Source organism: Lonchura striata, chromosome 4 (assembly GCF_046129695.1).
Source record: "Lonchura striata isolate bLonStr1 chromosome 4, bLonStr1.mat, whole genome shotgun sequence".
NCBI classification, from domain to species: Eukaryota; Metazoa; Chordata; class Aves; order Passeriformes; family Estrildidae; genus Lonchura; species Lonchura striata.
The window spans coordinates 2,614,490-2,755,692 of NC_134606.1; the positions used below are offsets into that span (position 1 = coordinate 2,614,490).

Sequence of the window (141,203 nt, forward strand, 5' to 3'; positions counted from 1 at the left end):
GGGGAGGGTTGAAAGCTCTCTCTCTCTCTTTTTTTTTTTTTTTAATTATTTATTTATTTTCGGCGGGGGAAAATAAATAAAGAACTCTGCCCCCCCAGCCCGGTCGGCGGCGGGCGCGGGGAGGCGAAGGCGCGGCGATGGTGCGGACGGGATGAGCGGCGCGGCCATGGCAGCCCGGCGGCTCTTCCACCTCCAGCCCTGCGGTGAGGGACGAGGGCTCGGGGGGTTCAGGGGCACCGGGGTGTCCCCGTGTCCCCCACTTTGCCACCCCGCCTTTTGCCTGCGGGCAGCAGCGCAGGGGTCGCGGCGGGATGCGGTGGGCTCGGAGGGGGATGTTGTCCTGGTTTTCCCTCTTGGGATCGGGGGAGGGAAATCTCACCTTTGCATCGCTTCTTGAAGCTTTTGTTAGGTTTCTTTTTGTTTTGTTTTGTTTTGTTATTTGCTTTTTTTTTTTTTCTCTCTGTTGGTGACACCCCTAAAGTTGAGCTGCTTGGGCAGAGCGGGATGATGTTCCAGCCCCGGGAATGCGGTGGGAGAAGAGGACCGAGGGGAAAAAGCAATGATGGAAATTTGGGGTCTCGGCTGTTTTGGGGGTGTTTCATGCCCCATTTTTACTTCTGCTTGTTTGCACCAGCGTGGGGCGGAGGGCACGGTGTGGTGCTCAGCTCTGCTGAGCGGATGAGGTTGCCTGACTTGGTGTTGGTGTAAAAACCGCAATAAAAAAGGACGGGGTAGGGAGGAGGGGGGGAAAGAAGTAGAAAAAGCGAAACTTTAATGTGAAGAGTTGGGGCAGCTCTGCGTGCGGAGAAATACCCCCTGCACCGAGTTTATTTGAAACGCGGGGAGGGGTTTCAGTGCACTTGGGAATTCGCTTTCTGCTTTCGGGCGAACTTGGGGAGTTATTTTGTGCCCGCTGCCTTGCAGAGGAAGCGCTTCCTTCACCGGCATGGCCGCGGCAGCGCTGGGCGACCCTGGCTGAAGGGACAGGGACAGCCACTTCTGTGCCGGACCAGAAGTGACTGTAGGTGGCACAGCAGCTTTGTCACCCGTGCTGTGCCCGGACCTCTCCCGTGGATCGGTGCTCCGGTGCCTCCGGAGCTTTTCCCGCTCGGGTTTGATGGGAAAGTTTTCATCTGGGAGCTGATGTTCTGCCTTAGAGCTCGGCTCTGCCGCTTTTTCACGTCCGGGTTGTCATCCTTGAGACCTGGCGGTGCCGCGGGCTGTCCTGCAGGAATAGAAAATCATGGAAAAGTTTGGGTTGGAAAGACCTTAAAGTCCATCTCATCCCACCCCTGCCATGAGCAGGAACACCTTCCACTATCCCAGGTTGCTCCAAGCCCTGTCCAACGTGGCCTTGGGCACTTCCAGGGATCCAGGGGCAGCCACAGGCTTCTCTGTGCAGATTTGCACGTGGAGAATCCAAGGGAATTTTCCCCTTTCCCCCGAGTTGTTTCAGTGTTTGCAGGATTTCTCCTGGATTGTCTCTAGGTGTGAGCACAGCCTTGTCCACCTCTGCCAAATTCCTGCCCCTCAAGTGAAACCGCTTAACCCAGGATGGAGTAAATCCAGCTGTGCCTCACCTGGGTTACTCTTGTTGGGTTTGTGGCTGCTTTTTTGGGTTTTTTTTTGGGAGGCTGGAACAGCGAGGCAATGCTTTGAGTCCTGTCTGCAGAGCAACCTCAGTCGTTGGTACCCCCCTGCGAGCCGCGCGTCGCCGCTTCCCGGCTGTAATCGGGATTTGTTGGCTAATCCATCTCAGCCACAGCCCACCAGTTTTGAAATATCTGTGGCTTTTGTACAGTTGGTGCTCTGTAAGAATGATGGACCGCAGAGGAAGTTCCCCTCCGGCTCTCCTGTTGTTCCTTGGCAATTTGAATGCTTCAGCTTGTTTAAATAAATGCAGATAAAAAGAAGGGTTGGGGTTTTAACTGGAGCCCTCGCTTGACCCACCCGGTGGCATAAGATATCTGTGCGTAAGCTCAGAGTGGCTTGACTTCTAGTAAGGCTGTAGTAAATCATTTGAGGCTGTAAACATTTATTAAAACAAGCTTTATTTTTGTGTTGAGTCAGTGTGAAAACAAAGTTGTCTTGGGTTTCAAAGGGAAAGGCTCCGCAAGGGAAGCTTTCTGCGCTGGCCTAAAGGAAAGTGTCAGTGAGAAGTTGGATATTTCATCAGAAGGGAGCTGAGGTAAGAGTTAAGGTCAGATTTTAGCTTCAGAGTTGGAGTTTAATCCAGAATTATCAGACTTAGCCTGGTGCTGTTCAATTTGTTTGGTTTGATCTTTCTTGCAGGAGGCAGCTGAGGTAAGAGTTAGGCTTAAGGTTGAGCTTTAGTTGCAAAGTTGGATTCTAGTCTGGAGTTACCCAGCTTAGCCTGGTGCTGGTTTATTTGCCTGTGTAAGACTAAAACCTCCAATTCTGTCCTGGCAGAACTGCACTGATGCTCTGCATGCGTACTTATGCTTAAGGACAGGTGTTAAATCACATTAACTGGGGAAAACTGCTTTTTGTTTTTGGTTTTTTTTTTTTTTTAGTAATTCTAATCCTGTGCTGTGATTCAGGTGTCTCTGGGAAGCCACAGGGCTCCAGAACCTTTCTGTTGCAGTAGGCTGGGTGGCACTTGAGTTACCTCCTCCTAACATGAACCCACTGCTGGAGAAGTCCTGGTTCCTTGTGTAGGATTGCCCTGCGAGTAAACAAAGCTCGGGACACTTTAACAACTCCATCATCATTATCATCATCATCATTGCAGAGCTGTTATCTACCCTCTAAATATACAAATCCTCGTCAGGACATCCAGCACAGGTTAAATCCCAGCTACTTTTGCTGTTGCCATCCAAGCTGGGTGAGGAGTCTTCTGGGAAGGATGCAGTGTGGTTAAAAACTGGGAATGCTGAGGCAATTCCTCAAAGTTCATCCTTCCTCGAGTCTGAGCAGTGTTGTGTGATTGTGCAGTTTGCAGAGCAGCTCCTTCAGCAGTTTGTGCTGCGACCTGGCGATGCTGAAAATCTCGTTTGAATTTTTTTTTTTTTCTTCTTTTTTACTGGAAATACAACTTCTTAACTCTGCTCTGGGCTGAGCTCTCCACAAAGGCTCTCTGCAGAGCACGGTGACACGCTGGCCCGGAGCACAGAGCTGTGGGCTCCTGCATCTGTCAGTGCTGGCTGTGCCATCAAAGGGCTTTGCTGTCACTCAGAGCTCCACGGTTTCTCCTACTCCCTCTTTCTAAATTCATCCCTGGCTCTGACTCCCAATTAAAGTCAGCAGGACTGATCTGCACTCTGCTGCTGAAGGAAGTTCTGTGAGCTCTGATGAGCTTGGGTAGGGAATCTGATGAGATTTGGGTAGGGAACAGAGCAGGAGTAGTGTCAATCCTCGGAGATTTGCTGAGAAAGTGCGAGAACATGGGGAGAAAAACATAAAAACCAAGGAATTGGAGTGGGTTACACTTTATGCCGGTGTTGGGTGAGGACTTTTCTTCCCCACGTGTCCTTTGGGGTTCCCCAGGTTTGAAGGAGCTGATGGAAGTGGCAGGAGAAAGGCTGGTGGGGCTGTGGCAGCTGTGCCATGGTGGGATGGATGCCAGCAGTGCTGAATGGGGGCTGTGGTGGGGAAAACCAAGATTTGAAGCTGGTGGAGAGAAGATCTCAGCTGGTCAGTGCTGAGAACTGGGCAACCTTTGCCTCAAGGTGTTCAGCTGGGAGAACAGTGGAGGTGGAGTTGTTGCTGGGTGTTACCTGCTGAGAGGGGCTCAGGAGTGGAAATTAGGAAGACAGGGCAACTTGGGAGGAGGGTGAGGTGACCTTCCTCCCCTCCTGGTGCTGGGGCAGGTGCTGGCACCCTGCAGTGCCCTCCTGAGACAAGCCACCCCACAGGACACGGTGTGAGGCACCAGGTTTATTCTCCTTTTCCTCTTGCCTGCTGCCATCTCCTTTTCCAGGAGTTAAACGCCTCTTCCCCCTGCTCCGAGCCTAATTGCGTCCCCAGGGTTTAACACGCGTGTGTTTGTTTTATTCAACGTGTTGGCTGTTCCCACCGGAACAGGCTGATTTTTCTATTTTTTTTTTTTTTTTTTTTTTTTAGGGATTGGGCTTTTTTTTTTTTTTTTTTTTTGCTTATTGTGCACAACAAGCTCCTGCACAAGATATTCGTTGTGGGAGGAGGTGGGGAAGGGGGGGAGGAACTGTAGTAATGCCAATACTTCTTGAATATTATAAACCTGGCTTATCAGCCCGACGCAGAGCTGGAATTTGTCTCTTCCTGTGCTGCATCTCTGCTTTCTGAGAGGGGCGTTTAAATACAGGCTGGAGACGCTGCCTTGCCAGTGTGCTCTGCTGGGCTCTGACAGCAGCAGCGGGGCTGCTCCGGCGCCTTTGGGGTTTCTTTTATTACTCTTTATTTTTCTTTTTTTTTTTTTTTTTTTTGCTGCACTAAATCCTTTGGGGGGAAAAAGGAACTTCTCTGGGAGAAGGCTGTGAGACTGCATGTCCCAACAGTACGCGCTGCAGGAGGCGAAGGGAGACGCGGTTTGCTTCGTACCTGGCTCTCCTCTCTTCTCTGTCCTGATGGAGCCGGCGTCCTTCTGCTACCCCCGGCTCACCTTCCTGCGCTCGCCCTACGGCCAGTTCGGGGCCAGCGCCGGCTCTTCCCAGGATTTGGCCCCGTGGCCGCAGCGTTTGGTGTCCCAGAGGTGGAGCAGGCCGGTGGACGGTGCGTGAGCAGGGCTTGGAAGGGTTGGGACAGGGCGGCAGAGCGGCCCGGTGGGGTTTGAGGAGGTTTCGGAGGTGGCAACAGCGCAGGTGGGACTTGGAGGATGGGTTGGTGTGGTTGGTGGTGATGCTCTCCTGGTTCCACAGCTTGGCGTCTCCACCAAGGGGCAGCTGTGGTCCCTGCTACACCCGGGGAGAGCTGATAAACAACCTCAGCGTGGAAAAAATTAAAAATAGAAACTGATCTGAGCCAGTCTTTTGTTTCCTGAGCTTGTTCACTCGCTGAAATGGATCTGGCACCACATGAAACCTGAAATACCCGCTGGAGGCTCAGCGGGCTCGGTTCACCTTGAGGGCTGTGATGCTGTCAGGTATCCTCTAAACTGTTAGTGAAGGTATCAGGTGTGGGGATAGAGGAAGGTCTGAAGATTTTCTGTGCAGGTTTGTCTCACTATGTGGAATTGCCTTAAAAATTCCAGCTTGGTTCAAATCTTGATTTAATGTAATATGGGGAACTTGGTGAATCCTGCTGGTTTAGGAGCTGAGCCCTGTAAGTGCTGATCCTAAGGATGGGAGTCTCAGCTTCTTATAAAACTTTTGCTGGGGAAGATGTCTGGCTCACTGATTTATCTTTAAAGGTAGAGCAAGGAGAGGGACTGGAGACTTCCAGGGGTCTCTTCCACCCTCAAACACCTTCTGAACCACGCTCTACCTCCTTAGCATCTTATTGCCAGTCTGCGATGTGCTTTACCTGGAAAAGCTCGTCAGGTGGCATGGCAAGAAAAAAAAAAGAAATGGAGGAGACTGGCTGAGCAGTCTCGGCAGAGAAAACGCGTGGGAGGTGTTTAAAAACACGCTTTGCTTGTGGTTCTGTGCAGCAGAAACGAGCTGGTGGCAGGGCCTGGGGATGGGGGCTTGTGGATGCCCCTTCCCCAGCCAGGTGCTGCCTCCCCTTGCCCTGCTCTAGGAAGTGTTTTCTGCCTCCTGGTAAATATCATCACCGGGAATTATTTTTTTCCTGAAGTCACAGCAATTGTCAGAGTTACTGTAGTAGGGGAGTGACCCAGCCTTGCCAGCATTTGGATAATTTGCTGTTTATTTCTGTCTTATTCTTTTAGGGTTCTGCCTTTTCTAAGGCTGAGTTGATGTTGCTTTGGGGAGGTTTGTTGTTGTTGTTTTTAGTTGTTTGTTTGTTTGGCCAGCTTAGACCATTCCTCTGGGGTTTAAGTCTCCGGGGGGAGACTTGGCTTATTGTGCTGAAAATGTGGAATTGTAAGGAAAGTGAAGCAGTGTAGAATAGGTTGGAGCAGGAGGAGAGGATGTGGCATCCTCCTAAAAAGCTTTTTGGGCACCTCATGGTCCACCTGGGCACAGAGGCTGGGATTTAAGTCCCCTCGGATGAGGTGAGCTCTTTCAGCTCTAAATTCTGCAACTTGCTGCTGGAGCACAGACTTGCTGCCCTGTTTCTCATTCCACTGCATGCATGCATTAACCCTTGCACTGCTGCTGCCGTGCAGCTGAGCTGGATGAAACACCAGAGCTCGGCAGGCACGGCAGCTGTATCTTTAAGGAATTTGCTCTATCTCCCTCTCAGCAGCAGGTTTTTTTTTCCCCTCTCCTCCTTTTTTTTTTTTTTTTTTCATCCTCTGGCTTTCCCTGTACTTCTCTCTGTAAGGTACAGCATCTTTTCACTTCAGCTAAGCCTGGTTGGCACGGAGCTTTTTTTTTTTATTTTTAAGGAGGCACAGGAGCTTTTCTCCATCCTGCATCCAGCACAACTCTCCAGCTCCGGAGCGCTGGGTCGCTTTAACAACTCTATTTTTGCTCTTGGAGGCAAACAGCTCTGAGAAGTGGTGGGATCCGGGTGGCTGCAGGAGGAGACAGCCCAAATCCTTGGCTGGGGCAGTGGTGGCATGTGCAGAGGTGCTGCCCAGGTGTGGGGTTGGCAGAGCTGGGCTGGAGGTGTCCATCTGGGAGCTAATGGGTCGCGCTCTCACTCCACCCATCCGCCGCTCGCCAATTGGAAGTGAGGGACAAAGATGCTCTGGATGGATTCATATTGGAGCCACTGAAAAAGCAGGAGCCAGCTCTGCCTCGGCCACCTGAGCGAGTGGCCTTTGGGGACAAGTGCTGGTGGCTCAGGGGGAGCAGCCCTGAGGGGAGCAGAGGCATCTCTCTCTTGAAGAAGTAGTGCAGGTAAGTTGTGGTCTTAAAATCCCCCCCCACCCCAAACTGAAGTGCTGCTGTTGCTGGGTGATGCATTTGGTCAGGAAATCTGAAAAAGCAGCTCTGCCAGCTCTTGAATTATTTAATTCACTAAAGTAAGGCAGTGCTTGATGTATTTTCTATGGGCTTTGCTCTGCTTAGTGATGATATCTATTGCCTGTGCTGGGTGTCTCTGTGTTTAAGGATGGAGAATGCCTTTTGAATTCCATTTAAATTAACCAGAGCGCTGGCTGTCGGGGTTTGAATTTAGTTTCAAGGTATGCATGGGGAGATGAGTACTGAAGAGCTTCTCTATTCTGGTTTTTCTCTTAATTAATGGCAAAACATCCTCCCAACCTGTCAGTGAGCTTTACATAGAGCTGTTTCACTTGGGGGAAGTGCAGTGCTGAGTGGAGGCAAAATCATGTATGTAGTGTGTCTAAAATGCTCCCAAACATCATCCCTGGTGCTGTAGCCGTGGAAGCCTTGAAAATGAACCATAAACAACATCCTAATGAACAACATTATCTCACAGCTTGTCAGTCTGCAGTTATTTCATCACTGGACTGGGGCATTTTAATTTTGGATCGATGATGGACTGGAAAATGGGATCTGGTGCTGCTGCCTCTCCCCCCACCTGTGTTGTTGTTGTTGTCACTGATGTTGTTTTATGGCTCCTAAACATGGGCAACTGCATGGGGGGATTTGTGTTACCCTGCTGAAGCTGGTGGGAATTGCAGACCCTGTTTCTGGGGGATGGATGAGGCTGCAGAGTGCAGCTCTGTGGCCATTTGGGGGTCCATTGGGCTGTTCCTGCTTTTCGTGGCAGAGGGAGGGTTTTCTTTCTGAGTCTTGATGAGGAGCACAACTGAAAATGTGTTTGGTGATCAGGTGGCTGGGTTCAGTGCTCTGTTTCCAGTACAGACCTTGGGTTTGGCCTAACTTCTGGTTTTCTGTGGCTTAGATCTGTTCCAGCCAGTGCTTTTTTGGGGGTGGTGGTGGGAAAGGGAGCAGGAACAACTTTGCTGTAAAACCTTGGCTCAACCACTGCTGCCTTTCAGCAGCTGTTTTCATTTCTGGTGGCGATAAGATAGCAGAGGGGAAAAACTTTCTAGAAATTCACTTTGTTCCAAAACATGACCCTGGTACCCTGGAGGAGGGAGGGATGCTCCAGGGTGAGACTGGTGGTGCTGCAGCATCTCTTCCACTTAACCCCCAAGAAAGGCTCATGCCCACCAGTTTACTCCTCCCTGCTGCTTGATTTTTACAGTATTTACACATTTAAACCCCTACAGGGAGCAGCTCCCAGCCTCTGAATAGCCCCAAGTCAGTGAAATAATGTTAGGCTGTCTCTTAACAATTTCTGCATGGTTTACACATGGTTTACACAGTGCCACTGCAGATAAGTGGCAGGTGGTGGCCTCTGGAAGACCTGCCTGTAAAAAGAAGGCATTTCAACAGAGAAAAAATATCTTAGGCATCTTTTAAAATCCATTTTCAACCCTAACCAAGGTTTGGGGCTGTTGCAGTATCTCTTTTTCTTTTGGATTAAGAGTGATGAGGCTTCTGATAGGGCTCTGCAAGGGAAAGAGCTGCCTTAGAAGCTGTCAGTAAGAGTTAATGCTTTCTAAATTATTTAAATGTTTCAGGAAAAGTCTACTGAAGCGCCTCAGCTGGCCTGATCTTGGGCCTTTGCCAGCTTGTGGTGTCTCTGGAGGTGTTTGCTGTCTCTCCTCTCCATGTAGCGCTTAAGCAAGAAATCCTTGCAAGACTTACATCACTTTTAAGAGGATCCAACGAAACAAAACCTTCCCCAACGAAACCAAACCTCTCAAAACCCATTAAAAAAACCCAAAAAAAAAAAAACCAAAAAAAAAAACCCACACAACAAATTCAAAAAGGGAGAGAATAGCCAAAATAGTCCAACAGCCAAATCCCAACGTGTTGTTGGTGCCTTGCTGCTGCAATTGTCCTGCTCACCTGTGAAATGCTGGCCAAGAAATCCCAGTGGATGAGGAGTGGATGTCCTGCATGGCTCTGGATGTGCAGGGTGGCTTCCTCTTGCAGCTCACCTCTGGGAGGCAGCCTCGGATATTAATTGTTTGGGTGGGCTAAATTGTGATGAGTCAACCTGGAGAACGTGGTGCTCCTGCTAAATCCAAACAGCCTTTTTCTTTTTGATTTTTTAAAATTAATTTTATTTTTTTTTTTTTTTTGACTGAGGGGGGAGGTCTTTGGGAGCTGTCACTGCTGCACCCAGTGACTCTTTATTAGGTGGTTTTATTGCAGTGGGTGAACTGGAGGAAGCCGAGGAGGGGAATTGTTCAATGCAGTGAGGAAAGGCTTTGAAAACAGCCACGTCTGATCCCTGAGCCTGTGTGTGGGTGGGTGTTTGCCTGGCAGGGAGCAGGCAGGAGGATGCTTCCTGCTTTATCCCTTCAATATGATGTTTTATTTTCCCAGCCAGCCACTGTGAAAATTAGTTCTGGGGTTTCATTTACCACGATTGCCCTGTGGCATAACTTAAAACCTTCCCCACACCATTTCCATCCTTAGAAGAATATCCAGCTCCCTGCATATAATCTATGATTTGAGCCTTGAGTGCCTGCTGAGCCTCAAAGCCATGGAGTTGTGTTTTGTGCCTGGACCAGGACTGGGATGTCCTCACACTCTGATGGAGGACACTGTTTAGATAAATCCATGGAGCAGAACTTTATATCCAAGTGACTCAGGATAGCCCTGGAAATGGCAGAGGACTGGTTTGTGTTGTTGTGATGTCCAAAAATCACAGAAATGGGACATTTCCAAGGGGTGTGATGTTTAGTTTAGATAATCCAGACCTCTGAGTCCTAAAAACAGGGATCTGGGGGAATGAAACCCTTCTGGGAAGCAAAGAAATAGTGAAAATCCTTTGGGGATGCTTCTGGTAGGGGGGTAGGGGAATAAGCAACACATCAATGCAACCCTGTGGCAACAGGAGCACGTTAAACATAAAGGGAGTTCTAAAGAATTCTTTAACAGAACCATTCTCTCCTGTAAGGTTTTCTAGAGGATGTGTTTGTTCATCAGGAGGGCAAAGCCTGTGTCCCTGCAGGTCTGAGTCTCTGGGCTGGAGCAATAATTTGCCATCAAATTGGGTCTACTTAAAAACACCTTCCTCCTCAGTGTCTGCTCTGAGCAGTACTTCATCTTGGAAAAGTTTACTGGAGTGGAGAGCTTTGGAGTAGATTTAAATCTTTCTGGGGCATGGCTATCTCCTAAACTGTTTTCAGGGCCTCCTGAGTTGATTTCTTGTAGGTATTTGCATGCAGACGATGTTTTAGTCAAGCCATTTAGGTAAAAATCTGCAGTGAATATCCCTGTGTTGTCACCCAGTGATGCCAGGCGCCCTTCTGCTGCCTGTGTTAAATCTCCAGGTGTGCTGTGCTTGCTTTTTTTCCCTTCAGGGGCTGTGTTTTTCCTCCCACAGGAGGAGGATGAGCTGAGGAAGGTGAGGGGCAGCAGATGCAGGCAGAGGGAAGCTGCCCTCCCTGTGGGTACCAGCACTGTGGGGCATTGCCCACTCTTTGCTCTGCTCCTGGTGGTTTTGGGAGCTGTGTTGGGAAGATATTTGGACGCCGAAAAAACTCCCTGTGCAGATATTCCCCATTTAATGACTTACAAAAGGTCTTTTTGCCCCTCTTGGATTTTGTCTTTGTTGTTTTCCTTTGCCTTTATCCATGCTTTTTAGGGAATGGTCTGTGTTTTGGCATCGGGCACCATTTACCAGGCACTTTCCTTACCAAGCATCCCTTACTGATCTTACACTTCCTTGAATTACAGTGATTAGTTTGGAAGCCCTGACTCCTGTGATTATTTTTGTCTTTTATTTTTTTGGTCACACCTCTCTAGGCACAGAGAAAAGTCAAATCTCCAGCTCTTGTCCTGTCAGTCAGTTGTGACTGACCAGCAGCACAGGGGCATATTCCAATCTCTGTGCCAGCAGGAGCTTTGCTTTCACCACCCTTTTCCAGCTGAATTTGGTGGAGCTGTGGGAAGGAATCAGCTGCTGAAGGTGTAGATAGAAATGAGAAGTGGCAACTTGAGCCAGGATAGCTTTTTGCTTGCTGCTGTCCATGAATTCTTGCTGACTTGGGTGGTTTTAAATGATTTGCAGGGAATGTCTCCACCAAGAGCCTGTGCTGGTTGGTTCTTCTTGAGAACTTCCAGAATCTCTTTGTTTTAAGAGCACAAGAGAGGGTCTGTTGGAGAAAAACTGTATTATTGACATATTTGGAGCTGATCATCTTGTCTGTGATCAGATTTCTGCCTGTCAAGCTCCTGTCCTGTTCTACTGTGATGCAGTTTTGTTACCAAAGGAGTTGGAGGCTTCCTCTTCCTCCTTCAGTTGCTGCACATTGAGATTTTTTAAACTCCATTTCAGTTAATGCTCCACATAATTAAAAAATTGCTTCTCTCCTACAGGTTTTCCCTGAGGTATTATTTCCTCTGTGTGTGATTTTTCTCTTAAGTCTGGGTTTCTGCTGACTTTGGGTGGAGAAGGGGAGCAGCACCATTTGGTTACTGGGTATTTAAAGCACATAAATTGTGATTCTCCCCTTGCTCTCAATTGCAGGAACCTGAATGCAGCTTCCAGATCCCTTGTGCAGGAGTCCTTTGTCCTGGGATGTTAATTGATGTTGGGGTGGGGAAAGCAAAGAGTAAGAATTTATTAAGCATTTAATATTGAACACCAGAGCTTTGGATGGGGGAAGCTGCACCATCTTCCACCAGCTTGAAGCCTTGGATGAGACCATACATTTTTCCAAGCTGGAATTACCTCTGGATCAGTTTGAGGGGGTGCAGCTTATCTGTAACATTCCTCATTTTGAAATCAGTGAACTCCTGGAGTCAGCTGGAAGTGGCCAAAACCTTGCTGCAAAGCTGAAGTCCTGCATGTCTTCTGGGAATTGGTTTTCTTTCCAGTTACCCATCCCATTTCTGCCCAGTTATCTGACTGGGTAGTTCAGTATGATGCAATAATTGGTAATTCTTTGTGAGGAATGAGCAAAGTCTAAAGGCTTTTTCAGCACAAAGAAGGGATTTTTTTTGGTAACTTCTCACTCGCAGACTGACGTGTTTTGCTTTATCAGCTTTGAGGCAGGACATTGCGTGTGCAATGAATCTGAGAAATGTCCTCAGAGCTCCAGGAAATATGGTGGAAATTGAGGCTGTTGAAGAAGCTGTGGCTGTCCCATCCCTGGAAGTGTCCAAGGCCAGGCTGGATGGGGTTGGAAGAGCCAGGTCTGGTGGAAGGTTCTGGAATAAGGGGTTGAAACTGGATGGTCTTTAAGGACCCTTCTGACCCAAGGTACTGGAGCACGCCCTGAGTAAAGGATAATGAAGACACATGATGTTTTCTAATCAGAACTTCCGGGCTAACTAAATTTTACCAGATGGATGAGCTGCCCATGTTCAGAGGCAACCCAAGTGCTGCCAATATTAAAGGGCCTGTAAATAAAATAGTTCTTCCCCAGTACCTCTTTCAAACTGGTGTTGTCTCAAAATAAACTCCAATTACCTATCAAGGCACTAGAATTTTTAGAGATTTAAGCCAAAAAAAGCCATAAATGCCAAAGGCTGTGGCAGTACTTGTAGAAAGCTTTTGCAGAGCTGTGCTTCACTTCAATATAAGGCTTGTGCTGCAGAGGGATGTTTATTTGGAAGATGCCAGCACCAGAACATTGTAATTGAGTTACCCAAGTATCCCGAGAATGTGTTTTTATTCATAATCCTCCAGTATTGCAAGGCTCAAGGGAACTTATTGCTAACTTTAAAACAAGAGAGTCAAAATGGGTTATTAGTTGGAGATGCAGTGCACACAGGAATTTAATAATGGAGGACGGCATGGCAGGGGTTTGCTGTTAAATATAAAAATGATAAGAATGTAAGAAATCAGGAAATATACCTACTTCTTATCTGGTGCTTCCCATGGCAGATCAGTTGTTCCATCCGTGTCCTAAAGCCAAGCATCTTAAACAACAGCAACCCTGACTCTGCTACCAGTTAAAAAATAAATGTTATACCAGGTCTGGTGGAAGGTGTCCCTGCCCATGGCAGAGTTTTGGATGGTCTTTTAGCTCCCAGCTCCAACCATTCTGTGATTCTCGGATATTCCTCTGCCTTGGTGGCCTTTGGGGTCACTGCTGTTGTCTCAGCTCAAAGGGTAGTGGCTTAGCCATGAGATCTTCAGCTGTATCCTTGCCATCTAAAAAAAGCAGCTTTGTTTTCACTTTTGCAGTACTTCAGTTCATCACCTCTGAGTTCAGCACTCGGAAAGCTCAGAAATTTTCATTTTGAGAAAGGAAAGAAGTGGTAACACTGTGTGCCTCTCCAATTTACTCTCATGCAACGGGCGTCTCTGCAGGGAATAAGGTTGGGGTGGCAGTAGGAAGTTATTTTCTGGAGTAAATTAATGTTTGGAAAAGAAGAGCACAATTTAAATTTGAAAAGAGGAGCTGCACCACGTGCTTTTGGGCAGACAGTGGAAGGTGGCACCTTGTTCTGCCTTTGGATGGGGAGAGCAATTGGAGAGTCTTGTTGTCCTTGGAGGTGAAGGGTGAGAAGAGTCTGAAGAGGGGCAGGACCTCTCTGAGAGATGCCAGAGGCACAGGAATGAGTTGTTGTGCTGTGCATCTTTGCTCCTTGGGGTAGTGCTTTCCAGCTTTGTCCCTAGAAGCATTTGTCTTGCTGAAATGTCTTTGCTTGGAATTTTTTTTTTTTTCTTTAATTGTTGGAGCCTTTGAAAAAAAAAAAAAAAGCCTGAGTGAAAGAATTGGCAGCGTGGGATTGGTGGATCTGAGGGTGTGGAGAGGGGGAGCCCCTGCACTTTGCAGGCTGGAGGAAGATTTATCCTTCATGGAAACACTTCTGCAACTTCAGGCAGATGCTGGAGTATTCATGTTGAATTTGGAGACTTGTACTCCTGCCCAGGCTTCCCTAAGCCCAGCAGTTGCATCGATCACCGCCGTGTTTCATAACTGGCCCTTGGTTGAACTCTTTTTAATTTCAGGAGTGGAGGTGAGGCGGGGAGAGGAAATGCAAGGTTGGTGTGTGCATCAGGCTGCTGGAGCAGGGTGTGCTCAGCTTTGCTGTCAGCTCTGCACAACCCAAACCCAGCGCAGCAAAACCCGGCCAAGGAGCCGAAATCTTGGATGTGAAATCCTGTAAGTGCCAGGAGAGGGGAGCAGGTGGAGCTGCTGATGTGTTTGTCGTGCTGGCTGCTCCTGAGCCTGCACTTCAGCACCAGCCAGCCCTTAGGTAGCATCCCTCAGCATAAGGAATGTGTGAGGAATACAGGGAGAAAGAGATTGGGGTGTAAAAGGAAGGAAATTAATTGGGCACTCCTCAAGATCTGTCTGGTTTGTTCTGCTCGGTTCAAAACTTGGGGCTTTTCAACCTGGAGATGTCCTCTGTTAGGGGACACTTGGGTTTCAAGATGTTTCCTCCTAATTTATCCAAAGCTGGGACAGAAGGTTCTAGGGTGAACTTACTGTGGTATTTTAGTGCTTTAAGGGGGCCTTTAGAAAAGGTGGGGATAGACTTTTAGAAAAACTTCTCGGGATAAAACAAGAGGTGATTTTAAACAAAAATAGGTTTAGATTAGACATAAAGAATTATTTCTTTGCATTGATGGTGGTGAAATACTCTGGACCATGATGCCCAGAGATTTGGTGGAAATTTCCCATTCCAGGAAATGTTCAAGATCCAGCTGGATGGTGTGCTGAGCAGCCTGATCTAGTTACAGCTATCCCTTCCCATGGCAGGGAAGGTGGAATAGACCTTTAGAAATCCCTTCCAACCCAAATTTTTGTATGAAAAAGTCAGGTGAATGTTGCATTCTGTAGTGCATCAGAGGTGCAGATGCTGTAGCCCCCAGTTGACCCTTCCCACCTCCACTCGTGCTAATCCCTGACCTTTCGGCTGCTCCCATGGCTCCCTGCCTGTGTCTGGGCTTGTATAAACACCCATCACCTTTTACCTCCTGGGCACAACACGCACAGGTTCCTGATGTTAATGTGCCCCTTCCGTGGGGGATGTAACAGCTTTTCCAAAGGCGCCAACAAGGCTGTTTGGAAGTCTGCATTGGGTTGGTGCTGTGGGACAGCATTACGTTGGGAGAAGACAAATTATCAGGGCTGGGTTTTTGCCAGGACATAGTAGGGTGGTGAATGCCTGATTTTTTTTCTTTTTTTTTTTTTTTCCTCTCCCCCAAACGTGCCATTGCATCTTTAATTACAAGGTTAAGACCTCTGTTTTATGACTCATCTGAAAAAAACAGCACCTCCACCATAATTACCCGAGCATGTTGCCGGGGGGACTGTGGCTCATTAGTGACTCAGAGGAACCAGTGGCACCTAATGAAATGGCACTGCTTGCTGTAACACCCCAGCCTTACCCTTTTCATGCCTGGTCCAAGCAGGGACCAAACCAGTCTCCCGTAAAGGTGTGCTGCCAACCCGGACGATGCTGAAGCTGGAAGGAATTTTCTGAGGAAGAAACCAACTAATTCCTGATCATCAGACAGCATCAATCCACAGAAATAGCTGTGTTCAGTTGAAGGGAAAGCAGAGGGTCTTACTTTGCCCAGTGGAGGATGAACATGTTGCTTCAGGCTCCTTCAGAAGCCATAACAGGAGTGAGAAATGGATAAACCATCCTGCTGGGAATGTGGGTTCCTTGGGTAATCTGCCCACGGAGGCATATTTTGTTTGTTTCCCTGAAATACGTAAATGCAATCATTGCACAATAAGGACCTCTTTAAAAACTTTCCTTTGATCATTAACATGCTAATCAGTCTGGATGGATCTTCTCCTTCCCTTCCAGGTGGAGGGAAACAATTGACTCGTGTAATGGGTGCCCCTTGGCCACAGTTCGGTGCCGTTTGTTCCTCCAGCCCATTGTTCTGGGATGAACTTTGGAACATTGTGTTTCTCCCTTGGACCAGACACTGGAATTGCCCTCTGGTTTATGTGCTGGCTCTTTTTTTTGTTTGTTTTTTAACATAGCCATCATGGTATCCCTTCAGGAACCTGTTGGCACTGGAAGGTCTGGGTGGTGACAAGTGACAGGGCTGGGAGGTGCTGCCGTCAGTGGCAAGTGACTTTGCATCCCTCATGTGCACAGGGGCTCCCGGGGGACCAGCAGGAATTGTGAGGTCTGGAAATGTGGCACATTGCACGAGGGAATAACGAGCCTGCAACCCAGGAGCCAGAAGTTATGGGGCAGAGAAAGGGTCTTTGGGAAACAGTGTCATACCTCAAAGGAAAAGCAGGAAGCCTAATCTGTAGAACAATAAGGCAGGCGAAACCTCTTTCCTTGTTGGCCCAAATTCATCCCAGGCTTGCGTAGGTAATGTTTGATTAGCCTAATGAGGTGGGGAGAGACAGAGCAAACCTATTCCTCTTTCTAATTGCATTTTGGCTGGGAAGAAGTGTGTGAAGAAGCAGCATCAAGCCTCATTTTTCCAAGGGGCTGCTTGGGTGACTCTTGCTCAGGGCTTAAAATCAACAGCTCTGTTATTCACGTAAAATGGGCCATGCACCTGTCCAGGGGAGCTGCTGGCTGTGCCCACGCAGGCTGAGCTGTCACATCTTGTCAGCCTTCAGAACAGCCAGGCTGTGTTTGGACACCAGGCTTTGATCACACCTGAGAGCAGGTGCTCCTGTGCTCTGTTATTATGCCAAGAAATGTTCAGTAGCTGCTCTGCCAGCAGTGGATAGTGACTCAGTAGCAAAACCCCTGTTCCCTAATAAATGCTGGGGATGCATCCCTGCTGCTGCTGGGTTTGTAGATTTGTTCTTGCTCAGCATCATTTCCCATTTGTGGCTTCCTCACCAGACCCTGTGGGTGCAGATGGTGTTGGCTGCAGGACCCCAGCTCAGGAAGTGAGCCAAGGAAGGCTGGAGAGTTCTGGGGCTTATCTTCGAGTGCCAAGCCCTGTTTGGGGGATATCCCAATGATTAGGAGCAGCAGGATGGGAAGTGAATTCCCATTTTCATCGAAATGGAGTTGTTTTCTCTAAATTAAACTTGTTCTTTTTATCTGAGCACAAGGTACAACCTGGGCTTCATTATGGCTTGTATTTTTATAAAAACCTTTCAGATGTTTAGTGTGTATTTTTGCTGATATACTTGGTCAGGTTTGGTAAATCCCTGAAATGATCAGACTCGTCCTGATCTTTAGCCTTGCTCTTTTGTGGTCCCAGCCCAGGTTGTCTGAGACTTTTTTCCAAGTACTGCCTGTGGCTATAAAGGAAAGTTCTGGTAAATACTATACCATCAATAAGCAAAAAGTTACATTTACCACATTCAGAAAAATCTGATGCCTCCAGTATTTTGGGACTGGCTTTGTGCTGTAAAGTGAAGACATTCAGCATCTTGATGATTCTCATGTTTCATTTTTTTCTGTCTCCTCCAGAGTCTCCACCAGCAGCGATGTCAAGAAATGGATACTTCTTTGAAGAGAGTGGCAAGTATTATTTGACTTTTTTGCATGCACGCCTTATTGGAGGGAGAGCTGCACTGCAGGGGCTGCTGCAAACCTGACATGGGTGATACAGAATCCATTTAGCTGAAGTGTGAGGTGAAAACAGTCTGGTGTGGTGGTTGTGTAATCTTGTACTGGGAGCAGGCTCCGTGTTTTTAAATCCCGTAGATGTTTGAGATAGTCAGGCAGTAAATAATCAACTCCACATTGTCATCAGTGACTGTTCTGGGTGGCTCCTTGTTTTTCAAGTTCTTTCGTGATGTTTTCCTGTCACACAGCCTGGCAGGTGTATTTGCTTGTCTTTTTCTGGAGTGGGGATCATGTGTGGGTGTTGGATCCCTTTGGAGGCATCCTGTCAAAGAGCATCAAGCAAAAGTTGGATGGCTTTGGCAGACACATCTCTTACTGCAAAGATTTTTTTTCTTCTTTCTTTGAAGCAAGATTAAATGGTGGCATTTGAAAACTTGGATCATCTGCCTCAACTTGGATCATCTGCCTCAAAGATGACTGAGATCTTGGAGATACTGTACTGATAAAGAAACAGCTGAAGTGCAGTGAAATCCCATCTTTTCTGCTGATTTTGGAGAAATAGAATAATGGAATAATTTTGGTTGGAAAAGACCTTAAAGATAATCTTGTTCCAATCCCCTGCTCTGTCTTTTCCCCCAAAACAGCATGTATTTAATGTATAAGGGAGAGATCTTCTTGAGATCTTCAGGAATTAGTCCCTGAGGGCTTGGGGCTTCCTGCCCTTGGAAGTGCTGGAAATATTCAGGGTTTCCAAATGGTGAGAGGAAAAGACTAAAATTCTCTGGTTATTCAGGCTTTTAGATGCTTGTAGCTGTCACAAGGCTCATCTTTCTTGTTCCAGGGGGCCAAGCCTTATGTTGACATCTGGAAGGGGAAGCTGAATGTCTGCCAGATGTCAGCTGATGCAGCACCACTGGTGACAGCACTTCCTTTGGCACTGGCTCTCCCCTTCTCATGCAAAGAACAAATTTTGGGCAGTCAAAGGACAGAACTGGAAGCCAGTCCTCTCTGGAGAAGACAGAAAAAAATGAAACATGAGAACCATCTCTAGCCAGAGATGAGAGATTCTCTGGAGGCTGGGTTGAGTTGCAGGAGGGCAGAAAATAATGCCTGACCTCAGGGAGGTTTTCTGAGGGTGTGCAGGGCATGAGGCTGGGGTAACCCTGCTCAATCCCTCCTTCCCACCTTGCCTGCTGGCTCTTAGGATGTGGCTGGTGCTTTCCTGAGGACTGGGAATGTGAGACGGTGACCCATGTTGGGACCTGGGGAGGTGACTGAGCCCCCAGAATGTGTCTGAGAGCAGTGTAAGGGCTTGGGGAGAAACGCTGCAGGTTTTGGAGGCAGGACAGGCCCCTGGTTCTTCCCAAACTCTTCTGCCACAGGGAACACAAGCCCAGCTGTCTGTCCTGGCATCTTAGGTGGCTTTACATGTCACCTTCCAGAACTCAGTCTTGCCTTCCTGAAACTATCCCCACAAACAACAACAACAACAACAAAAATAACCCAAAAGCAGATCTCTGAATGTTTTTTTTTGTTGTTGTTGTGGCATCCTCTGTGTGAATCTCTGAGAGAGGCTTCTTCTTTTGTCGACCTGGTGCCATGGCAGTGGGCATTTCTGCTCTATATTTGTGTTATTACTCATCTTCCTCCTTTGTCTTAAGGAAGACAGCTCCTTGGAGCTGCCTCTGAGGGCTCCGAGCAGCTCTGTGGTGCTTTCCTGTTGTGCTTCTGTGGTTTGGGGAAGGAGGGGACGTTGCCGACGGGTTCCTCCTGGGCCCGCACGCAGCGCTGAGCGTTGCGATTGGAGGTACGGTGGATTTCTTGGTTGTTTCGCTCTCAGAGCTGCTGTCGCTCTTTACTCCTCATTGCAAACTGACCTTTTGGAGGAGCTCAGCTGCTGTGGAGGGATGAATCACCTTCTGCTGCTTGACTGCAGCGAGGCCTTGGCGCGTACGGACAGCGCATCCCGGAGGGTGCCGGCGCGGGCGCTGCCCACCCTGCTGCGCTGCTTCGGTGATCTCTCCGCGGGAGTTTTGTGCTCTCAGATTCTCCGAGCCTTCACCCCAAAACGTCATCGTGACTGGAGGAAACCGCAGAGGAAGATGTCACCTTTTCACAGGGTTTCAAAGCAGCTTGTTTTGAAACGGAGCTACGAAATCGCCGAAGCTGCTTCGTGGCGCCGCTTGTGGGGATGCTCTTGCCCCACCTATGAAACAATACAGATCCTCAGTCCCCCAATTCTGTGTTGGAAGAGGGCAAAGAAAAAAAGAAATCTCTTTAATTCTATTTTTTGGACGCTTTTCTCAGCAGGGCAACATCTTTTGATATTCTTTTTCTGTGTAGAGTGGAGCTTTTTTTTCCTTATCTCCTCCTGGGATCTTGCATATACATATGGTTTTCTGTATTCTCAGTAATTAGGATGTTTTTGTTTCTGAGCATATCTGAGGCTCTCTTTGGAGCCTGGGTCTGTCTTTTGCCAGCTAACTTTTCTTCACCCTTCTTGTGTTCTCAACAATGTTAAAATTTAAAAGTTGAAACCTTATTTTCACTTGAAGGGACTGTAGCAAGCGTGATTGTGGCTGCAGAGCTTTGTAAGAACCTCCTGGATGTTTACAGCCATAAAAACTTCAAGTGTTTAATAATTTGTAGCTCTGTTAATTACTGAGGAGCTGGGGAAAGCCCTGGAAGGATTTTCTAGTAAATTAATATGTGACTATTTGGGAAGTTCAGAGGTTGTTATGATCCCAATCATCTCCCAACCTAACTAGCTAAAAATCTGGAAAGTTCATCAAGGAGATCAGCTTTGAGTTCAAGTTCTTCCTTTTTTCTGGAAGAACTTGAAAGCCACTTTTGTGGCTTTTAGTGCCTTGCATGAGGTAAATACTTAAAATGTAGCTGGAAAAAAAAATCTGGTGAGGAGTTTGTTCTGTACAGGCAATATTAAGAGGGAAAAAAAAGGAAATAAATTCGTGCTTGCCCAGTTGGACATTTCTGATTGAGGGTGGTGACAGCAGATTTGATGGCATCTGATGGCCACAGTCTGGTTTTCAACCCATGTGTACTGTCAGTTTAAAGGTTATCCTTTTTACTCATTTTTTTGAGTCTCTGGAAGAAGCCTTTTGCACAAACAAACCTGGCAGGGCCTGGTGGTAATTGGTGTCCCCTCCTTGTATGTTCAAGTCACTTAAATCCTCTGTAAGGTTGTTTTGACAAATGAGTTTTCTTTCTGGCAAATGTGAGTAATGAGATGATTTTAGCCCCAGTCCAAACCTGGGGATAATTGGAGTCCTGATAAAATGCAGCTCAGCAATCAGGGCTCAAAATTAACTCATCAAGTCCCCCATTGTCTCTTTTGAGCATCCTGCACCCTCCTCATGGAGATGGATGAGCTCTAAAGGCACTGGAATTACCTGCAAGTCATTAAATTTTGTCTAAATTGTGATGAGGTTTTAAACTTTCCCTGATAAGACAAAAACCCAGAAGTTTTCTGGTTCCTCTTGCAAAATCCTAGGGAAGGAATCCCAGTGCAGTGATGGGGATATCTGAATTGTTGCATTGTTTTAAAGCTGGCTCAACAGATCCTGCAGCATAAATTTATTTTTTTTTCTGGTCTTCCAGAGCAAATCCCTCACTGCTCCGTCTCCTCTGACTTATTAATTGGTTTTGCTGGCACAATAAATCACAGTTGTGTTGAAGGGCCCCAAGGCCCCAGTCTGGCCTGGGATGTTTGGATATATTTTATCTGCTTGTTTTTGTTTTTCAGTTTGCAGTTCAGCTTGGTATGTGTTCTGGGGGAGCTTTCTTTCTTTTTTTCTTTTTTTTTATTTCTTTTACATATTTGACTTTATCTATCTTGGATTTGTTTGCTTAAGTAGGGGATTAATTTAAATGTTTTTGTGAAACGAGTCCTTTCACAATGGGTTTTCTCCCATGGGATGCCCAGTTTGCCAGCAGGAGATGAACTGCTGCTACCTGTGGGAGAGCACGAGGAGATGGCTCACATTTTTATTTCTAGAATTATCAGGAGGCCTGTAATAAAACAGTAACAGGAGCAGGAACACCCCTGATTTCTGAGGGTTCTGCTGCAAAACTGAAACTCCACATGCTCCCGTGTTCTGTAAAAACAAAACCAAAAAACCCAACAACACTCCACTGAATTACTTGGATTATTCACAACATTTCCTAGAAATCTGGCTGCAAAATACAATACTGGAATTAATTCAAAAGTGCCTGGGTGTTGTTTGTTTTGTTTTTATGTTTTGTTTTGGAGGGGTGTTCTTTTTGCAGCAGCAGCAGCAGCAGATCAGCTCTTGGAGTTCTGTTATGAATTATCACTGAAGTGACAGGGGAAGCTTGATGTTTTCATCTGGCTCTTCATGACAAAAGGCTGGAGTAGGGTTGGGAGGATGCAGCTGAGGTTATGGTCAGCCAGTGGTGCAGGGATCTGGGAGAGCTCTGCTCTTGGTGACTCACCTTTCTACCTCTGTTTTGGGTTTTTTTTGTGTTTTTTTTTTGCTTTTCCAAGAGGAGGTTGTGGTTTAATCTGTGCTCTTGAGCTTAAGTGATGGATTGACATCATCATAGGAGGTAGTCATTGCTCCAGAAAATCCATATTTTATAGGGAGTGCTGGAGAGCCAAGAATCATCACCCAACACTTCCCTGGCTCTTAAGGTACCTGTGACAGGTCTGGCATTGGGGAACACTTCTCTAAATCCCATTTACATGATCTGAAGATCTGCCTGTGCCAACCCAAATTATTTGGCTTAAACCTGGAGTGATTTATTTGAGTTGGGACCCTAAAGACCATCTTTTCCACTCTTGCCATGGGCAGGAAACCCTTCCACTTGACCAGGATGCTCCAAGCTCTGTCCAGCCCGGCCATGGACACTTCCAGGGATGAGGCAACCACAACTTCTCTGTGAATCTTAATAAAGGAGTTTTTCTAACCAGGGTATTCAAGATAAGCTCTGGGTCCTGCTGGCTGATTAATTTTCAGCAGCAAACCCTCAGCAGTCCAGCCATGAGATCTGGGGACACCCCCAGCCCCCCAGCTGCCTCCTGAGTGTCCCTGTGGCTGCCAGGGCTAAATCTCCTGTGAGCCTTGCCAGGGACTGTCTCAGCTGTGAACCAGAGAAAAAGCTTTAAATCCTAGCAAGCCTCCAGCTTTATTTCATCATTGTGGCTCACAGTTCTAGAAGGGTGGGAGACAACTTTGGGTGCTGCTGGCTGACTGCAGCCTTGCAGTTGTTCTTGTCTCTGAAATGCAATAATTTGTTAGGAAGGAAGATGTTTCTCATGACTTTTGTCATGCAAAACAAACCTCAGACTTTGCAGTTTAACCTCAGCAGGGATGTGTAAAATTTAGATGTGTATTTAACTAAAGTATGTGGTTACATCAATGCAATTGCTCTCATTTTATCTGAAAAAAAAAAAAAAAAGATAATTATTTTGATAAGTAGGTGATTATGCTAGAATCAGCCTGTAAGATGTGCCCACAAACTTGCTTTGGTTCATGTGGGAGTAGGGTGCTGTTTAAAACCCTTTTTATTCTGGAATGCTCTGGAGATTGGAGAACTTTAACACTTGCACAAAATTCTTCTAGGTCTCTCCTGAATCCTCCAGCTGCTCTCTCCCTGCCTGAGTTAACTGACTGGAAGGTTACCTAACCTATGGAGGCACCAGGAGTCTGTGTTTTCTGTGCAGAGTGTAAAGTTCACTTTGGAGGTGGATGCACCATTAATATTTGAGTTTCCTTTTGCACCCAAAGTTGGAGATTTGGGTGTTTTTTAAGTGCAGCAAATTGGAGCCTGCAGGGAGCAGAGCAAACCCTCTGAGAGCTGAGAGCTCAGGTTAATTAAAACTTAATCCTTTCTTGAAAATTAGTATCTGTTGTTGGCTAGAGCAAGTTAAAAATCCGCGAGAAGAAAAATTAGGTGACGATGTCTTTCTTTTTTTTAACCTAATGCCATTATGATCACCAGTTTTTAGGCTTAAATCTCTCTTGAGTTCCTTAATACTCTATTATAGCCAGGCACTGGGATGTTCAAAAGAGCCAGGCTGGATTTTAGGGTAATGCCCATGTCCCAGTTGATTCTCCTTTACCTTTAAAAGCTACTGAATATACATTATTATCATTGATTCCTTTGACCTTCTGTACTTGACCTGTAATTCCTTTGAGAAAATGAGAAAATGGATGCAAAAATGGTTCTTGGACTCTTCCAAAACAATTTGCTCCCTTCTGGGCCTAAAAACTCACTTGAGAAATCCGAAATGGCTTTTAACGTGACAAGCTGATAGCGTTGGATTGCCAATCATCTCTCAAAAAGCCTCTTTGAATGTAGTTTGAGGTTCCTGGCTTTTCTGAGGAGAGTTTTTGGAGGGGTGAAGAGGAGGAGAAGCAATTCCATGATTCTGGAAGCTTGGGCTTGGGTCTGACAGAGGGCATAGGCACTGCTGTAAATGAGAATAGTTTTCCAGGCTTGGAGAGGAGATTGCCTTGGAAATTGAGGGTAAAAATCAGTTGCTTCCAGAAAACTGCTCTGAGTTAGTGGCTTGTGCCTGCAGATGTTGGTTAAAGCTCTATAATTGGCTTTGTCACCTGAGACACCTCGGGAGGTTGTGGAGGGTTTGTGGCTGGGATAATTCCCATCACCTGCAGTGTGAGAGGATGTTTTTAATAATAAAGCTGCTTTTCTCCCAGGAAATTGAGCTTGATTAAGGTTTTTGGCTTTCCTGGAGAAGCCTGCAGCCTTTGGGCTGGGAGTGCTCTCCCAGTGCAGCTTTTCCAGGGAATCTAGCTGACGTGGCTGAGGCTGAGCTTCCTGCTCACTTCAACTCTGCTGATGTTATTGCCCCAGCTGCAGCTGCCAGGTGCCACCAAAGCAGCAGTGGGACACTCAATGCCACCTCTGATGGCAGCAGCTGCAGTCACTGCTGCTCTCTACAGAGCCCTGGGCACTAAAACCCAGCTCCAAAGGAAAATAGCTGCAGGGCAGGCACCTTGTCAGAGCTGTGAGAGGGCTGAGAGCAGCAGGAGCCGGGAGATGAAGTGGAGCTGAGAATGTGAGGAAAGAGAGAAGGCTGGGGATGGAATCATGGAATCCTGGAATGATTTGGGTTGGAAGGGACCTGAAAGATCATCCAGTTCCACCCTCTTGCCATGGGCAGGAACAGCTTCCATTAGAGCAGGCTGTTCCCGGCCCCATCCAGCCTGATCTTGGGTGGATATTGGGATATTACAGCATGACAAGTCTGGAATGAGCTACAGAGGAAGGGCTGATATTTTGGAAACGAATTGCCAGAGAAATCCTAATTATTCTTTTTTATTTCTTCCCAGCACCTTCATAAACTTGAGTTTATTTTCTAGTTTTTCTGGTTTATTTTCATGTTGCATAGTGGGCTGAGGGAAGCGCTTAAGGTAAATGAGGATTTAAGGTGAAAGCGTCTGCTGCTTCTGGCTGCAGAAGGTGAGGAGGAGGTTTTGTTCCTGCACCACTGAAGGATGCTGCTTGCTCTCCATTGTCTCATGCACTTCCCATATTTTTCCATTTCTTTGCCATGAGCTGAGTCCTGCAGGGTGGACTGAAGGGGATTATCCTGACCACAGTGTGTCCTTCATGGTGCAGGAGGGCTGCATTGATCTGAGCCAGCTTTAACTGTATTCCAGCTCATCCTCAGCCAAACCTCTCTTCTCCCTCTTCTCTTGTTCTTTTAGACCATATTTTGGGCTGGATTGGCACTTTCTGTGCTCAGAGCTCTGACTGGCCCTGTCACATAGCTTGTGGCACTTCAGCAAATGCTGCCTTCATTTGAAGGTGCCAACTTGCAGTGATAAAGATGGGGGGGACACCACTTTGGAGATCTTAAACTCTCCCCCAGGAGATCTGATGCTAATAAAAAGTGCCAAAACCTCTACCCTCTGTCTCTGAAACAACTGCTCCTGACAAAGCCTGTGACGTGTTCCTGGGACTTCCATATGGAAACTCGATTGGTATCTGCACTGCAATAGCCACATCAGATCCTGCTCTGAACTTCTGCAAAACACCATCAAACTTCCAGAGGAGCTGAACAGCTTCTGCTGTCGCTCGTGGCATCTGCTGCCCTTCAAGCAGCGGGGGTGGCACTCGCTGAGCATCAGGGAATGGGGAGGGAAGCAGCTGCCAGGGCTGGAGCTCAGAGGGAAGGTGCATCTGCCACCACAGAGCCTGTGTCACCTCGAGGTCACCCTGCATTTGACAGGCATGGATTGCTCATGGTTTCAAACTCCTGGCAGATGAAATAGGCTGAAGGATTCCAAACAGGAGTGGTCTGAAGCCTGGAGATGGTTCAGTGACAAAGCAGACACCTGTCTGGGAGTTCAGTTCCTGTCCAGCCCAGGTTGGGGATTATTTGCAAGCTGAGTGTTTTGTCCTTGCCTTGCCCAAGGGACACGAGGCTCGGCTGCCTTTTGTTCTGCTCTTTCCTCCCCTAAAGAGGGAGGAACAGAGGATGCTTCCCTTGCCAGAGTCCTCGCTGACCTCTGCCCAACCCTCTGATCCTACTCCACCCTTGCCCTTCTTCCAGCTCCTGGGCTGCTTCTCTCCTGTCTCCAGCCCTGTCTGTTTTCAGAGGCCACCACTGCCACCCTCTTATGAAACCAGTTTCAGTGGCTGGGGAGGGGAATAAATCGTTTTTCCTGCTTGGCTTTTCCCTATTTACCCATCTAATTTCATCAGGACGGGGAGGAAAAGCTCAGTCATATTCTCAGAGCTGGGTGCTCAGACCATCCTTATGTGTCTCCAGTCTGACCCAGTGAGTGGAAAGGTTGGAGATGAAGCTCAAAACTTCCCTGAGGCTGCAATTCTGGATGTGGTTGAGGAAGAAAAAGCCTTCCCCAGGGTGACTTTTTTTCCTTTGCAGGGCTGCCTAAAATCTCCTGGCACTGAGCGGAGTGTCTGCACTGTGGGTGCTCCCCTTTGAGGAGAGATTATGGTGTCCACAATGCATTTTGGAGGAACCAAATCCCAATTTTGGGACTTCATTTGGGATTGAGATACTTGTGAGGGACTTTGTAGTACTTCTCATGGCAGCAGGCACCTTGTCTGGCTGTTGTTGCCCATCCCTTCAGGACATCCCTGCCAGACCTGCAAGCAGAGATTCCACAGCTGGTGGTGTCCTCAGCATTCAGGTGTTTATGTACTTTCCTTACCTCTCTTTTTTCTGTCTGGACAAGTTTCCATCGTGCAGGGATGCAAACACCCTGAGCTCTGCCAGCAGCAGAGGGTGATACCCTTGGTGTGCTTTGCTGGATGGGGCCAGCAGCACCCTGGGTGCTTTTTGAAGCCTTCAGAGCACTTCTGGCAAGGCTTATTCCCATTTATTCCTGTCAAGCTGTAAGGTGAAGGAGGCAGAGATCCGGAGTGGGGTTAATCTGAGGGGCTTTATCAGATTTGCCACACCTTTGATGAGCAGTTTAGGAGTCAATCTGGAGGCTTGAAGCTTCTGCAGCCCCTTTGCACCCTCTGGACCCTCTGGGGGGATGCTGAGCTCCATCAGCTCGTGGCAGGAAATGCTGCAGCCCCTGTCCTGTGTCACCGAGTTCCTGTTTGTGGCCTCACTCCTCTGGGTTTGTGTTTTGTGGTGGCTCTATCCCTCAGAGGCAGCATGTGCTGCTTTCAACTGCTGCCTCCACATTTGCTTATACGAGGCTTTAAAAAAAGCCATCAATATTTTAGTTTCAATTCAAGCCTCTGCCTTGAAGCTCCCCCTTTTCATTTCACTGTAGTGCCTAGAGCCAGCTAATGAAATATCTCCCTCCTGCTTCAAATTAGGCATAAAAGACTTGTTAGAAGATGAGGAGAAGCTGCTGAATAATCCCGGTAATGTAAAAATCGACATTCTATAATGTCCCTAATTCTCCTAATTAAACATGATACATGAGTGTGCTACAAGAGTCCTCCAGCTGCTCCATAATGAGATGTTGCAGGGACCACTTTGCTGTTGGATGAGGCTGGTTTAAACTCTAATTAAAGCCTTGCAAAAGGCTAAGGAGTTGTCTGGTGTAATTAAGAAACTTGTCTCGCATTCTCAGTCCTGCCACCCCCAGTGACCTGCTCCTCTGCCCCGTGGGGGTCTCTGTCCATATCAAGTGTCTCCTTGGAAACTTCTTTTATTTTTTATTTATTTTTTTTCAGTTTTTCCACCTGTAGCTTCAAATTGCCGCGTCGCAGAGCAGCGGCCTCATGTCGGTGGAGGTGTTGGGCTCGGGGTGGGCTGGGGCACGACTCTTGCTTTTTTTTGGCGGTGTTTTTATGCCGCTTTTTCATCCTGTGGTGGCTTTTACCTGAAGGGGAGCAAGGTTTTGGGGCCGGGCCTTGCTGCTGTATTAATGGCATGAGGGAAGAGCGCTTGAGGCCACCCCAAAACATGCTGGGCGCCGTTCCCTGAACGCCCCGCGCCTCAGGGGCCTCAGAGCCGCCCCTCAGGAGGCGCCGGCGGCCGGACCCGGACTGGGCACCCACGGGCGCCGCCGCCATGGACGCTCGGAGTCCGTGGAGGGAGGCTCGAGAATCCACGGACACGGACTCGGAATCCACGGGCGCGGCCTCCCTGCCGGCGGCGCGCCGGGAGCGGCTGCCGGCCTCTCACGGCACCCCCATCTCCTTGTCAGGGTACCTCAAGTGCGACACGGACGATGCGAAGGAGGAAGGGGCGAGCGAGGAGCTCTTCGACGGCGTCAACTCCACCATCGTGTCCGGGGACAGCATCCGCTTCTTCGTCAACGTCAACCTCGAGGGCCCTCCCAGCGCCGCCGGTGAGTGTCCCCCAAAAAAAAATATATCAGGGTTGTTCCTGGTGGTGGGGTTTTGTGGGGTCGCGGTGGGTCGGGTTGGAAGGGACCTTAAATTTAATTTCTTTAAGGGTGGGGATGCCTTCTACTAGGCCAGGTTGCTCCAGGCCTTGTCCAACCCATCCTCAAACCTTTGCTTCAGACACAGTGTTTTGGTATCCTTATCCTTTATGCCTGTGATAAATGGTGAGGAAGAAAAATAGCCAAGCCCTTCACCAAGAACTTCTGTCATTTTGTTTCAGTTCATAGGTGATTTTTAACTTTTCTTCTTCTGCACAAAATCGTGCTAAATCCCCGTTTGCTTTATTTCCCATCAAAACCAGTGCTGATGCTTAATGAATCCTTTGAAAAGTAAAACTGGAAGAGGTAGGGAATACAGATCTAAACTGAGATCCTACATAGTGCCGAGCCAGCTCTGAGAAACAGAGGTTTTTAGGAGAAGACAGAAATCAAGTCATACAGCTAAACAGGTTTTTTTTTTTTTTTTGTGGTTGGTGGCTGTGACAGTCTTGCTTAGATGTAACAACCATTATATTTTTCTAGAAGATGTTTTCAGTTTTAGTAAGATAAGTAGTTCTGAAGTTAGACAAAACTTAACCTTCTTTATTCCCTGCAAGTGTCCAAGGCCAGGTTGGATGGGGCTTGGAGCAACCTGGTCTGTTGGAAGGTGTCCCTGCCCATGGAGGGGGGGTGGAACTGGATTATCTTTAAGGTCCTTTCCCACCCATTTTGTGAAAGTGGGATTTTGTGGGATGTGCCTGGGAAAATGCAGCTCTCGGACACAGAGCAGCTTGGATTTCTCCCAGCAGCTAGAGCTGGCCTATGTGGGCTATTTTTGAGGTTAAATGCACAGGCTCTGTTTTATTCTTGATGTCACTGTGTCAGAGAGTTCTTTAAGTTTGTTAAAAGTTATTTTTGGGTTACATGCAAATGCCAATTGATCTGCAGCGAGCAGTTCCTGGGAATGGTGATGCAGATTAGGCACGGCCTGGACCCCTGTTTGACTATCCTGGAGTCTGCTTTTTGACTCTTCAGCGATGACTTGAACTTAGGAATAATATCCAGCAATTTCCAAGCCTGCAATTTTACAAATGCCATCTTAATTGAAAGATTTAAGGGAGCTGTGCTCTGCTATGACAAGTCAGGACTTAATGCCATGGGGTGCATTGTTTGGGGATGAGGAATGCAAGTGCTGTGGATTCTTCTGCATCTGAAGAAGTTCACTTTCCTTGTGTGTCCTCCTGGGCTTTTTTTTGTTTTCTCTTCCATTCAAAACAGGACAGAAAAGGCTTCCATATTTCCCTGAAGCACTGCTGTTTCTGCTGGTACTATTAGTTGTAGCCTTTTTTTTTTTTTTTTTCAGCTGAGATTATTAGAATTTTTAAGGAAAAATGGATTTCTGGTGTGCTGGGGTCCTGTTTCAAGTGGAAGGCTGGAGATTTTTAAAATGAGCATCAGGCAGAACAAAAGCCCAAACTTTCAATAAGGGCATATGTGAAGAAAGAGATTTTTTTTTTCCCCCATTACAACGTCAAAGTGATCCAGGTAGACAAAATCCAACTTTTTCACTGTTAGGCAAAGAATTCATAAGAGTCCAGGTGCTGGAGTCATCTGGGCTATCAGTTCCTTTACAGAGATGGTTTTACTGGAGTTTCTTCCAGGCTGGATTTTATGCACATCAATTCAGTCTGTGGCTGCACAGGGCACAGCTGATTCTCCTGGAGGGGTGACTTTTTGGGGGGCTGAGATGAGCCTCTTAAAGCCTTTCCAAGAAAAATACCCTGAACTTGTGAAAAAAATACCCAATTCCCAAACTGAGATTTAATTATGCCAAGGTGTGTCTGAGAGTGAATTGTTCCCTGCACAGAAATTCCCTTCCATCGCTGCCGCTCTTTGGAAGCTTTGGGAGGTTTGTTTTTATACTCAGGTTTTGATTTCCTAGAACAAAGCTGGAGCTGAACCTTTGCATGGATTGCCCAGAGCGAGACAAGCTGGAAAGGAGGGGGAAATAAAAGTAGGGTTTCTTTAGGCAATACCAGACACCCCAAGACCTCATTTCCTACCTCTGGGGAGCTGGTGCACCAGGACCTTACAAATTCCTCTGCTGCTCTGAAAACAGAGGAAAACCAAGCATGGGAATGGAATCTTTGCATCCTCACTTAATTTTCTTGTGTTCTCCAAGTTGAAATGTTTGAGTCAAAATGTGGTCTCTTGGTGGAATGTGGTGCCCAAACTCTCTCCTGCTGGAGACTTTTTTGGGTCAGCTGCTGTGAGGTTGCTGCCCACCTTAATATAGGGCTAAAAGATCCAAAATTCCCATTTAGGGAGGGGATGAGTTGGAACCCTGGGATGCAGGTGCTGGCAGGCAGTGAAGGTGGAATTACAGATGCAGTGACAGCTCTGCATCATCCTGTTGAGCTGTTCCTCTCTGTGTGATGTGTGTGCAGCTCTCCATGAGCATAATTGGATGCTCTCCACTGTAATTCTGTTTTAAAAAGATCACTGTGTGAGATGAAGCTTCGAGCCAGCAAAACACAGCACGACCCACCAAACTCCACCGATTGACCACTGACATAAAATACTGGGCTTTGTGCACAGGTGTGTGTAAAACAGGAGGGCTTGAAGAAATCTGGGGTTCAAGGTACAGCCTGTCTTATTTTTAATTAATACTGGCTGCTTTTGCAGGGAATACTGAGCCCAAAGCAGTGCAGATGCCTGAGCACTAAAATGCTGCTCAGTGGTGACATTTGGGTCATTTCTCCTGGGTGTTTCAGTGCCTCCTTACGTTAACTGATGAAACGTTTTTTTAATTCTCTTCTGCTTTTCATCCTTGTAACTTGGATTTTGGTGGTAACATTTGTTTTCAGCAAATGTTTGTAGCTCTGACAGGAAGGTGGGTGTTTATCTGAAGCTGGAGGCTTTTGGACCTGGGATCTGCATTTTTGGGGGAAGATCAGGGTGGTTTTTAGGCTGAGGCCTTTTCTGAAGTCACAATAAATGTTTGCAAGTAAAATCACGGAATTGTTTGGGTGGGAAGTGACCTTTAAAGGTCATCTAGTCCAACCCCCCTGCAGTAAGCAGGAATGTTTTCCACTAGACCTGTTTGCTCCAAGCCCCATCCAGCCTGGCCTTGAACGCTTCCAGGGATCCAGGGGCAGCCACAGCTTTTTTGGGCAACTGGGCCTCTCCACCCTTATTGTAAAAATTTTTTTTTTTTTCCAAGTTTAATCTAAATGTCCTCTCTAGCAGTGGGAAGCCATTTCCCCATTGTCCTGGCACTCCAGGCTTTTGTGCAGGAAAGCTTTATCTGCAGCACACCTGGAATGCAATCCCTGCAAAAAAGGACAGCAATTTGGTTTAGGCTGGGTCTTAAATTTAATGGGCAGGTCATGCAAGTGAGTTTTGGGAATATGTGGAGACACATCTTTGCCATCAGTCACAGCGTTCTTATCTCCTTGGCAGCTCCCTTAAATCAGCCAGGCACATATTTTCATCATTTGGATCTTGGTTTTCTTTCAGTTTTATGTTTTAAACAATCGCTTGGATCTTGTTCTTGTAGTTTGGGGTTTTAAAACCAAACTACATCCAAAGTTATTTGGATGGTTTTTTTTGGGTTTTTTTTGGTTTTTTTTTTTTGGGTTTTTTTTTTTTTTTGTAGTTTGAGGTTCTGAATGTTGTTTTTGTAGTTTGAGGCTCTGAAAAAATTTCAACTTCTCCTTTACCCACGCTGCAAGAGGTTTTGCACAGCATTTCCTTAAATTTAGGCACAGTTTCTCCAGGATTTGTGGCGCTGCAGCTGCCTAACTTTTCCCACTTGCAGCTGATGCTCAGACTGGTGATTTTAGAGGCGCCTCCAACAATTTTGGGGAGAAGAAGGCAAACTGCTGCCGGCAGTGAGAAGCCAATTGGAAAGCAGGATATGGCTCTGCTGGGGTGTGGGGGGGGAAGCAGCGGAACACGAATTACGCTTCAGGAGAAATTAAAGGCCGTTCCACCCTGCTCACAATTGATCATTCCTAGATACAGAGAATCAACAGTTTCCTGTATCCCGCTCCAGAGGCACACACGTGCACGCCCGCCGCCACAAACCACGGCATCCAAGTCCTGGCCCAGCCCCTGCCCAGATGACTTTTTTTCTTCAAGGGGACGAGGAGAAAAGCTGGATGCTGGCGCCAAGGATATTCCAGGGAGAGTAGCGTCCAGAGACAAGTGGTCTGGGCTTGAATGGGTATCACTCTGCACACAATAGTCACATTTCCTCACATTAATACCAAGGTCCTTTTTATGTCTCGAGGCACAATGCTGACCCACGTGTTCCATCTGATAACTCCTGTTTTAGCAGTTTGATGTCAGAGTGGGATGTTGGGCTCCTGAGGCTTCCTACCCTCTAATGGAAAGTGGATATTCCGATTGTGTGCCGGGGAGGGGACGGCCTCCCTCCGAATTTCCTGACGAGGGTGTTTTCAAAGCGCTGCTTAGGAAGCCGAGGGAGGTGTGGGGGGAGCACGGGTGGTTCTGCACGGAGGCAGCGGCCTCCCTTCTCCGTGCTTCACCTTGGTGCTTGGGAGCAGCTAAATTCCCCCCGTGGGATTTAGAGCGCATGAAAAAAAATGCACATTTTCCCCCTGCCCCAAATTGATCGACAGAACCTACCACAGGTGGGTTTTTTCAGTAAATATTCAGCTTTTATAGCACATGGGTGTGACAAGTGACACCTTGCCCCTCATCAGTCTCTGTGCTGTCCCCTGTCTTCCCAGTTCTCCACCCAGGAGTGTGAGGGATGGTTGTTCACCTGTCCTGCTGTTTTTGCTGTTCCAGAACCTTTATTCCCACCTGCCTTTGGCCTGAGGATTTGTGAGATGAACCCAGCTGACTTCAGGCTCTTTGCCTCAGCTCAGCCCATCACCTGTTGTAGGAATGGAGGATAATGAAGGCACAGTTATTTATCTAACAATATTTAACCAAAATTACTCAAACCTGATGGTGATTAGTCCAGGCTGAGGACAGCAAAGCAAAGAATGCCTCTGAGATCCTGTTTGTGCAATCCCTCACTGCCACTGGTGTGTTAGAGGTGTCACCACTGCTCCTGACAAGCTCCTGTCATGCCATGTGGTGATGGGGTTTTATTTAAATATTTTTAAGGCAGATTTGAAAAGCAGAACAGTTTTTTTTTCTGCTCATGGTATGGTTTGACACAAGTGGCTGAGTCTCAGATTTGGGCAGACCCCTGATAAAAAAACAAAGATAAAATAGACTTCATTTTTTTTTAAGTAATAAACTCTCAAAACCTTAAATGCTTCTGCTCTCACCATGTCCTTGATATTTTTCAGGGAAAAACATGGAAGTGCTAATACAGTATTCTGCTCTGATTTATTTTACTGTGCTTATATGTATTTACTGTGAAGATGGACCAGGGAATGTTTGTAGATCTAAAGAAATGTGCACAGCCAAAAAGCTCTTTTTCTCTAATTTCCACTCCCTTTATCTCCAAATAAAACACTGTCTTAAGATGCTGCAGGCATCCAGTGGTGGCTTTGCTCCAAATGCTTTTGGATCTTCTCAGGTGTTAAGGGCAGCACTGGGGACCTGGATGAGGAAAGGGATCCTAGGTGAAAGGAGATCTCTTAAGGCAAAAGGTGAAAACTTTGGTATTTGACTTTCAGGGTTTTGTTTTCAGGCTTGCATGGCAGATGTTACCTAAGCAGGGGGTGGAGGGGATTTTGTTTCTCTGGGTTGCTCTCAGGGATATTATTAGGGCAGCTTGGATGAAACTGAGCAAATAAACTTCCAAGCATTCAATCTCCTCGTTTATGTTGAAGTTGGATGGAGCATGTTTGGAGAATGGTGGGAAAGAAAAAAAAAAGGAGAGACAGGGCCCTGAGAGTGCCACGAGCTCTGATGGTGACAATTCCTCGGCGTTGTCAGAGCTGAGCTCCCTGGGAGCCGCTCGTGGCGTTCCCAGTAACGCTCCGTGCCTGTGTGCATGCATCCCAGAAATTCGGGATGCGAGTGGCTCCTTGATGTGCCTGCCAGGGGATGTCGGGGATGCATTGCTGACTTTTTGGCTTTTCCCCTGGGCAGGACCTGGAGCAGAGCCCAACAGATAAGCTCAGCCACCCCTGGCAGCTCTCCCTCGGCTGTGTGTGAGGACACACAATAATGCCCCTTGCTCGCTCGCTTGCCTAAAATAGGCTTTTGCTGCCTGCTCTGTCCAGCAAGGAGGGCCACAAAAATAGACATGAAAATTTCACGTGGCCCCAACCTCCTCGTAGAATTTCATTGTGCTTAATTGTGATGTTCAGGTGTGAAATCTCAAATTACTGAGGTTTTCAAGTTGCTGCTCTTGGTAGCAAGATTTGGCTGAGGAGATTGATGGGGAGTTTATTGTAGGGTGAATCCAGGGTTTTCTGTATCCATGTCGGGTTCCTCTTTGGAGGTGCAAGGGCCAAGGGTGTTGACTCTTTTTACCCCCTCCTTGGCTGGAGGGAGGCAGGGATGGTGCTGTGCAGGAGGAAAAAATGAGTGGCAGGCTGGTGGTGGTTGGACTTGAGCTTGGGATGTGCCGTGGGCAACCTCCTGCAGGGTCTGATCCTGCACTGCCCAGCAGGAAATAAATGGATATTTAATGTGAGCAAGGCAGAAGAGTGCTTGAGCAGTGTCTGTGTATTTTTCCCTTCCCTTTGTCATGTTCCAGTGGATTTGCTGCTGTCCCTGAGTGATGTTGTAGCACTCCAGTGAACATTTAAGGTACCAGCCCAGAGCTGGGATGGCCATATCCATCCATCTCCCTGCCTGGATTAAATCCGGGCTGTGTGTTGTTGGGATGAATGATGAATGAGACTCTGGGCTTTCCAAAGCACCACTTTTGTACCCAGAACAGCTTTTTTTGAGAAGTTTGAAAGATCCTGCTCCAGCAGATGCAATGAGATGTTTTTGCTTGTGTTGATAAAGCAACACTTGGTGCTCCTCCAGCTGGGTACATGACAGAACTGTCAGCAAAGATTGACACACCTTGAAAATGATAAGAGGAACCAAGAGCTGCTGCCTGATAAAAGCACAAGGAGAATTTCTGTTCCATTTCCATGTATCCATGAGGACAGGCTGCAGCTCTCTCTTCAGCATGTGCCTGCTATTGTTCAGGATTGTGAGTGTTTTTTGTCTCTCCAGAACTATTTCTTGCAAAAGCAGATAAACCAAAACATGTTTCCTCCTCAATGAATATTTATGGACTTCCAAATCTCCCTGCATACTTCTGCATGTGTAATTAGGCTGGAAGTTGGGCAAGTGAGCATTGGAGAACTACAGATGTGAGAGCCTGGGGAAAACGCTTGATGTTTCTGGTTTATTTGGGTGCTTGCTTTTTAATAATAAATTGCACTTTTTAGATGAAACAGCTTGTGTTTTCCAAAAGACGCATCAAAAGCAGGAATAATTGGGGCTGTTGCAGACTTGCAGCAGACTTGTCTGCTTAAGTGATGCTTTTAATCACATGTGCAGCATCCAAGTGAAATCTGAGAGAAGTTGGGTGATGTAACCAAAGCCTCTGAACCACCTCATTTTGTTTAGGGGGATATGAAGTCAATCCTTTCCCTCTTTTCTACAGCTCTGCTCCCACCTTGAGTTGGGAGACTTTGAACCCCATTGAGGGCAAAACTCAAATTTCTGTTTGATCAGCAATGATTTTGTTTAAAGCAGCTTTCTGCATGCAAAAGATAATTGCTTTTTTTTGAGAGTTCTGGAGTTTTAAAATGAGTTGCACCCTGAGCTTACTGTTTTGAGAGTAGCAGGGCTTGGCTTGGAGGTGTGTGGCCAAGTCATGGGGTTGCAGCAGCTCTTACAGGTTAGGATTTGGAAGTAGAGATCTGGAAAGGAAGCAAAACCCTCATCTGAATAATTGTAACTCAGTGTTACGTCTCTGTAGTTTTCCACAGCTTGGCCTCTGGAAAAATTTTGGTCTTTTGGTTTTAGTGGGTTTTTTCCATGCTGCCGCTTTGCTCATTCGAAATAAAGCCGTTCATGTGTTTCATTTTGATAGCAGCTCAAGCTTTTGGGGGGGTTTTTGGAGAACTTAAGGAGAAGGATGCCAGGCTGGAAGTGTTCAAGGCCAGGTTGGATGGGGCTTGGAGCAGCCTGGTCAAGTGAAAGGTGACCTCAACGGTTTTAAAGGTCCCTTCCAACCCAAACCATTCTGTGATTCTCTGCACAAAAAGTACCTGTGGGACAAATCATGCCACAGAGAGGCTGCCTTGGCTGCAAGGAGTGGGCTGTAGGCAAATACAGCTTGGTTTGGTTTTGTTTTGTTTTGTAGCTGATACCCAAAAAATGCTTCATAGCTACTCTAAGAAAATGTTATTGTTGACGCTTGGAAGTTTGAAGTGGGAATTTCCCGGGTTCCCCCATCCTGTGTATTCAATGACATTTACTAGTCCCTAAACAGCAGTTTTCTTTCCCAAGAGCTGTGTTGCTTTCTCCTCAGATTTATGGAGGCAGTGTGGTGAGTTGACAGGACATTAATGTGCTCATCTTGGAATCACTGCCTGCAATCCCTTGGAAGTGCCTGGCTGTTATTGTTGACTCCTTAACGAGGACAAGGAGGGTTTCCAAACGAGGGTGACTCATGAAATCGTAGCCTCAATCTATCAAACAACGATGCACTGGATTAAATGATTACTTCAAGGATTAGGAGTTAGATTTTTGGGGAGGTGGAGAGGGAGGGAGAGAAGGGAAGAGTAAAAATACATCAGAGTTAGAAAAAACAGGCCAAAAAAAGCTGCAAGACACAGTCCCTTAGTGATCAGATAATGCCAATCCAAGCGTGCTTGGTTCACGCTTCCAAAATGGGAGATGTTGTAAAAACTGAATCTCTGCTTTTCTCTAGAGATCATCCCCTGCCAAGAGAGTGATGCTTCACCTCCTCCTGAGCCTCCTGCTCAGCTCCTGCTGCCTGTCAGGTACCTCTGATAGTAGCACTCTTCTGATGTGGGCTTTTTTTTCCTTCTTTCCAGCTGAAAGTGAAGGTGCTGGCTGCGTGTTACTGCACACATCAAGGAAGGTAAGTAGAGGTGCTGTGTGACCAATTTGGTTTTTTCATCATCCAGAAGTACAGAAGAGGATCTCAAAAGACACTGAGGGGCTGCTTGTCACTGGCCTGTCACAAGCAAAAGCATTTAAATGCTTCTTCTCTTGAATTCCTCTCCCTTTCTTTAAACCTAAAAAGCCACATGCTGCTCATTCTCAGAACAATTTCTCTGTAATTCTGATTGTTCCACTGCTTTTTGTCCCAGACAATTGCTTGACATGTTAATTCATTACTTTCTCTTCTGCAGCTGCCTCCACAGGGATCCAAGCATGTGCTGTAGAGGTCCTGGCTGCCGAGCTCCTCTGGAGCTGGAAGCAGAGACACCCAGCAGACATGGCTGGGATTTGGTTCCCTCTTTATTCCAGCAAATCAGTCATCCTTCACGAGGTTCAGCAGGAGTGAAATCCTTGGAAACAAGCAGGCTAGCAGGAGGATTAGAAGCCCACACTTAGTTTACACTTGCTCCTGAGACTGTAACTCACTAATGATTAGGTGAAAGTGCAAAAAAAAAAAACCAAAAAAACTCTATAGGCTTTGTTATTCCAAACCTTCAGCTATGGAAGGGCACAGAAAGTACTCGGGGAGGAATTGGGTGATATTTTAATGACTTCCCTGTGAGGTGGTGAGGCCCTGGCACAGGCTGCCCAGAGAAGCTGTGGCTGCCCCTGGATCCCTGGAAGTGTCCAAGGCCAGGCTGGACAGGGTTTGGAGCAATCTGGGATGGTGGAAGGTGTCCCTGCCCATGGCACGGGGTGGCACTGGGTGATCTTTGAGGTCCCTTCTAACCCAACCCATTCTTTGATTCTGTATTTAGTACTGAGTGAAGTTTTGTCTTTAGGGTTGTGAGGCTCATGGTGCATTAAGTTGTCTTAACTTCCCTGAGGGCTGGAAGGAGTGGCTGTTGTCATGGGAACTTGTAGCATCACTGATCCTGGTAAATCACAGAATCATTTAGGTTGGAAAAACCCTCCAAGGTCACCAAATCCAACCATTCCCCCAGCACTGCCAAGGCCACCACTGACCCATGTCCCCAAGTGCCACATCCACACGGTTTTTAAATCCCTCCAGGGATGGGGACTCCACCACAGCCCTGGGCAGCTGTGCCAGTGCTTGAGATCTTGGATTTCAGGCTTTGTTCCAGGTTGTAACTTGAGGTTTTAGTTTGTGTAGCCTTGTAAGCTTTGGGAGCTTTTTAGGGAATCCCAGAGAGCTCTTTAATTCTGCTTTGCTTTAGGACTCTAAGACAGCTCAAATCTTGAAAAGATATTTCAGAAGACTGAATTAGTGGGAGGAAATGTGTGTGATAGCTTTAGAAACCTTTTCCCCAAGTTAAAAAAACAAAAGCAAGTAAATACCAAAGAAAACACTACCCAAAACACAGCCACTACCAAAAAAAAAAAAAATGAAACGTTGATTGGTATAGAATCATGGAAAGTTAAAATAAGCAATTCCATACTCAGGAATGAAAATATCTTTATCCCTAATTTGTCTTGTCTAATCCCAGTGCCAGGGTTCTCAGTCATACACACTTGACTGAAAGTAACCTGAGAACTTAATCACTTAAAAGTGCAAATTCTAAACCCAAATGCAGGATCTGCCTTTGATAAGAAATAGTTGGAAACTGCTTACTCATAAGTGTCTCTTCTATTTTGTTTTTTTCTTTTCAGAGCTGTAGGATTCTTGCTTTTTCTGGCCCACAGTTCATGCTTGAGCATTTTAGTGTGCTGTGGAGCCACAAATTCCAGAGAGCTTTAGCAGGGCTCGAGAAAAAGACACTTTTGCCAGTTTTTTCCTCTGGGGAGGATGAGTGGAAATTTTGTGCTTCAAATGCAAAGGAAAGTGGGACCTGATTCATGGAGGAGATGGCTCCAAGTGTCTGGGAAGGGGGAATCACCAGCAGAGAAGTGAGGAGCTTTGTCTGGAGAGGTTTCCCTGTCTCTGGTGGAAGCCTGTGGTTCTGGAAGGGCAGTTTGTGTCTCAGGCAGTTTGCTATCTAGGAGGACACTTGGTGGGCAGGAATAAAGGTTCTTCACATGGATTGAGCATTTCATCACCATCACAGAGTGGTTCTGAGGGAATTGACCCAAAGGACCATGGCAGCAGCCCAGGCAGAGCTCTGCTCAGGAGGAAGGGATTTTTTGGACACCACAAAAAATTTGCTGGTGGCTCTAAGTGAAGGTGTCTCTGAGCAGCCAGCCAGGAGAGAGCTTGCATTTTGAGCCTTGTCAACAAGTTAGAATGTGTGATTTTGGCCTGCCTGAAGTCAGGAGAGACTGTTTCAGTGTTTTCCCCTTTTTTTTGGCACAACAGGCTCTGTTCCTGTCACGATGCAACGTGGAGCTTTGCAATCAAGGATGCCCAGAGCTGTTCAAATGGCTCTTGGGTAGCTGACTTGGGTTTCTTCCTAAGAAGTTTCCAGCATCGAGTTTCCAGCATCAAGTTTCCTGGTGTGACTTGACTATCTAGCTAAAAATATTAGTGAGGGAGCATTCATTAATCTCCCCTGAACCCAGCAGGGGTCCTGGCTGGAACAGTTGTGCCTGAGCTGTCGCTGAGGCTTTGCTGTGCCAGTGCTTCCAGTAATTTGATTTTGGTGTGTCTCAGGGAGTGATGGATTTCTCTCCTTTCATGGTGGCTGCTTGCCTTGTGATGTTTAATGTGCATAAAACCCCTTTAAGCTCAGAGAGTAGATTTAGATTGGATGTAAAGGATGCTCCCTTGTGAGGGTGGTGAGGCCCTGGCACAGGCTGCCCAGAGGAGTGGTGGCTGCCCCTGGCTCCCTGGAGTGCAAGGCCAGGCTGGATGGGCCTTGGAGCAACCTGGGTTAGTGGAAAGTGTCCTTGCCCATGGCAAGGGTTGCAACTGGATGAGTTTTGAGTTATCTTTGAGCCCAAACTATTCCATGACTCTATAATGCCTTCCCTAACCTTAGGGAGTGATAATAATGATAAATGGATGATAAATATGAGTCTTCCCCCTATTTCCTATAAAGGACCAACAGCAGGGAAATGAAACAGCTGTGGTGCATGGAAAGTTATTTTCCCAAGGTATTGCTTGAAGCCTGTGGCTCAACTGGAGCTTTATCCTCCTGCCTTGCAGTGAGCTGTCAAGCACAGCTCAGTGCAGGATCAATGTTGATTGCAGTGAACTGGGGCCTTCCAGCACCTGAAGGCAGCTACAAGAAAGATAGGAAGAGATAATTTAAAATAGTCTGGAGTGACAGGACAAGGGCAAATGGCTTCAGACTGAAAGAGAATAGGTTTAGACTGGATATTAGGAAAAAATTCTTTATCATGAAGATGGTGAGGCCCTGGTACAGCTTGCCCAGAGAAGCTGTGGCTGCCCCACCCTGGAAGTGTCCAAGGTCGGGCTGGATAGTGCTCTGAGCAACCTGTGCTAGTGAAAGGTGTCCCTGCCCATGGCAGGGCATTGGAACTGGATAATCTTTAAGGTCCCTTCAACCCAAACCATTCTGTGATTCTGTGATCTGGGCAGATAACCCACATGAATGCCTTTGATGAATTTTTTGCTGTTCCTCATCTTTTTCCTTCTGCTGTTCTGCTTCTCTCGTGTAGAAGTTGGTGACACAAAGCCACCTTTGCTATTTTGAGAACTCTTGTTACAGGTGTGTGTTAATCTGCTCTCAGTTTGAGACAGACTCACTGCTTGCACTTCTGAGGTGGAGTTGTAGCTGTGTCACTGTCTCCTCTCCTACGAGCAGATGGTTCCAAAGCCTTGGGGGTGGGAGCTGAAACGCTTCAGAGAATCCTCCCTCTCAAGGATGCTGTGGAAAGAGTGATTGATGCAAAGTAAAACAGTGCTAATTGCAATGGATGTGTACTGACAACTTGATAGTTGCTGTGATAATTACAGTAATTAGGGAGATGTTAGCATTTTTTTTTTTTTTTTTTTTTTGCCTGTGTCTATAAATGGAAAAGGTAAGAGGGAGTGTGCATGGAAGGAGAGGACCCATGAGTAAGGCTTTGGGATGGCCCTGTACCCGAGGGGGGAGTGTGGCATGGGGGATCAGATTTATAAAAGCAATTTAGAGCTTGGTTCTTCCTGAGCTTGAGGGGAACTGAGGGTTTCAATGTCTCTTGACAGTCTGGTTCTCAGCATCACAAATTGAACCTGGCAGCCTTCCCATGGGAAGGAAGATCCATAGAACAGCTCAGCTCCCATTTCCTCACTCAGGCTGTTGAAGGAGAGGGCCAGGACTGCCAGCCCTCCCTGTCCAGTGCTTGTGTGTGGATTTCTAAGGACTGTGCAATGGGAATGAGGCATTTGTAGTTTGATCACTCAATTAATCACCTTCCCAGCTGGCAGGTACAGAAAGGAGTTGAGGTTCTGGAGCACGTATCGCAGACAGGTAGAAAAATTATAAAAGAAAAACCTCATAAAATGAGGCCTGCTCTGCTAAATTAATAGCTGGCCTATCACTTCTTCTAAGTGCAGCTAGTACTTTGCAAGTAAAACATCCTGAAAATGAGAGTTTGTTAACACAACAATCAATTTCTAGAGTTAAAAACAAGTGCACCTATATAAACAATAGGACCACTCCCATAAGAATCCCTGAAGAAAATATGTAAACAATTCAAGAATAGAGAGATCTGACAGACAAGTAAAATACCTTTTACTAATCAATAGAGTAATTAGCAAGAAAGCTATTAACCAATTAAAGTTGCTCATGAGGGCTGTAAAAACGGTGTAAAATGAGCTGCATGAATAAAGAATGACTTTACCTGCATGAAGAAGCTGAGTCCCAACTGTTAAAACAAACACATTGGGGCTGTCTCTTCATCTCAAGGCCACTAAGTCTGGGACAGCAGAAGGAACCAGCAGAGAGCTGGGATAGTTTCAGCCTCTGCTGTTTTTTATTCATTACTGCTTTAAAGCTAAATCTACAAAGGAAGAAAACTTCCATGGAAGTGGAAAGAACAGAAAATGCCAGAAAAGTTGATGGGCTGGATGGCATTTTGCACCTCCCACTTCAGGCTCCCTAACTGGGAGCACTGGGGACAGATGGTCCCCAGTTTGAGAACAACTGGCTTGACTTGGCACTGAGGTTCATACTGGTAATTTTTCATGCTGCTGAGCTCAGCGTCCATTTCACCCAAATAACTTTCCCACATTTTTTCAAACTTCCTGAATTACTTGAACCTAAAGAAGATTTTAAATGCTACCTTAAGTATTTTTGCTTCTAGACCAATTTATCAGACTTTATTCTAGGCTAAAAAAACAAAAACAAAACAAAAAAAAAAAAAAAAACCAAAAAAAAAACCAAAAAAAAAAAACTGACCACAAAACAATATTTCTTTTTTTTAAATTCTGCTTTCTGTGTCAGGGTATAAGTGGTACCTGTGGGCACACTGTTAGGATAAGCCTTGAAAATGCAAACCTTCAATGCATTAATGCATAAAATGCCTTTTCTCCTGTGATCTGAACGGCCAGGAGAATCTTTGGTTGGGTGGTAACCTCAGCAAAGCTGCTCGTGAAGGACCCAGATTCTGCTGTCTCATGCTCTGACGTTTTCTCAACACAGTACCTGAAATTAAAGAATTTTGAGGAGGAGGTCAGAGCCCAGCGAGACCTGGATGGTTTCTTGGCCAGAGCCAGCATCATCCTGGATGAAACAGCCACGTCCTTGGACGATGTTCTCCGGGAGATGCTGAAACACTTTGCCGAGGATCCTGAGAACATGGAGCCCAGCTGCAACTTTGAAAAAATCATGAACACTTTATTCACAGATTCAGGGACCCCACGGGAAGGGAACGGTAATCAGCTCTTGGTTTGCTTTAGCTGGTGGGCTGCTGTTCATTTGCCATCCTTGCCGTGGTGGGGTGCTGGGCATTCACTGTATGGTCCCCAGGCTTGCATGTTGCATGTGATCCCATGGGTTGATTTTTTTTTTTTTCTGTGTCACTCAGACTGAAGGGCTTCATTTATCCAGGGTTTTTGTGTTTTGGTGGAGTTTTGCCCCATTTTATTAAGATCACCTGTTGTGGTGCTCTCTGGGGTGAGGAGTCAGCAGCATTGGGGTGTCTGGTCTGCGTGGACCCTTTTGGTTTGCTTGTCCTCGTCAGCAGTGGCTCCTTTGCCTTGTGATTCTCCACCTGAATTCACACAGGCTGGGGAATTTTGCCTGCTATGGATGAGTAATTGGGGAGGGTTGATTCTTTGTGTCACTCCCATCCCATTGGAGGAGATTGGACACACTTGATTTTCCTCCAGAAGCTCAACTGGGGCAACCCTAGCCGAGGTTGTTGCCTCTGGTGTCACCTTAAGCTATCAAGAAATGTTGTAGTTTAGTCTAAAAAAACGCTGCCTTTTAGCCCAAGATGTGAAGAAGCTTAACTGAGCATTGTTTCTCTGTAGGCACCCCTGATGTTTCAGAGTCAACAGGAATGAATGTACAATCATGTCCATCGCACCTCAAATGTAACTGTCACAGCCTGAGTGAATTTGTTTAACAGATATGTCAAGTCCTGAGCATGTAGTAAGCATGTTCATGCTTTGGTTACTTCTTGCTACCTGTCTTAGAGCTTCGCATTTGTAATCCTTTTAATTTAGGCTTTCTGCCAATAAAGAACAAAAAGTAAGTAGTGCCATAAAATAGTGTGAGAGCAGTAGCTGGGAAGAGGGGGAGAGAGGGCAGGGGACTGGGGAGGTGACACTCCTCCCAGTCCTGTCTGTGTGTGTGTGGTGGATAATGCTAATCTAATAACCCAGTATTGCAGTAGGATGATGTTGGGAGGAGAAAGCAGCTGCCTTTCTAAGCTGTGAATAGTTTAAGGACACAGTTCAAAAGCAGCAGGACAAATGTTTCCATCTCTTTCTGTCAGCCCCCACCCCTGCATCAGTCCACTGGGCAGATAGGAATGCTTGGGATTAGTAGTCAGCTTCCATTTAGAAATGTTATTTACAGCTGCAGAATAAACGAGGACAGCCTGTTGATATTTCCCTCTCTTCTCTTCCCAGTTCACCTCTTATCAGACACAATTCAAGGGGTCACAGCCACAGTCACGGGGGTGCAGTATCAGCAGTCCTGGCTCTGTATCATGTAAGTATCTGGGTTAGATGAGCAAAATCACTGACATCCAAACCTTTTTCTGCTGCTGGGAGGAGCAGAGGTTCAGAATGTGCCCTTCTGGGTTAAGATGGTGGTGCTTGTTCCATCCATCCTGTGGGATCTGTCTCTCTCTGGGCTGCTTCTCTTTGCAAACACATGCAGTAGGTGACCACAGCCCCTCCAGGGCATTCAGCTCTTGGATGTTATAGAAATCTGCTGTTAACAAGCTAAGAATGCTGAAAAAATGAGCCAGAAAATGCTAATTACTGAGAAATGCTAATAAAGGAACTTCTCAAAGGGACAGCAAACTACTTCATGGACTGCTTTGCCTGCCAAAGTCTGGGAGCCTGGACCAAAAGATTTCTTAGGTCCTTTGATGGAACCATCCAAACTTTGTAGCTGAAAATTGAAGTCAGACATTCCACGCTATTTAGACACTGATTACTTTGTCTGACAATTAATTTGGACGCTGATTAATTGTCAACACTGTTAAACACTGGAGGAGCAGGCCCTTAAGAACTCTGTCACCTGGGATTTATGAGATGTGGTGGCTTCACCCCAGCTTGCACTTGACCAGAACTGGGGTTTGAAGTTATTGTCTCCAAGTCAGGCCTGTGGGGTGAGCCAGGCTGTCCCTTCACAAGAGAAGGCCAGAACCTGAGTCCCTGAGCCAACCAAAGCAGTGCCTTTTTGACTCTGTTGCTTTATTCCTGAGCAGTCTTGAAGTCGAGTTGTCAAGAAATATGGTAATTCCCAGAGAAATGGCTGGGATATGTGGGATAGGTGCCTAAAGGCATGCACATATTTTAGCCTTCACAGCCAGTTTGCTGAGACAACTGTCACAATAGTTTTCCTTCTGCTTGTACTTCTTCTCCTGCCCTCTGCTTATGGCTGGGGAAAATGGAGAGAAATAGAGGATTAAAAAAAAAAAAAAAAACAATCAAAAAGGAGACAATACCATCAACAAACAAGGAAAAATACCCCCCTTGTTTGAATCTCTTATGAAAGAAAAGGATGTGATCTCCATAAGTGATGGCATATCAGGGCTGTGTCCTGAGAGAGAAGAGAGCTGGATGATATTTTTTGCTTTGTGTGCTGCCTTTTTACATCTGGCACATACAGAGCAGGACCACGAAGAAGAAAATGAGTTTATAAAGTAAAATGGTGTCAACCAAGAGGACTTTTGGGCAGTTTTCTCCTCTTTGGATGCCATAGGAAGGGTAACAGCAGTAAGGATATGTAGGTGCTGCTGATGCAGAGGATGGAAATTTCTCCCGTGGGGTGAGACAAGCTCTGTGGAGGGTTTTGGGAAGGGTTGCCTTAATAACCAAAACATTTTAAAAGTCAGGATACAAATGCTATGATTACATACATGAGACTGAAAAGGGTGGGTTCAGCCTGTTAGGAAAGTGAGCCAGAGCTTTAAATGCATCCATGTGAGTAATGCTGGCTTCCATGACAAGAGATGATTTAAAAAATAAGCTCACAGCCTGAAGGTGTCTTGTGCAAAACTTTCCTTGTTTCTTCCTTTTGTTGCTCTGAAGAGGGAGAAGAAAGTGGTGGGAAAGCAATGATGAGTTATTAACTATAATTATCTAATTATTGCACTGTATTTCTGCTGGAGTTATTGTGCAACAGATTGTGCACCATATTTTTAGATCTTACATTTTTCTTGAAGTCAGATTGCAAAACAGCTTCCAAACCTCTGAAGTAAAAGGAATTTGTTGATGAAAAAATTTTCCATATGAGTGGGAAGAACCTTTAAGATATCTTCTCTCCTTTATCCTTGCATTTGGTCTATACTCTGCTAAATTTTAAATAAGCATTGCTGGGTTGGTGCACCTTAATCAACTTTTAATCCCTTGATTGAATTGATAAAATAAGATTATATTAATGAGGAAGAACAGCTGAGAGATAAAGTTTTGGTGGTGTTGCTTCTGCATAGATGATGAGGGGAAATAGTAACAGCTGAAATTAGTTTGGGGTGAGAAAGGAAGGAATTTTGTAGGATATTCACTGAGTTGTGCAGAGCCTGGCTGCAGAAGAACATTCCTAATGGAGGCAGAAACGTGTTTCCCTCTCCTTTGTGCTGGAAAGAAGGCTCTTATTTCTTATCTGATTTATCCTCTGTGAGAAGAGCAGTGGGGAAAACCTGGGGTTGAAATAATTGTTCTGCTTCTGTTGGATTTGGTGCTTTCCTGACGGTTTCAAGTCTAGGGAAGCTCCAGCAAGGTCAGACATCCCATATGGATCTGGGCTTCACCCACAGGGCAGAACAAACCCTTGAGGAGCTGAAGATTTCAAGATTTCAATGTCCCAGTGAAGTCCAGGAAAACAGCTGAATTCTGATTCACTGCAGGCTTTAGGGGTGCTTTTGTCAGGAATGACCAAAAGCTGATCTTGCTGAGGCCACACCACGATATATCAGCTTATGGAAAACTTGGAATTCTTCTGTTAAAATGAGAGCTGAGAAGTATCAAAGCTTTTCATGCCCCAGTGGCCAGCAGGGTCCAGCTCTGGAAGAATGAAGGTTTCTACTTGTGCACGTGGTCATTTCCTAACTAGACAACAAATATTGAGAGTTACAGATGAGCTTCATCAGCCCAGGACAAGATCTCATACCTTTGAAACCATGGACAAAACTAGTTTTTCTTCCTATCCCAGCATTTGACAGATCATGAAGACACAAACTGGCCCAGAGATCTCCTGCTGCTGGTTGTTTCCTTGGAGAACCTGGTTTGAGGGATGGTCCTGTCCCAGAGTGGGGAGTTCTGGACTGTTTTCCTCAGTTATTTAAGTGAGAAAACTCAGCTGCTGGTAGGACCTGCAGCATGGAATGACTGAAGCAGGCAGAGGTGCTGCCAGGAGGGCGCTTGGAGCTCTCCCTAAAGCACCCAGACCTGCCATGATCCCAGCACAGATGGGTAAACTGGATGTTTTCATTGTCTTGACTGGGAAAAATGAGCAAGGAGCTCCAGTGGGAGCTGCTGGTTTTGGTGTTGCAGTTTTCTGCCTCAAAAAGGCCAAGAAACCCCTCCCTATCCCATGAAGAAGTGACTCTATCACAAGCCAAGTTCTGTCACACCCCACTCCTTCTTTAACTGCCTGACAAATTGAGATGAAAATGCCTGATTTTTAGTTTTTTCCTCTTGGAGTGAAGCATATATGATTTAAAAACTGCTTAACTGGGTGCTGGTGGATTTTTCCCCCTCATGTCCTGCTAGGAGAAACATCAGCTTAGTGGGTTATGGAACAAATGTCCCTGAGCTGATGGAACACCCCCAGGCATCCCAGCTTCCAGGCTGTATTCTCTCTGCCAGCAGATTGATAAAACTGCTGATTTCCAGAGCTGAATCCTTAGAAAAACATGAAATGAAGCTGCTCCATAGTCTGGATGGAGTAGTTGTAGAGTCATCTCTTCTGGCTGGATTGCTAAGGCACATGCACTGGGCATTAAACTGCTTTCCTAAAGCTCTTTTAACAGGCAGGGCAGAGGGCAAAAAAAGCCTCCCTGCAAGCAAAGAGTGGTTCAGTGGTTTGTGTGCTCTGTGTTGCTATAGAATTTCTGCCTTTGATGTAGCCTGTCGTGGCAGTGACTCCTGTGGAGGAATTCAACTCAGAAAAATCCAGGTAGCCTCTCAAAAATAGGTATTGTGAGGTGATACTGGATAACCAGCAAGGCTGCTGTTGAGGTAATCAAACTTTGAGGAGTGAGATGCCAAATTTAATGTATTACTGTGAAAGATGTGACTGGTGTCTCTCTCCAACAGAAGTAATGCAAGTCCATTTTGTGTGTTTAAGGATTTTTCCAGACCCAGAGGTCTGTGGGTTTCTAGAAAAGTCACCTTGTCTCTGATTTAGCTGCTGAATAGATTGCAAATAGAGATGCTTCAGTTGCTGTCTCTTCCTCAGATTATTCTTTTAAAGGGCAAAATGAGAAATTAAAACAGTTGGACTGCTTAAAACAAATATTTTCATTTAGAGGAATGATGACAAGATTTGGAGCCTTGTAAGCAAGAGCCTCTTCTCCAGAATTTACAACCATCATCTCTCAAGTGTTCTTTAGGCTTAGAGAACCATATAATTTTTTAAGGGCCTCTCCACCCTTTTTGGGTTTTCCCAGATTATGCTAGAGAGCTGAAAATTTTGCAGGTGCTGTTTCATGAAAAGAAAACCTCAAATTCAGCCTCTGTATTAGGAATTTGGGTCCTGAAGAAGAAAGATAGCTTGTTTTTCTGCTTTGTTTTACAGACCTGCAGGGTCTGTAGAGGGATGAGATGTCTCCTTATGGAATGAAGGCTGGAAAAGTCCAACCATTAACACCACACCACCGTGTTCACCTCTAAACCATGGCCCAAGTGCCACAGCCAACATCTGGCAAGTGTCCTTTGAATTCGGAGAACCAGTTAATTTTCTTTTAAGGGCCTCTCCCCCATGCTGGGCCATTTCAGGTCGTGCTGGAGAGCTCCTACAGGTGCTGTGTGATGGAAAGGTATTCTCAATACACACTGACCTGGAGGAAATCCTCCCCCCTGGAGAGGATGAGTCTTCCTGGAGCCCAGCAAGGTGCATTTCCCAGGCCAGAAGGACTTGCAGCCTGCAGTGGGGGTGTTGTGGCTGAGCCCAGCCTGTGCCAAGCTGTGGGTGAGCTGCCTGGCCTGGCCACAGTTTCATTCCTCACTTGCAGATCCTGGTTTCTCAAAGCTGGTGCCTGGAGCTGCTCAGCAAAGGAAGATTTATTGGCAGTGGTTGAGAAAAGAAGTGTCATTGTTGTTCTGTGTGGGGACAGGAAAAGGCTGGTTGGCTGATTACCTCTGCTGGGCACTTTTTCATACTGCAAGGGATAATTTGTTACTGAATTAATTTCCTTTCTTGCTCTTTTAAAAGAGGGTTTCTGTTTCTCTTAGGTCTCCATAATGTGACCCTTTTTATGATTTGGTTGAGCAATGTGTTATTACTCTGATATCATCTTGGGTGTGGGCAGACCTGGGGCACAGGGGCCTCGGTGGATCTGGGATTTTGGTGGAGCACTGCCAGTTCTCACCATCCCAGTGCCACCCTCAGCACCACCAGAGGCAAAGAGGAGCACAGGGAAGCAGAATTTGTGCTATAATTTAAATGCCCTTTTTACAAGCTCAATTACTGGGGGATCAAGATAAAACTGCTGAGAACAGAACCTGGCATCTCATTAAATCATAGTCCAGCATTTCCTGGGGTGACTAATACTGGGTGGAAATAGATTTTTCAGCTTTCTGGCCAAACCAAGGGAGAATCAAATGTAGCTCAACTCAAACCAAAAAGGAACTTGGAGGCTTTGACCAAACCAGGCTTGATTTAGAGTTAGCTGAAAATGTCTTGCTAGTTCTCAGCTTTTTGGGGCTATTTACCCTCCAGCTTTTTTTTTTTTTTTCTTAGTGGGAATTTTTTTAAGTGCTACTTAAAAAAAAAAAAAAAGAAAGTTGTTTCATTTTGAAAGTGATTTTCTTCTTGGCCTGAGCTGTGCTGACTTTTACCTGCGGTCTTGCTTGACTTGGGATTTCTCCATGTGAACCAAGGAACATTTTTTTTCATGTCTTTTACAAATATTTGCACAATTCTAGTTGGGACTGCAGTTTTGGCTTGTATTGTATTTGTATCTGGATTCTGGAATTAAAACAAAAGTGGGAGCTGTAAGTGCTACACTAGGGAATAGGATTTGAGTCAGCTAAATAATAGCTTAAAATTAAAGAAAAGCTTGATCTGCTGAATGATGCATGGGCAGGAGTGACTTGGCCTTGCACTGGAAGTCTTAAAACATCATTTTTTTCCCCCAAATAAATGAATATAACAGAGGGAGAGCAGACTGAGATGAGGCTGCATTCTGCACTGCTCCTCCCCTCCATGCAGCCAGGCTCAGGAACATCCCATCTTCTCTATAGCACCTGTTTAAATCTGGTTTTAATCAGGTTTATCCTCACTAAATCAACTCCAGCTCGATTTGTAAAGGTGTTACTGATTGAAATTATTTGTACATTGACCTAAGTGTTGGAAGCTCTCAATTTTACTGGTGTGACACTGAGATTTAGATCCATGTGTCCGTATCCATGGAGTTCTTTACTGAGGAGCTGGAGGAGACTCTCAGAAGTGTGAGAAACCTCAAACTCCAGCACTCTGGATAAAATTATTCCAGATAAAAAGGGTTGATAATGACAGTGAATTTCTTGGTGTCTTCTAAATGTGCTCTGTGTGAAATCTTTCAATACTGTGGGATCCTCTTCTTGCCCAATCCCTCAGCTTAAGGAAACAGTGAACTCCTGAGTAAGAGAATCAAATTTTTGATGGCTACCATGAAAATGATGTTGTAAAATAGAGAGCCCAATAGCAAAGCTCAGTTTTGAACAGTCCAGTTTTCCTCTCTGTACCCAAGAAGCTCTTGAGCTGAAGTGGGATTGTGGCACTGCTGGCAGGACTCCTGTCTCTGGAAAACACAGTCCTGGAGACAATTCACGGAGCTGAAACGTAACCCTGTCACTCCAGGGAGAAAGAAAACTCCAGAACATGTAGCTTCCTTCATTAGATTGCACTTTATAATAGGCTTTTCCAAATTGCTTTTTACTTCTGTAGTTTCTTGCTTGGTCAGGTCCTGCCTGGTGCACGTGGTAGGGCAGGAAAGGTGTCTGGGAAGAGTTGGTACAGCTCTGTGAGCCACAGGTGCTGATACCTGCTTCTGCCATGTCTGGGATAGAAATGATGTCCAAAATGCCCCTTTTCAAAACAGATTAATCAATGAGCTTGATGCCTCAGGTTTTAGCTTTTCTATTTTTCACATTCTGTGCTGCTTTAGTGTGTGGGTCTGAGCTTCATGTTAAAGGATGGTGAGCTCTGTGTACAGAGCAGGGAGACAAAACAATTCCTTCTCCAGCTGGGGACCAAGGACAAATGATCCAAATCTCAGCCCAAGAGCATAAACATGGACTGGAGAGAGAAAAACAAGCATGATGGGACTGCATGGGCTAAAGCTGGAATTGGACAATGAACTCCAAGATGAAAATGGAGCAGAACTGATCCCAGTGAGAGCCCCCAGGAGCGCTCTTTTGTGACCATTTTGGTTCACCTTGTGTGCAGCCCTGGCTGGGCTCTGGTGCTGCCCAAGGTAGATCTGTTGAGGCCTTCTAATAAATCCCTACTTCATTTTTTAGCTCTGTCCAACCTCTGTTGTAGGTCAGCATTCACAAGGCATCAAGCTGAGCAGCTGAGGTATGCACGTGCTGAGAACTGAGCTCAGAGTTGATGCTAATGGTGCAGTAATCAGTCACTGCTGGTCACCAGGTGGGTGAAGGTGAGAGAACTGAAGGTGTTGGGCCACTTGAAGGTTCTCCAGTTGGTCCAAAGCCTGGAGTTCATGTCCCCTCTGGCTTGTTGAGCTGTAACACAAGGAGGCTTGTCTGCTGTTCAGCCACAGTTGGATTGCAAGCAGGGGCTTGGCTTTGGTTGTGAAAACAAGTGTAGCTTGCACTCTATTTTCAATTACTTCAAAAGATATTTATTCCTCACCTTAGGACCTGCCTTGATCTTTCTCTCTTCCAAAGCTGATTCAAGTACATAAAGAACAAGAGGCTGTGGTGAAGGAAAGTTAGGAAATAAATGAAACAGTGTCATCTTTCTCATGCCCTGTATTGTTCTAATTAAGCTGTTTGGTTGCTCTCAGACAAGTGTCTCTGTGAGATTAATTTATAGAAGCAGGCTGCTTCCAGTCTGAGATCAAGAAGTCAAACTCAGTAAGAAAATACTTGATGGTGTGATTTTTTTTTTTATGCAAATAGTGGAGAACTTGGTAGAAAATATGTGTTCCAGACTAGGACATCTCCAGCCAAATATCTTGTTAATGTAACAGCCCTCAGGGTGCATGGGCGTGAGAATACATCTTAAAAGGAAAGAAATAAGATGGGATTATGGAAGAGAAATGACAGAAATAGATCCTCCTGTTGGAAGATTGTGATAGGTGCTTGTTAGATGAACAAAAGAGAGCAAGCAGCTGAAATAACTTTGAACCAGGTAAAGGGAAGGGAAAATAACTCTGAGGTAGGAAAACACTTCCATACCTCTTCCAGGTGTCTGTAGGCACACACTGTGTGCATTTTTCATCAGTGGTTTACAGAAGGGTTGGGAAGTGGTTGGTGGCTTCAAAGGGAACAGGAGAGCTGCATGCCAGGCTGCCATTGCCCTGCTGCCCCTGCAGCAAACCCCAAAGTTTCCCAGCAGGAAAAGTGGCAGCTAAGCAGGTCCCAGCTCTGGTTAAATATCCCAGGGTGGAGACAGATGTGGTCTTTCACAGCCTCTGGAGATGATCCCTGTGTTTATTCCACACAACTTTTTTTTTTTTTGCTAATCTTGGTTCTGGTAGTCAAACATGCATCCCATCCCCTGGATCACAGCCAAGGATTTCCCTCCAAGCACTTATCCCCTCCCTGTGGATCTTGAGCAGGGAGGTCAGCCTGGTTTCTTTAACACTTGGGAACCAGAAAGGGGAAAACAACAGCTGGGAGCAAATGGGAAAAGCCATTACAACACAGAGGTCTGCCTGAGGCAGAAGTGGGAGTATATTGGCTTGGCATTTTGCCTTAGTGTTTCCAGAAGCACCTTGGGAGAACAGGTGAAATGAAGTGTAATCTGCTTTCCAATAATGCAGGTGTTCTCTAATAAGAGGTTTTGGGGTTTTTTTGGTATGTGTGTTTAGAAGCTTCTATAGCTCTGCAAGTACTTGGTGTCTTGTACTCTCTGTCATTTGTTTTCTTGGCTTGAAAAAAAAAAAAGCTGCTGGAAGAAAAGGCAGAATACACCTTGAAATCTTGAAAGGTATTTCCCATAAAGACAATGGATGTGAAATTGTACAAAAGGGAAAATTGGGCTGATAGTAACTAAAAATTCAAGACTTCAGAAGTCTTCAACCAACAACATCATGTGTTTCTCAAAGGTGAAATGTGTTTTTATTCCTTGTGCACCGGAGGAGATTGTGCCTGGTATTGTGGCCCAGTCTGACAATCCCATTTTCCCCAACAGTTGCACTATAAAGTCCCTTCAGCGACGTCACGTTTGCATCAGCCGCCTGGAGAGGCCTCAGAACTGGGGTGAGAACTCCTGTGAAGTCAGATTTGTGATACTGGTCCTGGCTCCTCCCAAGATGGTGAGTTTTGTCTTCTTGCTCCACAACTTCAGGAGGTTCTCCTGAGTTTGCTTTTCCTCGGGCTCCTCCAAGGGTTAATAAATGTTGTTTTTAAAACACCAGGGGATGTGAAAAGGCCTGAGATCTTCTCAGCAGCTGTCAAGATGATTTATCCTGTTGGTGAGGGGTGGATTAGTGGGCTGTGTCCTTGTCTCATGGCCTGTATCCTGATGGGGAGGAGAACACCATGTAGTCCCCATAAACACCTGGGGTGCCCTAAACACTCCATGGATTCTCCTCTCCAGCTGGAGCTGCTATTTTTAGAAGTAAGAAACGCAGCTCCTTGCTAAAGCCAAGCTTTTGAAAAGCCCTTGTGAGCCTACAGCTGCTGCCCCAGGGCAAAGGTCTGGTGGGTTGCTTCCCAACAAACTTCCCTGATGGGGCTGACATTTTCCCTGCACATGTGGCTGCAGCAGCTGGAGGTGATGTAGCCAAGAGGAAGATGATTCTTTTTTGAGCTCTGTTGCAGTGAGGGTGAGACTTTGTGGGAGCTGCGGTGCTTTTAAGGTCAGCCTATTCCTGAGGCCCTTTGGATCTTTCAAAGCTTTTAGCACATGAAACAGCAAGGTTAAAGCTTGCTCAGGTTCTGGTGCTTTGGTGTAGACAAGGATGGCACAGTAGAACACTTTTACTGTAATCAGAATATCCTGAGTTGGAAGGGACCCACAAGGATCATTCAGGTCTGACTCTGATATCATGGGGTGCCTCAAGGTTAATTGGGGATCACCATCCTGTCTTCCTAGAAAGCACTGGCCTGACCAAGGTGCTTCTTCCAGCTGATGGCTGAATGGTTCAAAGCTCAAGACCTTTTCACACTCCAGCTGGCTGTTTACACCTTGGGGCTGCTGGGTCTGTGCTCCTGAGAGGTGCTGGAGAGGTTGGGGACCTTTCCTGGGACAGGATATGTCCTGATTCAGTTTCCTGCTCTTCAATGCTATCTGTGTGACCTTGGGACCTGCTGGTCTGGCCTGTCTCCTCCCCCCTTCACCACCACCCACGTTTAAATGGGAATACTGGTGTTTCCTTCTTTCCCAGGATTTCTGGCAGGTCTTTCCCAGTTGAGCCACTCGATGCTTTTGGCATCGACCTCGAAGCCAACAGGCTGAAAACATATTGATGTTCCTTGTTCAAAGCAGGAGGGAGAACACCTGGAGCTGTGTGCAGTTCCATGGATCTCTCCCTCATTGTTATCTCGGGCCAGCTACGTGCAAAGCACCCGGCGAACGGCTCCGCATCCGCTCGGATCCCGAGAGTTTGCAATTCCAGTGGTCAGCATCAAATTAAGGGAAGGGAGTGGAGGCCAACAGAGCTTGCACTTGCCAATGTGCTTTTTTCCTTTAAATGGGTTGGTGGAGCCAGCCCCAAGTGCGCATTTCTGGTGCAGCAGTTAAAATAATTAACCTGCTGACAGCAACACATTCAACGGAGGGGGAGGAAAGTCCACAAAATGGGCATTTGTTATGCTGGGAATCCAGATTCTTGGCCTTGCTAGTATGGAATAAGGAAGAAAAAAAGAGTCTTCCTGCAAATATCTGTCCTCTCTAAACTGTTCAGCTCATTGGTAAAGATAAAATGGGAAGAGCATTGGGAATGCTGAAGCAATCCTTGCAGCATCCAGCCCGAGGATTGTTGCTTCTTAGGGGTGAAAGGTGGAGCTTCCTCTGTGATGGCAAATCCAGGCTGGTTCACAGCCTCTAAAAGCAAGTCCCAGGCAAAATCCTTCACTTATATCCAAAGCTCTCCCTAGAAACTTAAATTGAATGTGCCCTAGTGAGTGTTTGAAGGGACATTTTTGGTGATGGAATCCCAGAAAGGTTTGGGTTAAGAAAATCTCATTCCAACGTCTGCCATGTTCAGGGACACCTTCCACTGGCCCAGGTTTCTCCAAGTCCCATCCAACCTGGCCTTGAACACTTGAGGGATGGGGCAGCCACAATTTTTTGGGGCAAAGGGAAGATGGGGCAGCCACAATTTTTCTGAGCAAGTGGAAGAGAGGAGGAGGGTGATGTGAGTGATGGAGGAAGGCCAATATTAGCAATGACTCTGGGACCAGCTCAGTGCCACCCACGCCTGCGCTTCTGCGTCACCCACACTGAATTATTTGGTTGTGTCCATGGAGAAATTGTTCATCTGTTCGGTTGTGAATCATGAGAAGCAATTGGGATCAATCACAGATGCTCACTCTTCTTTTCACAGCAGAGTGAGGAGCTTGGAGATTCTCCAGGCCTGGGGAATGTTTGGGTGTCTCTGGTAGCTGCTGCATGATGAGTGTGTGGAGTGTCGATGAGGTGGGTGGATTAAAACTTGGCGTCAGAAGGAGCTTTTAATGAGCTGTGGTTCTGTGTAATTTAGTCTTGGCAAGTATCTTACCTGTCCTGGCCACAGCAGGAGCGAGTGAGCAGGTCACTTGGAGAGCTTGGATTTGGTGGGTTTGTGCAGGGGTGGGGACCTCAGCCTCCTTCACTCTTCCCTTTGCATTTAATTTCCTGCAGTAGGAAAGCAGCTTGGATTCTGTTGGAAGCTGAACCCCCCACAGATCAGGCCTGTGTCTCACAGTAATATTAAATCCTGAAAATAACCACTTTTTTTTTCACGTCTGCAAGACTCCTGTCCCTTCTAGGCATTTAGTGAGGACAGACAAGAGCAACTTGTGTGTTCCCACCTTTTTTTTTCCCATCCTTTCCTCTGTGCCAGTGGTTACTTGAGCTGAGAGCTCTCAATCTCCACTTGTGTAGCCAAAATCATCCCAGAGTGACCAAGTGAATTGAGTTTTAATGCCCAGAAAGTAGTAATCAGACGAGCACAGTAATCTCAGTCTTTCAGGTAAGACATCAGTACCTGCAGCACCACCCCAGGAGCAGCAGTGCTGAGGTGCTGTTAAGTACAAAGATTTTTGTCTTGTCCTGAAGGGAAATCAGGGATAAAATGCACACTCAGCATGATTCAGCTTTGGATTGATTTCTGGGAAGTTGATCAAGTAAAGATCAATCAGGGCTTCAGGACCTGTGTTGGTGGCTCCAGAGGATCCTGCTGTGGATGTGTGTTCATCTGCTACAGGGATTGGATATCTTATTGGGAGTGGAAAGAGCAATGCCTAAAACTATAAACTGGTCAGCTTTGTATGCTATTAAACAGGAACCCTTGAAATCCCCCACAGAGTTCCTAGACTGCCTGAGAAATGCAATATACCCCACTGGACCCTGCATCTGAAGTGAGGATACAACAACTAATCAATTTTTTTTGGGACAGTCCACTGGAGACATTAGGCACAAACTCCAAAAAATCCGAGAAGATGCACGGAATTGAAAATTCTGTGTGTGCTGATAGCTTTAATCCTGTATTTTTCCCTTTCCCCCCAATGGTAAACATTGTAGTAATAATTACAGAAGCAGAGTGGATATTAGTCTTTTCTTCAAAAGCTTAAAGTACTGAAAAATATACCTGAGATGTTAGGAAGTAAAAGAGGGTGTGCCCTTCTCCCTCAGGTCTCTCTGGGATCCTGGGAGCTGGGCAGGTTCCTCTTCAGAAGGATAAATTACAGGGTTTATCTTTTAGAAGTAAAATTAAATGGTTTTACAAGCACTTTTTTTGTAATTTTTTTTCCCCTGCTTAGAAAAGCACCAAAACAGCCACAGAGGTGGGCAGGACCTTTGCCACGATGTTTTCAGACATCACCTTCCGGCAGAAGCTTCTGGAAACCAAAACTGAGGAGGAGTTCAAGGAGGCCCTGGTGCACCAACGCCACTTGCTGACGGTGGCAAATCAGAGACCCTCGGGAATGAAAGATGGGCACAAGTCACACGGTAACAAACAGCTCAAGGTAAGGCTTGGCCAGCACCTCTGCCATGCCCTGGTGTCCAAATCCATCCATCCAAGGAGATTTGGGCTGAGGAGGTGAACACTTGAGGCCAGTGCGTGCAGCAGCATTCCCAGCAAGCTCCCAACACCAAGGCTTCCCCAAATTTCTGCTGTGTGCACATCCACCTTCCTCAGATTCTGCTGTAAATCTCCAAAAAGCCACTTTAAAGAGGCAGGTGCTGAAGGGATGCAGAGCATTTGGGGGTTGAAATGGTTACAGGATTTTGATTCCAGATGCTTAGTCGAGGGTGGGATTAATGGATCCCTGCTCCTTGTCAGTCCAAGGTACTTAATCCTTACAATCAGAAGGCTCTGAAGGAAGCTGCTGCTTGGCTTTCCTGCAGCCAAAAGGCTTCTTGGCCATCTCTGCACGGTAATTTCACTTAAAAGTTGCCTGTCAGTATTTGGCCTGAATTCTCCCTGTTTGATCTGTAGCTCTGTAAAACATTACTTGCTTTGTACTTTAAAGTTCGAGGGAAATGCTGTAACTCAGCTTTCTTTTCTGGAATTTCCTGTGTGTTGGTCATTGCTTTGTTTTTCCGTTCAGAAATCCATTCTTTAGGCAGACAGCATACCTGAAAAACAAACTGTGCCATCTCCAACATGCTGCTCCTGTCTCTGCAGTACAAATAACCCCAAAGCTTTGGGTTGCTTACAATGCAGGAGCTGCTTCACTTATCACTCTTTTTTCCCCCTGGAATAGATTTAAAGGGTTTGATCTGCACATCTGGAAATGAGCAAAGCTCATGTTTTTCCTGTGGAATCCCCTTGCTTATAGGTAGTGCTTTGAACTTTGCTAGACCCCATATCTGCTCTTAACTTTGCAGAACAAGTCCTGAAACCCTCTTTAAACCCAGGTCATGCAAGGCAGGGATATTTGGAGTAATAATTTACCTAAAGTAGGTTTAACCCTCTACACCTGGCCTTTCAAATGGGTTTTTCTTAGAGCAGTTAAAGTGTCTGACTTTGTCTTTTGCTAAAAATAGTAAAAAAAAATGTCTCCAGAGGGTTTTCTGCTCTGTGGTTTGGTGAGGAGAGCTGGATGAGACACTGAGCTTGTAGATTTTGGCCCTGAGACTGGTGATTCCTGCTGGCCTGCTTGGAAAAGCAGCCTTGGCCAGGCAGAATCCTGATTTCTCCAAGCCAGTGCTGTAGAGGGTGACACTTTTTCCTTCAGCTCTTGCTTTTGGCACTGACAGCTGTGGGCCTGGATTTGCTGAAGTGTTGTTTTTTCAAAACCATTTTATCCTTGAGCTCTTGGGAGATGCAGCCTCTGTATCCTCACCTTGCCCTGCCAGCACAAAGAGCTGCGAAAGGAGATTTCCTGGCAAGCCAAAGTTTGCCTGGAGAGGTGAAGTTGATTTGAGCTCCTAGGCTGGTTTCCTCAGCTCCTGAGAGCCATCTCTATCATCTCCTCCCTTGTGGAGAGGAGGCATTTAATATGAGCACAAGCCCATGTGAGACCAGGAGTGTTATTTCAACCTGTCAGCCACCCCCAGAGAAATAAAAACCCTCCCTGGAGCCCCTGGACTATGACAAGTGAGCTCTCAGGAAAGTGTTAAAGTCTCTGGGTGACATGAAAATCTGGCCTCTTGGGTCCTGCAGTGATGGGAGAGGAAACAGTCCTTAAATTCTGGGTGTGAGTGGGATTTTTGCAAGTGCTTGTTTTTACCTCTGCTGAAATACTGAGGGGGATGTGACAGTCACATTCCCTGCTGTGCCTACAGCACTGTCACTTTGCCTTGGCTCATCTCAGAGGATTATTTAGGCTATGTACTCAATCATAATTAAGTCAGCCTGAAATCCTCTTGTTTACTGAGGCATCTAATTGTGATTTTGTTCATGGAGGAGCCCCTACCAGCTGTGATGTTTTTCTGGCTCTGATTTTGTGTCCTGTGTGGATTTGCTGAGGGGTCTGTGTGTGCTCAGCATCAGCAGGAGGGGGATATGGAGGATGTAGTGGTTTTGCACAGGCTCATGTCCCTGATCTCTGTAAAATACTCCTGCAGCCCCCCAGCACTGTTGGGGAGGGCTGAGGAAGAGTCAGAGTTGTTGGAGCAGATTTTTTCTGTTTGGCTTTGTAGCTGCTAAGTGCTGGCTTAGCCTCTTCATCTAACCCAAATAATGGCGAGAAGCTGGGAGAGATTTGTAGAATGCAAAGTGGAAACATTCATGAACTTAATCTGTTTGGCTAGGTTGGGGGATAAAAGTGAAACCAAAAAGGGCTGTAACTTTGAATGCCAGTAAACTTAGCCTTTTGCATTTTGTATTTTCTTATCTTTTGTACTCAGTCTTTTAGCAGCCTCCTAGTGGAAGGAGACCTGCAGGAGGGCTGGAGAGGGACTTCTTCAAAGGCGTGGAGTGACAGGAGAGGGGGGAATGGCATTAAGAGGTAGATTTAGATGGGATATTAGGAAGAAATCCTTCCCTGTGAGACCCTGGCACAGATTGCCCAGAGGAGCTGGATCCCTGCAAGTGTCCCAGGCCAGGCTGGACGGGGCTTGGAACAACCTGGGCTAGTGGAAGGTGTCCCTGCCCGTGGCAGAGTGGACCTGGGTGGGCTTTAAGGTCCCTTCCAGCCCAAACCATTCTGTGATATCTCTGGTGCAGCCCAGGTTGAGTCTGAGGGTAGAGAGCAGAGAGGAAAGCTCACAGGAGGATCAGCCCAACAGAAGGAACAGCTTTTCCTACTGGTGAGGTTCCACTGACACCCCCTACCCTCGTTTCTCACAAGAAATGAGTGCATGAAGAAATCAGGGCGAGTCTTAAGCATAACCCTGGTGCCTTGTGGGATGAGTTAGGCAGTGCTTTCCTCCTCAGCACACTTCCAGCTGCCTGGAACAGGCTTTGTTCCCCAGAACCCCCTCCCTGCTGCCCCAGGCCAGCAGCAGCCACACTCCTCCTTCCCTGGAAGATGAGACACCCTGAGCATCCTTTTCCCCGTGCTCATTGCAGCATGATAAGTAAACATCCCAGTCTGAGGCCATTGTGATTCTCTGGCTGACTCATGCCTTCAGGAATCTCTTACTGGGGGGAAAAATTAAATTGCTTTTCGAGTGCATCTGGCTTTGATGTCCAACTCTGCCACCAAATATGGTTGAAGCACAGGGATTTTTCGGAAATGCTTAAAATGCAGATGGTGTCTGCTGGCAACACATCTGTCTCCTCATCCTGGTTGTTCAGGTTAGAGTTGAAACTGTCCTAAAGTTCGAAAAGTCCTACAGGTGCATTGGAAAATTGCAACAGAAATGACTGAAATAACTGAAATCTGAGATGATATGGTCACTGATAAAGGGGTTGGTCCTCTTTTGCACCCCAAACCCAGTGATTGCTGTGCCCTTTCCTTCTAAAGGAAAAGATTCCCTTCTTTATTTTGTTCGTGGTTCTGATTTTCCAGGTGCTGCAAACAGGTGAGTCCCAGGAGGGAAGGCAAAGCTGTGTGTAGTCCATTAAATGAGCACTGTACTTTTCTAAAGCAGTCATTTTTATCAGTTCCTACAATGAAGCAGCCAAAGGAAGAGCTCCCTGCTGCTTTGAGATGATCTGTCGGTGTAAATTTTGTGTCTGTGATTTTTATTTCCCCCCTTACACTCCCTAGCAGAGGTTATAATTCTTCTGTGCCTGGTTCTGCAGCAAATACATGAAATGTTTTAGCTGAGGCACCTGGGGTTGTTATCACTGCATAAAGGTGCATTTGATTTTCAGAGTGGTTTGTGTGCTCTGAGAATAACAGGAAAAAATCTGACAGGTGCCTCATTTGTAAGTGTTGCCTACCCTGATGCTTTCCATGTGCTTTCCATAAGGAAGGAGTTGTGAGGATTGGGAGGCTGAGAGTCAACAGCAGCTGTCACGTATTCCTGACAAGCTCCTCATTGCCTGTGCTGAGCAGCAGATCCTATCAGCAATCCCACTGCACCTTGCAGGCCCCCAAATCAGGAATAAAAGGGAACATGTTGGATTTTTGGAACCCTTCCCCAGTGTTTTTATTGTGTTTTAATGAGCAGAAATTATGGCTTGGTTGTATGGATTTATTCAAGCTTTTCCCTGCTGGTGGAGTTTGAGGTGTAGACAGCCTGAATTCCCTCACATCTCTTTGAGGTCTTCCTTTGCCACAGCAATGCCAAGGAAAAAGCACTTGTTGGGGATTCTCTTTTAGAGGTTTCAGGTGGATTTAGGGGAATTTTTTGCTGGCATCTAAAAGAAAAGTTGTATGGAGGGATGGGGAAGGCACCTCAGACGTGTTTAACCCCAGGGCACCCAATGTCTGATCCATCCAGTGGTTCCTCAGCTCCCTCACCTGCAAAACAGGGATGCAGAGAGGAATGGGAGGGGGGAAAAGGGAAGGAAGGGAAGAAAACAGGGTGGTCAGGGGGATTTTCTCTTTTACAATGCTATGAGGATATCAATTGAATCCCGTCGAGTTTATTTTTATTATCATGACAAGATGGGATTTGAATGCCCTATTCATAAGGAGCCCTCTCGCTCCTATCAGGGTTGAATAAGGAGCTTAATCTCTTAAACAATGCACGAGCCTTTACACTGACACAGCACTTCCTTCCTTTCTTCAGCTGCACGACTTTCTCAATATTGGCAAGGGGATTTCTGATGACATTGCACGAAGATTCCCAGTGTACGCGCTGGACTTCACCGATGGTACGTTGGCCAATGTTTATGGAAGCGCTGCCCCGATTGGGGATTTTGTTTTTTGTGATGTGATGTCCTGTTTACAGTGTGCATTCAATGTGTGCTTTGATACGTGTAACAGCTCTCCTGGCCCTTGTTTTAAAGGGTGTTTTGGCAAAAACCTGTGAATGGGCAGCGTGGAGCACTAGAGGTGAGGCTCCTGCAGCGTTTCCTTAATGAAGGTGCTGGCTGTGCGTAGATGAGGATTTTAATTTTTATTAAGCAGTGATTAAATGGATCAAATATTGCCGTGCGTAGACTCAGATCAACTCCTTGCAATCTAATTACTCAGCGCCGGCCTGATAGGCCCTTTCTGCTGCCTCTGCAAGTTAGCTCCACACTAATTATAATGATGCTGTGGGAGTTGAGAATGCTTAAACACAATGTGAGCTGCAGTAAGTTCAGCCCGGTGTTGTGAAAAACAGGATACGGCTCGTCCGCTGCCGCCAGATCACAGGAGCAGCACACAGTGTTTATAGTGAGCCTCAGCTTGATGCAGCTCCCACCGTGGCCTTGGGGTTTTTAAGAGTTCTTTTCTGCCTTTTCACTCACAGACTTTCACTTTCTTGAAGGCTGGGCGGAATCTTCAGGGCGAAGCGGGATTACACAGCCCCAGCCTGACATCGTAACGTGTTTCTTGCAGCTTGTTGGGGAGTTGGGTAATATATTCAATCTCATACCCAGAAAGTTCAAATAAAACAGAGAATTAAAGTGTAGGCGGGGAGAGCCTTGGAGATTTATCAGATAAATCAGGAATTTATCCCATCCTGCTGTTAAATCCACTTTAGCTCAAGTGTGTGTCCCTGCCTTCCTCAGTGCATAGGTGCTGTGAGGGCTCATGAGATGAGGGTGATCTTACTTGGGTTAGGCATGAAAAAAACAAGATGCCCACCCAAACCCAAATTTTTAGAGTCTTCTCTTGCAAAGCCACCTTCCACAGGCAGCTTAAGCTTCAGAGAAGCCTGGCCAAGGCTGTGGATGTGTGTCCTCACTCCCTTCCAACCAGCAGAGGAACGTCAATGAGATGTTGGCTGAGCACAGGGGCTGAGTGCTGAGTACTTTCTCCAAATGCTTTGGCACTGCTGGGATGAAACTTATTTTCAGAAGACTTGGTATGATAGGAAAGCTAATGCTGATTTCTCTGGGGATTTGAGGGTGTTTTGAAGAGGACAGAGGATGTAAAATAATTTTCAGGGAGCAGCAAGGATTTGGATAAAACTGAAACATTAATTTTTTGGCATGTGCATCACTGGCATCAGGTCTGGCAGGGGACTTCAGCTCCCAATCTGGACACTTCATCCCTTTGGCTGTTGCTTTCTAGAGCTGTCAAAGGCTCATTTTTCATTATAATAGGATATTGAGAAGTGCTGCAGAAGAGCCTTGTGGGGACCCATGTTCACCTCAAGACAAAGCAGTGTCTGCTGTGCCTGTCTGAGCCCAGCAGGCACAAAAACATCAGATTTTGGTCCTGCAGCCAATTCTGGCTATGAGCAGACTTGGAAGCCCCTTTCAGGGTCCTTATTGTGGCTCTGACTGGATCCAAATGACCCTGTGGGTGCTGCCTCAGCCCTGGGCTCTTGGCTGTGAGCTCTGCAGGCTTTGCACACATTGATGTACAGAAAGGGCATAAAATTGGGATAAAATGTCAGTGTTTTGTAATACAGCTTCTGGAGAGTGGAAAAGAGCCCAGTGAAACTCCAGAACTACTTCAGCTCAAATGGGGTATTCTCAGTGTAGGAGCAGTTGTGCCCTTTCATGGGGAGAAAGGGGTTTTCTAAAAAAGCACTGTGTGTTACTATGGCCATTTCTTCCCAGAAACCAGAAATTAGGACGAATTTTTTAAGGAACTGCTTGAAATGAAAAGCAGATGGAGCATGAAGCATCTGCCATAAACCACTGAGACTGAAGGTGATCAGGAATGTGGAATTCCTGGAGCATCTCAAAGCAGTGGTGCATCAGAACACGAGGGATTTGAACTATCCCAGTATCTGCACTCCAGACAGCCACATGTGCACCATCAAAGAGCTCTGAATTACAAAGATGCTGTGTTTTGGATGGTTGGAGTCTCTAAATCCTTAATCTGAGAAGCATCCCGGGGTTTGGGGTTAGACAGATAAACCCATCAGGAGCAGGGTGATAAATAATGAGGCTTTTTGTAGGACCAGCAAATCTTTGGCCTGTTGGAGTTTTGTGGGATTGGTCCTCTTCACACACTGCACAAATTATCCTTAAAGGAAAAGTATTTATCTTTTTTTTTTCCCCCCTTTTACTCCAGATTAGGAACTTGTCAACTTTGTTTTGTGGCAAAGTCTTGTGCATGTTACTGAATGGGTCAAAGGATCAAGGAAGAGTTTTCTAAACTTTTTTTCCAGGATTTTGGTGATAAAGATGGCTTTTAATAGATGTCTTCGAGCAGGAGCATCTGAAGATGAACAGTTGGGTTATACTGAGCCTGAGAACTCCTGTAGTTTTCCTTTAAACTGGAAATTTACTCCATTTGGCTGTGATCTTTGTGTGTAGAATTCAGTCTTAAAAAAAAACAGTGTGGCTGAACTTTATCCTGATCCTGTCAAATTGGCTTAAAGCACTTGTGTGTCAATTGTATTACTCTAAGCCTCAAACTGGAGCTTCCAGAAATTTCTTTTGTGTTGAGGCTGGTTTGAGTGAAAGGGGATTCTGCCTGGACTCAGATTCGAGATTTCTGAAACTCCTGAAAGCTGCTGTCCTCATTCTTCAGTGTTATTTTCTGGTACAACACAGAGGAACAAACACAATTGCAGTGCCTGAAGTGCCCAGTGGGAAATGTGAGGTGCCTGAGACTTTTGTGGTGAGCTTTGATGCTTTTTTTTTTACATATCTGTATTCCTTCACCTCCTGGGGAGGGAAGATGAAGGAAAAAGAGGAGAACTGAGGTTTATTATCTTTCTCCTTGTTTTTTCTGGGGCTGTGTCTTTGATACCTGGCTGTGCTGGGTGGATAGTCCTGCTGGAAGTGTGGATTTCTCCCTGTCCTTGGTCCTGCAGAGGGTCTCTAATCACCTCCTGAGGTCTGCTGGCAGCATCCTTGGGATTTGCTGTGGTGTTTTGGAGGAGGGAGATCTCCTAAGCTCCGTGCAATTTGGGCATGCTTAAATGGAAGGCTTGAAAACGTTGGAGAAATGGGATTTGAAAGAGAACTTTTGTTTTGCTGGCTAAGGTAGCTCAGAATTTAAACCTTGATCTGAACCCAGAACTGAAATGTTGACCATGGGCTGGCTTTGGTGTGTGCCAAAACCTCATCAGCTTTCCTGCCTGGTTGCCTTGGCCACCTTGTGTGTCAGGATTCCATTCCTGGGGAAATAAAGGGATTGCAGACTCCTTCTCTTCCATGCCTCTCTTGCCCTAAATCAGATATGAGGGAGCTCCTGCATCACTCTGCAGCCCTCCATCCCTAAATACCATTGAGTACAAAGTTTAACATCCTGAACTTGTCATCATGATTCCCCAAAACATCCAGCCTGGGTTGCTTTGGGGTCTCTTTGTGTCCGTGGTGGATGGGAATGTTCTAAAGCTGCATCATGTTTTGTCAATGGATGTTTCCTTCCAAGAGGCCCAGGATCTTTTGGGAGATGGATTGAGGAAGTGAGATGGAAAGGGAGAGGACTGAGTTTTGATCTGATTTTTCATGCCTCTCTGCTCTCAGCATATGCTTGGCTTCTGCTCCAAACTCCCTGAGTGGATTTCTTTTTCCAGTTGAGTTCTTAGTCCCACTTGTTCTGTGACTTACTCTTCACAGGACTTCAGGGAAGATTCATCTTCACAACATTGGGCAGAGTCCAGCAACCATCACATAAATGAAAGCCCAGCTTGAGGACATTAGAAGTTTGTATTCTGAGTTCTACAATGTTTTTAATATGATTTTTTCTTTTAATTAGGGCTTTAATGACCTTGCTGCTGTGCTGCAGGTCAGTGTAATTAAACTTTCTTTGCATAGGATATTTCAGAGAATTGGGAAAAACATTAACAGGCAGTTCAGAGACTGTCCACGAGCTATGATTTTGATTTAGTAAATATACAATTAATAGACCTCAGGAGCTGTAAACCAAATTTTTAGGGCTGCTGGTCATTAACTTACTGCTGTGGAATCCCAAGCAAAGTGAGATCAGAATTGCTGCAGTTTCCCCTGAAACTGTAACCTTGTCTCTACAAATTGTGACATTTCAGAAATCCAGGCAGGTAAAATGGAACTGCCACGTTGATGAACATAATTGCTCCCCATTCCAGTGTGTAGCTATACCTTAATTTCAGGGGAATGCTCCTGTAATAATCAGCTACTCAAATTCCACAGCTGGACCAAGAGTTGATTTTTATGCCGTAAATTTCCATGGTGCAGGTGGAGTGACACATTTTTCAGTGGCTTTGTGAGCCTGTCACAGATGAAATGCCATCATAATGCAGCTCACCACCTTCTGAATGAAGCCACAGCAGTCCATGGGCTGCAGAACATCCTGAAAATGTCTGGCTTTAAAAAGGCAGAAAGGTAAATTGTGGTTTGTTGTTATTGGACACAAAATGAGTACACAGAAGCTTGGTGAGTTCAAGAGATAAAAAGAGCTAATTTTATTTCTGACTTCGTTATATATAGAATTCTAAAAGTGACAGTGAATTGGAGGATGAAATTGCCACCTCTCTAACCACACTGGTTAAACTAACAGCTTCTTTAGTTCTCTTTTCCCACAAAGAAGAATGTAAACCAATCATTATTTACATGAACAGTGCGTGAGAATTCCAGTAGAAATATGTAAACATTATTAGAAGGTTAAAGAAGTTTTATGAGAATTTTAAAACTTTCAAAAGAACTAAAAAAAAACAACACTTCTAAAAATCAGGGCAACAGTTGTTAATGCTGGCTTTTAGTGCCTGTGGCTGTACAGGTGGATCTGTACAAGGAGAGGCAATGTTTGGTCGTGACTGTAATAAAGGAGTGAGCAATCAGCTTTGGGAAGGAGTGTGCTTAATCTGGTGTAATTATTGTCTCCATTACAAAGTAAATTTTGCTGCCCACCAGAAGGATTCTTGATCCTAGAATCTTATCTGGCTGATTTTGGATTAAAGGAAGTGCTGGGAGTCTCGGACCCAGCCAGGATGAATCACAGAATTACTGAAGATGGAAAAAAAAACTCCAAGATTGAGTCCAAGCTGTGCCCAATCCCCACCTTGTCACCAGCCTGGAGCACTGAGTGCCACCTCCAGTCCTTCCTTGGACAGCTCCAGGGGTGGGCACTCACTGCCTCCCTGGACAGCCCATTCCAGTGTTTAACAGCCCTTTCCATGAGGAAATTCCTCCTGATGTTCAACTGAACCTCCCTTGGTGCAGATTGAGGCCATGTCCTTATGCATAAGGACCTCCACGGCCAGCAAGGGCTCCTTTGCCAGGATGGAAACTGAAAATGAGCTTTTGTGATGCTCTTCAAGGTTTTTTCCTTCTGCCCTCTCATACTATGGCTTAACTACCTGAACCTTTTTTAAGAAAAGATATTATTTGCTTCTCTGGACCTGGTTGTCCTTTCAGAAATTATTTCAAAGCTTGCAGGCATCATTGCCCCTGACCTTTCATATTGGAAAGACTCCCTTGTCCAAAAAGCAATATTTTGGAGTGACAGAGAATCCTCTGAACCACAATGTGACCGTGTCTCCTCATGGAACCACCCCTCAGCCCTGTTTCTCTTGCTAAATTTTTCCTTTTCTCTAAAGGCTTTGAGCTGTGTGGAGTGTGAGGTAGGAGCCTGCAGCTGTTGGACCCAGCATCATGGGATGTCCTCATCTGTGAGAATTAAATTCCAGGCCCTTTGGGTTGCCAGGAATGGTCAGGAATGTGACCTATGGTTTCTGAATCTTCCCAATAAATGCAAAGGAATTTGCCTGGGAACAGCTGGTCTGATGACTCTCAAAATGTCAAGCTCATATTTGCATGCTTGAGGTGTCTCTTGTCAGGTTTTAGCCTGGAGTTTGGGGATGGCTGAGCGTCAGAAGTGCTGTTTGTGTCTATCCCTCTCCTGCCTGCAAGCAGGCACCTCACAAGGTGTCCTTTATTCATGTGGCTGCCTGTTCATTACACATCACCTTTGATTTTTGGGTTTTTACATCCTCTTCCCATCCTTATCTCTGCCCTGCAAATGGTGCAGAAAGCAGATGTTAGATAAGATCCCAAAGTCATGGAGAGATTTTTGTTCTTTTCATTCTGGTGATAAAGATTTCCAGTGTGGCACTGATAACCTCAAAAGCCAAGCCCTCCTTTATCTGATCCAACTCATTGGGTTTTACCTCTCTCAGCAAGGCACTGATGCTGCAAAAGCTCAGATGGGCATTTGGGAGCTCAGAGCAGATTCCTGTGGGGGAATTCTCTGCTCTAGAGCCTTCCAGAAAGGGAAATTGGGCAGCTCCAAGCTCTCCCAGCTTTTCTCAGAGGAACAGCACCATCAAGGATGGTGGCACAGGCAGGCTGGAGGCTGAGGAGACTTTTTCCAGTGCATCCTCTCTGTTCTGTGGAAAAACTTGTGTTCTCCTGGAGCAACATCAGCTGCTGTCATCTCATCCTTTCTCCTGTGCATCCCCAGTGAGCTCATATCAACATCAGCCTGAAAACAGGAAGGGGAAGGGAAGCTACTTCAGAGGCTCTTAAATTCATATTCTGACACTTTAATTCTCTTTCTGGCTGCTTTGTGTTTTGGCCTGGTGTGTTTTTTCCGATGGAGATGAGAGGGGTGAGTGGATGTTCTTTCAGCAGGACTTTTTAAAGAAAACCTCATGTAGCCATTCCTGACCTCTGGGGCTGTTTGTTTTTGTGTCCTACTGCCATTTTTTGGCTTGGGGTAGCATATTATTGACTCAAACCTACAGCCTTAGACTTCTGTCTAGGGAAAAATGAAGTGCTTCATGTTTTCCTGCCCAAGACAAGAGTAGGGAAGACAAGAGATTGTCATGAAGCTCATTAGGGACAAAGTCCAGAATGCCTGAAAAATTGGTATTAAAAAGGCAGGGTGGGGGTTTATGAACCCTAAACACAGAGTTTCTGCCTTGATCTTCTTCCAAGCTCTGAGGAGTGACAAAACTGAGCAAAAAGCTTCTTGTATTTCCTGTTTTGATGATGTCAGAAATGTCTGGTGGCAATTTTGGTGCTACTTCTGGTCCCAGATGAACAGAAGAGTGTGGGTTGTGCAGAATAATATGCTAACAGTTCAGTTACATGTTTAAAGTGTGGACTGAATTTCTGAGATGAACTAACGGTGCCTATGGCTGATGTGAGAAGGTTTTCAGTGCTTTACCAGCATTATTTTTGTTGTGGTTTTCCCCAGGTATTATTGGGAACAACAAAGCTATAGGGAAATACATCACAACCATGATCTTTCTGTACTTTGCCTGCCTCCTTCCATCCATTGCCTTTGGGTCCCTCAATGATGAAAATACCCGTGGAGCTATCGGTGAGTTCATCAGTTTTGTGCTTCTTCAACTTACCACTTTTGTGCATTTGATTCCATGTATTTAAAGTGTCATTCTGGTCACAGAAAGTTCTGAAAGTTTTTATTTACAGGAGGAAAACAAACCCAAAACCATGACTGAAGGATTTTTTTGTAATTAAGTTCATTGCTTTTGTTGAAAACCATAAAAATTTGAACACTGCTTTGGATGTTATCATCTGACTTGGACTGGTACAGATGTATGCTACTGTATTTTTGAAATATGCTGACTTAATGTAATTATTTGCACATTTTTCTGGGTACAAGCTCCTGTGCTTTTGACCTAGATTTGATTGCCAGTATTGAAATCCCTGGGACAGAGCTAAACATAATCCTTTATCCCAGTTGTAGAAGCAGCTTGTCCTGCAGTCACAGTTCAGACAAGCATTGGTTAGGTCTTATAGGTGTTAAAATAAAATAAATACATTTAAAATGTATATATCTATAATATAACAATACACAGGACAAAATCCCACAGTCCATCAATTAGCTGAATATCTGGAAGCCTTAGTTATGGATACGAATTAAGAATCACTTTTTGATTTATGAGTGTGTTATGTCTGCACTCTTTAAACATTTCATCTCCTCATTAGTGGTTGGTTTCTCTGCCCTCTTGGATGAGGCAGGGATTAACCCAAATCCCTGTTTTTGTTTCCATCCTCCCCAATTCCAGATGTGAGGAAGACAATTTTCGGGCAGTGCATTGGAGGGCTGCTCTACGCCCTCTTCTCGGGGCAGCCCCTGGTGGTGCTGCTGACCACAGCTCCCTTGGCCCTCTACATCAATGGTGAGTCTGCAGCAGGGGATTGAGGGATTGGGACTTTGGGTGAGAGCTTTGTAGAGCTTGACTTGGGTTTGGTTGATAAATTGATGTCCCAGTGAGAGGAGAACTTTTATTTTATGGTGGGGCGTGGGAACAAGCTCCCCTGGGGAGTTACAGGGCACAAAGTCAAGGAGTGCTTGGACTGGCACATCAAGCACATCATGGGATTGATTGTTGGAGTGTCCTGTGTGGGGCCAGGAGTTGGCTCAATGATCCTGGGGCATCCCTTCCAGCTCAGGATGTTCTGGGATTCTGCAAAACCTGATCAAATTCCTCCCCTTTCCATCACCATCAGAATATCCCAAGTTGGAAGAGACCCACAGGGATCATCGAGATCAGCTCCTGGTTTAGTTCAAATTTTTGCAGAGAAATTTTGTTTTATTTTAATGAAAATAAGCATTTCTTCAGTTTTAATGAAGAAATCTCTTTAAGTACTGGTTTTCTGATGTGGCTGTGTTTAACCAGCTTGAGACAAAGTTTTTTGGGTTTGTTGAGTTTTAGATTTTTTTTTAATCAATGTTTTAAAGTATCAGCAGCAGCTTTCCAGGTGCTGCAAGATGATCTCAATGAACCAGAGATCAGCAAAAGGAACAAGCTCAGGATGTGTGGGGATAATCAGAGGATGGGCTATGACCAGCTGGAAACAGCAGCTGTGACACCCCTTGCTCAAGAGCATCCCAAAATGTCAGTGAGAGCAAATTCCAAGTGCTTTTGTGGCCTCAATCCCTAGGAAAAATGCTTTGAGCAGTATGGGGGGGAATATTTTTCCGAGTGTCTCTCCCCATTTCTCATGATGGAAGGAGAGAACAGATTGTGTTGATCCAGGATCCCTCTGGAAGTGCAGGAATATGGATTTTTAATGATGTTTGGAATAAATGCATTGGAGTGAAGTCTTGAAATTGGTTCTTTTTGGCCTGGAGCAGATGGGAATCACTGGGTGCCAGTGACAGGAGTTGACTGTGACACATGAATGCTTCACTTTTGCAGTCATCCAAGGAATCTGTGACGACTACAACTTGGATTTCAGTGCTTTCTATGCCTGGATTGGACTCTGGAACAGCTTTTTCCTTGTGATCTACTCTCTTTTTAATTTCAGCCTTCTGATGAAGCTCTTTAAAAGGTAGCTATTCTCAAGAAGTCATATTTTGATCAGATTATTCTTCAAATGGAAAAATTACACATTCCACAAGCTCCTTAATTATGAACTTGCTGCAAAATAGATTTTGTGAGATGAGGAAAGTATCATTTTGACTTATTGTTCCAGCTTGAAAGAAGTTCTCTGATTTACTGGGTTTTGTTTCTAAGTTGGAGCCTAACTCAAATTGGTATATTTTCATGTAAATTGATGAATATGCTGATTTTTCTTTGAACAGAGTTGAATGCAGCTCCATTAATTCCTGGGCTTTTTCCACAGGTCAACAGAAGAAATAATTGCACTTTTTATATCCATCACATTTGTGCTTGATGCCATCAAGGGCATTGTTAAAGGTAAGTCTTGCAACAGTGTTTTTCAGAGCCAAGCTCTGCTTTGCTGCCTCGTCAAAGGCAAGCAGAAGGCTGCAAAAATGTGTGATGTTTTCTTGTTCTGTGTTCAAAGTCTTCAGGGAAAAAAAGAAAATCAGTGTGTGTGTGAGATGGAGGCAGCCCTCTGTCAGCAGTTTACCTGGGTGTGCAGAATTTTTAGCAGCTCTAATTTCTGTTGATTGAGACAGAATTGGTTTCTAAACTTTCACCAAATGGAGAAACTGTTATGTTATTGATGTGAGAGCCTTCTCCTGATTCCAGTTTGGTTTTGAATGGTCCTGGCAAAAAAAAAAAAAAAACAAAAAACATTATTCAGACTCTGTGGAGGGGAATTGAAAGATGGGTTGAGATTTCCTGGTTTTCCCTGAGCTCTGAGACCCTTCTTTGATGTCACTACAAGGACTGCAGTGCCTCCAGCACCTTCCTGAAGCTCCTCTGCCCTTTCCAACCACTTGATTTTCCCATTTCTGGGTTAAATTCTAAGTCTCTGTGGAGAGCCTTGGGGTTTCACAGATCCCTCTGACACTTCTCTCCCTCCCCACAGGGATTGGCAGGAGGTATTTGAGAAGGTGAATCACGGTAGCAGAAATACCTTGTGAGTGGCAGCATTTCTGTTCATCCCAGTGAGGAGTTGGACAATGCCCCCCCATTCCTTGATTTTTTTGACCTGTTGTCCAACATCCCAAAATTTGGGCTAGCCTTTGAAATCCTTCAGGATACACCCAAGCACACTCCTTGCTTTTAAGATACTCAGGCTTGCAAGGGAATGCTTTCCAAGAGACTTGACACTGCAGAGCAATTTGAAGCGAGATACTTTCTCGCTTCACTGGGAATCCTTAATTGCCTTGTGTGCTTTGATTGTGCAATCAGAGGGTGTTTTTTTCTCTGTAGAACACCTGCATCTTTTAAATATCCTGCTTAGAGCTTGGTGAGGGAGAGGTTTTCCTGGGATAGCTGTTGACTTTGTGAGCTTTGCTGAGTGTGTGCTGTCAGTGCCCTGTCCTGGAGGCATGGGACAGTCTCCAGGTGGTCCTCAGGAGAATGTTCAGCTGCTCTGTAAAAGTTAGCAAATGCTCACAAAGTTTCTGTGGCCCAGAGCTGATCTCCTATAGCAGAGGTTAAAAGTGCAGGAAGCATCCACTGGTCTTTTCTGCCAGACTTTCAGGAATATGCAAGTAAATCCTCCGAGTATTGCAGTGGGAACAGGAGAAGATGATGTAAGACAAGGGGCAGTGGCCTTACTGACAGAAACCAGGTCTAGATTGGAAATTAGGGAGAAATTCTTCCTTGTGAGGGTGGGGAGGCCCTGGCACAGAGTGCCCAGAGAAGCTGTGGCTGCCCCTGGATCCCTGGAAGTGTCCAAGGCCAGGTTGGTTGGGGCTTGGAGCCCATGGGGGAGGTGGGAGCTGTCCCTGAACATGGGAGGAGGTGGAACAAGATGATCTTAAAGATCCCTTCCAAACCAGCACATTCTGTGATTTTATGCGTGATTTATGAACCAGTTGAGTTCTCTTTGTACTTGTGAAGAGATGAATTTGTAAGGAATGATGGTAATAAGTCAGCACTCCTTTGCCAACTCATGTTGGCTTCAGCTGCACCTGGGGGTGTTCAGGGCATCCACAGGTGGGACCAAAGCTCTTTCCAGACACAGGAGGCCACTGGTGCTGGCAGGCACAGATCCTTAACCCTCTTAGAGCCCATATTTAAAAACATGACACCAGTGCAACTCATGGCCACGGGCTCATCTTTGTCCTTCCCTGCCTGTTTTTGAGGAGGTGATGGTTCACTGCTGCCACCTCCTCCTCCCACTCAGAATTTTGGTTGAGCAGTTCAGTAGGAAGTGAAAGCTGATATTTTCCCTGTGCTGTTTAAATGTGTCCTGTTAATGCCTTATCATGCTGGCACCAACTCTGGGCTTCCTGAGTGCCAGGGGACAATGGCACCTCTTCCCAGATGTTTTCCCAGCCCGTTCATAGCCTTGATTTTGTGCAAGGTACAGATGCAGGAAAGGAGGGGAGGGGAACCAAAGCCATGAGCGTTCACGCGGTCCCGGTAACAATTTGTTTTCGCTGCCTGGCTTGGCCACCGAGGCTGTGTTTGTTTGATCTTGACATCTGCACTGAGCAGGAAATGGTGGTGAGCAGGCAGAGGAAAACAAAGCCAGCTCATGTTGTTGGAGGTTGGAGAAAGGCTTGGCCTCATCCAGGGCACCCCTGGCTCTGCTGCTCTCTCTGGATGATGGCAGCAAGGTTCACTGAGCTCTGGTGTCTAAACAAACCAGAAGTGTTCAGGAATCAAATCCTTCCCAGCAAGGTGGTACAGGATGAAGGCCTCCACTCTCTGTCTTGGTGTGTTCTTGTTGCTTGAATTAAAATACAAGAGTAAAGCATGTTTTTTTTCCTCTATCCAGGAGGAACTGGAGCAATCCTGCCTGGTTTGGTGTATATCAATAAAATTGCAGCCTCAGAGATGGAGCATGGAGTGACGTAGTCAAGCTGAGCACCAAAGATCATCCCCAAATATCTTACTGCAATATCTCCCAACCCTAAATATATTATTGCAATATAGCCATCTGTGGGAGGTTGAGAACATCTACAAGACCCAAAACAAAGTCACTTGTTTGGTACTCATTCCAGTCCAAATCTTATCCAGAGGAATGCAAATACATTCTCTGTAGTTCCTGGGTTGTTTGTGCTGCTGGTTTCTCTGATGCTCAGATGTGTCTCTAGGAGTCAGTAGCATTTAGTGTGAGCAGGATTTTCTCCCTGGCCAGCTGTGAATTCCCAGGAAATGCTGCCAGAATCATTTTTGTCAGGACAAAAGCATCCTTTGGCGTTCAGAGAGCCGGAAAGTGCAAATCATCTCACGACCCACTCTGTGCCAGGCTGTGGGTCATGGCAGTGCCCTGGGCCCCAGTTTTACCTGTTTGCAGAGCAGGTGTGTGTGTCCTGCCAGGGCTGGGGCAGCTGGAGCACACAGGGAGGAAATAAAGGAGAGCAGAGCCTCTTCCATTGCACACGATGGGGAACCTTTCTGCACCAGGGTCAGGATGGGATTGCTCCTCACTGGTGGAACCTTTCTAGGGCTTTGGGGTGATGTCCTCACTCCTGGCTGCTCTTAGTGCAGTCTGAGAGGTTAAATTCTGAACTGTAAACCTTCTGTGATGTTTAAATTTATGTACAGATGTATCGAATGGGAGGCAGTCTTGTCTCTTACAGCCTCCGTGCCACACTGACCTCATCCACTTGTGGAATGCCCAGACTCCTTTTAAAGCACTTTAAATCCTTCCAAAGATGGTGCAAGAAAGATCATTACTGCATTTCAAATGGCTTCTTGGCTGATCTCGGGCCATTTTACACTGGGGTGAGCTCCAAAGCAGCAGTAACACAACCTGGGCTTCAGCCAGACTCAAGGCGGTTGCAAATATTGGTTGTGCTGCACAAGAACATTCAAAGCTTCTTTTCAAATATTCAGAATTTAGTTTGTCTTCTCTGCTTTCCCTGTGGCCACTGCAGATGGAAAAGCTGAAGTGTTTGGGGCTTTCAGAACCCAGATTATTATTTGAGAGTGAGGGAAATGTTAGAAGGTGCATTTTAGCCTAAGCTTCAGGTAGTTGTGTTTTTCCTAGAGAGGATGGTCTTGCCCTGAAGTTCTCTGTGCAAAGTTTGCAGGGGTATTTTGACCAAAATGAACAAAGGTAGTGAGACTGCAAAGCTCTGGTGTGGTGGTTTCCATGCTCCTGTATTTCCCATGGGTACAGGGGAGGGTGGATGCTGCATGTTGCTATTGGAGCAGATCTTGTGGGAACACTGAGGCTGCAAAGCCCAACTCCCATCTTTTGGTTTTACTTGCTCCTTCAGGCTATTCTTCCCCAGAGAGGTTAAACGATCCCAAAACCGTATTTATACACTTGGATCCAGCCAGTGACATAGAAATGGGAACACAGCAAATGCTCAAGAGCAAGAGGGTCTTCACAGCTGTCCATTCCTTATATAAATGCCTTTGAGCTGATCTAAAACATTTATGGACAGTTCCAGGAGCTTTACTGGGTCTTTTGCTTGTGCAGTTTACTTCAGCCCCGTAACTCTCATTTGCATTGTAAATTTAAATGTTCTGCCAGGTTTTGCATATCATCAACGCTTACCTCTAAATTCTGGACTAGCCTTGGAAAGAAAATAATTAGTGTACACTGTGTAATCCACTTAAGGATCTGTGCAGCCTGGCTGCTCCTAGTGTTTTCAGAGAATCCTGATGGAATTTGTTTACCAGGCTGCCGAAAGCAGGTGTCTAGATAGAAATATTTATATGTATATATAACAGCAGTGCTTCCAGTGTTGGGAACAAAACCACATTATTAGCACTGGAAATCCTTGCAGTGTTGCTTTTTAGATTAATTTAACTCTTACCTGTTAAAATAAGTGAAAAATCAATTCGTGAAGCACTGGCTTCCTAAGAGCAACAGCTCTGATTTCTCTCTGCAGGCTTGAGAGGCAGAGCTGGTGATGCATAACGTTAATACTTTGTGATCAAGCAAGAAACCCACTTTATTTTACTTGCTTTGATTGTCACACTCCTCTCCTAACGCTTGCCTGTTGGTTGTTTGTGCAGTTTTTAAGAAATATTACCACCACGGGCACACAGGAGATGGAAAACCACAGGCTGATGCTATCCCAGGCCTCGGCATCAACACCACCTTCCTGATGAACTCCTCAGTGAGCGAGAACCAGACTTGCACCCACGATGGGCACTACGGGCGTGAGACCGCCGTCCTCAGCCTCATGTTGATGTTGGGAACCCTTTGGCTTGGCCACACCCTCTATCAGTTCAAAAAAAGGTTTGTTTAGAGCTCAGACTGCTGGTTATTTCATGTTCTCTCTGAGGGAGTCATTAACAGCTTAGATCTTAATGCACAGATTGACCAGGTTGGAAGAGACCTTCAAATCATTGAGTCCAAACCATCCTCCACACCTCACCTAAACCCTGGCACCCAGTGCCACATCCAGGCCTTTGTTAAACACACCCAGGGATGGGGACTCCACCACCTCCCTGGGCAGAAAATTCCAGTACTTTATCACTCTTCCAGTGAAAAACTTTTTCCTAATATCCAACCTGTATTTCCCTTAGTGCAGCTCGAGACTGTGTCCTCTGGTTCTGTCAGTGCTGCCTGGAGAAAGAGCCCAACCCCAGCTGAGCACAGCCACCTTTCAGGAGCTGTAGAGAGTGACAAGGTCACCCCTGAGTCTCCTTTTCTCCAGACTGAGCACCCCCAGCTCCCTCAGCCATTCCTCACAGGGTTTGTGTTCCCAGCCCCTCACCAGCCTCGTCCCCTCTGGATGTGCTCAATTATCTCAACGCCTTTCCCAAACTGAGGGGCCCAGAACTGGACACAGCACTCAAGATGGAGCCTCACCAATTCTGCAACCCAAGAAAATCAGGTGGAAGCCAAAGACAGGGATGAACTTCCAGGGCCACCTGGAAAATATTCCCAGCAGAGCAAAATGTTTGCTCAGTGAACGATGCCCTTCTGTCTTTGGTTTGGCCTCACAAGTGACTTTCTAAAAAAGCTTTGGGTTCCCAATGCACATTGGGATCCCTGTATCTCCCTCCAAACAGGCATTGAACCATTTTGCTGGGCAAAAATTCCTGATGGTGCAGGCAGGTCTACTGGGAATGCACCTTCAGTGTGCTCCTGGGAGTCAAACACAGGCTCTAATTTGGGGTTTGCTCCTATTGCTCTTAAAACTCTTCATTTGAGATGCAGGAAGCAATTACAGTAAAGTGGAAATGAGACACAAATTGGTGCTTGAAGGTCTTTTTTTTTTTCTAGCTTGCATCTTATTTTGTTGTTTCTTTATGTTTTGCTTCTGCATTCATCAACCTTCAAAGGCTGTAGGTTCCAGAAGATTTAGGGCTGAGTGAAAGACTAATTTGTCACTCCAAGTATCTCTTCAGAATTGCAAAATGGGACTGAATTTTCACTTCTAAAGCATTAAATGTTGTCTGGATTGAGTGATTGTCCTGATAGTAGGGTGCTGATGGTAGAATTTCTTGTCTCTTTTGCAGCCCATATTTGCACGCGAGGGTACGTGAAATTCTGTCCGACTGTGCCTTACCCATTTCAGTCCTGACCTTCTCTGTTGTGGGTTCCTATATCTTCAAGGAAATTGAAAGTAAGTTCTAATTTTGTTCTCTTGGATGCTGGGGTTTATGAAAGAGAGAAGTGAAATCCTAGAAGAGTTTTGCTAATAAATAAAGTTCTTCCATATAATTTCACAAATACTGCGTGTACTTCCCTCCAAGAGCTCAGATTTCCTCACCATTAGATTTCTGTCATTCAAAACCCTGATTAAATGAGACTGGGGCAAGAAAAATTATCCAGATGTGCCTTTTCAATGAGTTTGAGGTGTGTGTCACAATAAGGGAGATGAACAATTTCTGGCAAAGAACAAAGGGCAGAGTAATCAGCAGGCAGGAAGGGTTGTTGCCAGTCATATCAACATGGAGTTGGTCATCCCAGTTTGTCCTCTTTGTCTCCAGTTTGTTTTCCTAATTTAGGTGAAATGGTGCAGAGCATCTGGGCAGCTCTAAGTTACACAAGGAAATCTAAAAATGAGACACCATTCATTGGCCAGATAGATCAACTTTTCCATATCAGGAAGCGATAATGGGGACAGGAATTGCATTGTCCTGCAGTGACGTGAGTGGGTGATGTGAGGAAATGTATGGAAACAAATAAGAAATGGCTTTTTTTTTTTTTTTTATTGTGATGGCCATTCCATCCAGTTGGATTGCAAAATGTTGCGTGGCCATGTGTGATTTATCCCTAGCCATGGATTGCTTCCAATGGCAGTAGTTTTGATTTAGATTTTATACTAAAATGCCTTGCACAGCTTGTTGGAGATGAGGAAGTTCTCAAATGCCTCTGTGGGTTGATGAGCTGAGCCTTATGGTGCTGGTTAGAAATAAGGCTTCCTCATCCAAAAACATGTTGCATCTGTGGAAAACAAGTTTCTCTCCTTTGTTTTGCTCCAATATCTGTAAATGCCTTGCTAGGACGAGCAGTGGTCTGTCCCATCAGGATGGCAGCCAAGTCGTGAGTGGATGGAGGAAAAAAATAAACCAAACCAGCCAGATGGACCCATCTTCCATGGCCTCCAGGCTTCCACATGCCAGAGCATCACGCCTGCTTTCCTGCTTGCTTCCCAGTACTTCGTGGTGTGGGTAAAACATTGATGGTTGGATAAGAAGGTGCCTCCTAACATCCTTCCCCTCCTCTTTGCAGTGTCCAAATTTAACTACAACGCCTCTGACAGCTTGTTTGTGCTGGCCCCTGTGCAGTCCCTGTCCATTGGGTCGGTGATGAGTGCCATGGGACTGGGGTTTCTCCTCTCCATGCTCTTCTTCATCGAGCAGAACATCGTCGCGTCCCTCACCAACGCTCCGGAGAACAGGTAACGCCTCTGGTGCTGCTTTTCCCTCTGTGGAGGGATGTTCTGGGTCTGTCACCACCACTGCTAGCCCAAAGCTTGTCTGAGCATCAGAAATGTTTTTAAGAATGTGTTTTTAAGAATTCCTGTTGTCACAGGTGGAGGTAACTCTGCTGCTTAACTCCTCACCATCCCCAAAGCCTGGTGTTGTGGCAGTGAGCCAAATCCATGAATCCTCAATGAGCTCATCACCTCAACCTGTTTCTTCTTTACTCTCTGCCCAACACCATTGTTTGTCACCTAAAACTCTCAAGGCATTTTGCAGGAAGAGTTTGGGAGACAAGAGATGGCGTAGTGAATGTGAAGTGGGTATTTTGTACAGTTTGAGGTAACACCTAAAGAGTTTTGTCACCTAAAACTCTCAAGGCATTTTTCAGGAAGAGTTTGGGAGACAAGAGGTGGCGTAGTGAATGTGTAGTGGGTATTTTGTACAGTTTGAGGTCTTTGGATGCACCTCAGGGTACTTAGGGAGTGTGACATGTGTGGACACTTGCACTGCTCTTGCAATGCAATTTGTTGAAAAGTGAGAAGTCAATGACCTACATAAATGTTGGAGCACAACGTGCTGCAGCTGAGCATCAGGAGAGCTTGGAGTTGGTAAATTCCAACTGAAAACAAGGTGGAAGTGCAACAAAACAATATGTCCAAGTCTCACTTATGTGCAAACTTGAGGTGTTGCACTATTAAAATATTCCCTCTGATGTGTTTGTGCCAACTGCAATCAGATGTAATGTCAAGAATGACTGTGGATGACTTTTTTCCAGGGAAACTACCATGTCTCTGAGGATTTTTTGCTAATGTGATGCGTGGGAGGGTTCTCTCCTTGCATAATATCCATTAGCATTCTCCATGTTGTAGCTGGAGTGACACAGTATTAGGAGAGAGGAGACAAGCTCAAATTCAGCTACACTAATTTAGTTTCCTTTGACCACCTCTTATCTCTATTATATCCCTTTAAGTGCTGCATAAATCTGTATGTAAGTGGGTCATCTCTTGGCTAATACACGTTTGGTATTTTCCACTAGAATGTCTTTAAGGAATATAAAATATTCTTTGGTGTTTTTCAGAGTGTTTTTCCGAGCACCTCGGTACAGGGCTGAGCTGATCAGGTGTTGGGGCAGGGATTTTTAGAGATGTAAAAACTAGGACTTGACACCATCTGTTTGTGGTGCCATCACAGACACCTTGCACTATCCCAGGTTGCTCCAACCCCCAGTGTGGCCTTGGACTCTTCCAGGGGTGGGGCAGCCACAGCTTCTCTGGGCAGTCTGTGCCAGGGCCTCCCAACCCATACAGGGAAGGATTATTTTCTAATATCTTATCTAAACCTACTCTTTGTCTGTTTGAGTCCATTCCTATTGTAAATGCAGGTGAACCCAATGGGAGAAATGACAATGTCTGACTCAATTCAGAAGGCTGAATGATTTCTTTATTATAACTATGCTAAAATACATTAATATACTATATAAAAGGAGGATACTAAAACTACATACTACTTTCTCTGACTCTAAGACAACTTGTGACCCTCTCTCGAGAGCCCAGCCCCAGGTGGGTTGGATTGGCCACCAGGCTCAAACAATCCTCACCAGAATCCAACCAAGCACTCACTCCAGGTAAACAATTCTCCAAACACATTCCACATAGGAAAAACAAGGAGCAGAAATAGAAATTGTTCTCTCTTTCATTTCTCTCTGTGCACCTCTATGGAAAATCCTGAGAGGGAGAGAAATGTGCTTGCCACACATTCCCCCTTGTCCTGTCACTCCAGGCACTTGTAAAATCTTTTCCCAATCATTCTTGTAGCTCCCTTCAAGTCCTGGAAAGCTGCAATTAAGTCACCCCAAAACCTTTTCTTCTCCAGGCTGAACAATCCCAATTCTCTCAGCCTTTCCTCACAGCAGAGGTGCTCCATCCCTCTGATAATCTCAGTGGCCTCCTGGATTAATTCCAACAGGCTGATGTCCTTAAAGCCTTCTGAAAAGAATGGGGAGGACAACAAACAATGACCCTGAGGGTGCTGAAGGTGCCTTTGCTCAGAGAAATCAGCACGTGAGCAGGGGCTGTGTTTCCAAAGCACGAGCCAACGCAGGAAACGCGTTTGCAATCCCACCCTTCCTGGCAGCACCTTCCAGAGGCATTGCAGGGTAGACACCTACCTGACCCACTCACCCCACAGCCTCCTCAGTCAGTGGAGGGGGACACTCCCAGTGGGAGCAGGCTTTTGTCCCAAAACAAGCCCCACCCAAGATTTCTGCTGCCCAAACAATGGCTTTGATCTTCGTGTGCTGGGTCAGCTCTACCAGCTCCATCTGCCTCGTGTCCAGGAGTATCGTGGATGGCTCCAAGTCTGTGCTGAGGTCTTCAGTTGGGTGGCATTGACACATCTAAATGATGTTCCCTTTCCAGCTGGTGGTGCCCAGAGAGAATTCAGCTGATCCATTGAGGATGTTACGTGCTCCAGTGGCAGAGATAGAGCCGTAGACCTTTCAGTGAGGGTTTAAAATCTGAGAGATGAATCCTTCCCCAGATTTTTTCTAAACTTTTCTCATAATATCTCAGCAGTTGGTACAAGATAGGAGTATTCAGGAAAGGGGCAGACCTTGGAAAAAATGGCAAGGTTAAAGTAGATGTGAGTTCAGTCTTGATGCTGCTTTCTGCACAGTCCTGGCAAAGTGGATGTGCTCAGATTCTTCAGTGAAGGCTGTCAGATTCCCAGAAGTAAAACAGGGAGGCTCTGCAGCATTTGATGAACTTAGGAGCAAATCTCCTTAGTTGGCTACCAACCTTTTGGAATGTGTTGCCCAGAGACACAGTGGCTGTCCTCTCTAGAGGTGTCCAAGGAGAGGTAGGATGGGATTTGGAGCAACCTAGGGTAGTGAAAGGTGTCCCTGCCCATGGCAGGGGGTTGGAACTGGATGATCTTTAGGTTTTCTTCCAACCCAAACCATTCTGCGATCCATTCCATGATTCTGTGACTACCAAGGAGGAGCTGAAGTTTAATGAATTCTTGTCCCATTTTCTTATCATGCAGTAGCAATTACATAATTAGGGGATTACTGCAGCATACCAAGCACGTGTTCTGCTCATGGGGAAGGAGAGAGATCAGGGATACAAACAAGAAACTTCAGTGTCAGAACTTTGACAACAAATGCTCAGGATTTTATCCACTCCCTCTGTGGACTCTGTGAGCAAACACACACATGGATTTTGTGCAGACTCTGCAATAAATGTAGGAGAAAAACACTGATGAAATTTTCATGGGCTGTTAGTTTAGTGGGCTTCCTTTCTGCTCAGAGCTGTTCTTTCCAGATGACAGCAGCTTTGGGGAGCAAACCATCGTATTTCACTCCTTGGTGTTGACACCATGCACACGGTAGATCCAGAGGTGTGAAATCCCTGTGTGTGTTCAACAAAGGCAGCCTGTAGGGGTTGCACCAGGTGTAACCAGGTGTAACTGCTGTCACCAACCCCTCGTTGCAGGTTGGTGAAGGGCACAGCCTATCACTGGGACCTGCTGCTGGTGGCACTGATCAACACGGGGCTGTCGGTCTTCGGCCTGCCCTGGATCCACGCGGCCTTCCCGCATTCCCCCATGCACGTCCGGGCCCTGGCCTACGTGGAGGAGAGGGTGGAGAGTGGACACATCTATGAGACGTAAGTAGATCTCTTTGGATTCATTGGTGGCTTCCCAGTCCTTTGGGAACAGTGGGTTTGCATGGTTGGGGTGTCGGGTGTTGTATTCCAGATGTGAAAGTGATGGAAAGGTGCACCCAGTGAACCTTGATTTGGCTTCATCCCCTTCACTCAGGCACTCAAATTCATGCTCTGGCCAGTGGCAGCATCCTGCAGGGATCCCACCCACTCCATTGCACCCGTGGGTGGGTGACTTTTCCTCGGGAAAAGTCAGCCAAGGCCATTTTCAGTTTCAGCCCTGTGGAAAGCTGAGGAGATGCTTTGGCCGGATCTCTCCGGATGCTTTCCCCAGAAAGAATCCAGAGCTGATTCACTGCCTGAAACCTGTCTGGTGGTTATTACAAAGTGGAGGAAAAATGCACCATTATTTCAGAGCTCCCATAACATCTCACACCACATTTTGGGAAGATGCTTAAATTCTCTGGGTTTTTAAATAAAAACAAGTGTGAAGCCATGGCTGGGTCATGGATTTCTATTTAAGACCAACTCTTCTGCTGCTCTGAGTTGAGCAACACATTCTTATCACAGACCTAAAATTAAAAACCTTTTTCTCATGAAACAATCTCTGCTCTGGAGCAGATCTGGCCCATTTGATCTCAGGCTGTTGCAGTTGAGTGCTTTTACCACAGGAGTGGTAATTTCCACTCACATACCATTAGTTTTAATTATCCTGCTTTGGTTTCCATTTTCTGCATTGCCATTTATCAAAAGTGAGGCTAAGTGATCATTGACTTTGGGGGATGGAGTGGGTCTGTCTTAATCTCAGTCTTGCCTTCATGCTTGTTTTGGTGCCAAATGGCCCAGCCCAGCCAGGCACAGCTGATTTTGGGTCAGGGATGGACAGATTTCACCTTCCATGTGTGGAAATTGCTGAGTTCTGCTGCTCCCTGTAACTCCTCTACAGATCTTTTCCTGGGAGATCAGTCCCTTGGGTTTGTATTCCCATTAGCATGCTTTGCTATTGGTTGTTTCTACAACTGTATCTCTCTTGAATAAACATTAAACCCTATTTAAAGAAAAAATCAACTTTGAAATTTGCTTTCTGTACAGTTTTAATCAGTGCCCTTGCTCCTCATGTCCATGATCTGCTCTGGGATACCTCCACTCCCTGTTTCTTTGAGAGATGCAGAACTCCCACTTTGAAACCCATGTACCAAACCTCCCTCCTGTGGCTCCTGTTGTCACTTTTAATATCCAAGTGCCTCTTTTTCCTGTTTTTCCACTGTCTTGATTCTGTATTTTGGTTTTGCTTTGACAAAGTCAAGTTCCCTGCCTGAACTAAGGACTAATTCCTGCACTTCTCATCTCCTCCTTCACCCAGCTGTCCCAAAAAAAAAAAACAACAAACAAACAAACAAAAAAAAAAAGGTACCAGAGAGGCCTTTTTGGCCACTCTAAGCCAAATTCAGCTCCAGGGTTTATCCTGGAAGGGCTGAGGGCTGCCCTGATCTCCTTGAGGGTGTTCTCTCATGGCACAGCTTTGCTCTGCTGGAGGCAGATCGGTGCTGGGAACTGGATATTGGGAGTGAAAAACAGAATGAGCTTTTCCTAGTGCTTTGAACTCCCTTTGAGACCAAAGCTTTTTGTTCTCTGCAAAGCACTGGGGCTTGAACAGGAGGCTCCAAGCAATGTAGTCATCTTTTTTTTTTTTATTTTTTTTTCCCTCTTTGGCCAGCTCTGCTGAAAAAGAAATGAAGCTCAATTAGAAAATCAGCTCTGTCTCCCTTGGCAGGCTCCTTCCCTGCACTCAAATCAAAACTCCCACAGGATGATGATATAAACAAGGATAAAGATCTGTCACAGCAAAAGCAAAATTTTCTTCTCTCCTGTAGAGAAGCGATTTAAGTTTCCTGTGGCAATCTGCAAACAGGCTCTTGTTGCTTACTTGGAGAAATTCAGGAATGGCTAATCCCATGCTAGCCATATTTAGAGGATTTTGGGGAAATGAGCCTGGATTATGCTCTTTAATCTCCATTAATTAGTTTATTTCCATCACAGCACAGACTTTCTGGAGCTGTTTCCTCAAGGGCCAAACCAGATTCTGAACACACGGAAATCAAGAATTCCTCTGTTGACTCAATGTCCTCTGTGACTGTGATGTTCTTATTCTGGAAATGAGGTGCTAGAATTAGCAGAAGACCAATCTAAGGCTGGGAACATCAGTTTTTAAAATATCGTGTTTGGCCAATTATGAGCAATTTTAGCTATGTTCTGATAAAATATTCCAAACTAATAAGTGGCATTAGCAGGAGCTGGCAACGATTGCAGTACATTTTGCCTGTGATCAAACGTAGTTCTGTGATTGCTGCATCCCTGAGAGATGGCTGCAGAAAATTCCATGAACTTCAGAAATGTCTTACCTAAGGGCTGCCACTCTGAGCTTGTTCTTGCAGCCTTGCATCTGATTTAAATGTGGTTTTGCAGCTCATTTTGTTCCTGAGCTCTTCCGCTTGCATGACTTCCCTTGCAGACTTGTGTGTGCTTGCAGGGCAGGAGCCTCCCCCAGCAGGAGGAGAGATCTCTGTGTGAAATAGCAGAAATTCTTCCTCTGTGGCTGACCTGGGGCTGGAGGAGCTCCTGCTGTACCTGGATGAGGTTAAATCAGTGCATCCTCAAACTCCTCCTTCTCTGAGCCACCACGGAGATTCATCATGGTTCTGGCAGCTCTGGAGTGGCCAGACTGGAATTGCTCTGGCACAGCACTTCCAGCTGCACTTTGAGCTGCTTGGCTCTATTCATCTCCAGCACTTCTGTGGTGTTCCAGACCTTGAGCCAGTGGGAAAGATGCCAAAGATCCCCTCTGTCCATTTAGGTGATGTCCCAGTTCCACCAGAGCTGGCCAGAGTGAAGCACTCTGCTCTCCATCAGCTTCTCTAGGCACTGGCTGGGACCCCTTGGATGTAGGAGACTTGTAAGAGGATCCAAGAAAATCTGCTTGGAAGGAAAAAAAAAGTTATGGTTTAAACCTGTTGGAAGGTTACTTAAAGGTTAAAACCTCTGTGCATCTTGTCCTGGTAATCTGGATTATTTGTAGGACCTGCCCCACTACTGACAGAAGAATTCTGGTGTTGTTGTCAGGATTTTGTGTGCTGTTTGTGGTACCTGTTGTTCCTTAGGTCTCATGACTGCTGGTGTTAATTCAGACTTGTCCAAATCCTCAGAGCAAGCTTTGGGCTGTCACCTTTTCCCTCCCTCTCCAAATACAGGTGTGGAGGGCTCCTTCATCCCCTCAGCTTCCTTTTTTTTCTCGAAGGTATAAACAGATTTGAAGTTCAACCTGACCTTATTCCTAAGCAAAACTCTCCAACTTAATATTGCAATAATCCAATCTTCTTCAGAACAGAAGGGATTAAGAAGTCCCAGCAGTGCATGTGCAAAGGAGGGAAGTGTGTTTTGATAGATCTTTGGTGTTAATCCTCAGAGAAATTTGTGTATAAGGTTAATTCAGAATTTGAGGGGTCTCATCCAGGGAATGAGGTCACTAAATTACACCAAAACAGCCTATGGCCAAAAATTTTCCCTCATAATAGGGGGATTTATTCACTGGCTTATCCACTGAATTGTTGGATTTATCTTAAAAAAAAAAAAATTAGGAATCCTCTTTTTCTCTCCTTGTAAGTAGTCTCGACAGATGTGGGTTTTCTTCCCTCCTGTTGTTTCTGATAATTTTTTTCAGACTGGGAGGAGATGCTCACAGGTTTAGCTGCACTGCACAGAAAGCACAGCAGCCTCCCCTCAAGCAGGTTGCTAAAGCTGCTGCCTGCTTCCCTGTCAGTCTTCCCCTCAAAAAAGCTCAATTTGTGGCCTGTCAGCTCTGGGAAATTTGCATTAATTAATGACATGTTTTGCATGGTAATAGGCAATTGCCCACAGCAGGACTGAATCCCTGTGTGGTGCTCTCAGCATTCCCTTCCATGTAAACAGGGAGATCCTTGTATCCATCAAAAATGCTGACTCGCTGTCAGGAGACTGCTGACTTTCTGTTTGTTTTTTATTTTTTTTTTTCCTCCAAGACGTTCCTTATTTCCTGGAGAAGTCAGTGAGTTTTCTTTGGGAAAGAAGCCAGTTGCATGTGCCCAGGGTAAAGCAAGGGAAGGATTACTGACCACCAGAAAGAGGATTCTTGGCTGGTTTGTTTTTTGTTGTTTTTTTTTTCCTTTTCTGCATTGTGCTAAACAGAATCAGTTTCGAGGGCAATTTAGTTCAGGATAGGATCTGTAGAGCTTTACAGAAGGGGAGTTTGGCACTTCTCCAGCTGCTCTGTTTGAGCTGTGGATTAAGTGCCTGGCCTGGCTCCAGCCAGGCTCTGCATCCTCAATGTCAGCACGGGGCCAGAAGTGCTGATTTCAGTGGTGGGGATGAGTTTCCCTTTCCCCCACGTGTCCTGCTCCTCCACGGAGCAACCACTGGGATAAACACTGAATCTTGGGCTGTTACCCTATCTCCTCACCCCTTTTTTTCCCTGCTGCCAGGATCGTGAGTGTGAAGGAGACCCGGCTGACAAGTCTGACTGCAAATTTCCTGGTGGGGCTGTCGCTGCTGCTGCTCCCGTTCCCCCTGCAGTGGATCCCAAAGCCGGTTCTCTTCGGCCTCTTCCTCTACATCGCCCTCACCTCCATCGATGGCAACCAGCTCTTTGAAAGGGTGGCTCTGCTGCTCAAGGAACAGGTACCTGGAGTTGTGTTTGCAACCCAGATGTTCACACTGTTGTTTTCTCTGTGTGGGATTTTTTTTTTTTTTTTTTTTTGTGGGGGGGAGTTTTAAACCCCCCCCCCATGCTGTCGTCTGCAGGGTACATGCATTTAAAGAAGTAATATAAAATATAATAGGCACAACATCAGGAAAGAGGTTAGGTTGGATATTAGGAAAAAAAATTTTACTGAAAGAATAATAAAATACTGCAATTGGCTTCCTAGGGAGGTGGTGGAATCACCATCTCTGGATATGTTTAAAAAAAGACTGGACTTGGCACCTGGTGCTATGGTCTAGTTGTGGTGTTAGGGCACAGGTTGGACTTGATGATCTTAGAGGTCTCTTCCAACCTCATTATTCTGTGATTCTGTGAAATTATGATCTTTGATTTCCCCAACAAAGCTTCAGGCAAGTTTGGGGGGGTTTTTTTTGTCGTTTTTTTTTTTTTTTTTTTTTTGGTGCTGTTTTGCACTTTCATTTTGTGTGAAATACAGCAAGATGGGATTTTAAACTCAAAATTGAATTACTTATGTTATTGAAACCTCTGTGATGTGGGCTGAAAACAAACCTGGGAGATGTTTTCTTAAATCTGTCTCTGTTACAGGTGCTAAAAATGTGTTGTTTGGGAGTGTAGGTGGTACCTGGAGCAATCTCCAGCTCACCTTCTCTTATGTAAGAAGGGTCAAGGGCTTAATAAGCCAAACATTTGGCTCTGCATCTTTGCTAATCTGTCTTGATCTCCAATATTACATCCCAGAGGTTAAAACTGTGAAATTCGGGTAAAGATCACATTTGTCATGTCATGTCAATTTTTGAACAGCTACTGATGTATGTGACTTATTACTTCTGGTTTTAGTAGGAATTATGCGTGGAATTTTCCAGGTTTTGGTGTAAAAAATTAAAAAGTATTCTCAAATATGGAAAATTCCCTTTTGTGGAAACCTTTTAATGAGTCATGGCACAATCTGAAAGCCACTGAGGCTGTGCTGGTGCCAGCAGACAGTCGCTCATCCTCTTCATTGATGTATAGACAGTGAGTCAAAGCCTGTGCTCAGACATGAGCAAGGAACTGTCAAAAGAAACCACCATATTTAGCCTATTAATGTAATTTTTTCCCCCCCTTATTTCTCAAAAATGGCTGGCTTATGGGAGCTGAGAAAATCCCTGCGGTGTGAGCACTTTCCTCATCTCCTGGTTTTCTCCTAAAGGGGTTCAGCCAAGAGATGGGAGCACCAGGGGCAAGCCTGGAGCCTTGCAAGGCTGTAAAATAATGAGGAGCTGGGTGCCAGGTGGAGGAGCCATCGACAGGAACAACACCTGGATGCATCTGCTCTCCTTCCCCCTGCACACCCCACAGGCACCTCTGCCTGAAAATCCCCAATCCTCCTCAGGGAATCTCGTTACTGCACTTCCCAAGATAATTACATTGCACTCCAGATGTTCCCAGAGGCAATCCTGGCCCTGAGGGGTGCCCAGTCATCCTCTGGGTCTTGCTGTGCTTTCAGGCACTGGAATTAACCCTACAAATCCCATGTGCACCTGCTGAACCTTTTAAGGACCATGATGGTGATGCATTGCTTGTACAAATGGATGACCTCCCTCAAACCCTGGTGTCCCAAAGCCCCATTCTGCTGTCACAAATCCAGGTCCCTGCATGTCTAAAATGTGGTTCTTCTCTTGCCAGACTGCTTATCCTCCAACCCACTACATCCGCAGAGTTCCCCAGAGGAAGATCCACTATTTCACAGGCCTGCAGGTCCTGCAGCTCCTCATCCTCTGTGGCTTTGGAATGTCACCCCTGCCTTACATGAAGATGATCTTCCCCCTCATCATGATAGGGATGATTCCCATCAGGTAGGAAGCTTGGCTGTCTTCCTTCCCTGTCTGCTATGCCTTGTGTCTTCAGGCTTGGATTGCTGGAAGTCTGAGGAGAGGAGAAACTGGGAGCTGAGCTTGTTCAGTCTGGAGAAGGGAAGAGTGAGGGGGATTTCACCAATCCATATAAATATTTCAGGATGCTGCCAGACTCTTTCCAGTGGTGCCCAGCAGCAGGACAAGGACTAAAGGCAACAAACTAAACCACAAGTTCCACCTCAACACGAGGAAGAACTTCTTTATGTTGAGGATGGCAGAGCACTGAAACAGCTGCCCAGGGATCTCCCTCTCTGGAGACATTCCAAATCCACATTCCTGTATCACCTGCCTCAGGGGGATTGGGCTGGGTGATCTCCAGAGGTCCCTTCCAGTCCCAACTACTGCATGAAGTGTGAGTGGCTCAGGAGGGTTTTCTGCATTTTCCAGACTATCCAGCTCCTGGAAGTGGGTAATGAGGAGGGCTTTTTTACCAGCTGCTCATGAGGAATCAGGATTTCACTGCTGCTGGGAGTTGTGCAGAGGGTTCTAGGCTGGCAAGTGCTCTTCTTCCTGTTTCCCAGGAGGCAAAAACTCCCCTTTTTAGTGCTTGTGAGATGCCTGATCTTCCTGAGAAGCCATAGTCCAAACCTCTAGATGGTATTTGATAATGTTCCTTATCACTTTGCATTTTGATTTTCCAGCAGAGCTGGAAACTTTTCCTAAGAGGAATCCTTATCTCCTACCCAGTGCTGTGGTGACCTCCCAGACCTCCTGCACTGCTGTCAATGATCAGTTGGATGACACTGGCCACATTTAGACTTAAAATATATGTTTAAAGCTGGGAGGACCCCACAATATCCTACAGACAGAGAGAACTGAGAGAGAATTGTTAAGAAATTAAATTAATTTCTTCCTTAGAGTTCATTAGCAGCCACTGCCCATCATTCTCCAGTTAAATCATTCATGCTCTCAGTCCTTTGGATATAATGAGAGGCCATAAAAAGCTCTTGGAAGGAGCAGATCAAGTTTGCAGTCCACTTGATTATTTTTAGGCCATCATGGCACCAGAGATATCTGTTAGACTTTGAGCTTGCAGTCCCAGAGATTTTGCCTCTGATCCTAAAGTTCAGGGCTGCCAATTTGTTAATCTGCACCACCTGCAGTGATGTTTTCCTTGGCTAATAAAGATGGGTCCAGTCCTTTCTGAAACAAAAGCAAATGTTAGATCTACCATGACTTTCAACAGGATCATGTCAGAGCCATTTGGCCTGGATTTTACAAGATAAACAAGCTTGGAAAACACTGAAATTACTGTTCCTCTGGTCGTAATGCCCTTCACACTGGTGGCACTTGGGGTGCCTGGATGAGTGGCTGGTAAATATTCCAACTGTGAGTCGCTCTTGTGGGAATTGCAGCTCAGTGCAGGACAGAAAACGTGGGGCACACCAGCCAAATTCAGCTATTGGACATGGTATAAAAAACTCAATTAGTGTGGCGAGAATGGAGTCAAAAAAACTGATTTTGTACTCAGAGCTAGATACTAATATGCAAATATATCTTCTTTTCAGTAAATGAGATGCTGTCAGTTTATACCCTGTGTGGTGCTAACTCATTTCTCTTTCCAGGGTAGTTTTTTTCCCAGCAGCTGGATAATCAGCCCTGCTGCCAAGGGGAGGATGCTGCTGCCTGGCACAAGATGGAAATCTGCCCTTGGCTTTCCTTCCTCTGCTTTCTTTTGCCTTCATGTAGTTTCTGTGGCCTCCAGCCAAGAAGGCAGCACCATGATCCATGAGCTCTGTAGTTAATGACTTTTTTCCCAAAGATTTGGCACTCTAAGTAGATGAGGCAATTGAAGAAATTTAATATATTTTCTCCTTTTTTTTTTTTTTTTTTTTTTTTTAAGAAGTGGAGGGAGAAAGCAGAGGTGGGACAGTAGCCAGGGGGCAAATTCAAGAATCAAACACAAATGAGTGAGGCATGGCTTGGTGTCCTATCCTGAACTCGGCCACATTTCCACATTTCAGTCCCAAAGCCACATTTCCATCCATCCAACAGCTTTAAAACATGATTTGTGTTGTCCTTAGTGAGGGATCACTGCTGTGGTCTCAGACAGATACTGAGAAGTCACTGAAATCCATTATTGCAGTGGAAAACAGCCTGCTGGAGGAAAACTTGATCTCTCTGGATATTCCCAGTTCCTGGCTTAGATCCAGAACTTTGGGATGATGAGTTTTTGGTTGCCCACAGAAGAAAATTCTCTCCAGGTTCTCTCTTATCTGAGCTTCTGTGGCTCTCAAGCATTTTATTCTATGATGGGTCTGATTAAGGAGATCCTGGTATTTCTCATTAATTGGTGATGTTTGGGATCTCTTGCACAGCTGTCCTTGTTAAACAAGGGAAAATGCCACATAAATGTGCATCTTTTTTTGTTGTTGAGTTGTAGTTTGTATTTTATTTATAAAATATGTAATTAGTTAAAATTATTATTTTAAAGTATTTTTTAAATTAATTTAGATTTTACCTTAATGTGTGAAGGTAGTATGAAAGTAGTGTTCTTATTTTAAAAATCATGTATGTAATTTAAGGTAGTATATATGTATTATGTATGTAATTAATAAGGTAATATAAAAGTAGTGTTAATTCTTATTTTAATAATTACGTATATAATATTATTTATTTATGTAAATATATCATTTGGTTTTTATTTAAAAGTTATGTGAATATATTAATAGTTTTATTTATTTATAAGATTTACAAGAGTGACTTCACAGTGCCTTCTGAACCCAAATATATTAATTTGGGAGGATGTTGTTGCAAAAAAATCAAATTTAAAAAAAAATTTAAAGTAAGGGAATCCCTGTCTCCACATGGAGAAGCCAGGATGGTCTTGTTTGGAGTCTTGGCTCTTCACCTGTGTATTTTTGTCACCCTGAGGACTTGGTGGTGACAGAGCTCTAGGAAAGTGACTTCCTCCTGTGAGGATGAGGATTCTCTGTCCAGCTGGAAGGAGGAGGCTCTTGCAGAGGGAGCCTGGCACTGCAGTTCCTGTGTTTGCTTTTTTGGGGGGGGTTTTGCTGTCCCCACGTTGTGTCCCCCTCAGTGGGTGAATGTCACGGCCAAACTCACCCGGGGGCTTTGGGACAGGGAGAGAAATGCTGCCCAAAGAGGGGCTGACCCCGTTCTCTGCTCTGCCTTAGGTACAACCTGCTCCCGAGGATCATCGAGGCCAAGTACCTGGATGCCATGGATGCAGAGTAGTGAGGGTCCCCACAGAGCAGCAGGGACACCTTCTGGGGCCGGCCAAGGCGTGGCACCATCTCCTGCAGTTCTCCTTCACCACTTCCTTCGTGCTCTGACGTTGGCCATGCACTCCTGTCACAGCTCCACGGGGCCTGTGCCAGACCAAGGGAGCCTTGGGCTTGAGAGGACGCTGCTCTCTGGAGCTGTGAGGCGAACAAGCTTTATGGAAAATGCTACTTTTCCACATCCCCAACCACACCAACCCCAAAGATCAGCCTGGCTGCACGGTTGGAGCATCCAGAGTTGTCCTGTGTTCCCTTGTTTGAGGGTGGGGGTGGCTTTTTTAATGCACCACATCCTTTTTCTTCCCCAACACTAAGAACAGCAACTGACCCTTGTTTTATAGAATATGACAGCCCTGGCCTGGCCTTTGAATCCAATTCCCTGTGCACCCAGTATTCCCATATTGGTGTTCTGGGTGGGATGGCCTCGTGCTGAACCACTGATGTCAAGAGAGATGGAGGCTGTTTCCTCACATTAATGGGTTTGGAAACAGTTGCAATGTGTACTGCTTCAACCCACAGATTTTGGAGGAATTTTTAATCCCAGCAAATGAGCTGGGAACATTCAGAGGCTGGGCTCTCATGGCCCTGTGGATGAAACCCCTGCTGGGTTTGAGCTGTTTGGGCATTAGTTTGGATCTTTCTCCCATTTCTCCTGGGTAATCAAACACAGAATTGTAGGTTTTGCACAACTGCAGCATTTTTTGCTTGCCCCCCGAGGGCAGTTGTGTCGAGGTTGCCTATACATATGTACAGTAGTGCCTATGTGTACATATATACATATGGAGTTGTGTATATATTTTGCATAGATATACAAATAGGCCTGGTTCTTTCCAAATTCACAAGTGTTTTGTGCAGTCAGTGTTACCCACCACGTCCTGACCATATACTTGTTCTCTGCTTCAGTGCTGCTTTTTCTCATTTGAGAGATGGTCACTTTTATTCCTTTAGAAGCTGCTCAGTTACTGGTTTTGTTCATGTGTCGCTTTCTTCAAGGTGTTTTCTTTGCTTTCTCCTTCCTGTGGCTTGAGACCTTCATCATTCTGTCTCGAGGCTCCAACATGTGAATTTTTCATTTAATTTTGATGTACAGAATGCAATGAAAGTTTTCTTCTTTTCACCTAATCAATACTTGTTGGTCATTTCATTGTTTCTGTTGTGTAGCTGATTTCCATCCCCCCCTCCCCCCCCCACCCCCAGATGTTATATTATATTTCTGGATGAATCTTAACTTCTGCTGTCTTTTCTATTTCAGTTTATTTAATTTTGCTTGTACTATGGTCAGTTTTCTTATTTGGAGTACTGTGAAACAAGCTGCCCTTTAGTTCAGTGCTTGGCACATCACAGGTTACAGCTAAAAATGTTCAGAAAATCGTGGAGCTCGGTGATGAGCTTTCAAAAGAGTAGAAATGAGGGAAAAAGACAAATGTAAAATATGAATTTATCAGCACAGAGAAGTGTTTCTTACCAGTTGCTTACCCAGTAAATGATGCAGAGTTTTTTCCTCCCACTTCAGCATGGTGAGGGATTCCAACCCAGCCATGAGGGAGGAAGGCTTTGGGTGCAAAGCTCCTGTGCTGATGCTAAGCCAGGCTCAAGCCACTGCAGATTTGGTGTATTTGCACTAAAGATCAGAAAGTATTTAATCTTCGTGGAGCTGCCCATGGCTCTCAAACACGTGTGCAGAACTAATTTTTTCATTTTCTCACCAAACCCTTTGTATTGAGACTCGGTGGAGGAGAGCAGTGAGAGTTCCTGTATGGTTTTATGATGGTTTATTCCATGGTTTTATTTCCCTGAGGGAATTGCAGGGGAAACCCCTCAGCCTAGGAAGCAAAACAATGTCACAGATAGCAAAAACATGACCTTCATGTGGCACCAAGCTGGTCTGAGAAGTCTCAGGGTCAGGGTGACCACCCCAGTGCATCAAAGCAGGGAATTTGGTTTCCAGCAGCCTCGGGGGCAGCAGGGGCAGCTCCTGCCATGTCTGACAAGAGCAGCTACAAACCCAAACGTGGTTTCTGAAGTTTACCCCAAAATTCCCTGGCTTTTGAGTCATTTCTGTGCCAGGATCACTCAGAGCTGTGTAGCAAGGGCTGCGTGTAGGAACAGGGGCAGACAAGATTTCAGAGGAGGCAGAATCTGTCTGATCTTCAGTGAACAGCAAAAGGGCAGGTGACAGGCAGCAGTTCAGGACCTGCTGGAAGCCAGGGAGTGCAGAGGGCTGCTGAGGCTGAAATAACATGTTTTTCCCACAGATGTCAAAAGATTTTAAGCAAAGCTGCAATCAGAGGTGTCATCCTCTGGCTGAGTAAAGCTGTAACACACACGTGTCCTGTGGGTGAATTGCTGGGTGGTTTAAGTGATGTTTCGGGTGCTGTGGCTGGAGGAAGGACAGGATGTGCCCAAGGGAATGTGGCTCTGGGTGGGATTTCCTCGTGCACAGAGCTGTAGTGGGGTGGACTGGCCTGCAGGTGAAATAGTTTTGAGATGCACCCTCCATCCCCCACTTGGAAGAGCCACAAATGTCCCCATTTAAAGCCTTTTTGAAAGATCCATTTCAGATAGCGTCAAATGTTGCAGAGAGAATTGCAAATCCAGGCAGCAGAGAGGGTTAAATAACCACCACAACTCTTGCTTGTATCTTTTCTTTAACTTCACTGGTGTGACTTCAGTGTTTGTATTTCCTTTGTAGCATCAGTAGGATTCTGTTCTGCAGGGTTTTTGTTCTTACAGAAGTCAGGGGCCAAAGAATCAGCTGATGGGAAATCAGCACAGCTTGAGGGGGGGAAAAAAAGCTGTGCTGGCTTGGCCTGGTGGAACATTTGGACCTATGTCTCAATATTTGGGTGGAAGGGAGATGTGAGACTCGAGGCCTCTTGTCTCAGAAGGGGTTTTCATGATCCTGCAGAGGATTTATTTTATTTTTCCATGCCTTTTCTCTTCTTGTTTGCTTCTGGTTTTGCTGACTTAAGTGCAGGCGTTTCCAGGAAGTAGCTGACTAGGGAAGGAGGGTTTGTTCAGAGTTGATTGAGCACTTTAATACTTCTGTGAAGGTTTAAGACAATTAGAATGTAAAAGAAGTTTTATTATAAGCTCTTTATATACGCACAATGCTCTGTATAACTGTTGCCAAAGAACTGAGACTGAAAGGTATCAAGAGCTGTTGGGAGAGTCCGTGGGGTTCACCTGGCATTGCAAGGCAGGGAAAAGCTTCTGAAACGAGTGGATTTTGGAAGTTGGCATTTGACAGCTGCCAAAACAAGCAGAAACTGGAGATAGAATAAAATTCTACTCTCAAACTTGTAGTTTTTGATCCTTGCATTGAATGTAGGAGCTAGAAGTGAGCTTGACAATTAAAACTGGATTTGTACCTGACTGGTTTTGTTGGTCTGAGACTTTATTTTGTTGCTTTTGAAGACGTCCTTGACGTGCTGTGTGTGGGATTTGATGTGTTTGTCCATGTAAATGAAGGGAAGCAGATGAAAAGGTGGAACTTGCTGAACAAGCAGTGCAGCATTTTTGGGATTGCTTAGGAAGCACGGCTGACAACTGCACTGCAACAAACTCCCTGGCACCAACACTGGAAGTTGTTCCATAAATGTCAAGCTCCACTTGGACATGCTGCAGAAGGATGGGGATGATGGGGTAAAGGGATTCAGCTGGTTTGGCTCAGAGCTGCTGCTGGTGGAGTGGTCCAAGGTGAGTCCCAGCACTGTGAGACACAACACGAGCTTCCTGATGATCCAGGGAGCTGGGATGCTCTGGAAAGAAGCAGCGTGGATGGCCACACTTCATTACAGTTGTAGGTTCTTCCCCAAAATTCCACATCCCCAGCTGCACCCAGAGACTGAGACTTCACAAATTTTTGCTCATGAGGAGCAGGAATTCCCCCAAAGTTGGATGGAGCTGGAGAATGTTCAGAGGTGGGAGGGAAGGGCTTGGTTTGGGAAGGTTTTTGTGGAGTTCTCAGCAACAAGAAAGGGACCTGAGATGTCGCATCACCAGAAGCAGCTCCTGTTTTCCAGTGTGTCCCACCAGGCATCTGCACTATTGTCACACATTCATGTTACTCTTTTCCACCCTTTTTTTATTGTTTGTTGCATTCTGAATCTGCCCTTTTTGGGGGTTTTTAGCCTGATGGGCAGAGCCAGGGGTGGCTCAAGCACCTCTGTTGTGTCTATTCCCCCAAAACTCAGTGCAAGCTGTTTGCTGTCATCTCCTGACCCAGCTCTCTGCTTCCCCAGCCCGTTCTAGAAGCTGGCTCTGGAATTCCCACTGGGGAAATGCTGAGTGGGAATTTTTCCTGGAAAACCTGAGCCTGTGCCTGGCAGTGGCTGCTCCCTGGGGCTCCTTTGCCAGATAAGCAAAGATGAGGATTCATAACTGTCCAGCACCTCCTGATCTCGTCAGAAATCTCCTTTATGACCCCTCTCCTGTTGGGATGTCCTCCTCTCATCTGCCAAGCCTTCAGAACAACCTCAATAGACATAATGGGGTGGGGCTGGGTTGTTTTCTGTACTGAGGCCTGTGAATATTAGAAGAGAATCGTCTCTAATTGTTTTCCTGTCTAATTAAGGCATTGAAGGGCCGAACCCTGACCATTCCACTGGTGGCTGCAGCGCTGCTCGCAAAGAGCAAACCATCAACGTTGTGGGCAGAGCAGAGGGGAGGGAGTTGTTGCAGTACAAGCTTTAGAATCACAAATTAGCACTTTCCCTCTTTGGCTTTTGGGTGTTTTCCTTTCACACTTCCCTGGCTGTGTCTTTCTTTGCCTTGTACAAAACATGAGCCGGGATCGCTTGGCTCTGCTCTGATGTCACATTAAATATTGAAGAGCCTGTCCTGGGGGAGCTGCTGCCTTCTGCTCCCCATCTGCCTCTCCTGCAAAGAGCTGCTCACTTGGAGACTCTGCTCTTCATCCACGAGACAAATTTCCTGCTGCTACAGGAGCAGTGGCCCAGAAGGGGTACACAGAAGGGTCACTCAGCCACAGGAGGAGAGCAAAATGCAAAGAGTTGGGGAAAACAGCTTGAAAATAAAGTCTCTCCCTGCTGATCTGAGTGGTTCTGAGCACGGGGGGAGAACCAGGAGCTCTGCAGCACTGAGGTGCTTGTGATGGGGTCAGGGGCCTGCAGGAAATCCTCCTTAGCAAACTCGACACTGATTTCAGTGCTGACTTTGGGAGGGCTGGGAGAAGTTCTCATCTGCTCAGCAGCAACAATCGGTGTCCTGGAACTCTTGTTTTAGGTAAGTTTTCCATGACTGCATGGCCTGGGTGGCTCTGCAGAAGTGGCTGGAGCAGGAGGTGCAGCCCTGGGTGCCCTGAGCATCCCCAGAGCTGGGGCTGAGCTCTTTGATGGGGTGACAGAGCTCAGGCATTGTCCCCTCCTGTCTGGAGCTGCTTCCCCTGGGAGCTCTGCTGGCACCTCTCGGGGGTTCAGAGCATCACATTGCTCAAATTTGGGACCAGTGCCACTGATTTCAAGCAGCACCTCCAGGGAGTGCTGGCCTGCTGGAGCAGGGTTTTATGGGAATCACATCTTCATGGAACCACAGAATGGGTTGGGTTGGAAAGGACCCTAAAGCTCATCTCGTTCCACCCCCTGTCCTGGCAGGGACACCTTCCACTAGCCCAGGGTGCTCCAAGCCCCATCCAGCCTGGCCTTGGGCACTTCCAGGGATCCAGGGGCAGCCACAGCTTCTCTGGGAATTCCATCCCAGCCATTCCCCACCCTCACAGGGAATGATTCCTTCCCAATCTCCTGTGGGAATCCAGAGCTTCCCTCTGGATGCCCTGGAAGGTCTGGGACCCTGACAGGTCAGGAACCCCCTGGACAGAGCCCCCAGAGACACTGGCTGTGATCTCTGGCCATGGAAAAGAGTTTTCAACCTTACAGGATCAATTACCAGCTCTGAGTGTTTGATATCAGTAATAATTAAGTGTGGCATGGGTGCAAAAGTAAAATTTTAGGATTCTAGATGAGGGGTTCAAAGGGGACAAGATGGAGGAAATTGGGTGTGCCTTGTCCTTTTTCTCCTTCTCCATGCCCTCCATGTCTCACTGTGGTGTTGGCATTTTTCTGTTGGTTCAGGCTGGGGACACACTGTCCAACGTAGGTGACAGATATTGGCACGTTATTGTAAATGCAGCCCAGGGAGTTTCTGGTATTTAATGTTTGTCACATCCCACTGAGGGCAGAGCCCCACACACTGCCCTGCAGGACAGAGCTGGGCAGGGCAGCAGAACATGTGAGAGATAAACAGAATAAACAACCTGGAAACCAGCACAGACCAATTATGGCTTCTGCTTTGGCAACGGGGCAGAAAGACAGAGACTTTTTGCAATCTCAGAATCATCAATACCTCAGATTCCAACAATCTCCCATCCATCCCTGCCCTCTGGCAGTGGGAAACCATTCCCTGTGTCCAAAGGGACACGCTGAGGTGCCCAGCAGGTCCCATGGGAGAAGGAATGATGCAGCTGCAGAGCACAGCAGCCACCGGGGAGTGAGGAGATGGACCCTGGCAGGGTTTAGCCTGTGGTGTCACGCTGCTTCCATCAGTGGGTGAGGGCTCTGCTATTTCTCAGGTGTTTATCCCCTCCTTTTTTCCCTGTCCTCATTGTTGGTGTGAGTTTGTACCTCATCCACACGAAGGAAAGTTTGGACTCGATGATCCTCGTGGGTCCCTCCCAAAGTCAGGACATTCCATGAGGCCCAGAAAACAGAAATCCTCTTCCGAAAACCTGCAACACTTCAGCTGCTAAAAAATTTATCCAAAGCACACCCTCAAATTCATGCAAACCAACCCCTTCCCCGTGATCCCACCTGAGAAAAGCGCATCCTAACCACATAAATATCCTAAATACTCCCTCATTTCCCCTCCTGCTTTCCCTGGAGGGGGTGGCAATGCAGGACAAGCTCTGTTTAAGAGGAGAAACCTTTGCAGGGGCACCCCCAGCTCATCCCCAGCCCTGCCTCCCCTTTCCCTGCAGCACAGGCTGCTTTTCCAGCCATGTGTAGCAGTGCTGGGTGGATTTCCCCCCGTGATGTGTAACTGGTTAAATCCTTCTCCCCTGGGATGCCAGGAGGTTTTCCCCAGGATGCTGAGAAAGGGTTTGAAGTGAGGGAGATCCCTGTGCAGGGATTTCTGGCTCATGGATATTGCACGTCCCTGATCTGCTGCTGATTTTCCAGTGAAGGATTTCTCTTGATAAAAGTTGCTTGGAGGGGGATGGAGGGAGAGGGAATTCCTTGGTTGTATAAGGAAGCTCTGTATTTAAAATGAAAATAAAAAAGAAATGTGCTGTTTATCTATTTCTCCTTTTTTGCCCAACCCCTGTCTTTTCTTTAATCTGAAGTTCCTGGCACACTCTGGGTTTCTCTCCCAGTGCTGAGGGTGTTTCTCAGGGGATATTTGTGTAATCCCCAGCACTTGGAGAATTTGAGCATCTCAGCTGTGACTGTAAGAGCACGTGAGAGTCTGGGGAGACAAAAATTGAATTATTTCATCATTTAACAGAGAATAACTGCACCTTTCACCTGATTTGGTGGCCTGGCAGCGTCTGGAGCTGGCTCTGACTTCCTTGGCATCCCCCAAACCAGAGAGGAGCCCAAATCCTGGTGAATGTTGTCACTGGGGAGCCTGGGAATTCTGCAAGGAGTGAAGTTGTACCTGATACAGGATCCAGTTTCCCTCCAGCCTCCTGTAACTCAAGGATCCTGGAGCAGCTCACGAGGACACGAGGCTGAGGTGAGGCTGGGAATGGCTGTGTGGGTCTCAGAGCAGGATCTGGGACAATCCACTGCCTGCCAATATATAAACGGCAACATTTATTTTTTATATTATTATATCAATATTGATATATTGATATAATATATATCAATGCCTGTATATTGATATTTGGATATTATACCAATATTTATTATTCTATTCTATTCTATTCTATTCTATTCTATTCTATTCTATTCTATTCTATTCTATTCTATTTTATTCTTACATTACATTACATTACATTACATTACATTATATTATATTATATTACATTACATTACATTATATTATATTATATTATATTATATTATATTATATTATATTATTGTGTATTATTATTGTTGTTGTTGTTGTTATATTTTTATATTATTATTATTATTATTATTATTATTATTATTATTATTATTATTATTATTATTATTATTATTATTATTATTATTATTATTATTATTATTATTATTTTACTGTCCCTGGTCTCCAGCCACTGCATCTCCCCAGGTTCTGTGGGATTCCTCCTCCAACTCTGCCCTTCATCACCATGAGCTGCCCTAAAGCAATGCTGGTGACCCTCATATAAATCTATAAATTTTTAAAAATTCCCAATTTTTAAGAATTCCCAGGAGAAAGGGGGAGCCGTTTGGGTGGGGTTGATTGGGTTGACTCCCTCTGATTTTTGGGACGGGAGATGCTCCCTGCTCTGCCATGGGGATGTGCCAAGAGCAGAGCACTGAACCCGCCCCATCCCTGGGCTGCTCCCTCCTGCACAGGCTGGAAAGGCCCAAAACAGGACAGGAAACTGGGAGAGAAGTGGTTGGGAGAGTAAAACTCTGATTTCTTTAAAATATACTGGGTTTTTTTATAGAGAGCTTTGTGAGGACTAATTTTATTGGTTTTGAAGTGAAAACTACTTACCCCATTGGTGTAAAGTGCCCGACTCACAGTGATAGAATTTAACTATAAATAATGTGAAAAATAAGAGAGATAAAGAATTATTTCCATCCTTTTTTAGTTTTTTCCCAGGCTTCTGCCTGGCTAGAAATTCTCAGCTTCTTTCTTTGACCGAATCTGAGACCCACACATTTTTGGCACCTTCTGGATGTCACTGCTTGGATTTCTTTTGGATGATGATGATATTGGTTTAAATGTTGGTGGCATTTGCTGCAGAGCTGGGGTCAGGTGGGGACAAGGTGTTTCCCTCACCTTGTCCTTTTTTCCCCACCAGGACACACGTGGTGCTCAAATGTGAGATGGCCAAAAAATTTCATGGATGAAGTGTCCAAGGAAGAGCCAGGCCCCAGGGATGTGACGTGTGGGTTCACCCTGTGCCACGGAGGGCATGGAAAAAAGGATTATTTCGGGTGGCTGCATCTTCAAACTGATGATTTTGTCAGTAATTTCCCCATCTCAACCTCCTGCTTTGGTTCAACCAAAAAAAGGAGTTGGGATATTCCTCCCTGCACTTCCCAGCCCTACAAAGAACTGAAATATCTTCCTGGAGTGACCCAGGTGTGACAGGGTCTGTCACAGCCCCCAGGTGTCCACTGCAGCAGAGCTGGGGACAAGGAACCACTTATTCCCTGTCCCCTGAATTTTTGGGGGGATGCAGAACCCAGAGATGGACCAGGAGAGAAAGCAGCAGAAACGCTGCAGCCAGCCCAGGGTCAGAAATCTGAATTTTTCAGTGTAGGAGGCAAAAAAGCAAATAATTGTAGTGGGGGTTTTTTGGTGCTTTTTTTTTTTTTTTTATTTTTTTTTTTCCTTTTAAATATTTTGTGTTTGTTTCTGGGGTGGATTTTGTGTTTTGTTTCTGGCCCTGAGCCTTCGCAGGCACCAAAACCTGCTGGTTTTCACCGGGAGTTTGATGTGCTGAGAGCCGCTGCCATCTAGGGGACAGAGAGGAGAACAGGGACAGGGAGCAGAACACCGGCACGAGTTTCACTCTCCCAAAATTCCAAAATCTGCTCCAGCCTCCGGAGAGCCTCAGCCCAACCCCTCAACCCCTTCCACCACCCGGGCACGGAGCGGGGAGAACCCCGGGCTCAGAATGGGAAGTTGGTGGGTGCAGGGCTTGACTCAAGCTCAGCCAGCCCCAAATAAAGCAGAAATCATGCTTTTTGGGGGTTTTCTTGGGGTTATTTTTTTGGTTTTTTTGGTTTTTTGGGGTTTTTTTTTAGGTTTGGGTTTTTTGTTGTTGTTGTTGTTGTTGTTGTTGTTGTTGGGTTTTTTTGTTTGGTTTGGTTTGGGTTTTTGTTTTGTTTTTGTTTGTTTTGTTTTGGCTTTTTTGGGTTTTTTGGGGGGGTTTTTATGGGGTTTTTTGGTTTGTGGTTTTTTTTTTTGCTTTGCTTTTTTTCTGTTTTTTTTGTTTGGTGGTTTTTTTTTTTTTTTGTTTGGTTTTTTTTTTTTTTTTTTTTTTTGAAGGATCTTAAATCTCCTCTCATCCCACGGGCAGGGAGGGACACCTCCCACCAGCCCAAGTTGCTCCAAGCCCTGTCCAACCTTGGACACTTCCATGGCGTTGCCTTCGAGCAAAAACTTCTGCCCAAAAGCCAAAAACTTCTGCCCAAAAGCCAGGCAGCAAAACAAAAATTTGGGCAGAAAAGGTTTTCTGGGGTGGTTTGTCCAAGGGGGACAGAGCCCTGCCAGCTCCCTCCCTCAGGCACAGCTCCAGGTTGTCCCTGGTGTGACATTCCCTCCCCCAGGAGCACAGAATTATTTTGGGTGGAAAAGCTCTTGAAGATCATCCAGCCCTGCCAATGCCACCACTGACCCATGTCCCCAAGGGCCACATCCACATCCCTCCATGGATGGGAACTCCAACACTGCCCTGGGCAGCTGTGCCAGGGCTGGACACCCTTTCCATGAAGAAATTTTCCCAAATATCCAATCTAAACCTCCCCTGATCCAGCCTGAGGCCATTCCCCCTCCTCCGGTCCCTGTTCCCTGGGATGAGATCCCAAATCCATCCCCCCGGCTGTCCCCTCCTGGCAGGAGCTGTGCAGAGCCACAAGGTCCCCCCTGATCCCCCTTTGCTCCAGGTTTTTCCCCAGGCACCAAAGGGGAGCTCTATCTGAGCCCCCAAAATAAATGTTATCTTGCTGCACGTACCTAAAACCAGACTCTTCCCAAACTTTTGGAAAAGGTGAGTGGAAAAGCTGCACTTCCATCACTTTGAAGAAACCATCAGCACTAAAGATAACAAATAAAATCACCCCCAAAAAATTAAAATCTGGCAAATGGGTGAGCCTCAAACCAGAGCTGCAGGGCTGAGGGGTTTGTTTTAGAGACTTCACCTAAATATTTTTTTTTTCATTCTTTCCTATTTCAGGATTTTGAGGTTTTGCCCAAACTTCATCAGATCAGCCCCCCTGGAAATCCTTTTGGCACCCACCATGGGCAGCTTCAGGGTGGACAGGAGGGGCTGCAGCCAAAATTTTGCTGTCAGGGGCTTCTCTTCCACCTCCTCATCCCCAAATGTCCCCCCCAGCTCATCCCCAGCTCTGCAGGACACCGGGAGGAGCTGTGGGCACATCTCGCCTTGATGGAGAAAGGAGAAACCCCCGAGAGCCCTCCCAGGTAACCAAAATTTGTAAATGTGGGTGACTAAAGCTGCGTGTTGTCTGTGCAGACTCCAGCAGAGGGAGTGTGGAACAGGATTTGAACACTTCTCTTCAGCAATCCCACCTCTTGGAGATGAATTATTGGGATGTCTCCTTTGGATGGCGTTTTCCCGTGACATTTCCAATTGTTCCCCACCTGCTCAAACAGCAAAATGCATTGGGAGCCTTTAAAAACAACCAAAAAGTTTCATTTTATTATTTTTTTTCTATTTTAGGCAGGACCAATAAGAAAAAAAAACACCCTAAAATCCTCTCTCGGAGTTTTAAATTATAGGTAAATGGTTAAATTCCATCCCAAGGAGATGGGATTGGACCCCAAGGCAAGGGATTCATTTCTGGGAGATCCAACCCTCTCTTGGGTACCACCTTCCCACCACTTTATTTTTGTTTGCTGGGTGATTCTGGGGAGATGTTCCTCGATGCTTTTTTTTGGGAGAGCTCCCAAGGGAAAGCAGGAGATGCCCACGGAGGGAAGGGGATGGGATTTGGGTCGCTAAAACACTTTCGATTTTCTTATTCCTGATCACAGCCACGGGAGCAGCAGCGTGGCACCTACAGAGAAGGTTTGGGTACCCCAGGGCGGCTCATCCCGAATTTCCCTGCAGGTAAAATCCACCTTTCGAGGTGCTCCTTAAAACCTGAGAGTGCCGAGGGATTCCTTTCACCCAGCTGGGCGGGCTCTGCCTGCTGGGAGGGAGAAATGTCAAATATCTGTGCTGCGGGGAAGATGCTGGTCCTGGAAACAGCATTCAGGACCTCGGAGTTAATGAGATTTCTCCAAATCTGCATCTTAATACCTGCACTTATTACCTTATTACCTCGCCATTCGACTTAATAGGGCGCAATATTAACAATTAATTGTTAATAAAACAGCCATTTGTACGTGCAAATGGAATAATAGATTTGGGCACTGCCTTCCAGAGTGCCGGGAGGATTTTGGTCGCCTCTCCCTTCTCCTGCTGCAGGTGCAGGAAACTTTTTTATTTTGAGATTTCTGCTTCCCGGCTTTTTTTTTTTTTTTTTTTTTTTTTTTTTTTTTTTTTTTTGGCACGGATAATCTTCTCTGGGGTTCATCCCACCTCGCTCCAGCAGCATCCCTGCTCCTCCAAACCTGTGCTGTCCTCTCCGCCAAAGGCAGAAAGCTCCAGTGAGTGCTGAGCTAAGGCACGCTGGCCATTTCCTCCCCTTAATTGCCATTAAATGCAATTAGTCCTTCCCAGCTCGCCCCAGAAGCAGTGTCTCAGCAAGGTCACCGTGGCCTGGGGCTGGAGAAATGCTGCACCGAGGGTTTTAGCCAGAAGAATCATAATTATTTTAATTGTTTCTTCACATGAAAATTGGCATTTTCCCTTCTGTCCTCCCAAAAACCAACCCAAGCAAAGAATGTGCCCTCTGGCTGCTTGGTGAGTGTCCCATGAGCTGGGAATGAGTTTCTGACCCTGTTTTTGCTCCCCAATTTATGAGAGCAGCTCATTTCCCTGGAAAAAAAAAATGGGGGGATGCTCCCCTCTGGGGTTCCCAGCCGTGCAGGGGGTCTGAAAGGAAAAAGCTGCGGGTTGCATCCTGCAGAAATGGGGCTGGGATGAGGCTGAGTGGGGTCAATTCTGCTCCCTGGAGCTCTTGCAGCATTTTGAGGCTCTGCCAAAAGTCCTGGAAAGCCAGAGCGAAGGGCCCAGGAAGCTCCTCAGCTCTAAAATCACTTTTTCTCCTTCTCTCCCCTCTGCCAGGGCATGAACTCGACCTCTGTGCATGAAGCAGCTGCTTCCTGATGATGCCTCGAGGAAAAAAAAAAAATCCTTCCCTGTCTCAGTGCACAGGAGCTCCTTCTCGTGGTGTTATCCCAAAAGCAGCACCCAGGGAAGCTGGAAAAACCCCTCCAGGCTGGAAAAAAATCCCTCCAGGCTTAAAAAACCCCTCCAGGCTGTCCCTACCCCATATCCTTCCTCTAACCCCTCTCCCAGGGGTGGGAGCAGATCTGTGGCTCAGGCACAGAAATTCTCCAGGCATCTGGCCCCAAATTGCCTGAGCCGGTCCTTAGGGGGTGTTTTTCTCCTTGGTTGAATTTATCTGGCTTTGGAGACTGCAGAATCCAGCGATTCGTGCTGCAGGGAGTTCTGCAGATCGCCCTTTCCCTCCTTGGAAATTCCGGGTGTATTTGGTAAATCTCAGTGAGCTGCCCCTCCCCAGGGCCGTGCAGGGTTTGTGCATCAGCCCCATCCCACCCTGGCTCGGCACAGCTCTGGAGGGGCCGGGGAAAAAAAAAAAAAACAACAAAACAAAAAAAAAAACCCAAAAAAAACCCCAAAAAAAAAAAAAATCCCGGAGCTCCTCCAGCACGTCCTGGCCTGGCGAGGAAGCTATTTTCACCAGCCTCCCACACACGCTGCGATGCTCGAGCAGCAAAGGAGGAACCCCAGCGTTAAGCACAGCTTTAACAGCCCCGGTTTAGCTCACTGGCGCTTTCCTTGCAGATGCACCTTTTTTTTTTAATATATATTTTTATTTTTCCTTTTTTTTTTTTTTTCCCCCAAAAATCCCTGGGGATCGCTGTCGGCTCTGCCCGGAGGTAATGCAGTGCTTGGCATCACTGCGATTTAAAGGTGTTTTTCCAGGCTGTCCCCTGGGTGTCCGCTCAGCCCTGGGATGAGTTTCGCACCTCGCTCCGGAGCGCTGAGCTCGGGCAGAGCGCCGGGAACCGCTGCCCGAGCCTGCGGACAGCTCCGCAGCCACAGCCCCGCCGCTCTCCCCTCCGAACCGCCCCATCCCCAGGGATGCAGCGTGTCCATCCCCCCGCGAAGGCGGCAGAGGGGCTGAATTCCCGTGGGAATGAGCCTTGGGAAGAGCCAGTGTAGGAGACGGTTCTGCCCCAGCATCTTCCACCCCACGAGGAGCAAACTGCGGCTGAGGTCTGATGCCCTGGGTTGAAATATCAGAGTGATCCCAGCTCCAAAGGACCCATGGAACATTTGGTGGGGAGAGAAGTGGATCTTTCCATGTTCTCTTCCTATTTTTTTTTTTTTTTAATTTTTTTTAATAGTCTCTGTTTCGGTTTTCCCAGGATTTAGGAAAGGGGATCTGCCTCTCCCTGGCTGCCTGCTTGCTCCTCAGCGCGGAGCTGAAGGAACGCGGGACCCGCTACGAGCCAGGAGGGCTGGGAAAATGCATGGAACGAGGGGAAGAAACCCTCTCCTGTAAAATAATCCTTAACAAAAAAAAAAAAAAAAAAACCCAAACCAAAAAACCAAACAAAAAAACCCCAAAACCTTTGGGGAATGTCGCCTTTCCCTGTGCTTGCCCTCCTTGCTGGGTTCCAGGCTGCTTCTCCTGCCTCTCAGCGCTCCGAGGCATCTCCTCAACTTCCAGCCTTTCCCTCCAGATCCTCGCACGCTCCCCGCTCCCTCCCATCGCTGCAGGATCCAGCCTGGACCCCCCCGCCCCGCTCTTTGCTCCTCCCTGGGGCTCCGAGGGAGCCGGGGAGCAGCTGGGTCCGTGCCCGGCAGAGGCGAGGGGAGGGCGGTAGGAGGGACCGGCGAGGCGGGGAGGGATGAAGGATGCTCCGGGGGTGGCTCTTTGCTTCCTCGCCCGCCCGGAGCTCGCAGGGGCTCGCCTGGAGGATGTCTCACCCCCTCGGCACAGGTAACTCCGGGACCCCCCCTCACCGCCGCGCAAAGGGGAGGAAGGGGCCGCAATCCGGCTTGGATTGAAACAAAACTTCAAGGGGGGAAATGGGGTTTGAAACAAAACACCAACAAAAAAAAAAAAAAAAAAAAAAAAAAAAAGAGGATGCGGGTTTGAGCATGATGCTCGGAGCATCCAGGGGTGAGCCCTGCCCTGAAGTTTCCTTGCGGAGGGCAGGGAAATACTTGCAGGGGTGGAATCCCGGGCGTGGGAGCGTGGTGATGCTCAGGCTCCGGGAACGAGCCGGGATGCCTGGGCTGTGCGCGGTGCCCTGGGGTGCTGCCCGCCACGGATCCGCTCCCGCTGTCGCCCCGTGGCTACTGAGAGCCCGTGTGTGGCCACTGCGTGCCAGGAGCGGGGATTTGCGGTCCCGGCGTTGAAGTTTGCGTGTGCCACGGGCAGGGGATGCAGCCGGCGGGGGCTGTGCCCACGCTGGTGCCGTGGCTTGTGGTGTCGCATCCACGGAGGAGGCTCTGCAAAGGGATTAAATGTATGGATGCAGAGGAGAAGTGCAACGGCAGCAGGCACAGCTCGGCAGGGAAACACGAGCCACAATCCCGTTCCCTCTCCTGGGAAAGCACATGGAGGACCAGGGAGGTGTTGCAGGCAGCCCGTGCTCCTTCCCAGGTGGAGAGAGGCTTCCTCCAAGCATCCCCCGGCAAAACGCGTGTCCTTAAGGAGACTTGGGAAGCGGCTTCCTGCCGAGCACGTGAGATGCAGCCGCAGCTTCGGGGAGGCAAGAGCTGAGAGGGGTGGAGGGGGGTGGCGGCGGTGGGCGAGAGGATGAGGGGATATTGGATTTTCTTCGCCCTGTTTGTGACAAGATGCTCTGGTTTGCCACCGGAGGTGTCACTGCTGGGGGAGCGAGCTCGGAGCATGCTGCTGAGGGCCGGCCCCAGGAGGTTTCTGGAGCAGCACCTTCTCTTGGTGGAGAGCTCAGAGCAGCAGCGGCCGGCTCGGGAACCGCTCCCGAATCCATTCATGACTGAGGAACCCCCCGCCCCAGCCGAGCCCGAGCTGCCGCCCTCCAACCTGACCAACGCCACCGACTGCGGCGAGGAGATCCTGCTCTATGGGGACACCGAGAAGGTCGTCATCGGGGCCGTGCTCTCCATCATCATCCTCACGACCATCGCCGGCAACGGGCTGGTCATCATCTCCGTGTGCATCGTCAAGAAGCTCCGGCAGCCCTCCAACTACCTGGTGGTGTCCCTGGCCGCCGCGGACCTGTCGGTGGCCTTCGCCGTCATGCCCTTCGTCACCATCACGGACCTGGTGGGGGGCGAGTGGCTCTTTGGGAAGGTGTTTTGCAACGTGTTCATCGCCATGGACGTGATGTGCTGCACCGCCTCCATCATGACCTTGTGCATCATCAGCGTGGACAGGTATGGCAGGGCCGGGCCGCCGCCCTGCGCTCGGGTGGGCTCTGGTGTTCGGGGTGTTTGGGAGGTTGGGGGCTGCTAGAATCGTGTTGCTGGTTGGGTCAGTGCTCCTGGAGATGTTTTGTCCAGGTGAGGAGGGTTTTCTGTGGGAATTCAGTGCCTCGTTCCCTTTGGAAGAGCTGGGCTCAGGGTTGTTTTCTCAAGTTACTTCCCTAAGTTGCTTCCTTAGTCTTCCCCCTTTTGGCAGCTGCTTCACATTGTTCCTGAGCACCTGACCTTCTCCATGGAAGGTGCCTGGATCATGAAACCATTCAAAAAATTAAAAACAAACAAACAAAACAAACAAAAAACCCAACAAAAACCTAGATGCACTTTGGAAATCCAGGTTCCAGGGGCTTCTGGAGCCAATCCTGTGGGATTCTCTGCTGTTCCTGGACTCGTGGTTAAGGATGTCAGCAGCTCCCCACGCCCCATCCCAAGATCCCAAACCCCCTGGTTTAGCCCAGTGAGCGCCTTTGTGAGGATTTGCTGGCTTCACCTCCCACACCTACAGCTGGGAGGGAAAGGCTAAGCCAGCCTGGCAGAGTGGCCAGGCTTGGACAAGTCAGCACCTTGGTGGCTCTAATTTTAGCAGCTGCGTCATCGGGGCCACGGCGCTGACGAGCCGGTGGCCGGGGCTGACGTGTGCTGCCTTCTGGGGGGTCGCTTTGGGCTGAGCTGCTTTGGGAGCAGCAGCTCAGGGAAGGGACACATCCCTCGTCTGAGATGTGCCCTTTCAGCTGTGCCACCTCCCCGTGCCACCTCTGCAGGTGTGACAGCGGGTGACAAAGCAGAAAGGACGGAGAAAATCCTGCTGCTGCTTGACATCCTCCCCCAGGGCAAGCCAGCAGTGAGTCCTGCTCCAAAGCTTCATCCCCACCAGGCACTGCTCCCCTGGGAGCTGCAGATCCACAGCCTGGGCAGCTCAGAGCTGCTGGTAGAGAGAAAAAGCCCTGCCAGGCCACAGGCAAGGTCCAGCTCTTCTGCTGAACTTGCTTTATTTTAATAAATTTCCTGTTGGGAAAAAAAAAGAAAAAAAAGGAAAAGCAGGTGTGCTCAGAGCTGGCAGGAGCCTGAGTCTGTGAGAGGGAAGGGATGAAATGCAGGGATGAAATGTGTCAGTGCTTTCTCCCGGTGGGTGAGGAGCAGGGAAGTGGCTACACACTAACCAGACTGGCTTTGCTTGAAAATCTCCTTTTCCTTCTCCTTTCTTTTCCTTTTGCCTCATCTTCCCTTACCTTTTCCCCTTTTCCCCTTTTCCCCTTTTCCTCTTTTCCCCTTTTCCCCTTTTCCCCTTTTCCCATTTTTCTTTTTCCCTTTCCCCTTTCATTTGTCCTTGGCCAAGCATGTCAACAACTCTCCCCACCCCATCCCAAGTCCCCAAAAATCCAATACATGCAATCCTTTCCCCTTTCTTTTTCCTTTCCTTTTTCTTTCCTCCTTCTTCCCTTCCCCTTTTTTTCCTCTTCCCCTTCTCTTCCAATTTCCTTCCCCTCCTTTCCCAACCAACCAATCCCACCCCATCCCATCCCTTGGAGCAAGAATTTTTCCAAACACACACACAAATAGGAGAGATCTTCCCCCAAAAATCCTTGCCATGGATTCTCCACTCCTCCATCCCATCCCTCCCATCCCGTGTCACTGCTCCAGGGAGCAGATCCATATCCAAGGACACCGTGCAGGCACATCCTGAGTTTGATGTCACTTGGTCTTTCCTGGGAATTAGGGAAGGAAAAGCTGTATCCCAAGAGGTTGTCAAAGAACCTGAATTTTCTGGCACGGGCTTTTCCCTCGTGTGTTGGCACAGGAACTGCACTGTGATCAGTTTGCTCCCAGAACTTCATCCTCGCCACGCCACGGGCCTGATGGGGAAGTTGAGTGGTTGCAGGGCAGTTGCCTGGAATGTATTTCCAGCATGGAAAGGAGAAAATCAGCAAGGATTGAGCAGAGGGGAGGGACTGGACCGTCCCCTCAGCTGTGCCCAGCTGGCTCTGGGTGGGAGGAAGGACAACCTGCAAGTGGAGGGGGCTTGTAGGGTCAGTCTGTGCTGGGGCTTGAGGAGGAAATGGGAATTATTGGGATGCCCTCTGGTGAATATTAGAGGAGGAGGTGACTGGGGCGCTGTCCTGCTGCTTTTCCCCCTCAGGGATCCCCAGGAATGGGCTGGGATTTGTGTGAACCATCCCAGGGCAGTGTCTCAAGGATCCTGTGCAGCATCACTGCTCCACATCCACCCAGCAGGCTCAGGCAGTGCGTGGAGGTGGACTGAGGATCCAGGATCATGCCTGGATCTCCACTTCCCCCCTGAGCCTGGGATGGGCAGGATTTTTCATTTGACTCTTGATGGAAACATCTCCAGAAGCACAGTTCTCTATTTCCACGCTAATACAACCAAAAACCAAAAGAACAAGCAGAGCTGAGCTTGCAGAATCCCCGAAAAACCTGCTCCAAAAGAGATTAAATTGTTATCTCAGCGAGGCATCAACCCAGATCATCATTACTGATGGGGACCAGCTCTTCCTCCTGCCCTGTGAGGAAGAAGATGAAAAGCCCTGGTGTTTCTCAGAAATAGAAATATTTCCTCTGGTTCTGTCCCGAATCCAACTTGGTCAGCACTGTCAGGCCTGCTCCTGCCAAGGAGGAGACCCTGTTTTTATTGATGGCTGAAGTGTCCTCAATATTTTGCTTAGCTTAGATGGAAAAGCTACTTGGTTTGCCCAGGATGATGAGGACTATTAAAATGTAGGCTGCTGTTATTGATTATTAATGCCGAGGGCTTCCTAAAAGCCTCTCGATTGAAGCTGGTAGAACTAATCTTGTCTGAAGCGAGATTTGATTGATTTCCTTTGAAATCAGAAAAGAAAAATGCTGGAAACATCCATCATGCTCTTATATTTTCCTTATGTAAAAGCCTGCCAGTGTTGCAGATTTTTTAATGTCACAAACCAAAAACAAACCACCAACAAAAAAAAAAAAAATCCCCTCTTTTGGCTGCTCAGCTTTGATGAAACTCTCCATAAAAATGCCAAGAAGCTGACAAAAGGAGCTCCCCAAAGCCCACACATCACTTCTGGCATCCCTGGTGGATAAAAACCTCTACATCCATTTCCCAGGCAGCTTTGCTGGGGCTCTCCTCCTCCCCTGGCAAGTATTTTCCACCCAAAATCAGATTACATGCTCCAAATTGGGGTCACCCTCAGTAAAAGGATGCCTCTCCAATGTCAGTGGGATGAAAACTGCACAGCATTTTGCTGGATTTCCTCTCCCATGTCCGTGATCCGAATGTTGGCCAGGTTGGGTAGATCCCTGCTCTGTGTCTGGGATGGATCCCTGGGATGCTGCACCAGCTCTGACTTAGGGCATGGGCAGGTGTAGCAGCTCCAGCTGCCTTTTGTTTCCTCCTCTGCTTCAGCAGGATGGGGCAGGAATGGCATCAGCTTGGAAATCAGGGAAGGAACTTATTTTGGCTGCAGAGGAGGCATGGAATTGTGGTAAAACAGCAGGGTCGAGGAAACCCTAATTCTGAGCCCTAATTGCAGGCTCATTTGTCCCCCTGTGTGAGTGGAGATTCATCTTTTCCCAGGATGGAGAAAGGGGGAACCTCGGAGAGGTTTGGGTTGTTTTTGTTATTTAATCCCTGGCATAATGATCCAACAATTGAAGGGGCCTACAGGGAAGCCACAGAGAGGGGTTTTTCATCAGGAAATGTAAAGACAGGACAAGGGCAGGGATTGGTGGGAGATTGGGAAGGAATTGATCCCTGTGAGGATGGGCAGCCCTGGCACAGGGTGCCCTGAGAAACTGTGGTTGCTCCTGGATCCCTGGAAGTGTCCAAAGCCAGGCTGGACAGGGCTTGGAGCAATCTGGGATGGTGGAAGGTGTCCCTGCCCCGGGGGTGGAACTGGATGGGATTTAAGGTTCCTTCCAACCCAACCCATTCCATGATTCCCACTGAGTGTAGAACAAACACTCTGAATTGGTTCATCCGTGGGGTTTGCTGGTGCAGCCCAGCCTGGGGCAGATCTCCCACCCCACAGCCAAGAGGGGCTGGGATCTGCAGGATCAGGGATGTGGCAGGAATTTATTGCACCTGGCATGAGCGGCTGCAGCATCAGCCCAGCACTGCGGGGGCCCTGCAAATCCACACCAAATGCCCGAAAATCCTGGGAATTGCCTTTTGTTACCTGATTACCCTAAACTTGATCAGCAGCAGGACGCACACAGAGAGAGAGAAAAACAAAAAAATGAAAAAATTTCCAAGGGGGAGAATTCCACTCGAATTCCACCGCCTGTCAGCGCCACCTCGCCTCCTGCGAACGCTGCCCTATTTTGAGGGCTCCCTGCTCGTTTCCAAATTATTGCAAAGACCTCAAAACGGCCCCGTTTCCTCCTGCAGCAGCAGCAGCAGCTGCACAAGGCACCCGCGGATGAAATGTGTCAGCTTTGCCTGCTTGTTAAACCTTGCCAGCGAGCGTTTTCCTCGGCTGGCGCATGAATTCCTTGAAGTTTCAGCAAATCCCAGGCGCATCGGCTTCCAAAAGAAACGCGGTAACAGCATGAGAGAGGACAGCGTGGATTTATGGGCAACGTTCGTGGCTTGGATATCTAGAGGGTGATTTTTTGGAATGTTAATTTGGGAATTGCAAGAGCAGAGCAGGGTTTTCTGCCAGCCTGACCCCACCAAGGGCCGTCAGGAGGGAATGGGTTGCCCAGAGAAGCTGTGGATGCTCCATCCCTGCAGGGTGGGATGGGCTTGGAGCCACCTGGGACAGTGGAAGGCATCCCTGTGTTGGAAATGGATAATCTTGAAGATTCTATCCAACCCAAACCATCCTGGAATTCTCTGAGCATAGAGAATTTTGGTTGGTTCTTGTGACTAAGGCCAGCGCAAAAAAGAATACAGGGGAAAATAAGGAAAGAACAACTCAGTGAATGAATTCAAAATAATTTTATCAGGGAGGCAGGGGAGAAGACTTTAGTCTCTCAATTTATTTAGCAGTCAGGAGAGGAGGAGAAATTAGATTTATTTTTATATTTTATTTCCATCTTCTAATCTTGGGGGATGATCTGGAAGAGCGAAATAATCAGGGAAGAGAAAAATCTCCTAACACAGTAAGACTGACTGTCAGAGAAAAATTATACAGCAGAGGTAAAATTCTCCACAGATATTTTCCTTTTTTTTTTTTTTTTTTTTTTTTTTTTTGTTCAGCTTTTAGCAGAAAGTACTCATAGAGCTGCTGTTCTCACTGCCCCTCTGGAGTGACACTGTTCATCCAAGAATAGTTAAGAGGTGATGAGTTCCTGCCTAAAAAAATTCCTAGCAGCAGGAGATTGGAATCAAAAAGGCTGTAACAGAACAGAAATCCATATGAGTGGCTCGAGGTTTTTGCTGGATTGATTGGAGCTGAGTAGCAGGCAGATGTTTTCCAGGGGGAACGGCCAACTCCCCACCCGATTTATTGCTTTACAATTCTAATTTACCCACAGTTGACACAATTTCTTTATCACACAAACCTCTCCAATAAAATCAGGATAGTTCTTATTTACACCCCGTGGCACAACCAGGGGCTGATGGTGGGTGCAGCCTCCAGCTCCTTTCAGGCAAAATAACAAGGTAACTCCTAATCCCAGGGGTCAGGGCTGGGGAACTGTGGGTCACCAGGTGTTTTTGGGATCTCTTACCCCAAACTCCACTCATTTTCCTCTTGAGGGAGAGCTGGACTCCATCACTTTGGCAGCTACTGGCTGGGCAAGCGAGCACATGGCTCCAGCTGCTTGGATCATTTCTATTTGAGTTTCCAGAGCTCAACAACTTTCAGGGAGCTGTGCAGAGCCACAAGGTCCCCCCTGAGCCTCCTTTTCTCCAGGCTGAGCCCCTTTCCCAGCTGCTTCAGCCATTCCTGCTGTCCCAGACCCTTCCCCAGCTCCATTCCCTTCCCTGGACACTCTTCAGCCCTTCAATGGCTTTATTGTCATGAGGGGCCCAAAAATTGTCCCCAAACAGCATCGTCCACTCTCCATCTTTGCCTGCAGGGCTCACCCAGACACATTTTTAAGTCTTCCCAAAAGCAAGATTATTTCTTGGTCTCCCAGGGCCATCTTAGCTGCAGGTTGTAGTTCTTCACCAACAAATAAGAGAAGGCTGCAGTGCTTCCCACTTCCCATCAAAAACCGCTAGGAGTTATTCCTTTCATCTGGAATCAGTCCTGTGGCATCACTCTGAGCATCACCCCTCCCACTCCTGGTGTCTCCTTGGGAAGAGCAACACACCGGAGTGAGTTATGTGCCACGGCTGGAAGCCGTTGCATGTTCTCTGTGCAGGATAGTTCTGGTGGAAAAAATAAAATTCTTCAGGCATTTTTTAGTCCTGAAAATGAAATTTATTAAAGTATTTTTATTCCCCAGGAGGTCATGGAAAGTTCAGACTGCATTTGGCAGTTCAATAATACTTTGTGTTAGGGACACCCCATCCCTGGAAGTGCTCAAGGCCAGGCTGGTCAGGGCTTGGAGCAACCTGGGATAGTGGAAGGTGTCCCTGCCCATGGCAGGGGGTGGGACTGGGATGGTCTTTAAGGTCTTTCCAACCCAAACCATTCTGTGATTCCATGCACAGGGTGATTGCAAGAAAACGGGGAATAAATTGGGGTGTTTAGTCAAGAGATATCATGCCTGTGGAGATTTTCATTTGGCGAATTAATTTCATGACCCCTCTGAGGGCCAAAATTCTCTCACAGCCGATCAGGAGTGAAAACCACCCAACACCACCCACTCCTAACCCTGCCAACTCCTCCTCCCCGCAGGTACCTGGGCATCACGCGGCCGCTGACCTACCCCGTGAGGCAGAACGGGAAGCTGATGGCCAAGATGGTCTTCATCGTGTGGCTCCTGTCGGCCTCCATCACCCTCCCTCCGCTCTTCGGCTGGGCGCAGAACGTGACGGTGGAGCGGGTGTGCCTCATCAGCCAGGACTTCGGCTACACCGTCTACTCCACGGGCGTGGCCTTCTACATCCCCATGGCCGTCATGCTGGTGATGTACAGCCGCATCTACAAGGCGGCCAAGGTCAGCGCCGAGAAGCACCGCTTCATGAACTTCCCCAAGCACTACGAGGAGGAGGGCGTCTACTGCCTCGAGGCCTCCAGCCGCGCCCACCACAGCTCCCGCCGCACCAAAGCCGTGGAGGAATGCGCCACGCTCTCCAAGCTGCTCCGGCAAGACCGCAAGAACATTTCCATCTTCAAGCGGGAGCAGAAAGCCGCCAGGACCCTCGGCATCATCGTGGGGGCCTTCACGTTTTGCTGGCTGCCCTTCTTCCTGATGTCCACAGCGCGGCCGTTCATCTGCGGCATCCGCTGCAGCTGCATGCCCCTGCGGCTGGAGAGGACTCTGCTCTGGCTGGGCTACACCAACTCCCTCATCAACCCCCTCATCTACGCCTTCTTCAACCGGGATTTGAGGACTACTTTCTGGAACCTGCTGCGCTGCAGGTACAGGAACATCAACAGGAGGCTCTCGGCCGCCAGCATGCACGAGGCCCTGAAAGCCACGGAGAGGCACGAGTGCATCCTGTAGTGCCTGACCCACGGGCTCCTGCCTCTCCATGCTGGGTTCCTCGCTTCCCTGGCCTCCCAGGGGCTGGCAGGAACCGTCCAGCCCTTCCAGACATTGCCACTGAAGGTGGCGGCCCTTTCCCTCGCCCCGTGAGGAGCCGCGGTGTTCCTCACCCTGGGAACAAGTGGAGGGAACTTTGGGAACAGTCCTTCCTTCTCACTCTGTCCCAGGTGGGAGCAAGACCTGGGGGGTTCAAGGTCTACCAGCGACTGTGGGCCAGTCACACCACCTTTCTGTGCCTCAGTTTACCCATCTGTTACTAAAGTTAAAACAAAACAAAACAAAAAATTAATGGTCCCAACCAACCAAAAAAACAAACAAACAAACAAACAAAAACTCTAAAAACTTGACAAGACTGTGGCTCTCCACCTTCAAAAAGGGCTCTAAGGTCTGTGGAGGGCACACAAAATCCTGTGTAGAGACGACATTGGCTGCACTTCTCTGTGGAATCTGACAGCAGCTCCGTTGTACATCCAAGCCCTCGTGCCATCCCAGCTTATCCGAACCCTTTTCCCCGATGCAATTGCATTTCACACCCTGAGCTCACGCCCAGGTTTGCACGCCAGAGCAGAAATACCAATGACCCCATTTGCCCTCACACTGTAGCACTGCAGCACTTGAAGGAGATGGATTTGCAGGATGAAACACAAAGGAACACAGAGGTTCCTTTATGGTTGGGCAGGGAAGATTGACGCCTCCTGCCCATCAGGGCAGTGATCAGAGAGCAAAGCCGGTTGTGTTTATTGGGTTGTACTGTAATTCATTCCCAGACAAGTGACGTGTGTTCATCATTTGTGGCTAATTGACTCCATAAAAGCACGCTTTGGTTGACAACAGAAAAAAAAAACATATAATTTCCCTGACAGCTTTACGGTATTTCGGTATGATGTCCAGCAAGCTTGAAAAAATACACTGAATGATGTTATCTTTTTCTTAAAAAAAAGAAAAGAAAAAAAAAAAGAGGTTTGGTTTCCTTATTTTGGTGTAGAATCTTTGGTCTCTCTGACTTCAAATTCTCTCTTCACTGTTTTTTTGAGGTGGTGGGACTTGCTTTCCTGCAGTTGTCTTTCCTCATGATCAGCACTGTAGTGTCAGACTTGCAGCCCCACAAACCTTTGCCCATTTGATCATAAAATCCCAGCATGGTTTGGGTTAGAAGAAACCTTAAAATTCATCTTAAAAACCATGGGCAGGGACACCTTTCACTAGACCAGGTTGCTCCAAGCCCCATCCAACCAGGCCTTGGACAATTCCAGGGTAGTTGATGCCTGCTCCAGCTTTTCTTGAGCATCTCTGGGTTTTTTTGTCAAAGCCAAACTGCTCAGAGGCTCAAGGAAAGTTGTTTGTAGTCCTATTTTATTCCAGATTTGCTTTATTTGGCATGAGTGGTGTAATCCCAACTCTGGCACCACCAGAAACTCCGATAACATCCATATCCGAGCTGGTGTTGGATGTCCTGGCTGACTGGTGGTAGAGTTTGGCTTAGCAATCAAAATTTCCCCTGTGTTGTGTTTTGTGTCCTCTTCTCAGCAGCCATTTCTATCCTGTCTCATTTTAGACCTGTTTTTTCTAGGGATGCCCAACGAGATTTCCAGTTTGGACTGGTGGGTGACAGCAGGGAAAGTGGCTCGAGCCCTTTGGGAATGTTCTGAGGGACTGTGAGGTTGGACACTGCAACGTGCCCAGTTGTTCTCCCAGCTCGTGTCCTCACAGCTGGAGTCAGAATCACACAGAGGAGCAGGGGAGGCTGCAGCTGCTGTCTCCAGGGGGAGATGTTTTAAGACAGAACAGAGATTTTGAGTCGGGAATTATCCTACAGGCTTGGAGTCCCACATGCCACATCTGTAGGGCACGCTCTGACTGCCCATCTCAGGACCTGCTTCACAAAACCAACCCCTTTTTCTCCAGAAAACCCTCCAGGCCAGCATCTCCTCTGCCGCAGCATCTCAGCAGCAGCTGTCACAGCTTCTGTCCTGCCACGGGGACATGAAGCTCCTGCAGGCTCCCGTTTCCTCCCTCAGCTCCTCCAGCTCCTTCCCTGCCCTTCTGACAGAGCTGTCTGCGTTAAAACGCACCAGCTGCTAATTCAGGCTGTCTTGGCAGGGTGGAGAGCCCCAAGACAGCTCATTTCACATCCAGCACATCACAGAATGTGGTTGTGCCGCTGCAGGGTATTTATTGCTGTGCCTAAGGTCATCGTTTCACTTATTTTCTGTGTTGGGGGTTTTTAAACTGCCTTTAAAAAAAATCATAATTTTGTTTAAATCCTATTAATGTCTTTATTCTGGTGGCATTTTTATCACTCCTTGGAAATATTCTGCAACAGAGCTGTGGAACAGTGTTTCACTTTCTAAATGAAATCATACAAATATTTTTTTTTTTTTCTGGTTTGAGGGTTCTTACAGAATTAAAAAAGTAAGAGACAGAACAGGATTCTGTATGATGCAAACCCCAAACTTCTTCTAAGCAAAGAATCAAGCAAAATGGTTTATTTGTCTCAAAAAAAAAAAAAAAAATCATTGCTTGCCTTGACTTGGAATTTAATGTTTTGTTACACTCAAGGCTTACCTGATAAATGCTCCTACAGCTTAAAATGAAAATATGAAGGAAAAATTTTAAAAGGAAAGCTTTCTTCCCACAAGCAATTCCAGAAGTTTGCATCCAAAAATATTTAAAGACGACAGCTCCGCTAAAACGAAACATTTTGCTCCAAAAATTAATGAGATAGTTTGATTTTCCCAGTAATGATTGACTCGAGCTTTGAGACATCAGCCTCTGGATTTTTTAACTCCCCAAGATTAAATTGTGCTTGGGTTAAATAAAATAATGTGCATCCAAAGACACCAGGGCCTTTTCCACACACGAGTGAGCACCAACCATTTCGTTAAGCCAGTCAAGATCCTTATAGATGAGCTGCTAAATGATGCTGAAAATACTCCGTGGGTTTTGGTGGGTTTTTTTGTTTGTTTTTAATCAGACAGGAATCAATGCTTTTGGCATCTGAAAAAAAAAAAAAAAAACAAAACAAAAAAAAACCAACCACCCTGGCTTAAAAATAAATCTGAGCCATTTTGAAACTGATTTTAGCACATATACACGTGTGCCTAAGCAAACTATGAAGAGAAATTAGCTTTGAAAGAGTCCATATTTAGGCAAAAATTTGCGCTCGGGGAGAAAATCATCAATTTCGGAGGACAAGTGAAACTTCTGTGGACAATGAGAGATTCCCAGCAGGCCAACAGCAAGACAGTGGAAAAAAATGAGACGCCTCGGGCAGAGAAAATTGAACTAATTCAGGCATTAAATGAGTAGGTCTCAAGTCAGCTTTTTATTCCACTCCCTGTGCAGGGGAAGTACAGGAATGCAGGCAGGGAAATCTGGGGAGAAAAAGCAGTTTTTAGAAACCCTCCGTGGGGCTCTGTAGGGTTTTGATAATGACTTTGAGCAAAGCCAGGCGAGAGATGTAAAGCCCAAGTAGTCAAATCCTGCGTTTCTGCCCCAAAAGTCTCAATCTCCCTACTCTGAGCCCAGCACTTTCGGGATTAACAGGCAGAGCTGGAGATGTGCAGGGACAGCTCAGCAAGCCCACCCTGTTCCTCATCTCCTCGGGAGTCCTGCCACCACCTCCATCTCCTGGGGACAAAGGAACCTCAGCCACATCAGCTGGAAGATGATCCATCCCTGGACTCTGACAGAGCCAGATCAACAAAAACGTTGTGGAATCCTTCCCCATCCCACCAATTAAAAGTTTGGCACCTTGCTGAGCCGGGAGCGCTCTTGGAATGTTTAACAACCTCCAATGCCTGCTCTCCTTCCCCTGTCTTTAATTTTTCCTCACTCTGTCATCCCGAGGTAACGAGTTCCACAATTTAATTACTTTTTTAGGTGAAGAAATATCTCCCTTCCCTCTTCTAAACCACCTGCTGAGCTTTTTAGGCTGCCTCAAGAAGAAGGAGTGACCAGCCCTGTTCACCCTCTCCAGCCCAGTTATGATCCTGCAGCCCTTTGCCACATTCTTCCTTTGGAAATAACAATCTGTTCAACCCAGATTTTAGTTCCTTTTCCAACAATAGCTGGAAACTATTTCCAACCATAGTTCCTTTTCCAACAGTAGGAGATACTTTGGGAAAATTACTAGGACAAGGACAGGCTGGATGATGTGCCTTCCCACCTTTTGCTATGTTCAAGGCATCAAACCATACTTAGTTCAGGAAATTCCCTGTTTATCCATGATTTCAAACCTCAGCTTCAGGAACCTGACCTGCTTCTGAACCTGACTTTGCTTTGAGCATGGCACAGATTCAGAAGCCTCCAGGCTGCCCTTCCAACTTCAGTATTTTAGGATTTGGATGATCTGTCTAATTTCCCACTCGATTTATCATCCAGATTTTCTTTTTTTGGCAAGATGATTTACAGATCTCCGACCTGCCATGTGAAAAAGCTCCTGCTATTTTGAGTCTTATGTCAATAAAACTGAAAGGCAGCCACAAGACACTTTCTACCTTTGTCCTTAGGTAAGAAATGGACTGTATTCTTTACTTTTTTGCCATTTTTATCTGGAAATTTTTCACATTCACTATGCAAGATCTTTAGTAGCCTGACTATTCCTTTTCTCTATCTTGTGCATTACTCTGAGATGGAGTTTAAGCAAAACCCCAACACCACCAGATGAATGGGCAAGTCACTGCTTTAAAATCATCATATTAAGGCAAAAAGTGGGTATTTCATAGAATCACAGAACAATTTAGGTTGGAAAGGTCTCAAAGATCACCCCCTGCCACAGGCAGGGACACCTTCCATTAGAGCAAGTTGTTCCAAGCCCCATCCTGGTCTTGAGCACTTCCAATAAATTTTTCCATCCCTTCTCAGCACTGGCACCCAGGGAAGGAAGCAGGCAGGTCTGCTCTGGCAATTCCATTTTTTTTTTTTTTAATGACAAAATCTTCCATGTAGAACACACAATTTCAGAAGATAGCAGGAGTTAAAAGATTATATTATACAAATGCTTTAATGTGTGAAGAGCTGGACCTCCCTCACAAACAAGTGTGGGACTGGGTGAGCTTTAAGGTCCCTTCCCACCAAAACCATTCTGGGATTCTCTAAGGTGGAGCTGCATCGTGGCTTGGTGTCCCAGGAGGTGGGACAGGAGCTCTCTCTGCAGCCTAAACTCCCACCAGGGCCAGCCTGAGGGAGGATGACACAAATCCAGGGGAGCTCCACATCCTGTGAATGCTGGACAAAAACATCACCAGGGTGGGCACAAAAATCCCATCCTGGAGATGATCCCTGTCAGAGTCAGGAGATGTTCCCACCACCACACCTAGAGAAGTTCCAGGATTTCTGTGCTGACTTTGCTGTGTTCCAGCATCCAAATGTTGAATCCACCCCTCCAAGGGGAGCCGACTATTTATTTATTATTTTTATACTTTTTTAATTGTTTCCCAAGCTCCATACTATTTGCTCTTAATTCAAATTACATATTTTATTTCTATTGTCACTGTGCTTTACGCTGACAAGGTCTTGAAGTCTCAAAGGGTCTTTTCACCCTTCTCCCAACACTTTTCCACCACTAATCCCAGACTATTTCCAGGCTCGGACTGGGGCAGCCAACACGCGCCGGGTGTTTTCCTGCTCCTCCCACCAAGCACACGGACCTCGGACAGCAGCAGCAGCACTCTGCTGCTGCACTCCTTGGCAAAGAGCTGCTCTAGCAATTAAAAAAAGCAAAATCTGCAGGTGTGCTGTGCTTGGGGGTAGCTGGAAACTCCCAGCACTCGCTCAAGACAACGCAAATTAACTCCTTGTGCGTGATGAGAAAAGCTGCCTTATTTGGAGCCACTTTTCCAGCTTCTTTTCCATTCTCAGCCTCACATTTCTGACCCTTTGAGCATGATCAGCGATCTGTTAACGCAGAAACTGGGAGAAGAGGGAGGCAGAGAGTGGCCGAGTGCCAGACACTTGGTGACAGTGTGTGACAACGCAGCCGCGAGCTCGTAGATCGTGAGTGCGGCTCGGGAGGGCTCTGCTCCGAGCCTGGGATTTTTCTGCTCAGTGCAGACAATCTCAGTGTCTCTGTGCACTTCCAGACTCTGCAATGCCCAGGTCATTCCACTCCCAGGACAAAGCTTTGGGCAGCAGCTGCTGCTGTGTGCTGGGGTGGACTTGTCCAGGTGAACTGCAGCCACTTCTCGGGAATTGGCGCCGCAAAAAAAAGGAGGATAAAATGCTTTAGAGAGTGTCCAAAGGAGAGCTGTGAAAATGGGGAATGGTTTAAAGGTCATACCACGAGTGGTTGAGGCCTCTGGGTTGGTTTAGCCTGGAGAAGAGGAGATTGAGGGGACACTCATCGGTGTCTGCAGATCCTCCTGAGGGACTGCTCTGATCTACAGAACCCAAGGAAACATCTGCAGCTGTCCCAGGAGAGGTTTATTCTTGGGGTTCTGTGGTCAAGATGACCCCAAGATCGTAAAAAGTCTTTTCCTCCCAGCGTCACAGCCAAAGAAGTCCAGATGTGTCAGTTTTGCTTCTCAAGATTGTTTATTTTTTCTTATCCATAACATTCTTTCTCTGACCTGCTGAGCTCTGTCTAGCAAGTCAGATCATGGCATTCTCTCTGCCCTCTAGGCAGTGTTTACATTTTATACCAAAAACTACGTGTACTTTATTTACAGTCAATTCCCAATACCTATCACCTATGTCAGACAGTGTGTCTCTACTCTAAACCAGTAAAAAGTGTCACCATCCCAGTGAAAGATGGAGGACAAGAAGAAGGAGAAGAAGGACAAGACACACCCAAATTCCTCCATCTTTCCTCCTCAACCCCATTCTAAAAAAACCCAAAATTTCTACTTTTTCACCCCGTGTTACATTAAGTCAAACTCTTGTGACATGTAAATCTTCACACAAAGTTGTCAGTTTTTTCCACAGGCTAAAATCAGAGCAAATCGAAGCCACAGATGTTTTTGACTTCATGCCAAGGTCTCTGAGCCCCCTGCCAGGGTCTCAAGACAGCCAGGGCAGCCAGAGGGATGTCCCAGGTTCCCACAGTTTTTGTTGGATTTTAGGAAAAGGTTCTTCCCCCAGAGGGTGCTGGGCACTGCCCAGGCTCCCCAGGGAATGGGCACAGCCCCAAATCTGCCAGAGCTCCAGGAGAATTTGGACAACACTCCCAGGGATGCACAGGGTGGGATTGTTGGGGTCAGGAGCTGGATCAGTGATCCTGGTGGGTCACTTCCAGCTCAGGACTTTCTGTGTTTCTGTGGTAAATTAGAAGCAATAAGAGGTCACGAGTGTGAAACCTGTGGTTTCCACCAGTCTTTTAATTTCATATTTCCATGCTCTTCTCATCCCCAGGCCATGTGCAGGTCTCCTAAGTAAGAATTTAAACCCTCAGGTAGGGGTGGCGTGGGAGAGTGTTCAACCTGTTAATTTAAGAATTAACATTCCAGGATCTTTTACAGAGAGTTTTGGGAGGGTTTCTTCATCTCTCCTGAAAGGCTGAAGGGGAAATATTCCTGATAACAAGCCGTGCTGTTTCCAAGCATCACATTTCTATAGCATTGTCAAGCAAAGTCTGGGCTACATATGGAAAAGGAGGCAGCTCAGAGGAAATCATTCTGGTTGACTCTCCTTGGAGACATTAATCAGAGTTTGGTGCTGTCACTCCTCAAGAGCCACTTCTCTGCTGTATCTTCAAGCAACATCAAAATGCCAACAGCCCCGAGCAAGAACAGATCCTGCCTGGAAACAGAGGGATGTTTCTCAGAAATCTTGTTTTTGGGATGCAGCCCGAAGGCTCTGCACCCTGGAGAGCACCCAGGCTCACCCAGCCCTGCCTCCTGACCTGGGCATGAGCTCCCCGGCAAACCAGTCCATGGGGAAACACCTCAAACAGCCCTTGGCATAAGATTTGGAGCTGCCTTGGCTCTCAGAGCCAGCTCAGGACTCAACGTCCTCCTGGTGTGGTGGAAAAGTGTTGGGAGAAGGGTGAAAAGACCCTTTGAGACTTCAAGAACTTGTCAGCACAAAGCCAGGGCTGTAGAACCGTGTGGCGACAACAGAAATAAAGTATGTAATTTAATAATAAAAAAGCATTTTTCTCCTGGGTACCCAGTACAGTTCTGAAAATCAGTCCTGAACAGAAAATCTCTGGCACCATCAGATTTTAGCCCCAAAACCCTTCAATAGTTATTTCCCACTGGTTCAAAATGCAGGGTTGTTTTCTAACAGGCAAACACCCCACAATACATTTCTGAAAAAGGATCTAGGGTTGGGCCTGTAGTTAGAAAAATGATGGCAGGAGTAATTGAGATGGAACAGAGAAAGCAAAAATATCCCTGTGAGAAAAAGCTGCCAGAACCAAAGATCAGGGGAAGAAAAATCCAGCAATTCCAGATGTTTTTTTGAAATCAGAGTGATGTACAACCTTTCCACCTCTGTTTGTTTTTTTTTTTGTTTGTTTTATTTTTTAATACAACACATCCTTCTTATCAAAATTCCTTTTTTTTTAATATATTATAAATATATTATAAATATATTTTTTTAAAAGAAGCTTTAAGGAAAATACATCAACAAAGATGAGCTACTGGTAACACTGGAGCCTAGAAAAGAATAAAGCAGTTCAACCATCAGCAAACCAATACATCAACACTATCCCATATTTAGGTTTAAATTCTATTATCCAGTGTCCTAAATCCTCAAAAAGAGCTGCAACTGGAGCAGAAATTCCAATAATATTTTGTCATGAGTGAAAAGGTCAGACCTAGAGATGAGCAAGTCTTGGGCACGGCCACTGCTGTATGTGGTTGCCACCCAGAACAGGGAAGATTTATATATTTGGGAATAAATATTCCCAAACCAGAGGATATTTCAGGCATATCAGGCCTGGGGAAATATTCTTCTGGCAGCCTCCCCATGCAGGAATTGGCATTAATTGGTGAAAAATAACTTTTTCTCCTGCCACAACTCACATGGAGATCAGCCCAACCTTCAACCCGCAGTTCTCCTGGATTGAGGAATTTGGGAATGAGGTTCAGGCCATCCCAATGGGCTTTGGCAGCACAGCAACAGGGATTTGGGGAGTGAAAAGGAGCTAAAAGGCCTGAGCTGATGTTCTGTGAAGTGGCCACACTCCCTTCCCTCTGCTGGGTCACATCACAGCACGACAGAGCCGCCTCCTCCCACAGCCCGTTCCCAGGGAGAGCTTTAGGATCCAAACTCTCTAAGGGATGGTGTCTAGACATTAAAGGCCAGATGTTTCCTTGAATTTCTTGCAGGGAACACCTCAAAAGGATAGGGACCTGACTGGGTAGAAAATGAGCTTATTTTGCCTTTCACAGTCCCTGCCAGCGATGTGTTCCCAAATCCTTGCAGTGTTTGGACACAAAGCTTATCTCTACGCACTTATCTCATTTCCAGAGTCACCAAAACACTTCATCAGAATTCACAATTCTCCAGGGACCACGGGAAAAGGTGGAAATGCTTAGGGTAATGGCACAATGCTCCCGTTGCAGTTGCTGGGGAGAAATAAAGTTGGGAAGTTATTTCCAAACTGAGGTGTCTGGTAGGGATGAGATTGATTTCACCCTAAAAAACCTGTTTCTTTCCAGGCACAATAAAGAGAACCCTGAGGGATTTTGCAGTGCTGAAGGTACCTGAATTTGATCTGAATCCTCTCCTGTGTAAAACTCTGCCACAGCTGGAGCTGAAAGTGTGGCTTGGAAAGCTGAATCCAAACATTTGGCATGATTGCCAAGGGCTTCGACCCAGAAATCCCATACTGATAAGGATTGCTGTGGTCTGTGTGAGTGACATCATTAAAATCAGAGCCCAAAATGGGTTAGAAACTTTTCAATTCCTGACACAGAGAAGTAGGGGCAAATAGTGATCAGGAGGAGGCTCTAAGGGCTGGAGACAAGTTGAGAGAGTTCAGCCAGGAGAAGAACAGGCTCCAGGGAGAGCTCAGAGCCCCTTGCAGGGCCTGAAGGGGCTCCAGGAGAGCTGGAGAGGGACTGGGGACAAGGATGGAGGGACAGGACACAGGGAATGGCTTCCCACTGGAAAAGGGGAGATTTGGGAGGGACATTGGGTAGGAATTGTTCCTTGTGAGCTCTGGCACAGGGTGCCCAGAGAAGCTGTGGCTGCCCCTGGATCCCTGGAAGTGCCCAAGGCCAGGCTGGACAGGGCTTGGAGTGACCCGGGCTAGTGGAAAATGTCCCTGCCCATGGCAGGAGGGCAGAATGAAATGGGCTTTAAGGTCCCCTCCAATCCAAACCAGCCTTTGCTTCTGTGATAACATGGATCTTCAATTTGAGGGGAAAACTTTGAGTATTTCAGTGTTTGCTGGAAGCTCTCCAAGGGTCAGAGCTGGGATGAAGCCAGTGCAGGAGATCCCTGTGTCCATCCTGCCCCAGCTGGGTCTCCTGGGGATGTGTCAGAGATACCCTTGGCCCAGCACTTGCTTTTCCACTCCTCTGCCCACCTCCACACCTTGGGCTGACGTGGCCCTTTAGAGCAGTCTCGTGGTTTTAATTTGAGTGTGACAAGAGCACAAATGCTCAGTTGGACGTGGAGAAGTCCCCAGAGGGGCTGGGGGAACCTCAGCTTTCTTTCAACTGACCCAAAAGAAATATCTCCTCAGCTTTTCTGGCTCATTACTGACAAATTTAGCTTGCTCAGCCTCACTGATGTGACAAATCAGGGTCAAGGCTGACCTGGGAGGGTCCAAGCAACCTCAAACAAGGTCATCGGGAGAGATCTTTGTTTTAATTCAAGGATTCATTTTAATTCAAGGATTAAAATAAAAATACATGCTCGCAACATCTCGCACGCCACCAGGACTAAGTCAGTGACACTTCAAAAATATCACAGCTTTTGGAAGGCTGAGAAGACATTATTTGGGATTTAACCAGAAAACATCTCTCTGACTGACACGATGCCACCAGCTGATGGGAAGTTCAGTTCTCTCCCCACCCCCCAATGTCCTATAAAAATAAGTGATGGAGGGGAAAAAAAAGGAAAAAAAAAGAATAGAGCATAGTGAGAAATCTCTTGGCTGTCAAAACATCCATCAGGGAAATGAAACACAATGTGGACATCTCACACTTAGCACTTTTGTTCTTTACTGCCAGAACCAAGGCAGAAATGTTCCAGTTTAGGATCTGGACAATAAATCAAACAGCCAGCCTTGGAAAACTTCTGAGCACCGAGAAAAGTTACCTTGATACCTACAGAGATGAGACCCACTTAATCCCTCTGAAGCTTTTATTAAGGCTTTTCTATGCACTTGTGCTATTTTTTTCCCACCTCACAATATCTCACGGCAGGTGGGAAGGGGAAAAAATAGTCTGCAGCCTGGTAATTAACTAGCTTTGGTTTTAAGGCTGCAAATTACAGCGAGATGTGACTGTCTCAGGTATTTCTAATGCTCCAATCACTGTCACACCTCGGTGCTCTTCCCTCGCTGATGCTCAGGCCCTCATTGTGCAGCACAATTATCTTCATTCCAGAGGAAAGAAAAGGAGGGGGAGGACTTGAGGGACCTTCTGGGCACCCCACAGACACCTTGTTACACAATACTTGTCTGGGCATACCAAGAACAAGCTCCTCTTTTTTTTTTTTTCCTTTTTTTTTTTTTTTTTTTTTTTTTTTTTTTTTTTCCAGGAGCTTTTCAGCCCCCTCTCCATCCCAGCCTGGATTATTTCATCACGAGGTGAAGGTCTGGGCAGATTCCAGCTTGGCAGCAAGACCTTTCCATGAGGTGGCACTTTGTTTTTTTAGCACTGATTTCCTTCACTCCCTGCTCAGGATATTTATAGAGCAATCAAATGACGTCTTAGATTTCACCGTCAAGGCAGGATGAGGCAAAAATCTTTTTGGCTCCTATTAAAAGAAAAACTCTTCATTCCTCTGCCCTTCAGCTGCTCCAGTTTGGATCCTTTGGGTGGACACAGGCGACCAGGAGAGCACGGACACCAGTGGATGTGCTCTTCCTGTGAGGTCAGAGGGAGTTTTTAGGAGGATATGCAGTGATGGAATAGGGGAAATGGCTTAAAATTGCCAGAGGGCAGGGATGGATGGGATATTGGGAAGGAATTGTTCCCTATGAGGTGCTGAGGTCCTGGCACAGGGTGCTCAGAGAAGCTGTGGCTGCCCCTGGATCCCTGGAAGTGTCCAAGGCTGGACAGGGCAACCTGAGCTAGTGGAAATCAGCCCCTGCACTATGGGAATCCAGAGTTTCCCTCTGGCTGCCCTGGGACCCTGGCAGGGGTCAGGAACCCCCCTGGACAGAGCCCCCAGAGACACTGGCTGTGATCTCTGTCCATGGAAAAGAGTTTTCAATCTTACAGGATCAATTACCAGCTCTAAGTGTTTGATATGAGTAATAATTAAGTGTGGCACGGGTGCAAAAGTAAAATTTTAGGATTCTAGATGAGGGGTTCAAAGGGGACAAGATGGAGGAAATTGGGTGTGTCTTGTCCTTTTTCTCCTTCTTCATGCCCTCCATGTCTCACTGTGGTGTTGGCATTTTTCTGTTGGTTCAGGCTGGGGACACACTGTCCAACGTAGGTGACAGATATTGGCACGTTCTTGTAAATCCAGCCCAGGGAGTTTCTGGTATTTAATGTTTGTAACATCCCACTGAGGGCAGAGCCCCACACGCTGCCCTGCAGGACAGAGCTGGGCAGGGCAGCAGAACATGTGAGAGATAAACAGAATAAACAACCTGGAAACCAGCACAGACCAATTATGGCTTCTGCTTTGGCAGCGGGGCAGAAAGACAGAGACTTTCTACAATCTGGGAATCATCAATACCTCGGATTCTGACACTGCTCCAGGGGTGGAATTGGATGATTTTGGAGGTCACTTTAAACCCAAACCATCCTGTGAGACACATTAATTTGGGCAACTGGTGTCCATGGTACTGGAACAAACTGGAAAGGGACATGGCTGGGACTGGTGCACCCACAGGCCCTGCTCCTCCAACAGGTATCAAAGCAACTTCCTCGACCTCCTTGGCCTCAGGAATTTGAATTTCAAGCCAAGCTACCTAAATTTACCCTATATCTGCTCCTAGATGCTACTGCTGTTGGTGCTGCTTCACCAGCTGGGCTGTGCACAATTCCAGGACAGGGGAGATCCCAAAATGAACACTTCCCGAGGCCCACAGCAGATCCAAAAAAAATCCCCCTTTCTTCCTGCACAAAGCACAGCTGCAGACTCTGAGAAATTCAGGAGAGGTGTCTGCAACTGGTATTGAGTATTTCAGCTAATCTTAGTGTTTTTTAAGGAAGTTTTTGGTTCAGAAAGAGGCCCTAAGCCTCAAGAAGGGATTTCACCAGGGGAAGCTGTGCTGGAGCAAAGCTTGTGTGCCCCACTGCAGCCAGAGAAGGGTTTGGAGCTGCTCTGCAGCCTGAGCTTCACCAAAAATCCCCCAAAACTTTCTCTTGGCTCCCACCAGAGCCAGGAAAGGAAATGTGAGGGCAAAGGCAGCTCAGCCACCATCTCCTCCCCTGCCCAGCCTCTCACAGCACAACTTCACTGCTGGAAACAGAGCCCAAAGCTGCTCCCTCCTCCAAATTCCCTCCAGACACCAATTAGAGCCCCAAAATGGGTTAGAAACCTTTCAATTCCTGACACAGAAAAGTGCAGCTGGTGAAACACCCGCACCAAGGAGTGGCAGGGTCACCTCAGCTCTCCACCACTTTCCCTGACCAGTTGTTACACTCCCTGAGCTCGTGTTTCTCCTCCAAACCTGAGTCTCTTTTATCTCCTTTCCCTGATTTTTGGTGGATAAGGCAGAAAAGATCATGCCCAACACCAAAATTTCCAGTCAGCTCCCAGTAAATCCCCTCTGGAGATGTTTCTCCTCCATTGCAATCAGGTGTGTGACCTGTTCTGTGTGACCAGGCCCCAGATGACAGTCACCATTTGTTAAATATCACCAACGGATATTCCAGGAATTCAACCCAGCAGGGAAAGAAAAAAATGTTTTAAAAGCCAATAAATTGCATGAAGTGACAGGCATAATAATCTAATTGCAGAGTTTTAAAAACAAAAGGAAAATCTGTCTGAATCTTGCTGAAAAGCTCCCAGAACTCTGCTATTTGCTGGTTTAAATGTCTCTTTGATGAGTTCTCTTGTTTGTTTGCTGTGTAGCCCACTCGAGTCACTCCATCTCCAGCTCAAATTGCATCTGTGTTTCTACTTGAGCAGAAACACAAGTCACCTTGGAAGGAGCACAGCAGAAAATAATCCATATATATTAAAAAAACAACCATTGGCAAATGTCTGTTTTCTCTAAAACCAGCTTCAAGCCACTGTGCTCTCTCACTAGGCCAAAAATTTGTTCTTTCCTTGGGATTAAAGCAGCTCTCCTAAATGAGGCTGGCTATGATTGACGCTTTAATTGACTGGCACAATTTCATGCTTTAATGACTCTGGGCTCCTCAGTTTAGCCATGAATAAATTTAACTGTTAAGTCCTTGCCTATAAATCCTCGTGTCTGGAAGTTCCTATTCTCCCTTTAAAATGGAAACTTGGATTAAGGAAACTCGCCCACATGTCAGGAGCTGGCTGCTGTGATCTGCACATCCCCTGCTCACCAGTTCCCCCAGTTGCTTCCTGGACCACCACAACTGGCTGGAGGAGGACTCCAGGTGGGATTTCTTCAGGAAAAACCCTCGGGAATTTTGGTAGCTCAGCACCACACTGGTATCTGGTCAGCAATTAGTGGGATAATCAACTTGTCCTGAAATTATTGACCAACAGAGTAGGAAAGCGTCTCCTTTCTGGGAAGCACCTTCTGTCCCAGAGGTGATTAAGTCATGCTTGTAATTCTGCAAAATCTTTTGTGTGATAATTAGGGGGAGAATTCTGGACTGATTTCGCTCCTCCTACCCTGTCTTTCCCATAGGTTTTAACCCTCTGGGTTTGCTCTGTCCCTTTTTTCCCCTGGTTTATAGGATCTGGTAGCAAAGCAGGGTGAAATGCAGCTCCCAGGCAGGCTCCACGTTTCAGGTTGTATTTTTAACTCTTCAGTCATTTTGCTTTTTTAATTCTTTTCCCCCTGCCATGTGTTTAAATCTCCTGATTTAGCAATCACAGCTGGTTCCTGGACTGAACACTTTTTTTCCTACAAGTGTCCTCCTCCTCCTCCTTCAGCACCTTAAGTCAGGGATACTCAGATTCATAACAGGTTGCAGAGAAAAAAAACTGCAGCTGAAAATTCAAACATTCAGTGAAAATTCTATGAATCCATCACTCCTCAGTGGTTTCTGCTTTCCCATCCCTATGTCACTACATGGAACAGGATCACTCAGGCACCTTTTAGTCTGGAAAAGCTCATATTTTCCAAATATATCTTTGATTATGTGAGAAGCATCCCCATTTCAAGGATTTCCCCACCCAGCTCCACCCAACTCCTTCCTGCTGCCCCTTTTTTCCCCAGGGATGCTTGAAAATTCCATGAGTTCATGCCCATGGCAAGGAGGATGCCCTGAAGATGCTCATGGAGGTTTCTGGATGTCAGTGATTGATCCAGTGGATTATTGGTTTTTCCCAGATAAGCTGGATAAAACAAAAAACAAACAAATAAACAAACAGAAAAAAAATAAAACAAAAAAAACCCAAGCAAACAAACAAGAAAAAAAATAAAATAAAGCCCATGAATGGGCCAAGTCTGAAGCTTTGAACTGGGACTTTGGAGTCCCCCCTTGCAGGGGATGGTGTCAGATGTCCCCAACAGATAAAGAAAACTGCCCAATGAACAGCAGAGAACTGCCCCACCTCTGACAGATGGAAACAATACACAGCCCCAGGCACATCTTGCATTCCAACCCAAGACATTTATCCCATGGGAACTCCTCAAGTGTGCAAAGGACTCCTGCACTGTTCAGATAAGGACAGCTTTGCTCAAAAGGGACCCTGAGACCCCTCCCCAGTCCTCCTTGGAAACCCCATCACATGGGGTCTGATGAGGGGGGATTAGTAGGGATTATCCTGAGTGAACTGCATTGGACAAATGCTACAAGGCCCAAATTTCTTTCATTTCTTCACAGAAAAACTGCAGGCGTGAGCAGAAAATATTTGAAAGGGGTTGTGGCGGTGTGGCAGGAGGAGTGGGGCTGCCAAGCACCTTCCTCTGAGGATTTTCTGGGTCACTTTTCTCTGTTGGTGGCCTCTGTTCTTCTTCTTGGAGCCACAAGCACCAGAAATCACCACCCATCGCTGGGCAGGGCCAGCTCTGCCTCCTCCTGCCCGGGGATGAAGCTCATCCTGCTCATCCTCAACATCCCTGACTCCAAACCCAGGGAAAACCCTCACCTCCTCCCAAAGGAAAAGGCCGATCCAACTCCAGCCTAAGGAAAATCCAAAGATCCCAAAGTGGAGTTGGGTAAAATTAATTTGCTTGAAGGGAATACAAACATGGGCTGGGTTGTTCTCCTGGAGGGAAGGCAATGGGACAAAACTGAACTGGGAGATGCTCCTGCAGCACTGAAGGATAAACAGCCTTTCAAAAGCTCTTGTTGTGAAGAGAAACTGGCAACAGAAACAGACTCTTTTTGTTGGGAATGGTGGGAGGAAGGTAAAAAATAACAGTGGGGGAAAACTTCACCAGCTCTTTTCTACGCCTCATCTGCTGCTTTATTAGTACTCCTAAATCTGTTCTGCTAAGTATAAACATCACCAAATTTACATAAACTTCATTAAAAGCCTGAGTCTCAACTCTGCTGCTCCTGTAGCACACCCAGGAAATGGAGAACTTCAAACTCCTCTGCAGCAAGACAAGAGAAACAAAACAACATTTTAAGGGTGTTTTTGATTTTTTTTCTCCCCCTGTTGTTTATTTATTTCTGCCTTTGTTTTTACCCTGGTTCACAAGGCTTGTGGGCAGCTTCTCTTTCCCCTTGGGGTCCTTTCTTTCTCCCAGACCTGGAACAATGCCTCCTATATCCTCAGAGCACATTAAAAAACAGAAGTGGAATCATGACAAAATACAGAATGTGATGGGCTCTTTTAAGAGCTTTTATTTCCCTGTTGGTCCTGCTGCTTGTGTCCCCAGCAGTGCTGGAATGGGATAATTCCTCTGAGAGATGCTGTGGGATTCAGGATGTGCTGGTGAGGAAGAAGAGGACCCTGTTTCTGGTTGGTCATCACTTAAATAAATCCTAAAGAGGGGTTGTGGTTGGCAGTGATCACTGGAGACACAAGTCTGTCTTTGGAACTGCTTAAAGGTTTGCTGGGGTTTGGGGTCCCAAGTGCACCCAGTGCCTCAGTTTCCCCAGGAAGTTTGACATTAATCAGATTTAGGCTAGTCTATTAATAGAATCACAGAAGGATGGAATGGTCTGGCTTGGAAGGAACCTTAAAGATCATCTCATTCCACATCTTCCTCTCTCCCAGGTTGCTCCAAGCCCCATCCAGTCTGGCCTTGGACACTTCCAGGGATCCAGGGGCAGCCACAGCTTCTCTGGGCACCCTGTGCCACTGCTTCATCACCCTCATAATAAAGATTTTTTTTCCTAATATTTCATCTAACCCTACTCTCTTTCAGTGTGAAGCCATTTCTCCTTGTCCTGTCTCTCCAGTCTCTCTCCATCTCCCTTCAGGTACTGGAAGGCCCCAGTTAGGTCATCCCGAATCCTTCTCTTCTCCAGGCTGAACAATCCCAAATCTCTCAGCTTTTTTTCCCAGCAGAGCTGCTCCATCCCTCTAATCAACTTGGTTCTCCCTCTGCATCAGTTCTGGAGCAAAACTAGGGAGGGAATCCAGGGAAGTGTTTGGATAGGATTGAGTTCACCTTCATAAAGCGATACCTCTGTCACGAAGAGCATCTGGCCAGACAAATTAAAACATCCTTCCCTCGCCTCCCTCCCTGTGGATGCTCTGTTGGGAGAAACCTGAGAATGCTTAAATTCCACACCAGATCTGCTAAAAAAACAGGTGGACATGATGCCTTGTGAAGGCTGGCCTAGAACAGAGACTGGACAGAGCTAAAGAATAAAGCAGGGATTTATTTGGAGGCCTCAATGGATCCACCTTGGGCAGCACAAGAGCCCAGCCAGGGCTGCACCCAAGATGAACCAAAATGGTCACAAAATGCACAACCACTCATGGGGTCTCTCACTTTTATAAGTTCTGCTCCATTTGCATCTTGGACTTAATTGTCCAATTACAGCCCCAGCCCATGAACTCCCATTCTTCTTGTTTTTCTCTCTCCAGCCCACGTTGTTTATGCTCCTGGGCCTGAGATTTGGATCATTTGTCCTTGGTCCCCAGCTGGAGAAGGAATTGTTTTGTCTCCCTACTCTGTGAGGAAAGCTCACCTTCCCCTAATATGAAGCCCAGACCCACACAATAAAGTAGCACAGAGACTGAAAAATATAAAAGCATAAACCTGAGGCATCAGGCAAGCTGCTTTTTCATTCAGCAGCAACGAGGAGGAGGTGGGGGCAGAGAATTTCGTTACGTGCCCTTCCACGAGCAAAGCATTTCCCCCTCGCTCCTGCCCTTCCCAAACCCCTCAATCGCTTCTGGCAACAGTGTCCCCCTCCAAGATCAGCCCTCACCAGCAATTCCTGCTCCCACCGGAGCTTCCCAAGATATTCCAGCTTGTGCCTGCTCTTCTCCCACCGATTTGAAGCGCTCCTGACAGCTTGAGGGAGAGGGTGGGATGCTGTTGCTGCAGCTCCGCCGTATGTCCCCAGGCACACTCCTTCCCCAGCTGCCTCCCCGTGCCCTGCCAAGGCAACCCTCAACCTCCTGGGCAACCCTCAACCTCCTGGGCAAGCCTCAGGGCTGCTCAGAGGCCACAAACCCCTCTCCAGAAGGTTTCTCCAGGAACTCCCACACGTGCAAACGCTCACAGAGTAACTCTGAGTTTGCACTTGGGCGCTGGTCGTGAGCTACAGCCGCGGTGAGGAGGGCTCTGCTCAGCCCTTGCCTCCCTTCAGCTCTCAGGTGATTTAATGGATTTATTTAATGAGCTAGATATATTCAATGAGATGGGTTTATTTAATGAGATGGGTTTATAACATAGGTTTAAAAGGTGATCCAACCACTGTAGTGGAAATCACCTTTCCTGCAATGTTCAGGCAACAATGACCAGGATGCAGCTCCTGTGAATGGTTTGAGAGGGGGGCACAGTGCAAATATACAGCTTTTGGGAAAACAACTCCTCAATGAGGGCATCAACACCATCACTGTCTGCTGCCTGGAGAGCTGGAACAGGAGGAGACACAAACCCAGTGAAGGAATTCTTCAGGGACCAAGCCAGACCCTGCAGAAGGAAGGACAGGTACCTAAGAAGCCCCAAATGAGAGACAGGCAATTATTTACTAAGGGTGCAATTTCCTCCTTTCTTTCCTGAGGGTTGGAATAAAGCTCTTTGGGAAAAAAAAATATTGTCAGCAAAACACCCTCACCCTTGCACTGAGAGAAATCTGGACACGGCCCTCAAAGATTTGTAATCCTCCAACCACAAAACTGTCCCAGAGACAACGGAGAGGAAACAAAACCCTGCGCAGGCACCGATGTCTGCAGCAAAGAGCCCTCTGGATTCCAAGTATTTCCTTTCAGCAGAGTAAATGATGTTTTATGCCTATAATTAACTGGGAGCCAGTACACACTGCGCTGGTTTTAAGCTGACTCAATGCTGTCTGCAAGGCACAGTGTGATAAAACAATATTCAAATCAAGTTCTTAACTGAGCTGGCGAGTGACACAATCTGGAGACGGATGCCAGGAGTAAGTGGAGGTTTGCAAAGCCCCGGGCGCAGGGAGGGATTTCAAGGAGTATTTTCTTTAAAGAGTTGGTTTCCAATCCACACGCTGTGAGCTCTGGAGGGGTCTGGTTTCTGAAGCAGCTGAGTTCCTACAGACTCGCTGTAATGTTATTTTTTCTAGGAAAAAAAGTACCCTAAAGCATTGGAGACAACAGAGTTTGGAAGCCACAGCTGCTGGGAGGTTTAGGTTGGATGTGGGTTCTCTGCTTGTTTTTTTCTGCCTCTGTTGAGGTCGGGATTGAAGGCACTTGAGACAGTATTTCATGCTCGGACTCAGGTGTTTATTATTTCTTATCAGTGAAACAGCCTCACAAGCGTGAGTTCTGCAGCCTTTCATTAGCAAGGCACAAAATGGCCAACTATCTCTTGTTACAAGCTCTTTTAAGACTAAGCTATCCAATTAAGAAATGGCACCTAGGTTATTTTCCCTTCTAACCCAATAAGTGATCCCTCAAAGACCGCAATGCGGACCTTTCTGTCCAATTACAAAACATCACCCAAACCTACGAAGAAGAAGGAAGAAGAAGGTGAAGAAGAATTACCTGCCTCTGCCCTAAAACCTCCATCTTGCTTCATATTTATTTCTAAAACCCCAAACTCTAAGTTTTCCACCCTGTGATATTACACACTTCTAACCAACTACACACCCATAATCCCAGTGCTATCAATCAATTTTGGAAGCCTTCTCCATGGCCTCAGGTCAAATGCAGTGCTCTCTTGTGAGTCTGTGCCTTTCTGCACAGGAAGTTTAAAATTCTCAGCATCCAGGATTCCAACAGTTGGATATTAGGGATAATTTCTTCATGGAAAAGGTTAAGAGCCACTGACACAGCTGCCCAGGGCAGTGCTGGAGTCCCCATCCCTAGGGGGGACTGAAAACCTGTGTGGATGTGGCACTTGGGGACGTGGGTCAGCGGTGGCCTTGGCAGTGCTGGGTTAATGATTATACTGAAAAATCTTAGAGGGTTTTTCCAACCTCAATGATGATCTGAAAACCAGGATCCCTGGAAACATTCCAGGCCAGGATAGGTGGAGCTTTGAACAACCCGACCTTGCCAAAGCGGTCCCTGCTCACTGCAGAGGGGTTGAACTAAATAAATGACCTTTAAGGGCCCCTTCCAACATAAACTATTCCATAATCCTCAGGTGTGTCAAGGCCTCCATGAGAGGGAGATAGCTCAAGTTGATGCCCCTTCATTTAGGGGGGGTCTCCACGTTGTCACCTGCTGAGGGGTCCCTCAGGATGCCTGGAGGTCGTGGCTGTGCCTCCAGTGGGGCTGGAGAGCAGCTCAGCCCATCCAGGGGCACGGAGTGGAAGCTTTTCCCCACAACAAAGTGATTCCACCTGAAGCATTTGTTCCAGCCAAGCTGCTGGAAGTTTGGCTGATGAGGAGATTTCCTAAAAGCCCTAAAAGCTGGTGAATAGATCAGGAACTTGAAGGTTGCCCTGAGAGTGCTGGTGACAGCCCCAGCCACCTCCTCCCTGTATACATGAGCATGCTTCCAGTGGGTCTCCTAATAGCCAATAATCCCTATTAATCCCCACTTCTTGGAAAACACAGTGGTTGTGGAGGTGTTTGACTCTTCTAAAGCCTGTAACTGTGCCTGTCCTTTAATAGGATTCCTTCCCTTTAAAAGACTCATTTCTTATTGCTGAATTTCATTATGTCAAACCCCACAGAACTGCAAACCCTCACCAGGTTTGCTTTCTGTGTGATAAAAACCGAATTATAACAAAAGGCTGAAATTGAAATGAACCTTTTTCATTTGAATGAAGTGAAAGCATTTTTCATTAGTCTGATGGAAAACATTTTTGTGTGCTGGTGAGTTTGGAGAGCTGATCCCACCTGGAACAAAACTCCTTGGTGAGATCACAGATTCCTGCACAGCTGAAGGCAAAAATCCTCCCCTTAGTTCTTGATGTGATGGTGGGAGTCACCTCCATACACAGCCAGCTTTGCTTTCTCAGGAGAGGTGGTGTTTGTTTGCTAACATTGTAGAATTAGTGAAAATGGCACATTTTAGATGGATTGCAGTTGTGTCCAGAGAGCTTTCAGTGCAAGGAAAGGAGATTTCGGAGCTGCACTGAGGCAGGACAGAGGAGAGGAGAATTTTTGGGGGTGGTGTTGTGTTCGTGGCCTATTCCAGACTTTGGAGGTGCAGAGGTGCCCAAAAAACCCTGGTGGGCAAACAGCTCCAGCTCCCTCAGGATGTGCTCAATTCGTATTTTCATCTGCCAGGGCTGCAGTCTCTTCCCCCTGTGCACCAGGGCTGTCTCCAGGATCCATCCTCCTGCAACCATCTGAGGAGGCTTTTAGAAGGCCCTGGAATAGATGTGGATGCTTCAGCTCCACTCCTAAGGAGCAGGCCATTGCACCACTGTGGTCCCCATCAATCCCACACTTGTCACTCTTTTTTTTTTTTCCCTTCTTTAATGAAGCTAGACGGGACAGAATAATGGATTTACTGTTCCTGACCCTCTGGCTGGGAGCAGACACATTTCCAGGAGAGCACAGGGGGACATTAGCCCATCTCCTGCCCTGCTGACTCCATTTGGGACTGGCAAAGGAAGCAACCATTGATCTTAATCCCTTTTTCCTCTGCTGTGAATACTCTGAAGCTCCCACTGACCCTTTACTGACCAGTGAAGGTTCTGGTTTCCCACAGTCCAGGTGGGTACTAACACTGGCAGAAGCTCTCTGGATGAGAAGCAAAAAAGTGATACAGCTGGAGGGCAGCTATTACAGCCAAAAAGATGAAGAAAAAAAGAATAAAAGAAGATAAAAAACCCTAATAAAATTGTAGCAAACTTCCTGAGGGAAAGGAAATAAGGGAAATAGACTTTCAAAGAGCAGATGTGACTTGCAAGGCAAGCACTTGCAGGGATACACTTCCACTGAGCAAGGATTTGCAGTGTTATGATGTTCCTGACCTGCAGCTGGTTGTAGCCCTGGACAAGAGGCCAGCAGGGTGGAGCATGAAGGACATCCCAGGGTCCCCTTCAGGTCTGACTGTTCTGCTTGAACCACTCCTGCAGCATCTCAGACTTCCTCCTGGATTTACACCCAGGCACCTAAGGATGAACATTCTGTTCCTGGTTTTGTTCCTCTGATGCAGTCCTGGGAGTCAAAATATTTTCCAGAAGCACCCAAGAGAGGAGCTGGAGGGAACTGCTCTCACCTCCTTCTCCTGCTTTCCAAGGACACACACAAAGGGTCTGCCCTTCCCTGAGTTCTGACATCATCTGGGATAAAACATCCTCCCTCCTCCCCAGGATGTCACCAAGCATCCCCTGCTCAACTTTGGAGCTGTCCAGGTAGCAGAGGAGCAGTAATGGATCACTTTGTGTCGCCAATCAGAATTTATTTCCCTTCTTCCCTAAACTGTGAGTTCTTGAAAGTGTTGTCATGGCTACTGAGGAGTGAACTTGACTCACTTGGGCAGCCTTTGTTCCCTCCAAGTGAGCTGATATGAAATTTGTCAAGGCTCTCTTGTCACCGGCTGCAAAAATATTGTATCTGTTTCTCGAGAGGAGCTTCCTTTGCAAGCTGAACATAAAGGGCACAGCCAGAGTCCAAGCCTGCTGTAATGCAGGGGTTTTAGTGCCCCTGGATGCCCTCAGCAAATAACTCTTTAATTGTTCCCTTCTTTCCAGCAATCTCCCTGCCACACAGCAAAAGGTCAGTCCGCCGTGAGGTCCTCTGCAATCCCTCTGCTGGGCTCTGCTACAATATTTCCTGATCAATGGTTAAAGCTGGCGTCTCTTTATTCTAATGGAACCTCCTCCACTGGAGAATAAATTCCAAGAGGGTTTCCAGGAGCACTGGAATATATATTGTGGTTCTGGCTCAAATGAATGCATGACATAATTCCACTAAAATCGATGAAATTGTGCTCGGGGATGTTTCTGCACTGCTGATATTAAAGCTGCATGGATGTGGTTTTATTGCTACTTATTGCTTACCTTTAATCTGTTTTAATATTACCCCAGTCCCAGATCCATCAGGGGGAATTCCCAAGGGTTTTGAGCAACCCGTGTGGAAATCAATGGATGGAAGTGGAGTGGGGAGAGTTACCCCGTGTGAGTATTGAAGTTCCTGATTATAATGTGGGGAACAAGCAGATGCTCCCCTGAGGAGTGTGGAGTCAAAACAGATGATGCAGATCCATGGCAGATACTGGTTTCTGTAGCTATCAGCATCAACAAAAAGAATCTGGTTTATTAGGAAAGCTGCTCAGACAACAGATTTTTCACC

General features: G+C 46.6%; 2 protein-coding genes and 1 long non-coding RNA gene across 5 annotated transcripts; all 3 read left to right on the top strand.

Moving 5' to 3' along the window:
- Positions 1 to 4,350: 4,350 nt before the first annotated feature.
- SLC4A11 (solute carrier family 4 member 11) lies at positions 4,351 to 96,439 on the top strand. 2 transcript variants are annotated; one of them, XM_021526814.3, is made up of 21 exons: positions 4,351 to 4,710; positions 17,373 to 17,423; positions 28,121 to 28,264; positions 37,306 to 37,352; positions 42,922 to 43,153; positions 43,755 to 43,817; positions 44,358 to 44,439; positions 53,488 to 53,611; positions 57,264 to 57,470; positions 62,077 to 62,161; positions 69,525 to 69,650; positions 70,360 to 70,473; positions 71,497 to 71,629; positions 71,924 to 71,997; positions 76,642 to 76,867; positions 78,097 to 78,203; positions 79,316 to 79,484; positions 83,001 to 83,174; positions 87,686 to 87,881; positions 89,590 to 89,759; positions 92,957 to 96,439. In XM_021526814.3, the coding sequence occupies exons 1-21, from the start codon at positions 4,485 to 4,487 to the stop codon at positions 93,015 to 93,017; spliced, it is 2,811 nt and encodes a 936-aa protein (XP_021382489.1). In that variant the 5' UTR covers positions 4,351 to 4,484; the 3' UTR covers positions 93,018 to 96,439. The 2 variants fall into 2 exon arrangements, with proteins under 2 accessions (XP_021382489.1, XP_077638813.1); XM_077782687.1 differs by lacking the exon at positions 43,755 to 43,817.
- A 10,545-nt stretch (positions 96,440 to 106,984) lies between these two features.
- Positions 106,985 to 107,657, top strand: LOC144246204 (uncharacterized). Its single transcript, XR_013339865.1, has 2 exons — positions 106,985 to 107,360; positions 107,513 to 107,657. It is a non-coding gene; the product is annotated as an uncharacterized LOC144246204 (long non-coding RNA).
- A 260-nt stretch (positions 107,658 to 107,917) lies between these two features.
- On the top strand, positions 107,918 to 118,121 carry LOC110468709 (5-hydroxytryptamine receptor 7). Of its 2 annotated transcripts, XM_077782688.1 has the most exons (3): positions 107,918 to 108,090; positions 108,979 to 109,517; positions 116,354 to 118,121. In XM_077782688.1, the coding sequence occupies exons 2-3, from the start codon at positions 109,009 to 109,011 to the stop codon at positions 117,123 to 117,125; spliced, it is 1,281 nt and encodes a 426-aa protein (XP_077638814.1). In that variant the 5' UTR covers positions 107,918 to 108,090; positions 108,979 to 109,008; the 3' UTR covers positions 117,126 to 118,121. The 2 variants fall into 2 exon arrangements, with proteins under 2 accessions (XP_077638814.1, XP_021382512.1); XM_021526837.3 differs by lacking the exon at positions 107,918 to 108,090 and having other exon boundaries at positions 108,844 to 109,517.
- Positions 118,122 to 141,203: the final 23,082 nt, after the last annotated feature.

Excerpts from the sequence above, each read along its gene's own strand:
- SLC4A11 (XM_021526814.3), top strand. The coding sequence starts at position 4,485 with ATGTCCCAACAGTACGCGCTGCAGGAGGCGAAGGGAGACGCGGTTTGC. Across the intron at positions 62,162-69,524 it reads CGCGCTGGACTTCACCGATG|GTATTATTGGGAACAACAAA; the intron begins GTACGTTGGCCA and ends GGTTTTCCCCAG. Across the intron at positions 83,175-87,685 it reads AGTGGACACATCTATGAGAC|GATCGTGAGTGTGAAGGAGA; the intron begins GTAAGTAGATCT and ends CCCTGCTGCCAG.
- LOC110468709 (XM_021526837.3), top strand. The coding sequence starts at position 108,916 with ATGAGGGGATATTGGATTTTCTTCGCCCTGTTTGTGACAAGATGCTCT. Across the intron at positions 109,518-116,353 it reads TGCATCATCAGCGTGGACAG|GTACCTGGGCATCACGCGGC; the intron begins GTATGGCAGGGC and ends TCCTCCCCGCAG.